Here is a 144,179-nt window from a genome sequence, read left to right as displayed (position 1 = left end):
GACGCACAGAGCCCAATCCCCGTCCCCGCGCACTCACTCGCGCCCTTGAGCCGGGGGGGCGGAATGTGGTTCTCTCTCCCTCAACGGCTTCCCCTCCAAACCGCCGTTCCGCGCCTTGCCTCCCGACTAACGGCACAAGGGGAAGAGGGGAAGGGACCGCGAGTGATTGTGACGCGAGCGCGTGATGGAGCCGCCGTTCCCCACCCCCACCCCATCGCCGTTCCCCACCCCATCGCCGCATCCCAACCCCTCCCCCTACCCGGTGGTTCAGATAGCCGTAAAAAGAGTGAGGCAAGGCGGGCTCAGCTCTGGGTGGGTTGGGAAAGGCGGGAGGGCGTGCGTGCGCACGGCGGGAGACGCGACGACGTCAAGGGAAGCACACAACGGATGCAGGGACACAAAGAGCCTAGAGCGCCATGGGAGGGGCCGGAGAGTCCCGAGCCTCTGGGATGCAGCAGTGCTCTGTAGGACTTTGAATCTGTGAAATAGTGGGTAAGAAGGATGAAGACACAGCTCTCAAAACATCCAGCTCTTTATTCTAGCTCTGAGTCCAGACTGAACAGCAGCTTAGCCGACTGGCTTATATAGTACTCAGTAACTTGCAACAGTAACAAACTTCCCCTAGCTACCCAATCCGTGAACAGCACTCTCAATCCTTCATTTGCATGTTGTGGACCTGAGTGAGAACTGCAGCCACAGTGGGCAGGGTAAGAACTGCAGCCATGGTGGCCAGAAGGAATACTGCAGTTAACTTAATACATAACACCCACTGTGGACCTGAGTGAGAACTGCAGCCACAGTGAGCAGGGTAAGAACTGCAGTTAACTTAATACATAACAGAATCCTCCTCCTGCTGCTGAAGCACCGACAAAGCATCCAGCAGTGCTGCGTGGAGCGCCCCGAGCCATGGCAGGAGGAGGAGGAGGATTCAAAGTGCTACAGAGCACTGCTGTGTCCCAGAGACTCAGGACTCGCCGACCCGGCAAGCCGCCACCTCCTCCTCCTCTTGCCGCGGCTCAGCACCCTCCCCGCTAACATGCAACTCTGAGGAGGCTATACGCACCTCTCCTAAAAAACCCGACACCCGCTGCCTCACGCTGCGCGGGAAATGCTTTTTGCCCCTGGGTCCCTTCCCGCTCTTCTCTGGCGCCGAATCAAGGCGCCCCCCGCTTCCTTTTCTTTCTTCCTTCCTTCCTTCCTTCCTTCCTTCCTTCCTTCCTTCCTTCCTTCCTTCCTTCCTTCCTTCCTTCTCCCTTTCTGTCTTCTCTCCCTCTTTCTTATTCTTTCCTTCTTTATTCCCTTCCTTCTTTCCTACTCTTCTTTCTCTCCCCTCTTTCCTTCCTCTCTCCCTCCTGCTCCCTCTTTTCTTCCTTCCTTGCTTCCTTCCTTAGCTCACTGTTCTAGCACCCGTTATTTTAGCGGGCTTCAAGATCCTAGTATAATATAATATAATTAATATAATATAATATAATAATACTTTATACCCTGCTCATCTGGCTGGGCTTCCCCAGCCACTCTGGGATGCTCCCAACCAAATATTAAAAACACAATAAAACATCAAACATTAAAAACTTCCCTAAACAGGGTTGGCTTCAATTGTATTCTAAAAGTGAGATAGTTGTTTATTTCCTTGACCTCTGATGGGAGGGCGTTCCACAGGGCGGGCACCACTACCAAGAAGGCCTTTTGCCTGGTTCCCTGTAACCACACTTCTCGCAGTCAGGGAACTGCCAAAAGGCCCCTGGAGCTGGACCTCAGTGTCCAGGTTGAATGATTGGGGGCGGGATGCTCCTTCAGGTATACACTCCCAGTCACCAGTCTAGTTTCCGCATTCTGGATTAGTTGTAGTTTACGGGTCACCTTCAAAGGTAGCTCAACGTAGAGCGCATTGCAGTAGTCCAAGTGGGAAATAACAAGAGCATGCACCGCTCTGGTGAGACAGTCTGCAGACAGGTAGGGCCTCAGCCTGCGTACCAGATCGAGCTGGTAGACAGCTGCCCTGGACACAGAATTGACCTGCGCCTCCATGGACAGCTGTGAGTCAAAAATGACTCCCAGGCTGCACACCTGGTCTTTCAGGGGCACAGTTACCCTGTCAGAGGGCCTGATATGGCTACTCTAGAGTAACGACTCCAGCATGGTCTTTTAAGGCTTTTATTAAGTGCTGATTATTTACAGTGTTCAGAGCAGTAAAAGTGCATCCTTAAGGTGAGGTGTCAGAACCTCCGAATGGCGATTGGCGCGTTTTCTTCCAGCACCAAAGCTTTGGCAGACCCAACCTCTTCCCCCTACGTTTGCGTCGCAATTCGGGAGTTGGGGGGATTGGCCTCCCCCCCGTGCGTCCAACTTCCTGTCCCACCTGAGGCATGGGCTCCACAACCTTGCCTGAGCCTCGGACACCACTTCCTGACTCTCCGCTGGAGGCAGAGCTCTCCTTACTCTCTCCAGCGCTTGGGGATGGGCTGGAACTTAAGATGGGAGGGACTTCCCTGTATCCCTTGTCCCTCACATCCACCCCCCTCCCAGGCTCCTCCCCCCCCTCCCTAGGGGCTCTCTGCTTGCTGGGGACGAGTGAAACCCCAAGAAGTCTGTGGCATCCGAGCCTGTGGGTGTAAAAATTTCCCCCCAATCCGGCGATCTTTCCCCCTCCCCCTGAGAAGACGGGAATCCCAAGAAGTCAGTGGCGTCAGAGCTGGTGGGAGTAAAAATGTTCTGCCAGTCCTCTCCTGCCTCTGACGTAGTCGACCTCGGTGAAACCCACACCTCTTCTTCCGTGTCCTCAAATTCTGCTTCCCATCTCCATGGAGAGCTGCTGCCTGCGATCCCTTCCTCCCGCCCCTCCCCCTCTTCCTCCCTTTCCATGTGCCAGGGCTTGGGCCTGTGGGGGAACAGGGCGTGGAACTCTTCTACTAAAAATTCCTCAGGTACTTCCGTGGCTGATATCCACTCATTGTGGGACGGCGGAGTGTCCTCCCATGCTATCAGGTACTCCAGCCCTCTCACCCCTCTCCTTGAGTCTAAAATCTCAGTTGCCTCATTGAGCTGACGGGCGTTTCCCGTCTCCCCCCCTCCCTCTGGAGGCTGATCGCTGTCCCTGAACCTAGTACTTTCTCTGTACGGCGACAGCAGCGATCTATGAAACACTGGGTGCACTCTCATGTCCTCAGGCAGTGCTAGCCTGAAGGCTACCGGGTTGACCTGTTGCGTGACCGTGAAGGGGCCCAGCCTCCTGGGTGCTAACGTCTTGCATCGCCCCCTGGTGGGAAGACCTTCCGAGGATAACCAAACCTTGTCCCCCACCCTGATGACCTCTCCCGGTCGCCTGTGGCGATCTGCCCCCTTCTTGTACGCTTCCTTGGCCCTCTCCAAGTGTTCTCTGAGCTGCTGGTGCACCATCTCCAGGTCCTCTGCCCAATCCTCTGCCTGTGGGCCCTCTTCCTCCTCCTCCCCCTCCCTCTCCGGGAAAGATCTGAGGTCGCGCCCGTAGTTGGCCTTAAAGGGCGACACCCCTGTGGAGACGTGCACCGCATTGTTGTAGGCAAATTCTGCCAGTGGCAGGCGATCCACCCAGTCCGTTTGCCTCTGGCTGACGTAACATCTCAGGTACTGCTGCAGAATGGCGTTGACCCGCTCCGCCTGTCCATTGGTCTGCGGGTGCCGAGCCGTAGACAAACTGACCTCCACCTGCAGGAGGTTCATTAGCCGCCGCCAGAACCTGGAAACAAATTGGCGGCCACGATCCGAAATAACTCTTAAAGGCAATCCATGCAGTCTGAATACGTGGTCAACAAACAGTTTGGCCGTCTCTTCTGCCGAGACCGCCCTGGCACACGGTATAAAGTGGCACATTTTGGACATGAGGTCCACCACCACCAACACTGCGGTCTTGCCCCTGGACGACGGCAGGTCTGTGATGAAGTCCATGGACACTACTTCCCACGGCCTGTGCGGTGTGGCTAAGGGCTCCAGCAAACCTGCTGGTGGCGCTCTGACCACCTTTGCTCGCTGGCAGGTGTCACAGCCCCTTACATAATCCCTCACATCCTCCCGCACCCCTGACCACCAGAAGTGTCTCATAACTAGGTGAGTGGTTTTGTCCCTTCCGAAATGACCCGCCGTTGGGTTGTCGTGCATGTGCTTGAGGACCTTACCTCTCAGCTGTTTGGTGGGCAGGTACAGGGCTCCCCTGTAAAAAAGCAAACCCCTCCTTTCCTCAAAGTCTTTAGCCTGCTCCCTCCCCCCTCGCAGCTCTCTGAAGATGCGGGAGGCAAACTCATCTGCTGCCGTCAGTGCGGTGAGTTCTGCCTCGCTCACCACTGCTGCTCCGCAGGACCATGCTGATGGGGGGAAAATGTGCCTGGGCGCTGGTGGCAACTCCTGCTCCATGTACTCTGGTTTGCGGGAGAGGGCATCCGCCCTGACATTCTGCTCCCCCGGGATGTAGTGGATGGAGAAGTTGAAGTTCGAGAAGAACTCTGCCCACCGTATCTGTCGCTGGTTGAGCACCCTGGCCGTTCTCCAGAACTCCAGGTTCTTGTGGTCTGTGCACACCTGGATGGGGTGCTTGGCGCCCACCAGGAAGTGTCGCCAGTGCTGGAAAGCAGCGTGGATCGCAAGAAGTTCCCTATCAAACACCGTGTAGTTGCGTTCAGGCTGTGTCAGCTTCCTGGAGAAGAAGGCACAAGGTCTCCACTCTCTGTTGGCGTCCAGTTGCAACAGGATCGCTCCCAAAGCCCGGTCCGAAGCATCGGTCTCAATGCGTAGGGGCGCATCCTGCACTACGTGGAACAGGTTCTGGTCGGACGCGAACACCCTCTTGAGGCTTTCGAACGCTGCTTGCGCCTCTGGCGTCCACCTGAACTTCTGCTTGCCTCTCAGGCAGTCCGTGATGGGAGCCGTAACCCGCGAGAAGTTCTTGATGAATTTCCTGTAGAAGTTGGCGAATCCTAGGAGGCGTTGGGCATCTTTGCGCGTCCTGGGGCTGTGCCAGTCCAGGATGGCCTGCACCTTGTCCTTGTCCATCGCCAGCCCCTTGTCTGACAGCTTGTAGCCCAGGAAGTCCACTTCCCTGGTGTGGAACTTGCACTTCTCCAGCTTCACATACAGGTGGTTCTCCTTCAGGCGTTGCAACACCTCCCTGACATCCTTCACATGTTGCACTGGGTCAGCGGAATAGATAAGGATGTCATCCAGGAAGACCAGGCAGTTCTTGAAGAGAAGGGACCCCAGGACGTGGTGCATGAAGGCCTGGAAGCATGCTGAGCCCCCTTGCAACCCGAAGGGCATCACCAGATATTCAAAAGAGCCCAGAGGCGTGAACATCGTGGTTTTCCACTCATCGCCTTCCCGGATCCTGATCAAGTTGTACGCCCCCCTCAGGTCTAGCTTGGTGAAAATCTTGCCCCTGCGTGCCGCTGTCAGGAGATCGTCCACTCTGGGCATGGGGAAAGCCACTGGCTCTGTCACTGAGTTGAGCCGTCTGAAATCCACCACAAGACGGCGCTGTTGCGTGTCTTTCTTGTCCACCCAGAAGACCGGGCTGCCTCCTGCTGCCTTGCTTTCTCTGATGAACCCCCGTTTGAGGTTCTTGTCTATGAACGCACGCAAATCCTCGAGTTCCTGATCTGACATGGCGTACAGCTTGGCTGGGGGTATCGTTGCCCCTGGTACCAGGTTGATCTGGCAGTCGAAAGACCTGTGTGGGGGTAGGTGGTCGGACTCCGCTTCGCTGAAGACCTCCTGCAGGTTCCAGTACTGCTTGGGTATCGCCTCACCCCCTTTGACATGCATGGTGGCCACCGTGGCTATTGGAGGCCCCTCCCCTGGTTGGTGCTGCATGCAATGTTCCAGACAAAAGTCCGACCCAAACGTGATGCATCTCTGGTGCCAACTTATGGAGGGGTCGTGGCGCGCCAGCCAGCTCATTCCCAAAACGATGGGGGGGTCTGAGATGGTTGTGACGTTGAAAACCAGTGTCTCTGAGTGCCTTCCCACCGTCATTCTCATGGGGGGGGTTTGATGAGTGATGGCCCCTCCCAGCAACTCTCTGCCGTCAATGGTGGCTACGTGCAGGGGAAAATCCAGCTGCAGAAGCTGGATCTGGTGCTCTTCTGCAAAGTTTCTCGAGAAGAAGTTGGCTGAGGCACCACTGTCAATTAAGGCGAGGACAGTCAGGGGATAGCCATTTGGGAGCGTTAGCGTGACTTCTAGAACCACTCCTGCTCTGGGAGGGGTGGGCTGGCTCTGCTCCTCTCTGTGCGGGTGGGCGGGCTGGGGCTGTTGTCTGCTGACTGTGCCTGGCTGCTGCCCCTTGTCTCCTGCAGCCAGGCTGTCTCGTTTCCCTGCTGTGGTGCTGCTTCAGTGGGGGAAGGTACAACCGTTCCCGCCTTTCCTTGCCACTCTCTGCGATGAGGGCAGTCTCTGACGCGATGCCGGGGGGAGTTGCAGAGAAAGCAATTCCCGCCCCTTCCCTCCTTGCGTCTTGGCGCCGCCGGGGTTTGAAAAGCCCGCGCGCGCGCTCCACCGATCTCCATCGGTTCTGGCTCTGGGCTTGGTCTGGGCGGGTCTGGGGGTGGTCCCTGGGGTGGGGTTTGGTGATGTGGTCTGTCCTGGGAGTGTGGGAACCAAGGTTTTGCTGCGCGCGTCGCTTGTTTGTCATACCATCTGGATTCCTGTCTCACCCCCACCGCTAGCGCCGCTTTGCTTAACTCATCCATAGTCCGCGGTCTAGGACCTCTTGCCAGCTCATCCTTAACATCTGCATGCAAACCCACCCCAGTTTGTGCACCAGCATGGTGAATCTCGCCCAGTAGTCCCTCACTGTCGATTTTCCTTGTGTTAAGTTATGAAGCTCCTGTTTAGTGGCCTCCATTTCACTGTCACTAGCGTACATTATTTTTAAAGCTTCTAGAAATAATTTTGCGTTCTTCATGCAAAGATTTTTTTGCACGATGAGCGGTCTCACCCATTCCCGGGCGGCCCCCATCAAATGCTCTATGATAAAGGAGACTCTGTGCGCGTCATCTGGGAATTCTGCTGCATGCAATTCCAGCGCATAATTTATTTCTGTCTCGAATCCTAGGTACTCCCTAGGGTCGCCGCTAAACTTGGTGACTAGGCTCTGTCCCCTTCTCACTTGGACTAGCTGCGGCTGGGGCGCCCCCCCACCTCTAGCGGCTTTCTCCTCTTCCAACTTTTTCTGCAGGTCCAATACCATCACCCTTAGCTGTTTCTCAGTCTCCTCTTTTGTCCTCACCTGGTCCACCAGCTTGTTCAGCTCCTCCTGCGCCCCTCGCGCTTCCTCCTGAGCGGCATGCAATTGCTGCTGTGCCTGCGCTGTGAGGTTCCGTAGCTCCTGCTTCGCTGCTTCGGCCTCCAGCCTCCACTGCTCAGCCTCTTGAGCGCTCATCGCTGCACTCCAAAGTAGCCAAAAAAAGATTCGGAGGTTGCTGTCAGAGGGCCTGATATGGCTACTCTAGAGTAACGACTCCAGCATGGTCTTTTAAGGCTTTTATTAAGTGCTGATTATTTACAGTGTTCAGAGCAGTAAAAGTGCATCCTTAAGGTGAGGTGTCAGAACCTCCGAATGGCGATTGGCGCGTTTTCTTCCAGCACCAAAGCTTTGGCAGACCCAACCTCTTCCCCCTACGTTTGCGTCGCAATTCGGGAGTTGGGGGGATTGGCCTCCCCCCCGTGCGTCCAACTTCCTGTCCCACCTGAGGCATGGGCTCCACAACCTTGCCTGAGCCTCGGACACCACTTCCTGACTCTCCGCTGGAGGCAGAGCTCTCCTTACTCTCTCCAGCGCTTGGGGATGGGCTGGAACTTAAGATGGGAGGGACTTCCCTGTATCCCTTGTCCCTCACATACCCCATCAGGACCAGGGAGTCATCCACACCTGCCCTCGCCCTGTCCCCCCAAAACTACTTCTAGATTGTCAGGATTAAACCTCAATCTGTTAGCCGCCATCCATCTTCCAACCGCCTCCAGAAACTCACACAGGATATTCACCACCTTCACTGGTTCTCATTTAAAAGAGAGGTAGAGCTGGGTATCATCTGCATACTGATGAACACCCAGCCCAAACCCCTGATGATCTCTCCCAGCAACTTCATATAGATGTTAACAAGCATGGGGGAGAGGGCAGAACTCTGAGGCACCCCACAAGTGAGAGCCCAGGTGTCTAAACGCTCATCCCCCAACACCACTTTCTGGACACGGCCCAGGAGGAAGGAGCAGAACCACTGCATAACAGTGCCTCCAGCTCCTAGCTCCTCTAGACGATCGAGAAGGTTGATTGTCTCAAAGGCCACTGAGAGATCCAGCACACCTAGGAAGCAGCTTTCACCTTTGTCCCTGCCTGCCAGAGATCATCAACCAGCGCAACCAAGGCAGTTTCAGTACCATGATTAGGCCTAAATCCGAATTGGAAGGGATGCAAATGCTCCGCACCCTACAGGCGTGCCTGGAGATGTTCAGCAACCACCCACTCAATCACCTTGCCCAAGCATGGAAAATTTGAGACTGGGCGATAGTTGACCATATTGGCTGTGTCAATGTTAAGCTCTACCCATGTCCAGTCCAATTCAGAATGAGTTTTCTGCCACTTGCACTCTAGCCATCTCGGCAATTGTTTCATTGCCCTCAGCTCTGGGGAAAACCACGGGGCTGTCCAGGCTCCATGCAATCGGAGAGGGCGCTTCAGAGCCAGACAGTTGATAGCCCTGGATGACAGCAGTGTTGTGAATCATTGAGCTGGCATTGCACAGCAGCACCTTAAGGTCGTGTGGGTCTCCCTTGTAGAGCCCAGCATTCTTCCAGTCAGGATCAGAACTGGACGCATAGATAGTCTTCAGACCACGACTAAAGCTGCCTCTTCAGTAATGACATGGTCTGGTCCTCCTGCCTGTGATCACAGAGATTGGGTGTCCCAGTGCACCGTCCTCTGTGGAACCTGCCCCATCTATTCTGTTGGCTGGGGCCCACTCCCAGGCAGCCCCAACCCTATCCCCTTCAGAACAGAATGAAACTACAGTGCTATCTCTAGTTATGAACTTTATTTATTCCGGAGGTCCGTTCTTAACCTGAAACTAGAGGTGCGCTTTTGTACACCTTGCTTCCGCTGCGCCACCAGCACACTATTTCCGTTCTCATCCTGGGGCAAAGTTCTCAACTCGAGGTAACTCTTCCAGGTTGGGGGAGTTTGTAACCTGAAGCGTTTGCAACCTGAGGTGTTTGTAACTCGAGGTACTACATTATACAATAAAACAACAAAACAGTAGAAACTAAGTATTTTTTACACTTATACTAAAATTAAACTAATCCTACCCCCAACAGAACAAAATCAAAAGAAAAAAAAGCAGATTTAAAACAATACAGATTAAAAACTATTTAAAAACATTTAAAAGCATTTTTGATATTTGCCCCAACCCCCGAGTTTGTTCCAGTGAGTCTGGGCCCTTCAGGACTCGCAGGCGGGCAATGTCCCTGCAGCCTCCCAGGAGTCCAAAGCAGAGCAGGGAGGGTCTGATCCCCACCCCCTAGGTCAGGTGGAGAAGGGCCTTGCAGGGAGCGATCTTCAGCACTCACAGCAAAGGTAAATAATATTGTTCTTATTCCATACCAGGGGTCAGCAACCTTTTCCCACTGCGGGCTGGTCCACCGCCCTCAGACCATGTGGTGGGCCGGACTGCAATTTTTTTTTGGGGGGGGGGATAATGAACGAATTCCTATGCCCCACAAATAACCCAGAGATGCATTTTAAATAAAAGGACACATTCTACTCATGTAAAAACATGCTGATTCCTGGACCGTCCGCGGGCCGGATTGAGAAGCTGATTGGGCGGCATCCGGCCCACGGGCCTTAGGTTGCCTCCCCCTGTTCCATACAATGAAATGCCATGGGTCCACTCCACCAATTTGTCCTCAACACAAAATATCAATATCTATCCCACTAATCAGGTAAATAATACATGCATTGTCATTTGGAACAAAATGTCTGCTATAACTCAAAGGTGGGAAGTCACAGACAACTTTTTGGGTCCTTTTTATTGTAAACTACCCTGATTACTTCAAAATACATTTAAAAATACATTAATGTAAAGGCACAAAAGCTTTGCCTTTCTCTAAAACAGGAAATGGGAAAGGGAGATGCTACACTTTATGAAAATGTTTGCAGGTGGGAGAATGGGGCATGAAATGGGGGGAGGAATGGAGCTGGGGAGTGGGCAAGTCCCACCCAGTGCATGTTTATGGAGAGTAAGTCCCACTGATTTGTTCCTTATCCCAATTACGGTGTTGTTGTTATTTGGACGTTTCAGTCTCTAACCAGCTGGAATTGAGATGTCTTCAGGATGGCCCCTAAGTCTTCTCAGTCGTGGGTCCCATGCAATGCTCTCTGCAGGGAGGCTGGTCTGGCCTTTCCCTGTGCTGCAGAAACATGGCTCTACTCTAAGAGCACAAAGTACATTCGGGAGAGGAACTTGGAGTACGGTAGCATGTGGTTTTGTTGTGCTCCTGCAGATGTGGGTTTATTTTGCGGAGGCTGGTGCTTTCCCCCCCTCTTCGCTGTTTTCTATTTTTGCTTCTGATTTGAATGTTTTGCTAGGTCACTTTCAGGTTTTTTTTCAGACATTGTGCACTGGCATTACTTGAATCCGCCTCACATTATTTTTGCTGCGGGCACAGCAAGCTGTGCATGCTATGGCTGCCCCTGAAAGGACCGTGACTGAAAGGCAGAGAGAGAGAGAGAGAGAACACATTATCTTCTGGAATTGCTAGCCAGGAGTTAGAACAACCCAACCTGCTATTACAATGAGTAGACTCACCAGAAAGGGACAGTTGTGGCTTTAACATTTGTCTTGTGTCCTCTGGAATTACTAGAGGCCACAAGAGTTGCTAACAACAAGAGCTCTAGAACATGGGTAGGCAAACTAAGGCCCTCTAGTAGCTCTGAATAGTACATGCTACCTCCTGCATAATCTTGTAGTATGCAAGCCCAAAACAACACTACCATTTGACCCAGAGTTTGACCCAGAGTTAACTATTTCTGTAAAGAAAAGCTCAAAGAAAGAATACATTTTTCATAGCTCCGGAATGACAAAATACTGTAGACCCATCTGATGAGCCCAGAAAGTTGCAAGCATGATTCATACTTACCAATGAATAAGATGATAACGCAGAACAAGCCAACCTCAAAAGGTTCGGCCTTCGGTAGCCCCGCAAGCTTCAGCAATAGCTGGTTTCCAAATTCCTTGGAAGACATCCTGCTTGGGTTAACCCACGTTGGGACAGGGGGGGGAACCAAAGAGAGAATTTGTCAGAGTTTCTACTGTTAACTTTCATAAACTGAACACCAAGAAGGAACTGCCTGTTCTGTGAGATCACCAGCAAAACAAGTTTAGCAGGGCTCTGCCCTGGATTTTCTAGTCATGGGCACAGCAGTTCAGAAGGCGGCTTATTAGACACATTCAAAGAGAATGTACATTCAAGCCAATCAGAAATTGATTTCCCTAATTCTGACTCTCATTATTTCAGAATTTACAGCAATAATCTTGCTCTTCTTCCTGAAGAATTACTTCCTCCACAGAAATATTTACCTTTGTCATGTATTTATTTAAAATATGTATATCCCATCTTTCCACAGGGCAGACTACAAGTTTGTGTGTGTGTAAATAAATAGGTAAATAAGTAAATAAATAAGCCTTCTTCACAGACCTGTCCATAACTATTTTGTCCATAATCATTATCAAAGTTTATAGCAAAGTTTTCTTGATCTTCCAACAAAGAAGAAACGGCTTACGTCTCTACCTCCTTTCACCTTCAGAAGAAAGTGCCTGGGTTCCACATGAAGAAGAGTCACCAGCCTTCCAAAAAACAAACAGATAGGACTTGCCCTGCAGGGAAGCTTTTAGGCTTGTATCCAGTACAGCACTAAGCAAGCAAGCTTCCCTTCAGGGAGGAAAGTCCCCCTAAGCAAGAGCCAACCCTTTCACTAACAGGGCACTTACCGTACTTAGAGTTGCAGTGAATACAAGTCAAAAGCCACTTCTGTTTTTTCAAACATTTCTGTGACTTCAGAAAATGAGTTAAAAACAGCTGCATTGGAATTACATTCAAATCAAAGCAAAAGGGAACAGAAATAAATGTGGGAAATCGTTTTCCCACCATGGTTTAACTTTCAAGGGACACAAAGGGACACACAGAAAAATCATGGCTACAGTTGCATAGAAAGAATCCTTTTAACCTTGACTCCCCTTCATAGATCCTACCTATCCAAGAAGCAGCCTTGCACAATCTTCTATCTAATGCAAAAGGCAGTTTTCCAGTTGTTTTCTCCTTCTCTTTTTCCAAATGCACCTTCCAAGAATGCAGAGGACAGTTCCACTAAATTGTCTTAAACTGGCTGAGTAATCAAGACAACAATGATGCACGCAGAGAGCTCTTCGCAAAATAAAACAGTAACTTTCTCTACTAAGTCCAACTAGTACTTAGGGAGTGTGCTGTGAATTATGAGCTCTGACTTACCCATCAGCTGGGCACCCATTCTAGTAACCAATGGCAACCAGATGACTTAATAATCCTGGCTGAATGTAGCTGCCATATATATTTGCCACAGGTGGCTCTGGATGATGTAGCAATTCAGGGGTTGAAATGAATATATCTTGCACCACAAAGTGGGAAATCATAAATCCTGCTTCTCCTTTTTTAGTTAATGGAATTTGCCATCAAAAACAATGAAATGTGCATTTTGAAAAACAGCCCTTAAAAAGAGGTGTTAACTTACTTTGTGAAAAGCAGGCAAAATCCTCTTCACAGAAGTCTATACAACCAAGCAGAGCCATGTTCCACACTGGTACATCTTTATTTGTGATTAAACATGATCTAAATCAGTGTTTCATAAACTTGGATCTCCAGCTGTTTTTGGACTACAACTCCCATTATCCCTAGTTAGTAGGACCAGTGGTCAGAGATTATGGGGGAAAGAGCGGGAAACCCAAGTTTAGGAAACACTAATTTAGAGACGGGGGTCGGTTGAAAGTCTAAGCGTTTGTAAAGGGCTCATATGGAAAGGGCTACTTAAAAAATGAGCAGAAGGCACATGATCCATTCATGCTATTAAAGCTAAGCAAAAACATGCATGAAAAGGCCAATTTGAAAATTCAAATAGTAGTGTATTCAGCTATTAAAAAAACCCAGACTGAGTAGGTTTCCAAGTGCATCCTTCATCAATGTATATACCATTTACTGTATACACAAAACACACAAACCCACAAAACAATAATTAATATCAGTTCAATATACAGTCTATAAATATTTTTAAACCATAAGACTGCTGATACAAATAATTCCATGAATACAGTAAAAGTTATATCAAAATACTCCAAAAGCTCCTATAGCCATAATTTAATTACTTGAAAAAATAAAGCACATAAATAATTGTTGCTGATCAATCTTATAATCATACAAATCTCACTGAAAAAAATAGTTCCCGGTGCCCTGATTTTAATGCCAAATCCTACTGAATCTCAGTTATGCTAGCACACAAAGTTAATTGGTTGCACCTGAGACATACCTTAAAGGTATACTATTGCCATTCATACTGAGAATGTTGTCAAATACTGCATCACCGAGATGTTACTATGCAAATACCCATGGCTGGAGTTTCTCTTAAACAGGATATTAGCAATGCAAATTATGATGAAGGAAAAATATGTATAAATATAGGAGAATTCCCTGGTTGCCACGACCCAAGTTTGGGGCAGGTGCTATTTGGCAAGAGAAACCCAGCAGAGATTTAAATTCACAAAATATGCAGCAAAGTAAACCATGAAAATATAGGCTGCTAGATCTTTAAAATAAGTCCTTCAAAATTTCCTACTTCCCCTAGCATAGAAAGAGTTCACACATTTGGCAAGTTTGCTATGGTTTACTTAACAACCTCTCCAAAGGTCAGGTCCACATGCTTTTCCATATAGTATTCAGAAAAAGCTGCATAGGCTTGGTTACAGTGATGAAACTTCCTAAATTCTTGGTAGGGGAACACGAGAATGGCTTGTAAGAGCCATGCAGTCTGAGCTGCAGCAACCAGGTCAAAACCTCTCAGTACACTGACTGAGATGCACCAATAGGCTTGATTACCTTCATCCCAAGGTGAGGGGGAGAGACCTAGGCTAGGTATGGCAGGACAGCTTACTCTGTGGTTTTAACCCCTTCAACTTAAGCTTGTGGGTTATACTAGACTAGTTATCCCACACTTTTGACATCTGAGGGGGGGGCGGTGTTCTCACAGTACTGGAACTCTGGTTCATCAATGAAATTGATTGGCAGCTTGATTTAGGACAAGCAAAGAACTAATTGTCTATAGCAGACAGAAGTTCTGTCCTCTTGTATGTGGCCACCCAAACTGAACGATTATACTATTAAACCTCAGTCACAGAAACCTGTGATTTGTGGGTGAGGGATTTGTGGGTGAGGGAGTATACACAGAGGTCCCGCCTAGAGGTAATTTTTCATGATTATTTGCATCTTTAGATAATTGGTTGCTACAAGAAAATATTATTATGCCGAATCACAGACTTTTATAGACTCTTCTATTGCTGAATCAAGTATTGCCCTGTCCACCCATCTCACTTCTCACTCATCATTGAATGTTGCTGAGCTTGGGTAAGTTTGGGGTAAAAAGCTGCTTGTCACAGTTTGTAAGCATCTCTCCACCTTTTGACAATATGGCCTTATTGGTTGCATGCACCGGAGTCCTGACTGCAAAGCAGATCCTTCTGTAGCCAGTGTTTATGTAGAAAACAAGCAACTCTCTTGCAGAAAAGAGGATTCTACATTCTTTTTCACATTACTGTACGGTGTTGGGCTGCCATCTGCTGCAATAATGGAAAGTTACGGCCGACAATTGCTTTTGTCCTACTACGGTTTCTTCATACAGTAGTGCACTCTAAACAAGGAACGCTTAAGGGATGAATATGCTTTATTAGCAAGGGAAATGGGGGGGGGGACCTGAAGGAATATATACATTCCCCACACAAAGATGTTTTATACCACTGTAAAGAGGCAGATAGGGACCACAGGTGGCGCTGTGGGGTAAACCACTGAGCCTAGGGCTTGCTGATCAGAAGGTCAGTGGTTCGAATCCCTGTGACGGGGTGAGCTCCCGTTGCTCGGTCCAAGCTCCTACCAACCTAGCAGTTTGAAAGCACATCAAAATGCAAGTAGATAAATAGGAACCGCTACAGCGGGAAGGTAAACGGCGTTTCCGTGTGCTGCTCTGGTTCGCCAGAAGTGGCTTTGTCATGCTGGCCACATGACCTGGAAGCTATACGCTGGCTCCCTCGGCCAATAATGCGAGATGAGTGCCGCAACCCCAGAGTCGGTCACGACTGGACCTAATGGTCAGGGGTCCCTTTACATTTACCTTTAAAGAGGCAGATAGTGAAAATGCAAGTAAAGCCAGTGCTCAAATCTGTTCTCAGTTTCAGGTTTCAGTCCTGGCATTAGAGAACTTGAAGAAGGAATAATCTTTGAGCATGTCCCGTGTGCATTGTTTTCAGGAACAGTAAATGAACAAAGCACTGCTCCATGAAAAACAGTCCAGATTGCACCCTCCACCTCTAGCTCTCGGAGGAATCCACCTGTAGATCAGCTAGACCACCACAGAAGATGTAAATAAATCAGTTAAGTTACCTGCACCTAGGCTGAGTCTAAATTCAGCTGTCAGCTTTCAGACAACATACCATGATTAAAAATAAATCATGCTTTATTGTTACACAACAAGAAGAAAGCAACTAACAGAGGATAAGGCACACTACGTATTTAAAAACCGCAAAAAAAGTCCAAAAATCACAGAGAGTTATAAAAAGAAAATTTGATGAGCATCCCCTCAATTCCTTCATCTAAGCCATTTATAAAGATGTTGAACAACAACGGGCCCAGCATGGGCTTAGCCAAGCGGGAGCAAAGAGGGGCAGTTACCCCCATCAAGAAAAATCTTTTTGGAGCCTTGTGTACTAGTCAATTGCTGCTGCAGCAAGAACTCTAGATGCTAATGGAATCTAAAAGCCATGCTTTAGAGTGCTTCATATCAGGTCCTTAAGACAACAAACATGTATTTTGTTCCATTGCGATCTCCCAAGAGAAACCTAGCCCAGCATTGTGTGACTTAAGGATATTCTGAGGGAGATATAAAAAATCAATGTGAAACTGCAGAAATTTAAATAATAGTAATCTGATGTTTCAATTAAAGTTTTCCTTTTTTTCCTTTTTGTAAATATGCCCTACCAATTTGTTTTCAAGCAAGGGGAAAAAGTGCTAAGTAATAGAATCATATAATTCTAGAGTTGGAAGGACCCAAGGGTCATCTAATCCAACCCCTTGCAATGCCAAAATCTCAACTACAACATCCATGACAGATAGCCATTCAACCTCTGCTTAAAAACCTCCAAAGAAGGAGAGTCCACAACCTCCTAAGGCAGAGTGTTCCACTGCCAAACAGCTATTTTTCGTAATGTTTAATCAGAATCTTCGTTCTGGACCATTGGTTTGAGTCCTACCAGCCAGAGCAGAAGAAAACAAGCATGCTCCCTCCTCCATGGGACGGCCCTTAAGATATTTGAAGATGGCTATCATATCTCCTCTCAGTCTCTTTTCCAGGCTAAACATACCTAGCTCCTTCAACTGTTCCTCATAAGGCTTGATTTCCAGACCCTTGATCATCTTGGTCCTCCTTCCGCTGCACACATTCCAGCTTGTCAACACCCTTCTTAAATGGAGTGCCCAGAATTGGACACAGTATACCAGGTGTGGTCTCACCAAGGCAGAACAGAGTGGTACTATGACTTCCCTTGATAGTATACTATCGTGTGCTATGACACTATACTTCTGTTCATGGGCGTAGGCAGGGGGGGCAGGAGGGGGCAGCTGCCCCCCCTAGAAACAAAAAAATAATGTATTTTACAGACCATAACCAGCACTTTTCCCCTCCAAAAACTGAAGTGGAAAGGGCTTTGCTTTAGCAAGAGCAGCTAAGTCTCCGCTTGCTGGGGGGGGCAGCTGTAACAAAAACACATCAAATAAATAAAGCAAAGTGGCTACCAGTAGTTAAGCAGTTAAGACAATGGAGCAGATATCCCCAGGCAATATTCGATAGCTGACCACTTCACCCTATTGTTCTTCAGTGGGAGTTGTTAATGAGCATTCAGGAATCGCATTAAGAGTTCTATTGGCGATTTAATGAGGGTGCAGAGGATTCAATTTGACTAAGGTGGCTCTGCAAGGCTAAAAGGAAGTGAATAAGAAAGGGGGGGCTGTAGCTTTGACAGACACAGTGATGTTTATAAAAAGCAGTGGTGTTCCAGTCTGCCCCTCCTCCTGCATCTGTATACTGTAAATCAGGGGTGGCCACCTCCCAATAGACTCTGATCTACTCACAGAGTTTAAAACTGGGAGTGATCTACCCCCTTGTGGGGGGTTCAGGTTAAAGCTGTTGAGTTTTTTTAAGGAAGGGAAGCCCGGTTTTTTGGGGTTTAGGTCAAACTTGTTGAGCTTCTTTTAGGAGGGAGGGAGGCCCATTTTTGTTTTGGGCTTCAGGTCATAGTTCAACTTTTTTTAGGGAGGAGGAAAATTTTGGGTGAGCTTTTTTTAGGGGTGCCAGTGACCTACCAGTGATCTACCACAGACATCCAGTGATCTACTGGTAGATCACAATCTACCTGTTGGACGTGCCTGCTGTAAATCAAGCAGAGAGAAAGCTGCTTATAAGGCTCCTGTACAGGAGTACCGGTATCTTCCTCTTGCTGCAGAGTTCCAGCATCACAGCGTCACCCAGAGGCACCCACAAATATGAGTTATCCCTCTCTCTATTTCTTCCTTCCTTCCCTCCCTCTTCCATCCTTAATAAAATACGGGGGGGGCAGATAAGCCCCACATAGAAAGCCCATCAACATGGGGGGATGACTCTTTCAAATACGGTATTTACCAGTAATTGGGGGGGGGGGGAGAGGCACCTAGGCCTCTAGGAGTTGGCTGCTATGCCTAGGAGTAGGTCAATTCAAGAAAGCAGAATGATGCATATGCTATGGTAATATATCAATAGAATCATAGAATTGTAGTCGGAAGGGATCACAAGGATAATCTAGTCCAACCCCCTGCAATGCAGGATTTTTTTTCCTAAGGTGGGGCTTGAACCCACGACGTGGTTGAAATATTATGCTGATATGCAGCAACGCGTCGGAGCCGTCGTGGCTGCGGCCGTGCCTTACCTCGCCCTCGCCTGCCCTGCCACCCCCTCTCGCCTGCCCGACCCTCCCGTCCTCTCCAGCCAAGCAGGGTAGCCGCCAACGCTGCCAGCCCAAGAAGCACAAGGTGGACGCTGCCGCCGCTGCCGCCACAATGTCCTCGGGCCCGCTGGCCCTGTAGCCCCGCCCACATTCCCACTTTGTGGTCCCTCCCCCCCGTGCCTTGGCCCCGCCCCTGAACGACCATGGCTTGCCCCCCCCTAGTTTTGATCCTGGCTACGCCCCTGCTTCTGTTGACGCAGCCTAGAATCACATTCGCTTTTTTTGCTGCTGCATCATACTGTTGACTCATGTTAAGCTTGTGGCCCACCAAGACATGTTCTGCAAGTAAGCAAATGTCCCCCATCCTATAGTTGTGATTCAACTGCCAAACTGGTTCTTCCTGCCTAAGTAGAGAACCTTACATTTGTCTTTATTGAAATTAATTTTGTTAGCTTGGACCTAGTTCTCCAATCTGTTAAAGTCATTTTGAATTCTGAATCTGTTCTCTGCGACATTAGCTACAATTTATAGTTCGGTGTCATCTCAAATTTGAATAGCACCCCCTCAATTTCTTAATCCAAGTCATTTATAAAGACGTTTGTGAGGGACAGGGGCTATCGCGAAGTCCCTCCCCTCCTGAGTTCCAGCCCAGCCCAGAGCGCGGCTGAAAGCAGGGAAAGCTCCAGCTCAAGTGGGGAAACAGGAAGTGGTGTCCAAGGCTCTGGCAGGGTAGAGGAGCCATCGTCCCAGGTGGGACAGGAAGGGGGAAGAAAGGGGGGCAGACCCATCCCCCCAACTCCGGAATTGCGCAAAAAGCGTAGGGGAAAGAGGATGGGTCTCCCCAAGTTGTTATGCTGGCGAAGGACGCGCCAAACGCCATTCGGAGGTACTGATTCAAGCTGAGAAGATGTGTCTCTGTAAATAGCTCTACCTTTAGCACTGTAAATACGCAGCACCAATAAAAAGATAAAATGCAGAGCGGTGTAGAGTCGTTACTCTGAAGTAGCCCCATCCGGCCACTGTGACAGCTACCTCCGAATCATTTTTTGGGCTACTTTGGAGTTGCCGGGATGAGCGCGCCAGAAGTGGAGAAATGGCGGCAGATCGCGGAGAAAGCCCAGCAGGACCTGCAGCAACTGGCGTTGCAGGCACAGGGGGAATTAAAGGCGGCTAAGCAAGAAACGGAGAAAGTCAAAGAGAACAGGCACAACCTTGCTGAACAGGTGAGAGCACTTCAGGAGAAAGAGCAGCAGTTAAGGCCAGTAGCGGTGGACCTCCAAAACAAGTTGGATGCAGAGAAAAACAAGGGAGGAGGGGGACCCCAACTCCAAGTGCTGCCAGGAAGGAGAGCAGGGACCCTAGTGAGCAAGTTCAATGGAGATCCGAGGGAATATCATGGCTTTGAGACTGAGATCGTGTATGCTCTTGAGCTGCACCATGATGAGTTCCCTGATGATGCGCACAGAGTAGCGTTTATAGTGGAACACCTTACCGGGGCAGCCAGGGAGTGGCTTAGACCGTTAATCGCGACAAAAAATCCTTGCATGAAGGATGTCAAACTATTTTTAGGGGCTTTAAAAACGATGTATGCGTCTGATAGCCATATGGACCAGACCAAGGAGGAACTGCATAATTTAAGGCAAAGAACAATGACAGTTCGCGAATATTGGTCGAGATTCACCATGCTGGTGCACAGATTGGGGTGGGAACTGCACTCGCCTCCGATGCAAGCTGCGTTCTATTTGGGGTTGCATGAGGATGTCAAAGATGAGCTCTCGAGAGGTCCAAAGCCCAATAATATGGATGAGCTTAGCAAAGCGGCTCTGGCGGTGGGGGTGAGACAGGAATCCCGGTGGAACGACAAGCAGACAATGCGCGCAAAGCGGGCTTGGTTCCAACGGTCGCAGGAGAAGCCACTCCCCCAACAGCCATCTCAGGCCATGCCAGGGGCCAGCCAAGACCAGGAACCCATGCAAATTGATAGCGCGCGCGCGGGCGGGGGGGCTTTTCAAACCCCAGCGGCGCCAAGACGCAAGGAGGGAAGAGGCAGGAATTGCTTTCTCTGCAACTCCCCTCAGCATCTCGTCAGAGACTGCCCACATCGCAGGGAATGGCAAGGAAAGGCGGGAACGGTTGTGCCCTCCCCCACTGACGCAGCACCACAGCAGGGAAACGAGACAGCCTGGCTGCAGGAGACAAGGGGCAGCAGCCAGGCGCAGTCGGCACACAACAGCCCCAACCCACCCACCCGCACAGCGAGGAGCAGCGCCAGCCCACCCCCCCCCAGAGCAGGGGTGGTTCTAGAAGTGACGCTAACACTCCCAAATGGGTACCCCCTGACGGTCCTCGCGTTAATCGACAGTGGTGCCTCGGCGAACTTCTTCTCCAGAAACTTTGCAGAAGAGCACCAGATCCAACTTCTGCAGCTGGATTTTCCCCTGCACGTCTCCACCATAGACGGCAGGGAGTTGCTGGGAGGGGCCATCACCCACCAGACCCCCCCCATGAGAATGACGGTGGGAAGGCACTCAGAGACACTGGCATTCAACGTCACCACCATCTCAGACCCCCCCCCCCCCCGTCTTGGGCATGAGCTGGCTGGCGCGCCACGACCCCTCCATCAGTTGGCACCACAGATGCATCACGTTTGGATCAGACTTTTGTCTGGAACATTGCATGCAGCACCAACCAGGGGAGGGGCCTCCCATAGCCACGGTGGCCACCATGCACGTCAAGGGGGGTGAGGCGATACCCAAACCGTACTGGGACCTGCAGGAGGTCTTCAGCGAAGCGGAATCCGACCACCTACCTCCCCACAGGTCCTTTGACTGCCAGATCAACCTGGTGCCGGGAGCCACGCTACCCCCAGCCAAGCTGTACTCCATGTCAGATCAGGAACTGGAGGATCTGAGGGAGTTCATAGACAAGAACCTCAAGAGGGGGTTCATCAGAGAAAGCAAGGCAGCAGGGGGCAGCCCAGTCTTCTGGGTGGACAAGAAAGACACGCAACAGCGCCGCCTGGTGGTGGATTTTAGGCGCCTGAACAACATGACGGAACCGATGGCTTTCCCAATGCCCAGGGTGGACGATTTGCTGACAGCGGCACGCAGGGGCAAAATCTTCACCAAGCTCGACCTGAGGGGGGCCTACAACTTGATCCGGATCCGGGAAGGCGATGAGTGGAAGACCACGATGTTCACGCCGCTGGGCTCGTTTGAATATCTGGTGATGCCCTTCGGGCTGCAAGGGGGCTCAGCATGCTTCCAGGCCTTCATGCATCACGTCCTGGGGTCCCTCCTCTTCAAGAACTGCTTGGTCTTCCTGGATGACATCCTTATTTACTCCACGGACCCAGTGCAGCATGTGAAGGATGTCAGGGAGGTGTTGCAGCGCCTGAAGGAGCACCACCTGTATGTGAAGCTGGAGAAGTGCAAGTTTCACACCAAGGAGGTGGACTTCCTGGGCTACAAGCTGTCAGACAAGGGACTAGCAATGGACAAGGACAAGGTGCAGGCCATCCTGGACTGGCACAGCCCCAGGACGCGCAAAGATGCCCAACGGCTACTAGGCTTCGCCAACTTCTACAGGAAGTTCATCAAGAACTTCTCGAGGGTTACGGCTGCCATCACGGACTGCCTGAGAGGCAAGCAGAAGTTCAGGTGGACACCTGAGGCGCAAGCAGCGTTCGAAAGCCTCAAGAGGGTGTTCGCTTCAGACCAGAACCTGTTCCACGTGGTGCAGGATGCGCCCCTACGCGTGGAAACCGACGCTTCAGACAGAGCTTTGGGAGCGATCCTGCTGCAACTGGATGCCGACAGAGAGTGGAGACCCTGTGCCCTTTTTCTCCAGAAAGCTGACACAGTCAGAGCGCAACTACACGGTGTTTGACAAGGAACTTCTCGCGATCCATTCTGCGTTTAAACACTGGAGACATTTCCTGGTGGGCGCCAAGCACCCCATTCAGGTGTGCACGGACCACAAAAACCTGGAGTTCTGGAGAACAGCCAGGGTGCTCAACCAGCGGCAGATACGGTGGGCAGAGTTCTTCTCGCACTTCAACTTCTCCATCCACTACATACCGGGGGAGCAGAACGTCAGGGCGGATGCCCTCTCCCGCAAGCCAGAGTACATGGAGGAGGAGTTGCCACCAGCACCCCGGCACATTTTTCCCCCGTCAGCATGGTCCTGCGGAGCAGCAGTGGTGAGCGAGGCAGAACTCACAGCACTGACGGCAGCAGATGAGTTTGCCACCCGCATCTTCAGAGAGCTGCGAGGGGGGAGAGAGCAGGCGAAGGACTTTGCAGAACGCAGGGGGCTGCTTTTTTACAAGGGAGCCCTGTACCTGCCCACCAACCAGCTCAGAGGTAAGGTCCTCAAGCAGATGCACGACAACCCAACGGCGGGTCATTTTGGAAGGGACAAAACCACGCACTTAGTCATGAGACACTTCTGGTGGCCAGGAGTGCGGGAGGATGTTCGGGACTATGTAAGGGGCTGTGACACCTGCCAGCGAGCAAAGGTGGTCAGAGCAGCACCAGCGGGGTTGCTGGAGCCATTAGCCACACCGCACAGGCCGTGGGAAGTAGTGTCCATGGACTTCATCACAGACCTGCCTTCGTCCAGGGGCAAGACAGCAGTGTTGGTGGTGGTGGATCTTATGTCCAAAATGTGCCACTTTATACCGTGTGCCAGGGCGGTCTCTGCAGAAGAGACAGCCAAACTGTTTGTTGACCACATATTCAGACTGCATGGATTACCTTTAAGGGTTATTTCGGATCGAGGCCGCCAATTTGTTTCCAGGTTCTGGCGGCGGCTCATGAACCTCCTGCAGGTGGAGGTCAGCTTGTCGACGGCCCGGCACCCGCAGACCAATGGACAGGCGGAGAGGGTCAATGCCATTTTGCAACAGTACCTGAGATGCTACGTCAGCCAGAGGCAAACGGACTGGGTGGATCGCCTGCCACTGGCAGAGTTTGCCTACAACAATGCGGTGCACGTCTCCACAGGAGTGTCGCCCTTTAAGGCCAACTACGGGCGCGACCTCAGATCTTTCCCAGAGCGGGAGGGGGAGGAGGAGGGCCCACAGGCAGAGGATTGGGCAGAGGAACTGGAGACGGTGCACCAGCAGCTCAGAGAACACTTGGAGAGGGCCAAGGAAGCGTACAAGAAGGGGGCTGATCGCCACAGGCGACAGGGGGAGGTCATCAAGGTGGGGGACAAGGTTTGGTTGTCCTCGGAGGGCCTTCCCACCAGAGGGAGGTGCAAGAAGCTGGCACCCAGAAGGTTGGGCCCCTTTACGGTCACGCAACAGGTAAACCCGGTGGCATTCAGGCTGGCACTGCCAGAGGACATGAGGGTGCACCCAGTGTTTCATAGATCGCTGCTGTCTCCGTACAGGGAAAGTAGCAGGTTCCGAGGCAGCGAACAGCCCCCCGAGGGAGGGGGGGAGAGAGGAGGCAGGGAGCCACTCAATGAAGCAACGGCCATCCTTGATTCACGAAGGGGGGTGGGGGGCCTGGAGTACCTCATGGCATGGGAGGATGCCCCGCCATCCCAGAATGAATGGGTCCCAGCCACTCAGATACAGGAGGAATTCTTGGTGGAAGAATTCCACGCCCTCTTCCCACACAGGCCCAAACCCTGGCACATGGAAAGGGAGGGGGAGGGAGAAGGGGAGGAGGTCGCAGAGAGCAGTTCGCCATGGAGATGGGAAGCGGAGTTTGAGGACCCGGAGGAAGAGGTATGGGCGTCTCCGCGGTCCACCCGGTCAGAGGAAGAGGTGGACTGGCAGCAGATTTTCACCCCCACCAGCTCTGAGGCCACGGACTTTTTGGGATTTCAGTCTTCCCAGGAGGAAGGAGGGAGCCACCGGGACTGGGGGGAGGTATTCACACCAACCGGCTCGGACAGCACGGAGTTTTTAGGCTTTCAGTCGTCACCGACACCCGTGCAGCCTCTCGGGAGGGGAGAAGGGGGGCTTGGGAGGGGGGTGGATGTGAGGGACAGGGGCTATCGCGAAGTCCCTCCCCTCCTGAGTTCCAGCCCAGCCCAGAGCGCGGCTGAAAGCAGGGAAAGCTCCAGCTCAAGTGGGGAAACAGGAAGTGGTGTCCAAGGCTCTGGCAGGGTAGAGGAGCCATCGTCCCAGGTGGGACAGGAAGGAGGAAGAAAGGGGGGCAGACCCATCCCCCCAACTCCGGAATTGCGCAAAAAGCGTAGGGGAAAGAGGATGGGTCTCCCCAAGTTGTTATGCTGGCGAAAGACGCGCCAAACGCCATTCGGAGGTACTGATTCAAGCTGAGAAGATGTGTCTCTGTAAATAGCTCTACCTTTAGCACTGTAAATACGCAGCACCAATAAAAAGATAAAATGCAGAGCGGTGTAGAGTCGTTACTCTGAAGTAGCCCCATCCGGCCACTGTGACAACGTTGAAGAACAATGCGTCCAGGACAGAACCTTGAGGCACCCCACTGATCCCTCATTTTCAAGGAATGATTTTTTAGTACTCTTTGGGTTTCGTCAAAGTCAGATTAATGTAATAATACAATACAATACAATACAATACAATATAATAATATTTTATACCCTGCTCATCTGGCTGGGCTTCCCCAGCCACTCTGGGCAGCTCCCAACCGAATATTAAAAACACAATAAAACATCAAACATTAAAAACTTCCCAATTGTATTCTAAAAGTGAGATAGTTGTTTATTTACTTGACATCTGATGAGAAGGCGTTCCACAGGGCAGGCGCCACTACCAAGAAGGCCCTTTGCCTGGTTCCCTGTAACCACACTTCTCGCAGTCAGGGAACTACCAAAAGGCCCTTGGAGCTGGACCTCAATGTCCAGGCTGAACGATTGGGGGGGGGAATGCTCCTTCAGGTATACTGGACCGAGGCTGTTTAGGGCACCAACCCTTTGAATTGTGCTCGGAAACATACTGGGAGCCAATGTAGGTCTTAGAGGACCGGTATAATACGGTCCCGGCGGCCACTCCCAGTCACCAGTCTAGTTTCCGCATTCTGGATAAGTTGTAGTTTACGGGTCACCTTCAAAGGTAGCCCCACGTAGAGCGCATTGCAGTAGTCCCAGCGGGAAATAACTAGAGCATGCACCACTCTGGTGAGACAGTCTGCAGACAGGTAGGGCCTCAGCCTGCGTACCAGATGGAGCTGGTAGACAGCTGCCTTGGACACAGAATTGACCTGCGCCTCCATGGACAGCTGTGAGTCGAAAATGACTCCCAGGCTACACAGCTGGTCCTTCAGGGGCACAGTTACCCCATTCAGGACCAGGGAGTCATCCACACCTGCCCTCTTCCTGTCCCCCCAAACTTCTTCTATATTGTCAGGATTCAACCTCAATCTGTTTGCCTCCATCCATCTTCCAACCGCCTCCAGAAACTCACACAGGACATTCACCACCTTCACTGGTTCTCATTTAAAAGAGAGGTAGAGCTGGGTATCATCCGCATATTGATGAACACCCAGCCCAACCCCCTGATGATCTCTCCAAGAAGAAGAAGAAGAAGAAGAAGAAGAAGAGGAGGAGGAGGAGGAGGAGGAGGAGGAGGAGGAGGAGGAGGAGGAGGAGTTTGGATTTGATATCCCGCTTTATCACTACCCGAAGGAGTCTCAAAGCGGCTAACAATCTCCTTTCCCCTCCTCCCCCACAACAGACACCCTGTGAGGTGGGTGGGGCTGAGAGACTTCAAAAAAGTGTGACTAGCCCAAGGTCACCCAGCAGCTGCATGTGGAGGAGCGGAGACGTGAACCCGGTTCCCTAGATTACGAGTCTACTGCTCTTAACCACTACACCACACTGGCTCATATAGATGTTAACAAGCATGGGGGAAAGGGCAGAACTCTGAGGCACCCCACAAGTGAGAGCCCAGGTGTCTAAACGCTCATCCCCCAACACCACTTTCTGGACACGGCCCAGGAGGAAGGAGCAGAACCACTGTATAACAGTGCCTCCAGCTCCTAGCTCCTCTAGACGATCGAGAAGGTTGATGGTCTCAAAGGCAACTGAGAGATCCAGCACAACTAGGAAGCAGCTTTCACCTTTGTCCGTGCCTGCCAGAGATCATCAACCAGCGCAACCAAGGCAGTTTCAGTACCATGATAAGGCCTGAATCCAAATTGGAAGGGATGCAAATGCTCCGCATCCTCCAGGCGTGCCTGGAGATGTTCAGCAACCACCCACTCAATCACCTTGCCCAAGCATGGAAGATTTGAGACTGGGCGATAGTTGACCATATTGGCTGGGTCCAAAGATGCTTTTTTAAGAAGCAGTTTAATAACCACCTCTTTCAGCAGGTCTGGGAAGGCTCCCTCACAGAGGGAAGCATTCACCACCCTGCAGAACCCATCGCCCAGCCATTCCCGGCTCTGCTTTATTAGCCAGGATGGGCAAGGATCAAGGAGACAGGTGTTTAGTTTCACTAGTCCAAGCAGCCCGTCCACATCCTTGGAGGTAACAGATTGGATTTGACTCTAACACTCTCCCACCCTGGCCCTGCTCCCATGGCGGAGTCTACCTCTTTCTGAACCTAGCCCTGATGGCGAAGATGGTTCCATTAGATTCTGAACAACCTGAAAAGAGTCTCCTGCTGCTATTTTCTGCAGATGCAATAGAGGCGGTGAAGACGGTCCTGTTCGCCATCGCTATTGCCACTTGGTAGGCTCAATGTTAAGCTCTACCCATGTCCAGTCAAATTCAGAATGAGTTTTCTGCCACTTGCACTCTAGCCATCTCGGCAATTGTTTCATTGCCCTCAGCTCTGGGGAAAACCACAGGGCTGTCCAGGCTCCATGCAATCGGAGAGGGCGCTTCAGAGCCAGACAGTTGATAGCCCTGGATGACAGCAGTGTTGTGAATCATTGAGCTGGCATTGCACAGCAGCACCTTAAGGTCGTGTGGGTCTCCCTTGTAGAGCCCAGCATTCTTCCAGTCAGGATCAGAACTGGACGCATAGATAGTCTTCAGACCACGACTAAAGCTGCTTCTTCAGTAATGACATGGTCTGGTTCTCCTGCCTGTGATCACAGAGATTGGGTGTCCCAGTGCACCGTCCTCTGTGGAACCTGCCCCATCTATTCTGTTGGCTGGGGCCCACTCCCAGGCAGCCCCAACCCTATCCCCTTCAGAACAGAATGAAACTACAGTGCTATCTCTAGTTATGAACTTTATTTATTCCGGAGGTCCGTTCTTAACCTGAAACTAGAGGTGCGCTTTTGTACACCTTGCTTCCGCTGCGCCACCAGCACACTATTTCCGTTCTCATCCTGGGGCAAAGTTCTCAACTCGAGGTAACTCTTCCAGGTTGGGGGAGTTTGTAACCTGAAGCGTTTGCAACCTGAGGTGTTTGTAACTCGAGGTACTACATTATACAATAAAACAACAAAACAGTAGAAACTAAGTATTTTTTACACTTATACTAAAATTAAACTAATCCTACCCCCAACAGAACAAAATCAAAAGAAAAAAAAGCAGATTTAAAACAATACAGATTAAAAACTATTTAAAAACATTTAAAAGCATTTTTGATATTTGCCCCAACCCCCGAGTTTGTTCCAGTGAGTCTGGGCCCTTCAGGACTCGCAGGCGGGCAATGTCCCTGCAGCCTCCCAGGAATCCAAAGCAGAGCAGGGAGGGTCTGATCCCCACCCCCTAGGTCAGGTGGAGAAGGGCCTTGCAGGGAGCGATCTTCAGCACTCACAGCAAAGGTAAATAATATTGTTCTTATTCCATACCAGGGGTCAGCAACCTTTTCCCACTGCGGGCTGGTCCACCGCCCTCAGACCATGTGGTGGGCCGGACTGCAATTTTTTTTGGGGGGGGGGGGATAATGAACGAATTCCTATGCCCCACAAATAACCCAGAGATGCATTTTAAATAAAAGGACACATTCTACTCATGTAAAAACATGCTGATTCCTGGACCGTCCGCGGGCCGGATTGAGAAGCTGATTGGGCGGCATCCGGCCCACGGGCCTTAGGTTGCCTCCCCCTGTTCCATACAATGAAATGCCATGGGTCCACTCCACCAATTTGTCCTCAACACAAAATATCAATATCTATCCCACTAATCAGGTAAATAATACATGCATTGTCATTTGGAACAAAATGTCTGCTATAACTCAAAGGTGGGAAGTCACAGACAACTTTTTGGGTCCTTTTTATTGTAAACTACCCTGATTACTTCAAAATACATTTAAAAATACATTAATGTAAAGGCACAAAAGCTTTGCCTTTCTCTAAAACAGGAAATGGGAAAGGGAGATGCTACACTTTATGAAAATGTTTGCAGGTGGGAGAATGGGGCATGAAATGGGGGGAGGAATGGAGCTGGGGAGTGGGCAAGTCCCACCCAGTGCATGTTTATGGAGAGTAAGTCCCACTGATTTGTTCCTTATCCCAATTACGGTGTTGTTGTTATTTGGACGTTTCAGTCTCTAACCAGCTGGAATTGAGATGTCTTCAGGATGGCCCCTAAGTCTTCTCAGTCGTGGGTCCCATGCAATGCTCTCTGCAGGGAGGCTGGTCTGGCCTTTCCCTGTGCTGCAGAAACATGGCTCTACTCTAAGAGCACAAAGTACATTCGGGAGAGGAACTTGGAGTACGGTAGCATGTGGTTTTGTTGTGCTCCTGCAGATGTGGGTTTATTTTGCGGAGGCTGGTGCTTTCCCCCCTCTTCGCTGTTTTCTATTTTTGCTTCTGATTTGAATGTTTTGCTAGGTCACTTTCAGGTTTTTTTTCAGACATTGTGCGCTGGCATTACTTGAATCCGCCTCACATTATTTTTGCTGCGGGCACAGCAAGCTGTGCATGCTATGGCTGCCCCTGAAAGGACCGTGACTGAAAGGCAGAGAGAGAGAGAGAGAGAACACATTATCTTCTGGAATTGCTAGCCAGGAGTTAGAACAACCCAACCTGCTATTACAATGAGTAGACTCACCAGAAAGGGACAGTTGTGGCTTTAACATTTGTCTTGTGTCCTCTGGAATTACTAGAGGCCACAAGAGTTGCTAACAACAAGAGCTCTAGAACATGGGTAGGCAAACTAAGGCCCTCTAGTAGCTCTGAATAGTACATGCTACCTCCTGCATAATCTTGTAGTATGCAAGCCCAAAACAACACTACCATTTGACCCAGAGTTTGACCCAGAGTTAACTATTTCTGTAAAGAAAAGCTCAAAGAAAGAATACATTTTTCATAGCTCCGGAATGACAAAATACTGTAGACCCATCTGATGAGCCCAGAAAGTTGCAAGCATGATTCATACTTACCAATGAATAAGATGATAACGCAGAACAAGCCAACCTCAAAAGGTTCGGCCTTCGGTAGCCCCGCAAGCTTCAGCAATAGCTGGTTTCCAAATTCCTTGGAAGACATCCTGCTTGGGTTAACCCACGTTGGGACAGGGGGGGGAACCAAAGAGAGAATTTGTCAGAGTTTCTACTGTTAACTTTCATAAACTGAACACCAAGAAGGAACTGCCTGTTCTGTGAGATCACCAGCAAAACAAGTTTAGCAGGGCTCTGCCCTGGATTTTCTAGTCATGGGCACAGCAGTTCAGAAGGCGGCTTATTAGACACATTCAAAGAGAATGTACATTCAAGCCAATCAGAAATTGATTTCCCTAATTCTGACTCTCATTATTTCAGAATTTACAGCAATAATCTTGCTCTTCTTCCTGAAGAATTACTTCCTCCACAGAAATATTTACCTTTGTCATGTATTTATTTAAAATATGTATATCCCATCTTTCCACAGGGCAGACTACAAGTTTGTGTGTGTGTAAATAAATAGGTAAATAAGTAAATAAATAAGCCTTCTTCACAGACCTGTCCATAACTATTTTGTCCATAATCATTATCAAAGTTTATAGCAAAGTTTTCTTGATCTTCCAACAAAGAAGAAACGGCTTACGTCTCTACCTCCTTTCACCTTCAGAAGAAAGTGCCTGGGTTCCACATGAAGAAGAGTCACCAGCCTTCCAAAAAACAAACAGATAGGACTTGCCCTGCAGGGAAGCTTTTAGGCTTGTATCCAGTACAGCACTAAGCAAGCAAGCTTCCCTTCAGGGAGGAAAGTCCCCCTAAGCAAGAGCCAACCCTTTCACTAACAGGGCACTTACCGTACTTAGAGTTGCAGTGAATACAAGTCAAAAGCCACTTCTGTTTTTTCAAACATTTCTGTGACTTCAGAAAATGAGTTAAAAACAGCTGCATTGGAATTACATTCAAATCAAAGCAAAAGGAACAGAAATAAATGTGGGAAATCGTTTTCCCACCATGGTTTAACTTTCAAGGGACACAAAGGGACACACAGAAAAATCATGGCTACAGTTGCATAGAAAGAATCCTTTTAACCTTGACTCCCCTTCATAGATCCTACCTATCCAAGAAGCAGCCTTGCACAATCTTCTATCTAATGCAAAAGGCAGTTTTCCAGTTGTTTTCTCCTTCTCTTTTTCCAAATGCACCTTCCAAGAATGCAGAGGACAGTTCCACTAAATTGTCTTAAACTGGCTGAGTAATCAAGACAACAATGATGCACGCAGAGAGCTCTTCGCAAAATAAAACAGTAACTTTCTCTACTAAGTCCAACTAGTACTTAGGGAGTGTGCTGTGAATTATGAGCTCTGACTTACCCATCAGCTGGGCACCCATTCTAGTAACCAATGGCAACCAGATGACTTAATAATCCTGGCTGAATGTAGCTGCCATATATATTTGCCACAGGTGGCTCTGGATGATGTAGCAATTCAGGGGTTGAAATGAATATATCTTGCACCACAAAGTGGGAAATCATAAATCCTGCTTCTCCTTTTTTAGTTAATGGAATTTGCCATCAAAACAATGAAATGTGCATTTTGAAAAACAGCCCTTAAAAAGAGGTGTTAACTTACTTTGTGAAAAGCAGGCAAAATCCTCTTCACAGAAGTCTATACAACCAAGCAGAGCCATGTTCCACACTGGTACATCTTTATTTGTGATTAAACATGATCTAAATCAGTGTTTCATAAACTTGGATCTCCAGCTGTTTTTGGACTACAACTCCCATTATCCCTAGTTAGTAGGACCAGTGGTCAGAGATTATGGGGGAAAGAGCGGGAAACCCAAGTTTAGGAAACACTAATTTAGAGACGGGGGTCGGTTGAAAGTCTAAGCGTTTGTAAAGGGCTCATATGGAAAGGGCTACTTAAAAAATGAGCAGAAGGCACATGATCCATTCATGCTATTAAAGCTAAGCAAAAACATGCATGAAAAGGCCAATTTGAAAATTCAAATAGTAGTGTATTCAGCTATTAAAAAACCCAGACTGAGTAGGTTTCCAAGTGCATCCTTCATCAATGTATATACCATTTACTGTATACACAAAACACACAAACCCACAAAACAATAATATCAGTTCAATATACAGTCTTTAAATATTTTTAAACCATAAGACTGCTGATACAAATAATTCCATGAATACAGTAAAAGTTATATCAAAATACTCCAAAAGCTCCTATAGCCATAATTTAATTACTTGAAAAAATAAAGCACATAAATAATTGTTGCTGATCAATCTTATAATCATACAAATCTCACTGAAAAAAATAGTTCCCGGTGCCCTGATTTTAATGCCAAATCCTACTGAATCTCAGTTATGCTAGCACACAAAGTTAATTGGTTGCACCTGAGACATACCTTAAAGGTATACTATTGCCATTCATACTGAGAATGTTGTCAAATACTGCATCACCGAGATGTTACTATGCAAATACCCATGGCTGGAGTTTCTCTTAAACAGGATATTAGCAATGCAAATTATGATGAAGGAAAAATATGTATAAATATAGGAGAATTCCCTGGTTGCCACGACCCAAGTTTGGGGCAGGTGCTATTTGGCGAGAGAAACCCAGCAGAGATTTAAATTCACAAAATATGCAGCAAAGTAAACCATGAAAATATAGGCTGCTAGATCTTTAAAATAAGTCCTTCAAAATTTTCCTACTTCCCCTAGCATAGAAAAAGTTCACACATTTGGCAAGTTTGCCATGGTTTACTTAACAACCTCTCCAAAGGTCAGGTCCACATGCTTTTCCATATAGTATTCAGAAAAAGCTGCATAGGCTTGGTTACAGTGATGAAACTTCCTAAATTCTTGGTAGGGGAACACGAGAATGGCTTGTAAGAGCCATGCAGTCTGAGCTGCAGCAACCAGGTCAAAACCTCTCAGTACACTGACTGAGATGCACCAATAGGCTTGATTACCTTCATCCCAAGGTGAGGGGGAGAGACCTAGGCTAGGTATGGCAGGACAGCTTACTCTGTGGTTTTAACCCCTTCAACTTAAGCTTGTGGGTTATACTAGACTAGTTATCCCACAGTTTTGACATCTGAGGGTATTCTCACTGTACTGGAACTCTGGTTCATCAATGAAATTGATTGGCAGCTTGATTTAGGACAAGCAAAGAACTAATTGTCTATAGCAGACAAAAGCACAAAAGCTCTGTCCTCTTGTATCTGGCCACCCAAACTGAACGATTATACTATTAAACCTCAGTCACAGAAACCTAGACTGGGGTAACAAGTCATCAACAGTTCTACACCAACATGGGCTACAGTCGAACCTAATTTGTAGGCTACCTATGAACAAAAAAGTGTGGAATATTCTAACAATGTTTCAAATTTAATTTTCCACTCACAGGAGCCTGGTGCACAGGCTTAACAGTCTGCTTAGCTGTTTTCAGCAGACGTTGAGGGGGAAACTAGCCAGAGAATAAAAATTAGGCACAAATCCCAACTTTCCAGCTGAAGAAGCCAATAAACAGAAAAATAGGTAGAATACCAGCATGGATTTGTGGGTGAGGGAGTATACACAGAGGTCCCGCCTAGAGGTAATGTTTCATGATTATTTGCATCTTTAGATAATTGGTTGCTACAAGAAAATATTATTATTATTATTTTAAATTAATTTTTATTAATTTTGCATATTAACAAGACAAAAACACATACACAATTAAATACATAATTTCCATCTTCTTCTAACCCACCCTCCACGAGGCACCTCCTGCCACAAGGTGTTCCCATGAACAGTGCGCAGTCGAAGATGGTGCAATTTATAGTTGGGCTTATCTCCACCCCTCCCTCCTCCCCCCGGGAACCCTCCCGCTACAAGAAAATATTATTATGCCGAATCACAGACTTTTATAGACTCTTCTATTGCTGAATCAAGTATTGCCCTGTCCACCCATCTCACTTCTCACTCATCATTGAATGTTGCTGAGCTTGGGTAAGTTTGGGGTAAAAAGCTGCTTGTCACAGTTTGTAAGCATCTCTGCACCTTTTGACAATATGGCCTTATTGGTTGCATGCACCGGAGTCCTGACTGCAAAGCAGATCCTTCTGTAGCCAGTGTTTCTGTAGAAAACAAGCAACTCTCTTGCAGAAAAGAGGATTCTACATTCTTTTTCACATTACTGTACGGTGTTGGGCTGCCATCTGCTGCAATAATGGAAAGTTACGGCCGACAACTGCTTTTGTCCTACTACGGTTTCTTCATACAGTAGTGCACTATAAACAAGGAGCGCTTAAGGGATGAATATGCTTTATTAGCTAGGGAAATGGAGAGGGGGGGAACCTGAAGGAATATATACATTCCCCACACAAAGATGTTTTATAGCACTGTAAAGAGGCAGATAGTGAAAATGCAAGTAAAGCCAGTGCTCAAATCTGTTCTCAGTTTCAGGTTTCAGTCCTGGCATTAGAGGACTTGAAGTAGGAATAATCTTTGAGCATGTCCAGTGTGCATTGTTTTCAGGAACAGTAAATGAACAAAGCACTGCTCCATGAAAAACAGTCCAGATTGCACCCTCCACCTCTAGCTCTCGGAGGAATCCACCTGTAGATCAGCTAGACCACCACAGAAGATGTAAATAAATCAGTTAAGTTACCTGCACCTAGGCTGAGTCTAAATTCAGCTGTCAGATTTCAGACAACATACCATGATTAAAAATAAATCATGCTTTTATTGTTACACAACAAGAAGAAAGCAACTAACAGAGGATAAGGCACACTACGTATTTAAAAACCGCAAAAAAGTCCAAAAATCACAGAGAGTTATAAAAAGAAAATTTGATGAGCATCCCCTCAATTCCTTCATCTAAGCCATTTATAAAGATGTTGAACAACAACGGGCCCAGCATGGGCTTAGCCAAGCGGGAGCAAAGAGGGGCAGTTACCCCCATCAAGAAAAATCTTTTTGGAGCCTTGTGTACTAGTCAATTGCTGCTGCAGCAAGAACTCTAGATGCTAATGGAATCTAAAAGCCATGCTTTAGAGTGCTTCATATCAGGTCCTTAAGACAACAAACATGTATTTTGTTCCATTGTGATCTCCCAAGAGAAACCTAGCCCAGCATTGTGTGACTTAAGGATATTCTGAGGGAGATATAAAAAATCAATGTGAAACTGCAGAAATTTAAATAATAGTAATCTGATGTTTAAATTAAAGTTTTCCTTTTTTCCTTTTTGTAAATATGCCCTACCAATTTGTTTTCAAGCAAGGGGAAAAGTGCTAAGTAATAGAATCATATAATTCTAGAGTTGGAAGGACGCCAAGGGTCATCTAATCCAACCCCTTGCAATGCCAAAATCTCAACTACAACATCCATGACAGATAGCCATTCAACCTCTGCTTAAAAACCTCCAAAGAAGGAGAGTCCACAACCTCCTAAGGCAGAGTGTTCCACTGCCAAACAGCTATTCTTCGTAATGTTTAATCAGAATCTTCGTTCTGGACCATTGGTTTGAGTCCTACCAGCCAGAGCAGAAGAAAACAAGCATGCTCCCTCCTCCATGGGACGGCCCTTAAGATATTTGAAGATGGCTATCATATCTCCTCTCAGTCTCTTTTCCAGGCTAAACATACCTAGCTCCTTCAACTGTTCCTCATAAGGCTTGATTTCCAGACCCTTGATCATCTTGGTCCTCCTTCCGCTGCACACATTCCAGCTTGTCAACACCCTTCTTAAATGGAGTGCCCAGAATTGGACACAGTATACCAGGTGTGGTCTCACCAAGGCAGAACAGAGTGGTACTATGACTTCCCTTGATAGTATACTATCGTGTGCTATGACACTATACTTCTGTTCATGGGCGTAGGCAGGGGGGGCAGGAGGGGGCAGCTGCCCCCCCTAGAAACAAAAAAATAATGTATTTTACAGACCATAACCAGCACTTTTCCCCTCCAAAAACTGAAGTGGAAAGGGCTTTGCTTTAGCAAGAGCAGCTAAGTCTCCGCTTGCTGGGGGGGGGGGGGCAGCTGTAACAAAAACACATCAAATAAATAAAGCAAAGTGGCTACCAGTAGTTAAGCAGTTAAGACAATGGAGCAGATATCCCCAGGCAATATTCGATAGCTGACCACTTCACCCTATTGTTCTTCAGTGGGAGTTGTTAATGAGCATTCAGGAATCGCATTAAGAGTTCTATTGGCGATTTAATGAGGGTGCAGAGGATTCAATTTGACTAAGGTGGCTCTGCAAGGCTAAAAGGAAGTGAATAAGAAAGGGGGGCTGTAGCTTTGACAGACACAGTGATGTTTATAAAAAGCAGTGGTGTTCCAGTCTGCCCCTCCTCCTGCATCTGTATACTGTAAATCAGGGGTGGCCACCTCCCAATAGACTCTGATCTACTCACAGAGTTTAAAACTGGGAGTGATCTACCCCCTTGTGGGGGGTTCAGGTTAAAGCTGTTGAGTTTTTTTAAGGAAGGGAAGCCCGTTTTTGGGGGGTTTAGGTCAAACTTGTTGAGCTTCTTTTAGGAGGGAGGGGGGGCCATTTTTGTTTTGGGCTTCAGGTCATAGGACGTGCCTGCTGTAAATCAAGCAGAGAGAAAGCTGCTCATAAGGCTCCTGTACAGGCGTACCGGTATCTTCCTTTTGCTGCAGAGTTCCAGCATCACAGCGTCACCCAGAGGCACCCACAAATATGAGTTATCCCTCTCTCTATTTCTTCCTTCCTTCCCTCCCTCTTCCATCCTTAATAAAATACGGGGGGGGGGCAGATAAGCCCCACATAGAAAGCCCATCAACATGGGGGGATGACTCTTTCAAATACGGTATTTACCAGTAATTGGGGGGGGGGAGGCACCTAGGCCTCTAGGAGTTGGCTGCTATGCCTAGGAGTAGGTCAATTCAAGAAAGCAGAATGATGCATATGCTATGGTAATATATCAATAGAATCATAGAATTGTAGTCGGAAGGGACCACAAGGATAATCTAGTCCAACCCCCTGCAATGCAGGAATTTTTTTCCTAAGGTGGGGCTTGAACCCACGACATGGTTGAAATATTATGCTGATATGCAGCAACGCGTCGGAGCCGTCGTGGCTGCGGCCGTGCCTTACCTCGCCCTCGCCTGCCCTGCCACCCCCTCTCGCCTGCCCGACCCTCCCGTCCTCTCCAGCCAAGCAGGGTAGCCGCCAACGCTGCCAGCCCAAGAAGCACAAGGTGGCCGCTGCCGCCGCTGCCACCACAATGTCCTCGGGCCCGCTGGCCCTGTAGCCCCGCCCACATTCCCACTTTGTGGTCCCTCCCCTCCCGTGCCTTGGCCCCGCCCCTGAACGACCATGGCTTGCCCCCCCCTAGTTTTGATCCTGGCTACGCCCCTGCTTCTGTTGACGCAGCCTAGAATCACATTCGCTTTTTTTGCTGCTGCATCATACTGTTGACTCATGTTAAGCTTGTGGCCCACCAAGACATGTTCTGCAAGTAAGCAAATGTCCCCCATCCTATAGTTGTGATTCAACTGCCAAACTGGTTCTTCCTGCCTAAGTACAGAACCTTACATTTGTCTTTATTGAAATTAATTTTGTTAGCTTGGACCTAGTTCTCCAATCTGTTAAAGTCATTTTGAATTCTGAATCTGTTCTCTGCGACATTAGCTACAATTTATAGTTCGGTGTCATCTCAAATTTGAATAGCACCCCCTCAATTTCTTAATCCAAGTCATTTATAAAGACGTTTGTGAGGGACAGGGGCTATCGCGAAGTCCCTCCCCTCCTGAGTTCCAGCCCAGCCCAGAGCGCGGCTGAAAGCAGGGAAAGCTCCAGCTCAAGTGGGGAAACAGGAAGTGGTGTCCAAGGCTCTGGCAGGGTAGAGGAGCCATCGTCCCAGGTGGGACAGGAAGGGGGAAGAAAGGGGGGCAGACCCATCCCCCCAACTCCGGAATTGCGCAAAAAGCGTAGGGGAAAGAGGATGGGTCTCCCCAAGTTGTTATGCTGGCGAAAGACGCACCAAACGCCATTCGGAGGTACTGATTCAAGCTGAGAAGATGTGTCTCTGTAAATAGCTCTACCTTTAGCACTGTAAATACGCAGCACCAATAAAAAGATAAAATGCAGAGCGGTGTAGAGTCGTTACTCTGAAGTAGCCCCATCCGGCCACTGTGACAACGTTGAAGAACAATGCGTCCAGGACAGAACCTTGAGGCACCCCACTGATCCCTCATTTTCAAGGAATGATTTTTTAGTACTCTTTGGGTTTCGTCAAAGTCAGATTAATGTAATAATACAATACAATACAATATAATAATATTTTATACCCTGCTCATCTGGCTGGGCTTCCCCAGCCACTCTGGGCAGCTCCCAACCGAATATTAAAAACACAATAAAACATCAAATATTAAAAACTTCCCAATTGTATTCTAAAAGTGAGATAGTTGTTTATTTACTTGACATCCGATGAGAAGGCGTTCCACAGGGCAGGCGCCACTACCAAGAAGGCCCTTTGCCTGGTTCCCTGTAACCACACTTCTCGCAGTCAGGGAACTACCAAAAGGCCCTTGGAGCTGGACCTCAATGTCCAGGCTGAACGATTGGGGGGGGGGAATGCTCCTTCAGGTATACTGGACCGAGGCCGTTTAGGGCAACAACCCTTTGAATTGTGCTCGGAAACATACTGGGAGCCAATGTAGGTCTTAGAGGACCGGTATAATACGGTCCCGGCGGCCACTCCCAGTCACCAGTCTAGTTTCCGCATTCTGGATAAGTTGTAGTTTACGGGTCACCTTCAAAGGTAGCCCCACGTAGAGCGCATTGCAGTAGTCCCAGCGGGAAATAACTAGAGCATGCACCACTCTGGTGAGACAGTCTGCAGACAGGTAGGGCCTCAGCCTGCGTACCAGATGGAGCTGGTAGACAGCTGCCTTGGACACAGAATTGACCTGCGCCTCCATGGACAGCTGTGAGTCCAAAATGACTCCCAGGCTACACAGCTGGTCCTTCAGGGGCACAGTTACCCCATTCAGGACCAGGGAGTCATCCACACCTGCCCTCGCCCTGTCCCCCCAAACTTCTTCTATATTGTCAGGATTCAACCTCAATCTGTTTGCCTCCATCCATCTTCCAACCGCCTCCAGAAACTCACACAGGACATTCACCACCTTCACTGGTTCTCATTTAAAAGAGAGGTAGAGCTGGGTATCATCCGCATATTGATGAACACCCAGCCCAACCCCCTGATGATCTCTCCAAGAAGAAGAAGAAGAAGAAGAAGAAGAGGAGGAGGAGGAGGAGTTTGGATTTGATATCCCGCTTTATCACTACCCGAAGGAGTCTCAAAGCGGCTAACAATCTCCTTTCCCCTCCTCCCCCACAATAGACACCCTGTGAGGTGGGTGGGGCTGAGAGACTTCAAAAAAGTGTGACTAGCCCTGAATAAGGCCTGAATCCAAATTGGAAGGGATGCAAATGCTCCGCATCCTCCAGGCGTGCCTGGAGATGTTCAGCAACCACCCACTCAATCACCTTGCCCAAGCATGGAAGATTTGAGACTGGGCGATAGTTGACCATATTGGCTGGGTCCAAAGATGCTTTTTTAAGAAGCAGTTTAATAACCACCTCTTTCAGCAGGTCTGGGAAGGCTCCCTCACAGAGGGAAGCATTCACCACCCTGCAGAACCCATCGCCCAGCCATTCCCGGCTCTGCTTTATTAGCCAGGATGGGCAAGGATCAAGGAGACAGGTGTTTAGTTTCACTAGTCCAAGCAGCCCGTCCACATCCTTGGAGGTAACAGATTGGATTTGACTCTAACACTCTCCCACCCTGGCCCTGCTCCCATGGCGGAGTCTACCTCTTTCTGAACCTAGCCCTGATGGCGAAGATGGTTCCATTAGATTCTGAACAACCTGAAAAGAGTCTCCTGCTGCTATTTTCTGCAGATGCAATAGAGGCGGTGAAGACGGTCCTGTTCGCCATCGCTATTGCCACTTGGTAGGCTCAATGTTAAGCTCTACCCATGTCCAGTCAAATTCAGAATGAGTTTTCTGCCACTTGCACTCTAGCCATCTCGGCAATTGTTTCATTGCCCTCAGCTCTGGGGAAAACCACGGGGCTGTCCAGGCTCCATGCAATCGGAGAGGGCGCTTCAGAGCCAGACAGTTGATAGCCCTGGATGACAGCAGTGTTGTGAATCATTGAGCTGGCATTGCACAGCAGCACCTTAAGGTCGTGTGGGTCTCCCTTGTAGAGCCCAGCATTCTTCCAGTCAGGATCAGAACTGGACGCATAGATAGTCTTCAGACCACGACTAAAGCTGCCTCTTCAGTAATGACATGGTCTGGTCCTCCTGCCTGTGATCACAGAGATCGGGTGTCCCAGTGCACCGTCCTCTGTGGAACCTGCCCCATCTATTCTGTTGGCTGGGGCCCACTCCCAGGCAGCCCCAACCCTATCCTCTTCAGAACAGAATGAAACTACAGTGCTATCTCTAGTTATGAACTTTATTTATTCCGGAGGTCCGTTCTTAACCTGAAACTAGAGGTGCGCTTTTGTACACCTTGCTTCCGCTGCGCCACCAGCACACTATTTCCGTTCTCATCCTGGGGCAAAGTTCTCAACTCGAGGTAACTCTTCCAGGTTGGGGGAGTTTGTAACCTGAAGCGTTTGCAACCTGAGGTGTTTGTAACTCGAGGTACTACATTATACAATAAAACAACAAAACAGTAGAAACTAAGTATTTTTTACACTTATACTAAAATTAAACTAATCCTACCCCCAACAGAACAAAATCAAAAGAAAAAAAAGCAGATTTAAAACAATACAGATTAAAAACTATTTAAAAACATTTAAAAGCATTTTTGATATTTGCCCCAACCCCCGAGTTTGTTCCAGTGAGTCTGGGCCCTTCAGGACTCGCAGGCGGGCAATGTCCCTGCAGCCTCCCAGGAGTCCAAAGCAGAGCAGGGAGGGTCTGATCCCCACCCCCTAGGTCAGGTGGAGAAGGGCCTTGCAGGGAGCGATCTTCAGCACTCACAGCAAAGGTAAATAATATTGTTCTTATTCCATACCAGGGGTCAGCAACCTTTTCCCACTGCGGGCTGGTCCACCGCCCTCAGACCATGTGGTGGGCCGGACTGCAATTTTTTTGGGGGGGGGGGATAATGAACGAATTCCTATGCCCCACAAATAACCCAGAGATGCATTTTAAATAAAAGGACACATTCTACTCATGTAAAAACATGCTGATTCCTGGACCGTCCGCGGGCCGGATTGAGAAGCTGATTGGGCGGCATCCGGCCCACGGGCCTTAGGTTGCCTCCCCCTGTTCCATACAATGAAATGCCATGGGTCCACTCCACCAATTTGTCCTCAACACAAAATATCAATATCTATCCCACTAATCAGGTAAATAATACATGCATTGTCATTTGGAACAAAATGTCTGCTATAACTCAAAGGTGGGAAGTCACAGACAACTTTTTGGGTCCTTTTTATTGTAAACTACCCTGATTACTTCAAAATACATTTAAAAATACATTAATGTAAAGGCACAAAAGCTTTGCCTTTCTCTAAAACAGGAAATGGGAAAGGGAGATGCTACACTTTATGAAAATGTTTGCAGGTGGGAGAATGGGGCATGAAATGGGGGGAGGAATGGAGCTGGGGAGTGGGCAAGTCCCACCCAGTGCATGTTTATGGAGAGTAAGTCCCACTGATTTGTTCCTTATCCCAATTACGGTGTTGTTGTTATTTGGACGTTTCAGTCTCTAACCAGCTGGAATTGAGATGTCTTCAGGATGGCCCCTAAGTCTTCTCAGTCGTGGGTCCCATGCAATGCTCTCTGCAGGGAGGCTGGTCTGGCCTTTCCCTGTGCTGCAGAAACATGGCTCTACTCTAAGAGCACAAAGTACATTCGGGAGAGGAACTTGGAGTACGGTAGCATGTGGTTTTGTTGTGCTCCTGCAGATGTGGGTTTATTTTGCGGAGGCAGGTGCTTTTCTATTTTTGCTTCTGATTTGAATGTTTTGCTACCTAGGATGAGCAGCAGCCTGGGCGCACTTTCCTTCTCATGCCAAGGGCGAGACGTAGAAACATTTTGAAGCAGAAAGCTTCACACATTTTGAAGTGAAATGGTTGTTCTTCTTTAATACAGTACTGTATAGGCTGGCTACGGTTGCTGTACTTTGCTGACAGGGAGGGAAAGGGAGCATTCGCTCTCCAGGGCCGCCCGTCCGTCCGCCAACCGCAGCAGGCCCTTTAAGGCCCGGCGCTCCACGGGCGGACGGGCGGGCCGGCCAACCACCTCCGCCTCCTCACGCCACCAGCCCGGCGCTGCTGAATGCTGCTGCAGCAGCTGGGCCGGCCGAGAAGGGGACGGAAGAGGCGGAAGAGGCTCGGCGGGCGGACGGGCGGGCGGCCCCTCTCGCCCCCAGCAGCCGCAGGCGCAGCAGCTCCTCCTGCTGCTTCTGGTCGGGGCTGCGGGAGAGGCGGCGCTTGCCGGGGCCGCTTTCCTCGCTCGCTGCCGCATCGCCGACCGACCGACCGGCCGAGCAGCCCGCCCTGCCTGGGCCCCAGCCGGGAGCAAGGAGAGCCGCCCGCTCCATGGTGGCGACGTGTCGCTTGGGAGGCGCTAGGCCGCGCCGCCGCCTTGGCAGCTTCTTCCCTCAGCCCCAGCGGCTGCTGCAGGTACGTACGGAGGGGCCGGGGAGGCGACCTGGTCAGCCCCGCCGCCATGAATTCCAGGCCACGGACCAGGAGGGGCAGAGGCTGGATCCGACCCGGAACTGCGCTCCTGCCTGCCTGCCTGCCTGCCGGTCCCCCAGCAGCCGGATCCGACCCCTCGGTCAAGGCGTAGTGCCCTCCCTCTCCCACAGGCAGGCAGCCCAAGGTAGTAGTAGGCCACCCACCGGCCTGTCCGTAGCACGCTTTGCAGGAGATACTCTCTTCCTCCCTCCACCTTATTTGTGGGGTCAGGCTGCCTTCGTCACATTGTGGGTGCCCGGCCCCTTCATGGGGAATAGGGTGGGTGCTCGGGCACCCAGGGAGACAGCACCTAGGCCAGCCATACCCTTCCTTCTCCCATTCCATAAGGATAATGTTACGATTGATACCCCTCACATCTTCCTGGGCTGCCCCAGCCACTCTGGGCAGCTTCCAACCTACAGTATAGAAAAACATCATGAAACTTTAAACATTTAAAGCCTTCAGGTCAAACAACTCCATAGCCTCCAATGAAAATTGGGACGTCCTAAGGAAAAGTGGGACTTTCCGGGATCAAGTCAGAAACTGGGACAGCTTCTCTAAATCAGGGAGGTCCCTGGAGGGCCTGCGATGCTTCCTCAGAACCCCTTTCCTCTCCCTCCCCCCCCAGTTGGCATGAGCTGTGACCCTATAACTGTAGTTCCCTTTCCAGAGGATATCAGCCACTGCTTTAATTCTTCTTACACAAATACCTTCCACCCCCTTTAAGCCATAGGGCACTGTTTGCAGGCAATCCTTTCCGCCCCCAATTTATCTCCCTTGCCCTTTCTTTCCACGGAAGTGGTATCCTGCAAACCCCACAGAGGGCAAGTAGGTGCCACAAACTGCTGGACCAGCATCAGCAGTCCATTTTATCAGATGCACAATGTGTTACCATGAATAATTTTATAGATAGCCAGACAGACAGATATTTATTTTGTTTAATAAATTTGCCAGCCAAGTTTCAAAATAAAATATTTTGGCGACTTATTGTGAGCATGGCAAGAAGCTCAAAGGACATGAGGGTTCTTACTGGGACTTTCTTGGACTCTCCTCATTCAGGCATGCAAACTTAATATTGTTATACTAAATCATTTGTAGGATAGTTGCAGACTGCAATGTGTTGGAAAACACCCAGGGGTGCCTACTAACTCCCAGAACTCCGAGCATCCTTTGCAACGCTGGAAAAGGCATCTCCCCACTCATCCAGTGCACTCAACAACATAAACCAGCTTGATTTATGCACACTAATCATCTAGCATAACACAGCTGGATTGTAGTCTAATCTACTATTTATTTACACACTATGTACAGACTACAGCATAATGGCGACCCTTCTCTTCAGCTCTGAGAGAAAACAAACCGAACGAAGTAAAAGTACATTACAAAGTAAATACAGCGGAAGAGAGATAAGGCTGTCTTCCGTTCCCACAGTCTTCTCAGACAGGTATGTGAATTATACCAATCACAAAATGCAGCATCAGAGGAGTGAAATTGCTAACATCTTGTTGATACTAGTAGAGACTACTAACATTGATATGATATCCTGTACAGTCATACCTCGGTTTAAGTACGCCTCAGTTTGAGTATTTTCAGTTTAAGTACTCTGCGGTCCGGTCTGGAACGGATTAATCCACTTTCCATTACTTTCAATGGGAAAGTTCGCTTCAGGTCAAGTACGCTTCAGGTTAAGTACAGACTTCTGGAACCAATTGTGTTTGTAAACCGAGGTACCACTGTATGAACATACGGTTAGTTAACAATACAATGGGATTTTACTCTGCTCTTGACATCAGTGCACACACACCAAGATGAGCACCTCTTGTGTTTGGACAATCAAAGTTATATAAGTGGTTACAAATAAATTTGACCTTGGATTGAGTACATGATTATTTTCTTTGACCCATTATTTTCACTGGAGTGGAATGGGGTTACTAGAACCCTCTATTCCATGGGTAGGCAAACTAAGGCCCGGGGCCCGGATCCAGCCCAGTCGCCTTCTAAATCCGGCCTGCGGATGGTCTTGAGAATCAGCGTGTTTTTACATGAGTAGAATGTGTGCTTTTATTTAAAATGCATCTCTGGGTTATTCGTGGGCCGTAGGAATTCATTCATTTTTTTTTCAAAATATAGTCCGGCCCCCCACAAGGTCTGAGGGACAGTGGACCGGCCCCCTGCTGAAAAAGTTTGCTGACCCCTGTCTATTCTATCTGCCAAACCCAGATAACTCCTCCCAGAAAATAAAATGCAATTAAATTAAAAATCTGAATGGAATAAATATCCCAGTTTAAAAATCAACTAGAGTCCAAGCCTACATGTTTAAAGTTTTAACAGGGGTGGTTAACCACCAGTTCAGGGGCCTGATCTAGTCTCTCAAGCATTTCCCCCTGTTTCCCAACACCCTGCCAATTTTGGAGAGGGCAAAATATATATTTTTCTGCAATATTTGGCATTCTATCCAGCATGAGGATACATTTGTCTTGTTTGCTAGTCTCCCTCTTTGGTTACAGTCCTCTTGGTACTCACCTCCTGAGTTTGCCATTACAGTATCTGGGTCAGAAATGTAGCAAAGACCTGAGTACTTTCTTTCATTTGTGGTGGCTCTCATCTGCCCAAAATATGATATATTGAGAAAGCAATCAAAACCTTCAGTGTGCCATGCTGGATGACATTTTGATGAGGCAGGATTGTCCCTCTCCCTGACTCTTCTCAGTTTCTGCACTTACTTCCAAGTAAGCATGCATATGATTGTGCTAGTAATACTTTTATTGACCCGTTATCAGCTGTAATCCTAAATGATTTGTGTAGCTAGGGTCTTAACTGCTAAGTACTGAAGGTCAGAAAAGGTTCCTAGCTTATTTGGAAGTGAATAAGGGGCATGTTTTTGCAAAACTACTACAGTATGCTGAGTTTCAGCCTGCTATTTCCCCATTTGGGTGTGGGGCTACCTGCACCTTAACTCGGGAAGTTAGGTTTCCTCTCAGCGGAATCCCAATGAGCTCACTGGAGTCTGCTGCTAGCATTTTGCAAAGTTGGAAAAGTTAAATGTTGCAGACCAGTGAAGGGCTTATTTATCCAGAGGTTTCTATTTCACATTTGCTATCCCCCATTTCAGTGAAATACATATTCCAGCCCTCCACAACTTTCCAATTTATCATCATTCATTGACTATGATCATTGGTGGATTGAGAGATCTGAGTCAAGAAGACCTTCTGACCCAGCCAAAAGCTATTACCCTGTTTCTCCGAAAATAAGACATACCCATAAAATAAGCCGTAGCAGGATTTCTAAGCATTTGTGCACTATAAGCCATACCCCGAAAATAAGACATAGTGATAGGCGCAGCTCTGGAGGGCACCAAGGAAGAGCCTAGGCTGGACACATAATAAAAAATAAGACACCCCCTGAAAATAAGCCACCGTGTGTTTTTTTGAGGGGAAAATATAAGACGGTGTTTTATTTTCAGAGAAACCGGGTATTATTATTTAGTTTGATTTAGCTTCTATTCTACCTATTTGACACGTAAGCATACCAGACCCTTCAATGAATTCAAACAAACAAACAGATGAGTAATCCTGCAGGTTAAATTTAGGAGTTTGTGTCTTAACTTATGCAGTCATACCTCAGTTTAAGTACGCTTCAGTTTGAATACTTTCAGTTTAAGTACTCCACAGACCGTCTGGAACAGAGTAATCCACTTTCCATTACTTTCAATGGGAAAGTTCGCGTCAGGTTAAGTACGCTTCAGGTTAAGTACAGACTTCTGGAACCAATTGTGTACTTAAACCGAGGTACCACTGTATACTGTTCATATATACTTTATAAACAGTTTAAATTAAGCAGTATGAGGAACTTTCAGGGTCAAGCACTTTGGCTTCAGCTCAGAGGTCTTTGGAAGTTTGGATGTGCAGACAGCTCTTATTTGCTTTCTTGACTTGGACAAGGGCAATCATTGCATTTACTGAAACTGCTTTGGAATAAGCAAGGAGTCCCTGAATTTCAGGGAATTTACTTGGTATTATTTATGTATATTTGCCTATGGATTCCAGGTGCTTTGCCTGCAATAACTGCAATGTGTTTCATTAAGAGGTAGCTTAGATCAGTGTTGTTGTTGTTTAGTCGTTTAGTCCTGTCCGATTCTTTGTGACCCCATGGACCAGAGCACGCCAGGCATTCCTGTCTTCCACTGCTTCCCGCAGTTTGGTCAGACTCATGTTGGTGGCTTCGAGAACACTGTCCAGCCATCTCGTCCTCTGTCGTCCCCTTCTCCTTGTGCCCCCCATCTTTCCCAACATCAAGGTCTTATCTAGGGAGTCTTCTCTTCTCATGAGGTGGCCAAAGTATTGGAGCCTCAGCTTCAGGATCTGTCCTTCTAGTGCAGTGGTTCCCAACAGGTGGTCCGGGGACCCCCAGGGGTCCGCGAGCTATGCCAGAGGGGTCCTCAAGATCCTATTAGAATAAAAAAAATATTAAATATATTTCGTATGATAACAGTTTTTTGTTTTGGCCGCTTCCTGCATGAGCAGAGTCTAGCGCAAAACTAGAATTAGATAGAGGCAGTAGTTCTGCTGTATGCCGCAAGGACTACAAGAAACTTGGAGATAAGGCAATGAAAAATTTCCTTCCATTTGCAACCACATATCGGTGTGAGCAAGCATTTTCTTCCATGTGTTTCATGAAAAACAAATATAGGAATCGGCTCGACATGCGGTCGGATTTCAGAGTGAAAGTTTCAAGTTTGGAACCTAATATTTCAGAAATAATGGACTCAAAGGACAGATTTAACTCATCTCATTAAGAACTGAAAATTAAAACTAACTGTATACTGATGGAGTACTCTGTTGTAACTGTAAAAAACGTATAACTATAAAATATAAAAAGACTCTTAATTTGGCTCTCACTTTTTAATTTTAGGATTAGGAATTAATGGGGGTCCTTGTCACAATAGCGGCTCGATGATCCTAGAATCATAGAATTGTAGAGTTGTAAGAGACCCAGACGATCTAGTCCAGGCATCCCCAAACTTCGGCCCTCCAGATGTTTTGGACTACAATTCCCATCTTCCCCAACCACTGGTCCTGTTAGCTAGGGATCATGGGAGTTGTAGGCCAAAACATCTGGAGGGCCGCAGTTTGGGGATGCCTGATCTAGTCCAATCCCCTGCAATGCAGGAATATTCAGCTGTCCTATATAGGGATCAAACCTGAAACCTTGGCATTAACAGCACCATGCTCTAACCAACTGATGCTAAATTTATGACTATACTCAAGTAGCTGTTAGCTGTAAATAATTTAGTGTGGTATCATGTTGCTGCTGATTTAGGACTGGTTTATTGGTCTAGTGAGATGACTTCAACCAGAAACATTTACACTTCCTGTTATGTGTATGTTTTGTTACTGAAATTAAGCTTTTCACCTTTGGCAGGGAATAAGGTGATTGTGCATGGTAGAAGGGAGAGGAGGAAGATGATGAGGAAGTTGAAAGCAAAAGCATTATACTTTTTTCTAGACTATCTTCCAAAGCCTGCTTATCCCACCTGTCTCTTCCCTAGCATGTAGGTATCTGTGTAATCCCAAATTGATGATTTATGTTTAATTAATCAGCATTTGCATCTTAGAAAATTCTACAGGAAGGTAGAACTTGGTTGCATTCAGTGAACTAGATGAAGACTAGTTGAAAAATGTGGGTTTATGAAGGTTTATTTCCTTTATCTCTTTTCTTACTGTACTGGTAGATATAGTTGTACAAGAATGTGAAATCATCAGTATAAGAAAACAAATAGTCCATTGACTTCAGTGACATTAAGGCATGAGTTTATTGTTAGCATGTACTCAAAACTATTCCTAGGAAGAAAAAAGCACCATGGGTATCATTTGTTAACAAGTGGGCTGTTGTGACTATTATAAAATTGAAGTAAGAGGTATCTGGTATAATTGATTTGATCTTGGCCATTTGTGTTTCATAACTTATCTAAAAACTGTTCTAGTCTTATTTGTATGTATCTTAATGGACTGATAATACAGTCATTAATATACCACACATAATGCATAATGATTATGTATATTTCTAAAAGAAAGTCTCGTTTAGGTCAACAGTGACACCCAGTGGATGAATACTGCAAGTAAATCAGTTGAAAATACCACACTATTCTTCCAAATACAGTGGTACGTTGGTTTTTGAACATCTCCGTTTATGAACATTTTAGTTTTTGAACGCCATAAACCTGGAAGTAAATGCTTTGGTTTTTGAACATGCCTCAGAAGTTGAACAGAAAATGCAGCTTTGCTGAGTGCAAGATCCTGAGGCCTAGCTGTTGGCTATTGAGTTTTCGGTTTTCGAATGTTTTAGAACTTGAACGGTCTTCTGGAATGGATTATTTTCAAAAACCAAGGTACCACTGTATTAATTAAACATAAAGAAGATCGTATGATGTTGTCTCACTACATTTTTCTAAACCATTTCATCTCCTTTTTTACCTTAACTTTCAGTTTCTATAACCAGGTTGTCTATATATATAAAATGCAAGTTGTTCCTGCGTCCAGTCCCTGTGTCCCGTTTTCGCACTACAGTGGAACCTCTGTTTATGAACACCTCTGTTTATGAATTTTCGGTTTATGAACGCCGTGGACCCATCTGGAACGGATTAATTCACTTTCCATTACTTTTAATGGGAAAGTTCGCTTCAGTTTATGAACGCTTCAGTTTATGAACAGACTTCCGGAACCAATTACACCCATGTTTCAGTTTATGAACGCTTCAGTTTAAGTACTCCCCGGACCTGTCTGGAACGGATTAATCCACTTTCCATTACTTTCAATGGGAAAGTTTGCTTCAGTTTATGAACGGTTACTCCGCGGACCGTCTGGAACGGATTAATCCACTTTCCATTACTTTCAATGGGAAAGTTCGCTTCAGTTTATGAACGCTTCAGTTTATGAACAGACTTCCGGAACCAATTGTGTTCATAAACCGAGGTACCACTGTAATGCGCATGTGTCCCACGAACACAGGGATTGGACCAGAGACTTGGAACGCACGCGCGCGCGCTCTCTCCCCCCAACCCCTCTGCCTACCGTTTGCGGCCGCCAACCACTCGCTTCTAAGCAGCAATGTGAGAAGGAGGAGGCTGCGGGATAGACCCGTGCGCTTCTCTTTCTTTCTTTCTTTCTTTCTTTCTTTCTTTCTTTCTTTCTTTCTTTCTTTCTTTCTTTCTTTCTTTCTCTCTCTCTCTCTCTCTCTCTCTCTCTCTCTCTCTCTCTCTCACACACACACACACACACACACACACAAACCGCCCGCCCGTCGCCACAGCAAACCACCTCAGGCAGTCACTGGAGGGAAACGCAGCCACAACTTTCCCCTCTCACGGCTGCTGCTTTTTCCCCTCTCTCTCTCTCTCTCTCTCTCTCTCTCTCTCTCTAAATGCCGAGGCGAAGAGGCGGGCCCCCTCCTCGGGGAGAGGATAATTGCTCTCCCTCCCCCAATTAAACACCCATTACTAACTCAAACATGGACCTGGGAAGGGAGGAAGGGGTGCCGAGGCAGGTCCGAGGTGCGCTCTTGGGAGACGGGGCAGCCCAGCAAGTTACATTTCCCTGCATGGAAATATTCCCCTTCCCGCCCCCGTGAGGCTGCACCTGGCTTGGGAAGGGGAGGGTGGGATTGGAAGGGAGGGCGGGGATCCAGCTGCTTTCAGCTTCCTTTGTTGTTTCCCCAGTGGGGCAGTTCTGCACCCTGCGAACAATCTAATCTGGTTGAAATGACTTCCCAAGACCACACAGCCTCGCTTTGCCTCCTTTTGATGCATACCTAGAGTTAACAAGGCTCCTTAGAAGGCAAGTCCTTTTTCTGAGTACAGAAGCTGAACAGAATAAAACGCCCAGCGCTCTATATTAATACACACCAAGTAATGGATTATTAGCACCATTCCCAAACACATATGTTGGGGCAATTTAAACTAATAACTAATGTATGAGCATCTAAAAATACAAATATATAGGATATGACAAATATCATATAGGATATGACATTATATTTGGTGCAAAATCTCCCATTCCAAAATGATGTAAAGTGATACCATTAATTTAAAGTAGTCCCAGTCAGTTTCATTCTTTCTCCTTCACAATCACTTACATTTGAGAAATTTGCTTTCCCCAATACCTTCCAATAATCCTACCACCTGTAATTAGGTGGGGGTGGAATCAATCTCTATATCTTTAATTGGAATGACATCCTTTCCATACCCACATAATGTCATAATATCGCCAACTGTAAGTGTGATCTTGAAAATATATTGCTCAACCTTAAAAGGGAAAACCCCAAATATCCACAGCCCTGTCATAAATCAGACCAGTGTAAATATTATATAGGTCCAATCCACTTGCTTCAAGGTCAGATTCTGATTTTTAAATTTATCCCCCCTTTTTTAAATGCGAAAAAATAAAGGAATCCTTTAAATGCTTCCCGTCATACCTGCTGCAATCACTGAACTCTTTTTATTTAGTTTTGTAAGGAAAAAAGGACTTTGAAGGACTAAGTACAAAATAATGTTAGCTAATTGGTTTCAGACTCCCTTACCTGACAATGCAGACAGGAACCTTGAACCTCTGCTGACTTGATCATTAAAACACATTAACGGTTAAGAAAAAATGATTAAAGAAAAGCTTGGTTCCTTGCCTTGACTTACAAATGCCTCTTTACATGTCGTCTGATCTGAAGGATGCATTGATAGGCCAATGCTTCAAGAAGCCCTCTCTGGATTCGTCAAATGAATTCTAATATAATTTTCAACTTCTTGGGGGGGGGGCAATATGACCTGGAAATCCAGGCTCTTCTGGATAACACATATTGCAATCAGTTTTGAGTCAGGATTTGGTTGCAAGACTGCTTTAGCTGTTCTCTGTCTCCTTCCTGTCGACAGCTGGGGGAGAGGAACGAAGGAGGAGAAAGCAGCCCTTTCTCCTCCTTCGTTCCTGTCCCCCTGCCGCCGACAGCAAGGACAGGTCCCAGGGGTCGGAGAAGCGCTTCTCCGAACCCCAGGATGTTCTAGCGCCCATTTATTGAACGGGCTGAATTACACTAGTCATATTATAATTGCCATCAGCCTGCCATAATATCTAAAAAGATGTTTAGGAATACATGTTATCTCTTTTTAATTCAGTGCTTAACCAGTGGTGACTATATGCAATGGCCTCAAGCCACCGGTCTTCAGTGCCTCCATCAAAGAGCAGTGATACTTTCATTAAAAGGGAAGTGGATTCTGCCAAACGCTTTCGACCAGTGCAGTCGCTGCCAGATGTATGTCCCAAGGAACCAACAGGTAAGTGTCTCTACTTTTTTAATGTTTTTTCCAGGCTGAGTGCCACATTACAGTATGTATGTATGTATGTAATTTGTATAAAAATTTAATACATGCATTCATACATACAGCATAAAAACAAAATAAAAAAAAGAACAAAATCAAAACACACCAATAACCCCCCTCTCACAAACACATTTAAAAGGACAGAGAATGTTAATCAGCCAAAGGGCTGGTTGAAGAGGAATATTTTTGCCTGGCACCTAAAGATGTATAATGGAGGCACTAGGTGGGATCTCAAAGTTACTAGGTCTAGACGCTTACCCTTAACTCTCTCTCTCTCTCTCTCTCTCTCCATCCATACACACACACACACCATATCTCATGGAAACGGAGATCTATGTTTGATACACGCATATCCCCACTTAAATGAGGGTTATGTTCCCAGGTACCACAAGTACACATGAAATCATGTATAGTGGGGAACACCATCTAAAAAGCCAAACGCCAGCACAATTACTCCCTCCAAACCTCTTTTCTCAAACTCCAACTCGCCACAGGCCTCCCCTTTCACACATTTTTGCAGTTTAAATAGATTTATTTAATTATTTCCCAGCTCTGCATGAACACACATAAGTGGAGAGACGCCTGTCATTACCATGGTAGGCATGGTAAAAGTATATGCTGTTAAACATACACATTGTGTACCTGTTGAAATCTGGGGACGTGACAAACTACATTCTAGTGATTTCAGGGGATCTCTTTGTAGTGTGACTTAGACAGATACAATCCTTACATAGTGAATTGACACTATTTTGTTTATTGCACAGTTGCATATTACTACAGACATAAAAAACAGTAAATATTTAAATGTTTAAATTGATAGCCTATGTAAGCGTGAATGAAAAGAACATGCTGGAAGAGTAATAAATCAATTTCAATAAGTGTTTTTAATAACAAAAACAATTAAAATCAATTTCAGGGTTATGTAACTCTTGAAATGCTGCATTTTTGTACCTTTGACAGGAGCAAACAATAGTAAATTACATGATGACTGTTTCATCATGTGTAGAAGTTTTGTATGTCTGCCATTGTGAGGCTTTGCAAAATGTACAATTGTTAATACGCTTCATTTCTCTGATATCTGAAATTACTGTACCTGCTGCATGGAGATTTGTATCTGCTACCTCACTGCCAACATTGGAGAGTTCAGAGTTTTCTGTTCTTCCCTGAGTGCTAAAAGCAATATTAATATAAGACGGATATATTTCAGTCTAAACACAAAGGTGCAGAGCAGTCCTGCAGTACATAATTAAAGTGTAATATCTTCTTAAGAGATTTATTTGTATAGTTAATTCTTAAATTATGCTGCAGATTTTATCTTGTCATTGCTGGAAAAAATGCATGCCTCTTTCAAGTTACTGTTTTGTCTTTCAGGTGATCCTAATAGTTTATGTGACAGTCCATCTTTGGTTGCTGATCAACATAGATGGACTATTTATCATTCCAAAGTAAATCTCCCAGCAGCACTAAATGATCCTCGGTTAACAAAGAGGGAATCTGATTTCTTTACAAAAACATGGGGACAGGATTTTGTGGACATTGAAGTTGTGCCTTCACTCTACCTCCCACAGATCAGCAAGGAATTTTTTGTAACATACCAACAGGACATTGTTCAGGTAAAAGAGAAATCCTATGATAGACCTGTCTATTTCTGATGTTAAGGCTATGAGTGCTGTTGCTTTAAGGGCAGAAAAAGGAGAGTTGGGGAGAACCCAAAGCTAGGAAGGAAGGAAGGAAGGAAGGAAGGAAGGAAGGAAGGAAGGAAGGAAGGAAGGAAGGAAGGAAGGAAGGAAGGAAGGAAAAGAAACCCCATAGTGCCTCAAATCAGCCTAATGAGGATTGAGTGTGTTCAGTGGCCATGGAATGCTGACTGACCTTTTTTGCATATTCTGCAGTTTAATTTGCTACTTCACAGAAGATGATAAAATGTATTTGTCTCTTTAAGTTCTTTCACTGTTTATTTTTCTTCTTGCAAGCTGGCTTAGCACCTAAATTGCCTGGTTGGTTAGGGACTGATAGAGAGGAGGTGAGCGGGAAAAGGAATCTGCTGCCAGATCAGGCAGGCAGAGGATGAGCACAGTTCATGCCAAACCATTTTTTTTAATAGTTAATGCCAACTTATGAATCAAAGCCAGCTTTGAGCTACTGTTTCAGATCCTGTTTTGTTAGCCTCATAGAAAACCATGAGGATGTACAAGCAAACCATAGTTTAGCTACACAAAACTGTGGTTTCCTGTTACATATGAAGTGGCCCACACTTAATGGAATTTTTTTTGCACACACAGCAGTATATGAACATTTTTTAAAAGATTCCATATGCTGGGAGAAGAAACATGACTTGCTCATTTAAATGGTTTTTCCTAATTTTAAGCAGCATGATGAAAGAAGTGCAAGCTCTCCGTACACAAGGGCTAAAAGTTCGGAACAGTTACTCTACTCTGCTCTCTGCACACACCCTGCCTTGCCCTTCTCAGTTGGAGCAGCAAGGTCTGAAGAGGACTTCAAGATGCATTTGACTGAATCAATTTGGAAGCTTCCTTGCAGTAGGAAACCAATAATCCAGAGTTCCTGATCATGGGGAGGCTTCTAAGTCTGTCCAGTTGCATTTGCATAGAAGACCCCTTCATGCTAAGCACACTAAGATTGAGAGTGGAGGGTTGGTGCTGCTGTATGCACAAAAGTTGTGGGACACATGGACACCACTCCCCTGCACTCCCCCCCCCCTTGCATGTTCAGGATGAAGGCCTGAAGAGTCCTTTAGTACTAAACCTTACAAAGAAGCCTTAGGCCCTCAGGTGCTTTTGGACAATACGTCCCACCAGCCATGACGGCTGGAGATGATGGGGGTTGTAGTCCAACAGCATTTGTGGACCTTAGGTTGGGGAAGTCTACTTCAGAGGATAGCCCAGAAATAAGAGCCATTGTAGGCTTTATTCCCAGGTATGTGCACATAGGGTGTCACTTTTAGTTAAAGGTATAATAAAATTTGGCCTTGATATATATGTTTTTAATCTTTAATATATTTTATTAATAGGATTGCAGTCCGGAATTATACCATTGCAGTATAATAATAGATTTAATTTGCCAGTCAGGGTTTTTTTTAAAAAAAATATCGTTATGCGTAGGAAACTTAAATAATGTGATGTGGGGGGAAAATGTTTCAAACCCGGAATTTTCTTCACGTTTTGTAGAGAGAAAAGATTCATGAGAGATGCAAGACCGTTTGTCCTCCTAAAGATACTTTTGATAGGACACTGTTACATACTCATGGTAGGTTACGGGTTTTCTTGTTGTTGCTCAGTCATTCTCTTTAATTTACTAGGGCTGCCATACATCCGGAATTTCACTCTTCATTGGATATTTTGAGTCCCTGAGCGGGGAACAATGAAGTAAGGTAGTCATAAAATATGTAGGGAAAAGATAACAATATACAGAAATGACAGGGTATAGAAAAACAGGGCCAATAAATAAACAAAACAACAACTTCATCATAAAGCAAGCAAAGTTAAATTACAGTGAAGACAGCAATTAGAATTTATTATTTAACCCAGTACCTGGATAAAGAAAATACAACATTTAGCTGACTGAAATATTTCAAATTGTCTGTCCTGAATCTTCCAAACTTCAGCTTCATTGAATGTCCCCAAATTTTAGTATTATGAGAGAGAGAGAGAGAAACATTTCTGTATTCACTTTCTCTATGCCATGCATAATTTTATACACCTCTCTCATGTGTACCCTCTTGTCTTTTCAATTCTCCAATGGCTAGAGAGTGAAAGAGGTGAATAACTGCCTCCCACTGCCTGCTGAGATGGTTCTTCAATCTACAAAGGAGAATATTTGCTTTAATAATAACATTTTCTTCTATCTATCTAAAATGACTGAGTTCAGATTTTTCTTACTTGTGTATATTCAATCTGAAACCAAATCCAGAAACATTCTAAAGTTTAATATGTTTCATAAAATTGAAAATGAACGAGCAACTGGAGTTTACTGTGAAAATATGTAATTTGAATCTTCTATTTGTTGCGGCATTTTATTTTTAGATAAATCCAGGACAGATCTGGAGCAAGTATCTAAGGTATGATGGAGATTTTCATAGCCGTAACAAGAAATGCTTTGCTCGTGTCCTTTGCTTAATAATTTACTTGTGCTGTATGTTATTCATTGAATTTATATACCACTCTATACTTGCAGGTCTCAGGGCAGTGTACAGAATAGAGATACATATTTTAGCATAGCTTATCCTACTCTTATGTGTGACAATGTATATATGCAGAATTTAGGCAACTTATCAAAATGCATCATTTCCAGTTGTTTTCACTTTCTTCCTCTTTTTGGAGTTGTTTCTTTTGCTAGATTCTGAAGATTATCTTTTAACACTAACACCATAGTCACATTTTATTTTATTTTTTTCCTTCGCTGGAATAATCTGTACATATTTCACACATAAATAGGCCCAGTGCAATAGTGTACTACAGCAAGCTTCAGATTTGTGTGATCTCCCCTTCTTTCCTCCTTAGTCCACAAGGTTGAGGGATGGGGTTCTTTAAAGCTTTTATTTGTGGTTTAGAACAAAATGTAGTTTTAATAATAATAACAATATATTTTATTCATATCCCACCCATCTGGCTGAGTTTCCCCAGATGGAAATATTATGCTATATAAAAATATAATAAAACAACAAACATTAAAAAACAGAATATCTTATACAGACTATAAATAAACCAATAAACCAATAGATAATAAGTAGTAGTAGTAGTAATCATCATCATACCTTTGGGTAATGTAACCCTTGTGATTGAATCTGACCGGGTTGTCCAGAGTTAATTTTGCATGCTTATTAGCACAGTTCTCCAGGTGTTTTCTGTCTGTTAGTGCTGCACAGAAATGTGAAAGAGGTACTGAGTTTGATGCCTCCTATGCCTCTTCCAGTTAGTTGGTCCTTTGTAATGGCATGCTAGAGATTATTAGGGAAGGGATTGAAAATAAAGTTGTAATGTAATGCCCTTGTACAAATCTGTGGTTCACACTGTGCCATACTTGGCACATGGTTATGCAATTATATTTTTTTCAGCTCAGAATTGCTCAATGTAGAAAAGGGCAACCAAAAGTTAAACCTAGCAAAATAGTAAAACTACTATTGACCATCTGATATCTGATAAAGCCCTAAGCGGCCTCGGTCCAGTATACCTGAAGAAGCGTCTCCACCCCCATTGTTCTGCCCGGACACTGAGGTCCAGCGCCAAGGGCCTTCTGGCGGTTCCCTCGCTGCAAGAAGCCAGGTTACAGGGAACCAGGCAGCGGGCCTTCTCAGTAGTGACACCCACCCTGTGGAACGCCCTCCCACCAGATGTCAAAGAGAAAAACAACTACCAGACTTTTAGAGGACACCTGAAGGCAGCCCTGTTTAGGGAAGCTTTTAATGTTTAATAGATTGTTGTATTTTAATACTTCTGTTGGAAGCCGGCCAGAGTGGGTGGGGAAACCCAGCCAGATGGGCAGGGTATGTATGTATGTATGAATAAATAAATAAATACATAAATAATTATCTGCAATTACTGAAGCCAGGAACACAACCAGTTGTCATGAGTGGGAAAGGTTTTATATTGCTAGACTGTAGGCACCACAGAGTGCCTCCTCCATGCTCTGTTACTCTGTTTTATTTTTATTTTTTCATTTTGTCAGTTTTGTCTGGCCCTAGTATTCTATGAAAAAACCCAGAAAAGTTCAGTGAATTGCTCATATTTACAGAAACCTTACCTAACATCATTAAACATTATGATGAAACATTTTTAAAAAGCATTATTTCATGGTGACAGTTACATTTGTTTTCATAATTAGTATAAGGATGATTACAATATGTTTGTTCTAGTGAAATTAATCTTTAAAAAAACCTAAACTATTATTTGACCAGTCAGCTGGACAAATATTTATTGACTAGTCAAATATCCAACCTTAAGTCTAAAGCATTAAATGGTGGTACAAAACTTCTGCTTATCTGAGAGGAAGGCCAACTGAACTCAGTGGGACTTATTTTTGAGAGATGGATGTAGAGTTCCACTGTTAAGCAGTATTTTAGATTACCTATATACATATACTGTGTAAAGGTACTGCTCTGAATCACATGTACAAGTTGATGTATGCCCCAAATTGATCGGAGGTCTAAGTGATATTCTCCACCAGGCCTGCTTATAAATGGATTCAACAAGTCTGCACTACACAGGTAAAGATGGGAACATTAGTGATGTGTAGTAATGATATGTGATTGACTTCTTTTTCAGATTTTTTTAAAACCAGATTTTGCCTTGGAAGATCCCCTAACATTTAATGCAGTATTACCTTGGTCTCATTTTAATACTGCTGGAGGCAAAGGAAATCGTGATGCAGCTTCCTCAAAGTTGCTTCAAGAAAAGGTAAATAAACTCAGTGTTTTCCTCCCCCGAAAGGGTACTCAAGAGGACACAGAACCGGCACCTCTTTTTGTTGTTGTTAAAAACACTGACATTGACTGTAAGAACTTCATGGTGAGTACCAGCACTGAATAAACTGTTTCCATTGGAGGTATTTGATCAGTGCAATGGAAATTTCTTTATTAAGATGCCAACTGTGCATATTTTCTTGGCTTTTGTCATTCTGGTTGAGCTCTTTCAGAGTAAAATGTTTGTTTGTTTGTTTGTAGCCTGCCCATCTGACTGGGTTGCCCCAGCCACTCTATAATATATAGATATTATAAAGGACTTGGTTGTTTCTGCTGGAAGGTTAAGAACATTAAACCCTAAAAATGGATTGTGGCATAAGCATTTAAGACAAGCCACTTTATCAACATTTGAAATGTGGGTTATCCTTGCTTGATACAGATATCATTTCTGATATCAAAGGCTCTTAATCTGCCCATTTAGGATGGATACACAATTTTTATTTTTTTAATTCCATCTCTATCCTGCCTTTCCTCAAAGGGGCTCAAGATGGGATTTGTGTTTTCTGCCATCCTCCCATTTATCTTCACCACAACCTTATGAAGTAGGTTAGTCACTGAGTCTGATGTCAGAGTGAAAATTTTAACAAAGTCTCCACAATCCTTGTCTGACGCCCTAACCACTATATCAGTTGACTATCAGTGCTAATTGAGCTCAGATTCTTTCTGTTTCAAAGAGAAACCAGCTGGGTAGAGTGGTGATTGGATAGTTGTAGAGTCTGAAGACTCTTCCTGCCTCCAGTAAAACAAGGAGATGTTTGAAAAAAGGATTGTTGCTTTCTAAAAAAGAAGTTCTTATTACATAGTGAGACCAGAAGGCAGTGCAAAAAATTAAGAATGCCATATTACAATTTAGAGTGTATGTGAACATGATATAAGTGAACTGAGCTGTTCAACTGTGGAATGGACTCCCTGGGAAGATGGTAGATTCTCCTTCTTCCAAGGTTTTTAAGTAGAGGTCTGTCCTGGATGCTTTAGTTAAGATTCCTGCATTGCAGGGGGTTAGACTAGATGATCCTTTGGGTCCCTTCCAACTCTACAGTTCTATGATTCTACGATATCTTAACAGGAGTAAAAGACCCAGAGTGGATATTCATTACTCAAACTTGTAATGAATCGGCAAAAGCAAGTTGAATAGGGTATATGCATTTTTAATGGAAGATAATATTGTAAGCATCAGACACTCCCAGTCATTATTATTCTGACTGTATCAAATCTGCAAATTAATTCCAACTTAGCCAGTACTTGCTGAAGTCTCATTTTGAAACTTTCCTCCTTGGAGAATGGCAGCTTTCAAGCCTGTTCTTAAACTTTCAGGAAGATTGAAATACACCTCCAGTGTCATGCTGTATAGTATTCTTCTTGTTTGTTTAATTTTAAATCCAGTGTTAATTAAATATGGGCTGTGTTCCTGGGTATGTGCATGTGTGATTTGGAAAGGCAATGTGCCCATTTTACTTGAGTTAAATGTCTGGTACAGTGACACTGATTGTGGTAGATTAAGAGCACAAATGTTACAATATTGATTTCTCTTTCTTCCCTTAAGCTGAGCCACTATCTGGATATTGTGGAAGTAAATATCGCTCATCAAATCTCTCTCCGCTCAGAAGCATTTTTTCATGCAATGACCTCCCAGCATGAGCTGCAAGACTACCTCAGGAAAACCTCCCAGGCTGTAAAAATGCTTCGAGATAAAATAGGCCAAATTGATAAAGTGATGTGTGAAGGATCTCTTAAAGTTTTAAGATTATCATTGACTAGAAATAACTGTATAAAAGCATATAATAAACTGAAGTTAATGGCAACAGTGCACCAAACACAACCTACTGTACAACTATTACTGTCCACTTCTGAATTTGCTGGAGCCTTAGACTTGATAGCAACAACACAAGAGGTGCTACAGCAGGAGCTGCAGGGCATTCATAGTTTCCGGTAGGTGATATTTGACATCTATATATATAAAGTCCAAGTTGTCCCTGCGTCCAAGTGTGTCCCGTGTGTCCCTGGGGTACTGCGCATGTGCGCCAGGGACACAGGGATTGGACGGAGAGACAAGCGGACACAGGGATTGGACGCGCGCGCTCCCCCCCAACCCCTCTGTCAGACAACAGCCAACCGCCGCTCCGCCAACCCCCGCTCCGAAGCCCAGTCTCATGCTGGAGGTGCGCGGTGAGGCGGCGGGGGAGAGAAGCGCTCCCCCCCGGCAGCCTTGCCGCACACCGCCGGCATGGGACGGTGCTTCCTCGGCGAACGCAAGCAGGCAGACAGCCCGCCTGCTTGCCTTCCCCGAGGAAGCCAAAGCGGCAGCGGGCGCCGAGGGAAGCCGGCTTTGGCTTGGCGGCGGCGGGAAGAAGGGGAGGAATTCCTCCCCTTTTTCCCGCCGCCGCCAAGCCAGTCCCCGAGTCGAAGTGCAGCGCGGCGGGTGCTTTTCGCCGTTTGCCTCCCCCTGGGGGGAAGGCAAACGGCGAAAAGCCCCCGCTGCGGACTGGCTTGGCGGTGGCGGGAAGACCCGCCACTGCCAAGCCAGTCCCGGAGCCGAATTGCGGCGCGGCGGGGTTTTTCGCCGTTTGCCTCCCCCTGGAGGGAAGGCAAACGGCGAAAAGCCCCCGCTGCGGACTGGCTTGGCGGTGGCGGGAAGTCTTCCCCCCACCGCCAAGCCAGTCCCCGAGCCGAATTGCGGCGTGGCGGGGGTTTTCGCCGTTTGCCTCCCCCTGGGGAGAAGGCAAATGGCGAAAAGCCCCCGCTGCGGACTGGCTTGGCGGTGACGGGAAGTCTTCCCCCCACCGCCAAGCCAGTCCCCGAGCCAAATTGCGGCGCGGCGGGGTTTTTCGCCGTTTGCCTCCCCCCGGGGGGAAGGCAAACGGCGAAAAGCCCCCGCTGCGGACTGGCTTGGCGGTGGCGGGAAGAAGGGGAGAAATTCCTCCCCTTCTCCCCCCCCACCGCCAAGCCAGTCCCCGAGCTGAAGTGCGGCGTGGTGGGGTTTTTCGCCGTTTGCCTCCCCCTGGGGGGAAATGCAAACGGCGAAAAGCCCCCCCTCCCCGCGCCGCAATTTGGCTCAGTCCCCCACACGCTTTGGTTTGGGGAAGCAGGCAGGGAGACGGCAACAGCCCGGGAAGCTGCCTGCTTTCCCGAGCCGTAGCGCATCGGGGGACAGAGCCGAAGATTGGCGGGCGCTGTTTGCCGGGGTTGACAAGCCCCGGCAAGCAGCGGCCGCCGATCTTCGTGTGACAGGCGGTGGGGAATGCAGGCAGGCAAGAGAGCAAGCGCCTGCCTGCCTGCCTGCCTTCCCCGCCACCAGTCCCCCGGTGCTTCGTGCAGCGCTGCTGGGTGCCGACCTGGCAGACCGCTTCTTCTAGCGCCCGTTTTTAAACGGGCTGAATTCCACTAGTTCCAATAGAAATTCATAATCACATATGAAAATTACTATGATCCGTTTCAAGGGATATCTAGTTTGTACAGATCTAAGTTGGTATTCAACTAAATTTAACTCAGAGTAGAGCTGTTGAAATTAATGGATACGACTAAGTGGGTAAAGCTTGGCTGAATACCACCTATAACTGGCATCTTTATAAATGTTATTGAGTTGTACTAATTTACTATATTGTTAATTATATTACAGTATTAGTTACAGGTAGGTAGCCGTGTTGGTCTGACGTAGTCGAAACAAACAAAATAAAAATCCTTCCAGTAGCACCTTAGAGACCAACTAAGTTTGTCATTGGTATGAGCTTTCGTGTGCATGCAAACTTCTTCAGATACAGTATATTAGTGTCCAGTGAGAATGTAATTAGTCAGTTTTTAAAAAAGGCCCTAAAAGTATCCTTGATATAGTGTGAATTCTTATTTACACTAATAGTTGTACACCACATAAATGCAAAGGTAAAGGGTATTGAGACTGCCCTTCCTATCTGTCCTAAATCAAGATCATTGGGTGAGTACAGGTCACCTAGTATTATGAGAGTAGGTAGAAAGTTGTCTTTGTCCATTTTTCTCCACACCATCCATAATTTAATAAAGCGCTGTCACACACACCCCCTCCCAAAAACAATCTTGTTTTCTAGACTAAAAGGCCCTTTATATTTTAGTCCAGGGTTTCCCAAAGTGGTTGACTCCTGGGCTTGATGGGACTGTTCAAGGAGTGAATAAAGACCTATGGCTCAAAATGAGTTGGGTGGAAAAGAAACTTACAGAAAAGGGCATGTCATACACAGAGTGAACGTGAGGAACCTCTGTATTTAACAATATGATTCCACAATACAACCATATTCTCTTAGCTGCTTTGCTGCTAAAAAGAATGTCTATAGGTGCTTTTCCTCACTTTATTCATTTACATTGGGTCAATGACAACTTCATAAGCTCATCCAGGGTTCAGGTGTTTGAGAAACCCTGTTTCTAAGCCTTTCTTAGAGTGAAGATAGTCATCCTTTTTTAGATACGTCGACCATAAATCAATCTAGTGCTCCAGATGTGTCTTTCCCATAGATTTGTTAAATGCTTTTCTAATAGTCATTTAATGGAGCTCAGCTTTTTTATTCCCATGGTGCTCTCTTGCTGGTCTAATCATTGTGCTCCTTTAGATTTGCTCTCCATGCATTGATTCTTATTTACCTTTTTGTTTTCCATTTGCCCAGATTTTAGAGATCCTTGCATTCTACAAACTTGGTTTTCTTACTGCCCCCTCTGACTCCCATCTCTTTATTGAAAAAAATAAATAGTTCTCACCTCAAGAAATATATTTGGGGAACCATTACTGCATGCACACCTCCACTGTTAGAAGTTAGTTTACTCTATTTCCTGTTCTTTAGCCAGTTATTGATCCCTAAGAAGACCTATCAACATCTCCCATGACTGCTGAGATCTCAAGAGTCATTGGTTACATATTTTATAGCAAACTAGCTGACCCAGCCACGCGTAATCCCTGTGATTCCCCCCACCCTGTCCCGATCCATGACGTATCCCGCCCCTCCTCCCTCCAACCCCCTGGCTCATCCCTGTGTTTCGGTAGGATACCCTTCCCTGTTTTCCCCAGGGAGTGTTGTCCCCTCCCCCCTGTATCTCCATACATTGGCCCCTGTGCACGCATTGTGAACATTTTTATATATTTAGATTTAAATTTTTTGAAATAAGAACATGAGAAGCAGAAGTTGTTATTGTTTAATTTTATTTTTGGGGTTGTCATTTATTTTGGTGGGTATTGTATGATTTGGGCGTTGTGTGTTTTGTGGCTTTTTGTGTTTTGTTTTGTTTTGTTTGTTATTTGGATTTTCAAATTTTGGAGTAGGGAACCCAGAGAACTACTTTAATAATCCCGACCGGAGGGGGGGATCAAATAGCAACAGAAGGTGAGTTCCGAAGTGCCCGAGCTGTTCCATAGAAAACCCAGGAAGTGGCATGGGGAAGGTAGGAGATTGTAAATCAAGGGGGGGGATTGGCCACTGCAAATATCCAAGAACTTAAACTGGGGAGAGAAAGTGCATGGTTGTTGTTGTTTTTAAAGACGTGGAGGTTTGCAATCAGTCATAGTATAAAGCCTAGGTTAAAAGGGGCACGACTGCCCTTACTTAAAAAGGCCGCCGGAACCTTGCATGTGACACAATGCCCGCTAAATTTTGAAGTAAAAACCCCTTGCCGTGCCCCCAAGTGCGTTGCTGTGGGTTATCACCCCCCGGACCTAGTGGGGGCCTGGCAGCCTGGCAGGGGCCTACATAAAACAAAGGCCGTGCTGTGGCCTGCAATTCGGGCGCTCGCCCTCACCCACCCCGGGCCTAGTGGGGGCCTGGCGGCCTGGTAGGGGCCTTCATAAAAGAAAGGCCGTGCTGCGGCCTGCGATCCGGGCACTTGCCCTCCCCCCCGGGCCTAGTGGGGGCCTAGCAGCCTGGCAGGGGCCAAGGGGTCTGGTAATGGTCGCCTTGGTGGTTTCAGTTGCTTGGTTGATGATGTCATTATTTGGCGCCGCCCTTCAGAGCTTTTGCTGGTGACAGCGTGCAATCTGCCTTTCTATTGGATGCTGCTGGAGTCTTCAGAGCTTTTGCTCGTGATGTCTAATTTGTGCGCCACTTTTTTGCGTTTAATCACTATTTAAGGTATGAAAGCTGTGCTTTTTTGGGAAAAAAATTATGCCAGATCCCTCACTGATGGGCAAGGTACACTTTGTCCTAATTTGAGGCAATTTGGTTCAGCGGTTACAGAGAAAGGCTGTGACCTCTGCGCACACAGTGCCTATATTGTTTATATATATATATAGATTGTTCTCCTTTCATGGAGATGTCTGACATTAATGTCACAGTGGAATTTGAAAGGGTTTTTTTTGTTATTTTGCTGCAAAGGAAGACATAACGTAAATAAACTGTATTCAGTGTCCTCTATAGTGTTATTTATTGTGTAGAAATTACCCAGATGATAGTTATACATCCCCTATATTCCTGATATTGAGATAATGGCATTTTCATGCTCCCTCTCATAATTATTTTAACTTTTTCACAATTTTTCTCTCGAACAGGCATCTTGGATCACAGCTTTGTGAATTAGAAAAACTCATAGATAAAATGATGATTGCAGAGTTTTCTACCTATGCTCACAGTGACTTAAATAGACCTCTGGAAGAAGAATGCCAGATTCTGGAAGAGGTATAGTACTTCCCATTTAAAGGCTTTTTGCAGGCTAATTGCCTCTCAGGACACAGAACAGAACACACTGCTGTCAATGCCTATTCCATTCACTTTTTCGCTACAAAATAAGTTTTCACCAACACATCTTGAATCCTCTCAGTGATTTAAAAACATTAATTTTGGCATTTTCCATTCAATTCTTTTTTATTTCTCAGCTGTGTCACAATGTGTACCATTTGTCCATTCCTTCATTAATGGAGGCACAAATACACACCCTATATTGTCCTTAGCAGAATTAGCTTCTGTGTATAGTATGTGGGGATTAATGCGAAGTATACAACTGTATCACATGGCTTCTACAGCATCCAATAATTTCTGCCGGGCCAGAATCAAACCTTGACCTTAATAATAGTACAGAGACTAACTCCTATTGTACTTTCCACCAGATTTGCTATTTAGCCTGTTAATTTATCTGCACTTTGTTGTTGTTGTTTAGTCGTTTAGTCGTGTCCGACTCTTCGTGACCCCATGGACCATAGCACGCCAGGCACTCCTGTCTTGCACTGCCTCCCGCAGTTTGGTCAAACTCATGTTCGTAGCTTCGAGAACACTGTCCAACCATCTTGTCCTCTGACGTCCCCTTCTCCTAGTGCCCTCAATCTTTCCCAACATCAGGGTCTTTTCCAAGGATTCTTCTCTTCTCATGAGGTGGCCAAAGTATTGGAGCCTCAGCTTCACGATCTGTCCTTCCAGGGAGCACTCAGGGCTGATTTCCTTAAGAATGGATAGGTTTGATCTTCTTGCAGTCCATGGGACTCTCAAGAGTCTCCTCCAGCACCACAATTCAAAAGCATCAATTCTTCGGCGATCAGCCTTCTTTATGGTCCAGCTCTCACTTCCATACATCACTACTGGGAAAACCATAGCTTTAACTATACGGACCTTTGTCGGCAAGGTGATGTCTCTGCTTTTTAAGATGCTGTCTAGGTTTGTCATTGCTTTTCTCCCAAGAAGCAGGCGTCTGCACTAGTTAAGTTCTGCACTAGTTAAGTTCTAATTTGCCATTTGAGTTCTGATTACCTTTCTTTCACATGTGATCTTTATTCTTGTTTTTTTTCTAAATAGGAAAGGCTTGTATCTTTAGTGTTTGGACTTCTAAAACAAAGGAAATTGAATTTTTTTGAAATATATGGAGATGAAATTATTGTAACGGCAAAAAATATAATTAAACAGGTAATTTATTTTTGGAAGGATTTTTACCTTCCATATATATTTTAGTTAAATGTTTTGTGCAGTGCTTTTTTTCTAAAAAAAAATTTAAGGGTATTTTCATTTTGACTAAAAAAAATCACCATTTTATAGTTCAAATTGGGAAAAATAAATACAGGAAATGGAAAAAAGTACAAAGTTTCACAAAATGTTTAGGGGGTATGCATCCCACCCAGAAAAAAAGCACTGGTTTTATATGTACTTTTCAGGTCTTCTGATATTTCCAGGTATCTAAACTGGTTTTCTTTCTCTTTCATGAGTTACACAAAGCCCAAAGAATGGATATACTTTGTTGATTTATCATATGTTTTGCTTATTGATTGTTGTTTGAAACAATAATCTAGATTTTAAAAACAGGTGTATTTTTATAAACTGTAAATAATGGAGTACCATAATCGCTGACCATTGGCCTTCTGACTGGGGGTGATGGGAGCTGTTGTCCAACAGCTTTGGGGGACCCAAGGTGAGGAAGGCTGCTCTAAAATACCACCGTTGCAACTGTCCCAATCTGGATTGGGCTTCCCGCACCTGCCATTTGTTGCTCTCCTCTTTAGTTTAGCTCTGCCCAATCTTCCTTGAATCTTCTGTGCTGTTTTGGGAGAAGAGACATCATCTTAATCCCAGTATTGAAAAGATTTTATATTCTTTGGGTTCTAAACACCCTGGCTTATTTTGGACAGTCTTTTCAGGCTTAGCATAAACTAGAAATGAAGCAAAGAAGGAGCAGCTTTGAAAGCTTGGTGCATTTCAGGGTTTCATTATCTTTCCTTTTTTACTGTACACATAAGATTTTTACACATACACTTAAAATGAATGTGACACACATGAATTACACTTAAAAATATGAATGTGTAACATACAGCGCTCTCATAGTAATATATGAATAGGCACTCAGAATAATGTTTGAAGTGTACAAAAAGGGCATTCAGGACAACTTATGAAAAAGGCATTTGGAAACCATAGGCAGGATTGAGTGAACATTTTCAGTGCCCTGGGCTTCAGTCCTTAAACCTGGGCTGCAGTTTCCTCCATCATTCTTCATGGATCACAATAATTAGCAGGGGGGAAATAAAGCTGAATAAGGTAGTGTGGGAGCAGACTTGCCTAATGCATGTGTGGTCCAATTTCATTTTCCATTGTGAAGTTTTATTGTTATTTCAGCTCTGAATATTAGGATAATCAGAAAATGTCTGATTCAGGGGTAGAAAGTTTTCTCTCCAAATTTAATTCTAAGACATATTTTTCTTATATCTTTGCAGTGTGTGGTTAATACAGTGTCACAAATAGAAGAAATAGACACAGATGTGGTTGTTAAGTAAGTATAAAGTATAAAGCTTTGAGTTGCTATGAACTAGATTTACCATTTGCTTCTCTATTCATGAATTGCCTATGAATTTTGTCCACATGCTTTTTACTTCTTTTTAGCATCAGTGCTTTTAGCACAATTCCTATAATTTTGAAAGAGTGCAAGTGTTGTTCATGTGCAAACAGCAGATGTGAAAATGGCAGGTCATGCAAGATACACTTTCTGAAATTCTCTCTCCTACATGGCATTAAAGGTGCAAAGCTTTATCTCCTTTTCCTCTGGTCATCAGAGAGAGAGAGAAAGAATGAATTTTGAAAAACTTATGTTAAGGCTGCAATCCTGTACATCAGAGGTTCCCAATTAGCTAGTTACTGAGGACCCCCTATTTTTCAAAAGCCAAGCCATGGACTCCCTACTTTGGAAAATGTTGATAACTCCATGGTAGTTTCCTGTGCAAATGATTTTTTTAAAAAAGGAAAATGTGGGGTAGCGCTTAATAAGGAAAGGATTTTAGGTATACTAAATAAGAGACTATAAAACCTGTGATATTACCATGCAAAAATGACAAAGATTTAGTTGGAGGGAAGACAAATTTAATTTTATAAACATATAGTACAAGTGAACAAATTATGACATGTCTAGCAGCTACTAAACCTAAATCATAATGAACTTACTTACTCACTTACAACCCATCTGGCTAGGTTGCCCCAGCCACTCTGGGCAGTTCCCAACAAAATGTTAAAAATACAGTGGTACCTTGGTTTAAGTACACAATTGGTGGAAAGTGGATTAATCCGTTCCAGACGGTCCATGGAGTACTCAACCTGAAGCGTACTTAACCCGAAGTATGAGTGTAATTGGTTCTGGAAGTCCATACTTAACCTGAAGCGAACTTTCCCATTGAAAGTAATGGAAAGTGGATTAATCCGTTACACACCGGACCGCAGAGTACTTAAACTGAAAGTACTCAAACCGAAGCATACATGAACCGAAGTATGACTGTACACTAAACCTAAATGTTATAGGAAAAATCATGCCTCTTTTTGTTTTGAACAATCCCTTCCACATCTGGTTCAATTTTTCCTACTTTTATTCTCAAATCTGGTTCAACATCAAGCCAATTCTATGCTTGTTCTTTATATAACAAAATGTTTGTTCACAAAGATACGTGGAACAAAAGGGAACTAGATGTTTCAAAGCTTTTTCACCTAACTTCTTATAATCAGTCCAGTCTACATTCTTTGAAAAATGATTTCAGTGATTCATCACAAGTCACATCAACAAGTGCATCTTGCTCTTCCGCAGATAGAGAATCAAAAGGATTCCTTATCCATGAGTTTTCAGGATTTGGTGCAGGGAAGTAATCTTGGAAGCGAGTCTCTAAATCACGCAGGTGCTCATTGATGTAATATTTTACTTCTGGTATCAATTCTTCATCAGTGGCCTCCAGAAATGTGTCCAGTGTTGGGATGTTAGTTCTTTTCAGCTAAAAAGTAGAGAGCAAGGGGAAAGAATCCCTTATATTTTTAAAAGGAGCAAGGCGTTTGCGCTCCTCCTCTCTCCCCCCCTCTCTACTCCCCTCCAAGTGAATGCCCTGGCAGGGGATGGTGCCACTGACCCCCTGGGTGCGTTATGTGGACCCCCAGGGGTCCCTGGGCCCCTAATTGGGAACCGCTACTATACATTCTTGGAATAATATCCACTGAAGTCCATAGCACTTACCTCTGAGTAAACATACATAGCTCTTCAATCCTTTGCATATCTACTCAGAAGTAAGTTCAAGTGTATCTAATGAGGCATACTTCAAAATAAGTGAGTATAGAATTGCAGTTTAAGCATCAAAAACTTGGGCATAACTAGGAGATGAGGCAGGCAAATTCTTCCAAAGCAAAGAATGTATGACACTAGAAAGGCCAGTGCTAATATTTTAAACACACATTTGCAATCTACTCTCATTGATCCTTATTTGCTGGGAAAAGAAAATGCTGCTCCAGTTTCTAATTTGTAGCTAGAGGGCAATTCAATTTTGAAAATGTGTTTCACTTGGTTAATCTCAAAAACTCAGAGGATTTCGGCTATAATTCTGTTGAAAGACTAATTGTTTAACTGTCCATTTACTTCCCATGATTTCCTTCTTTTTTCAATTACAGATTTAAAAACATTGTGTCATGTAATTGTTTATAATTCTAAAAGTGTGTTTTCGCAATACTAGAAAAACTGATTAAATTTTAGCATTTTCCCTTGGCAAGAAAACCCCCCAATAAAGGCACAATCCTATGAATGTCGGCTCAGAAGTAAGATCCATTGAGTTAATGGTCTTACTGCCAGGTTTGTGTGTTGTGTTGCAGCCTAAGCTTACTTTCTTTTTCTCCTTGAGAGCTATAATTATTGCTTTCAGAGGAATTAAAACAAATTGACATGTTCCATTTTTAAAGGAACGAGTTTTAAATCTTAACCAACCCGTTCTCTGTTCTGACACTATTAGCTGTGCTGGACATAATGATAAATCAAATTTTATCATGGTGGAAATGGTTTGCAATAAGGCTTGAATTACATGCTGCTCTTCTGGCACAGTTGTGAGGCCCTAGGAAAAATTGGCAACTTTCATTTTTGTGTTTGATTAACCACAGTATTCCATTTAATGGTTTGTTCAAAGAAGTGAACTCAAGCAACAAGCAGTGAAACTGGCTTGTTTCAACGAACCATAGTTAAGATTAGCTACGGTTTAGGGTTCAGATGTAATGATAAACTCCAGTTAATCAAAAATAGAAGTGAAAGCTTTAAATCTCCTCCTGGGCGAGAGGGGAGGGTGAAGTGTGGGAGCTGAGACCATCTGCTGCTTATTCTCAACAGGATAAACCATGATTTATTTATGATTTATTTGGGACCCAGGTGGCGCTGTGCTTAAACCACTGAGCCTAGGGCTTGCTGATCAGAAGGTCGGCGGTTCAAATCCCTGTGACGGGGTGAGCTCCCGTTGCTTGGTCCCAGCTCCTGCCAACCCAGCAGTTCGAAAGCATGTCAAAATGCAAGTAGATAAATAGGAACCGCTACAGCGGGAAGGTAAACGGCGTTTCCATGTGCTGCTCTGGTTTGCCAGAAGCGGCTTTGTCATGCTGGCCACATGACCTGGAAGCTGTACGCCGGCTCCCTCGGCCAATAATGCGAAATGAGCGCGCAACCCCAGAGTCGGTAATGGCTGGACCTAATGGTCAGGGGTCCCTTTACCTTTACCTTATGTACAGTACTACAGAATTATCTGCAAAGTTCTTGAAAGTCTTCAGTTTCTGAAACCTCAGAATACAAATTTTGCTACAGAAATTATGTAAACATAATTTAATGTTGATATTCTTCATCATTTTTATTATGCATCCCCCCCCCGGAGGTGTGCTAGTCTTTGTATCTAGTCTTTGTATCTAGTCTTTGTATCTAGTTACAGGTAGGTAGCTGTGTTGGTCTGAGTCGAAATAAAATAAAAAAATTCCTTCAGTAGCACCTTAAAGACCAACTAAGTTTTTATTTTGGTATGAACTTTCGTGTGCATGCACACTTCTTCAGATACACTGAAACAGAAGTAACCAGAAGTCTTTGTATCATTCACCATAATAACAGCACTGTGAGGTAGACCCTAATATCCCTTTTTAGAGATAGGAAGCTGAGCATGAGAAGCTGAAGATGGAACTGGCAAGGATGTACCCAAGGCCACCTTACAGGATGAGAGTTAAACTGAGTTTAAATGAAATTGTAATTATTGTTTTATGGTATTCTTCATAGACTTGCAGATCAAATGAGGATGATGAATTTTCCACAGTGGTTTGATCTACTGAAAGATATATTTTCTAATTTAATTTTATTTCTCAAGAGAATTAAGGTAAGGAGTGTACTTTAAAGACTTTATATTGTTATTAAACCAATTGAATTTTGATACATTTGGACTTGGGTCTCTTGCATCAGCTGAGTGAGTTTTCATGAAAGGCATTGGAGAGTCTTCTGCCATTATCCAAAAGCAGGCAGACTGCATCTCGGGCAATACTTTGCTGTACCTTGCTTGGAGCACAATCCCTTTGGCAGGTTAATTGTTCTTCAAAGCTGAATCCTTGACATCCTGGGGCCTCTCATGAAAATCACATTTTAAATTGAGAAATCATGCCTTAAGGCTCCTGCCTATAAGTTACCCAGGGGTATTGCATCAGCTGAATGTTAATTTTTACCCTCCTTTGTTAGAGTTACAATACACTTCTGAATAAATGGTATCCTTGTATGGCATTATAATCTATTTGTACAGCTGGAAATGGAAGTGGAAATTACCACAATTTGCATGTTCCTCTGAGGTCAGGAATGGAAATCATACAAGCAAATATAAGCAGTATTCACGGTCTTTTTACTGTGCGAATATTACATGATTGCATTATTTTCTGCATTTTTTGACATCTCCCTTCCACTGAAATTTATTGGTGTTAATTACGCAATTAACTACACTAGTTTCAAACATAGCAGATAGTGAGATGAATAATGTAGATTTTAGGAGAAGCTAAACTGCAGTGGAACAAGAAACGGTGCTGATTGTGCGGAACACAGGGTGGGACAGAAATCACTGTTTCCTTCCATCCCCAGCTCTACAGTGTAACAAAACTAGATTCAACATTGGGGTATAGGAAAATACTGTGAATTTATTCATCAATTAAATCTCTGTACGTGCTGATAATTCTAGAACATCTACCTCTGAAATTGATACCATCCCTTAGATCAAGCCCCTGAAATCAGCCTGTTGTGTTCAGATTTTGCAGTATTTAAAATAGAAACATTCTTGCTAAAAGATGTATTCTTCAAGGAATTCAGCACTGTCAATTTTTTTATTTTTTATTTTATTTTATCTTAGGCAACACTAAATGTTATCAGAAGAGTGGTTCTCTTGGTTCTAGACAAGAACCAGAGGAGCAAGGAACTGGGTGATACTTCTGCTCAGAAGAACTCTGCAAAGGACAGTACCATAGACACAGAGCTGGTTTATCTGACGCATGAGGGCATGTTCCTAAGTGATGCCTTCAGTGAAGGAGACCTCCCACCTGCAGCGGCTTATTCTGCCTCTCAGAGAAACCTTTCCCCAGACAGTGAACCCAGCAGCAGTGACTCTGTATCTGATCCAGAATGTACCACTGACTCGTCATCTAGCAAGGAACAGACTTCGTCCAGTATTACACCAGGTGGAATTGATATCATGTAGGTAGTAAAAAAAAAGCAGGATTCAGTCTCCACTGCAGCTAAACAAATTAGCGCAAATTCACTGCTTTTAAATTTGAAATTGAAAGTAAACATTCCCAGAAGCTCTAAAAATGTGAGCCTAAAACTCAGTTTCAAGTTTCATGCATATTCTGCACATGTTGGTTTCTCAACCCTTGAGTCGAGCACCTTCAGTTTCATAGCATTCTGTAGGTTGTACCCAACAGGGTGTTACGGGGGACACTGCAGAGAAGATTTTAGAAGCAGGAAGGCTGCAGGGGAGAAGAGAAGGAGGGAAAGTCATGGCGTGTGAATGGAAGTCCGCTCATGCAATGTTGGATATCAGCTTCAGCCATTAACTTGGTTTCTCTCTTGAATTTGATGCTATAAATTTATGACTACTCTCTATGATGTGATAATAAATTGTCCCTCCCATTTTCATTTCAGATCTAATATGATATAAGTATTCCAAATTTTGAAGCCCTGTGTTTTAGTTGCAGTTAATTTCAGTCCTCCTTTTCTGCTTCACTGATGCACCATATGGACATAGAATTTCCTGTGTTTGAGAGTAGATTTTATACAGAGCGCAAGGCAGAGATACCACAACAGTGAGAATACCAGCCATCCACAGCCTTTCCCTGTCATGTTATTTGGTAGCATCTTGGACCAGCCTTAGTTGGAGAACACTTGTGGCCAATCAACAGTCAAAAGGCAGGCCTTTAATATTTTTTCCCCATTTAATTTCTATACAGCCTCATATTTTTAGGGGGGAAAATCTCAAAGCAGTTTACAGCACATTAAAGTACTAAATAAAACAATCCAGAATAAAACATTACTGAAGAAAGTCAAATATAAAGCATACATTCAAAGCAACATAATTAACAGGAAACTAAAATATTATCTTAAAGATGTCAGAATAAAACATTACAAAGGAGATAAACTACAGGATGCGCATTTAACACAGCAAATAAAGCAAAACACATCTTACATATTTAAAAATAAAACATTGCTAAAGGAAATAAAATATAAAATGCACATTTAAAACAGCATAAATAACAATAAAATAAAATATCATCATAAGCATAGAATATATCTGCAGCTGTTGCTGCCAATCCTGCCAATGGTGGTTCATGGCGGGTGGCAGCTATGGAAGCTGCCAATATACTTCCCTCTCTGGAAATAGCATGTTGGAAAGACTCAGGTTAGTGTATACTATGTTAAACAAAAATGTGTTCTAATGGAATTTTTTACCTAAGTAATGTAAACATGGTGTAAAAGACTTAAATGAACAGTAATTGGCCATCAATTGCTTGGTTTTTTGTTTAGGTCTTTTGGTATATATTATTTGTTACTTCACTTGCTACTGCTATCAATTGGACAATTGAGAAGTCAATTCTGCTCCAGTTCAGAGATTGTTATTGACATCAAAATGCAAAGTTCTCATTGTCTATGTACAGTGGTACCTCTACTTACGAATGTTTCTACTTACGAACGGAGCTCCGTCCGCCATCTTGGATGCGGTTTAGATAGGATTTGTTCTACTTACGAATTTTTAGATAGGGTTGCTTCGACTTACGAATTTTTTCTCCCAATGCATTCCTATGGGATTCGACTTACAAATTTTTCGACTTACAAATGTGCGTTCGGAATGCATTAAATTCGTAAGTAGAGGTACCACTGTAGTTGCATGTGAATCATTTCCTTTTTTTAGCAGACTGGTGGGGCACTGGATTGTTTCAGCTGAAAATCATGTGTCAACGAAGTCTTCCTTGTATTTCTTTCAGGATTGGTGAGGACATAAAGCTCTCAGAACTGGAACTGGGTAGATTAGCAAACAATATCCAGGACCTACTTTACAGTGCCTCTGATATTTGCCATGATCGTTCTGTCAAGTTCCTAATGGCTAGAGCAAAAGTAAGTTCCATGCATCTACCTGCATCCAGCTAGGGTCATTAATGTAATCATGTCCTTACACCTGGACCCAACATAGTCAACAGGTGTAGTGATACAGGACGGATGTCTAAAAACAGCCTGAAAGTTGGAAAGTGCTTTGCTTTATATTTGAGATGATATTCATACAATAGCCCAGGGTGAGGAACTGTTGGCGGTTCAGGCCCCTCACCTGTCAATCACCTGATGACATAATGATATCAGTCCATGCCGATGGTGCTTTCCTTGCTGCATAGCTTTTTCAGCCTTTATAATGGGGCAGGATAACAATGAAAAGAGTTATGATGCTGTTACATCACCTTTTTCATTTAGGATGGGTTCCTGGAGAAATTGAATTCTACAGAGTTTGTTGCTCTTTCGCGACTGATGGAAACTTTCATCTTGGATACAGAACAAATCTGTGGAAGGAAGAGTATGTCCTTGCGTGGTGCACTTCAAAGTCAAGCTAACAAATTTGTAAACAGATTCCATGAGGAAAGAAAGACCAAACTCAGGTATCTTTCTCTGATTATGAATGTGTATGCTTCAAGGCTCCTTAATGCAACAGCTCCTGAAGCTTCCCACTACCCCCACCTTTCATAATGAAAGGGCAAAAGGTGTGGGAGAAGTGGGCTCCATCAAGAGCTATCTGCTTCAGGGTTGGGTAGTTTAGCCCACCCCGACCACTGTTTCTGAGACAGTGCCATTTCTGTTGCTTATAGCTCCTTCCCACCCCAGCCTATATTTGGTACCAGGTTTTCCCCCTGAGTTATATGGCATTGTTCACTTAGCTCAGAGCAAAGTCAGGTGGCTAAATTATTTGAGTAAAATGTGTCATCTGATCTGAGGAACAAGGGTTCAAATCCCCTTTCATGAAGCTCACAGACCTTGGACCAGTTACCAACACTCAGCCCAACCTTCCCTACAGGGTTATTGTGAGGATAACTGAGGATTGGGGGGGGGGGAGTCATGGGCACCACCTTGAGCTCCTTAGAGGTGGGATATAAATGCAATAATAAACAGTCAAAGAAAGAAAAAACCCAGCAGTTTAATATTGAGGCCCAATGTACACATAAGTAGTAACAACTTTCTGGGCATTCCATCATGTGAGAAGTGAGGAGCTGCTTCCCATAAAGTTACCCAGTTTTGAGTTACAGTTACAGAGGTGGTTTAGTTGAAGTTGTCCAAACTGTATAGGAACTCACTTCACACAAATGCCTTTCCACATCTTACAGATGGCCACACATGTGGCTCACTGGATGTATGAGTTGGAATGAAATCTCTTGATGGTCAGACTGCCTCATGAATCTTCATTCTCATTTATTTCCATAAGGCTTTTGCCAGTACAGCTTTCTTTAGTATGCCTGCCACTGATTAGTATTTGAATCAATTGACTCTTTCATGATTTCATCCTGGTAAGAAATTTGAAACCAGTATGGACACATAGCCCTTCAAGGCAATGTTTTCTAATTTTTGAATTCCCCCTTCCTTTATGTGTATAAATAGCCTCCTGCTAGATAACGAGCGCTGGAAGCAAGCCGATGTTCCGGCAGAGTTTCAGGATCTTGTGGATTCTATATCAGATGGCAGAATTGCTTTACCAGGAAAAAAAACAGGAGGTGAGTTTCTTGGCTCCTTGTTACTGTTGTAATTTCCATGTGGACATGATGCAGCAAAATGTTGACAGGCTAATAAAAGTTTGTTTTTCTGTTTCTGGAGCAGTAGACCATTTTAAAGGGTTAATTTACTTTGAAGTACAGTAGCCAACGGAAGATGTTCAACCAAATTAAAAGGCAAAGGCCAAAGGGTTTGTCATACCTTGCAGGGCTGTCTCCTCACCCATGTCCCAGCCACCCACTCCTGCACTGGACTGCTGATTGCCGCCTCATGCTCCTTCCCTCCCATCTCAGGGCAAGGTTCAGGACAAGGAAGGAGATTCTTCCACCCTAGAATCTATCCTGGCTCACTTAATGGCAGCAGCTGGAGCGGCCCAAAACAAAATAAACCTTCGTACAGCAAAGAGACTGGAGCTCACTTGCAGCATGCTCATTGGTCAGAAAAGCACAGGGATTCCCTTTACCAACACTACCACTTCCTGTGCCTCCATGGGCAGCTGTGAGTCCAAAAGGACTCCCAGGCTGTGCACGGGGTCCTTTAGGGGTACAGTTACTCCATTCAGAACCAGGGAGTCCCCCCCCCCACCTGCTTGCCCTCCCTCCCCCAGAAACAATACTTCTGTCTTATCAGGATTCAGCCTCAATCCATTAGCCACCATCTAACCACATAGAGCTGGTTATCTCTAGCATTCAGCCATTCTCAAGGCCCTCTTCTCCCCTCAATCCAATTCTTTGTTGGCTTTCCAAATGGCATTGAAATAATACTTTGCTTTGAAGTTTGAAAATTTGTTCTCTTGTGATTGGTCTGCCACAATGCAGTATGTTTATATTTTTTCAGTGTTATTTTTTCAGTATTTTTTCACAAGCGATAAAGGCAGCTGAACAAATCATGCGTCCTGTCATCTACTGTGTGTGATGCAGGGATTTTGATTTGGGGCAGTAGGGGTGGGGTCACACTGAATGGTGTTGCTGCCTCATGACAAAGCCTATGACCAGGGCTGTGCAGTAATATCTTTTGTAGGGAACAGTTAGGGCTCCCTAACTCTCAGTCACTGTGGGGGCCCTCTCCACAGTCGGGGGGGGACCTCCACAGCAGGGGGCTGTGCATGTGATGGGACCTCCCAATGTGCAGCAGGCCTGGGTGCAATGTTCAGAGAAGGCTCCTTGATCCTCTCAGAGCCCTGGCACCACCTTCCCAAAGCCATGGCCAGTTTAGGGATCAAGGAGGGGGAGGAGGAGGCAAGGTAATGGAGAAATCCTAGTAACCCTTTCCACTCTGGACTGCCCCAGGGTTGGAAGAAAGAGTAGGTTTGGGAAAAAGGGGTCGCTGGGAATTCAGTCCAACAGAAGTGGCTGGAAGTTCAGAGACAACCCCCCCCCCCATTTCCAGTTTTTGCCTGTGTGAATAGTTGAGAGCAGCAGGCGCCTGAAGGGAACATGGACCCCACAATGTTTGTGAGAGAATCCTGTGTTCTACAAGTTGTGTGGGCGGTGCATGCTCAGACATGGAGGGAAGCTGGTTCTTCAGCCGAGCCCCTGTCCATACTTTCTAACTAAGAGCATGCCTTGTGCCTGTGCATTATAAAGTACATAGAGGGACTCGGTTGAAGAACCTGCTTCCCTCTGCACCTGAGCATGCGCTACCACTCTGCCAGGCTGTGTCACCAACCCGGCCCCAGGAGGACAGGCCTCGGATCCCTCCTGGAGAAGGCTGCCCGTGCAAGGAGTGCAGCCCTCCAAGCGGCTTGGCTAGAGTGGGCAAAAGAAGAAAGAGGTCCAGGAAGTAAGTTCCAAGGAGGACTGAGAGGAGGAGAAAGAAGGCAGAGGAAGGAGGAAGGGTTTCTTCTGGAAATGGGGCCACAGGTGTGTGTGTGTCTAATTTTCCAGGAACATGGGGAACTAAGCTAGTCCCTCTGGTTCACGGACTGCATTCCAGTGTTATAAAGTGGAAATGGAGGAATAAAGTACGGGGTAATTTTCATCCCCAACCCTTTTTTAAAAGAGACAGTTGCAGTGTTATTTGTGTTGTTTTTAATTGTAGATCCCCCTTTTTTTGTTCAATTGTTTTAGCACCTGAAGAAAGAAAGCCAACTGACTTCCTTGTTGTTGATGGACAAAAATATGCTGTAGTTGGGTAAGACGTGTGTGTTCCCTATCATGGCAAATATTAAAATATTTATTAGTTTTTGTGAAAGTTAAAGAAAACTCCAGAGTAAGTTCGCTGCATATAATTCCCTTTCTAAAATCCTCAGGAAATTTTAGTCAAATGTTTGTTTTCTTTCTTTTGATCTTATGTGATAATTTGGGTTCCACCAAAATCAGTAGCCAGAGATATTACATGGTACGTACCACACCAGTATTTCTGTTTTAAGTCACTGCTGTGTGCTCTGGAGTTGATGTTTAGGAAATGCTAGTAAAAAGAAAGATTCAAAAATAAGATTTTTTTAAAAAGTTTTTCATCTAATTGATGATGCTGCTCTGACCCCAATGTACAGTTGGGATAGTAATAATTAAGTAGGAGTAGGAATATTTAAAAGAAGAAAAAGTAAATTTATATGATTTCTCTAAAAGTGAATAGATCAACAAATGAAAGTGGTTCATTAACTTTGATGCCTGTTTTTTTTTCTGGATTGAGCCTCTAGAATATAAAACAAGAGAAATTGGTATGCATTAGTATTTTTTATCTTTTAGCTGGATGAAGATAGTACTGTTAATGCTAGATTCCCTTTTTATATTGTTATATTTATGTCCTGCTCTTCCTCCCAAGTTGCTCAAGGTGGTGTATTTGGTACTCCCTCTTACTCTGTAAGGTAGGTTATGCTAAGAGACAGAGCTGGCCACATGACCTGGAAGCTGTACGCCGGCTCCCTCGGCCAATAACGCGAGATTAGTGCCACAACCCCAGAGTCGGTCATGACTGGACCTAATGGTCAGGGGTCCCTTTACCTTTTACTCTGTCAAAAACACATTGCTAGTTGGCATTTGTGACTTTCCCTAAAATGCACAATCTCTTTCACTGACCATAAGCCGGCTCTACTGAAGTCAGTGAGAATTTCCCCATTTAATTCAATGGCATATGAGCTGAACTCACCTGGAAAGTAAAATTCAGGAGGCACAGTAGAAATTGGCAGGCAGTGGTGTTGGCTAATAGCAAAATATGAGAAGGAAAAGGTTGAAGTGTGTTTTTAAAGATGTTTTGATGACTTGCAGTCTGTCATATGGTCTGAGTGTCTGTTTGATTCTTTGTCTTGCAGGACAGTGTTGTTGTTAATTAGAATCATCCTTGAATACTGCCAATGTGTGGATAGCATCCCCTCAATAGCTACTGACATGCTTACTCGTCTGTCTGATTTACTAAAGGTACAGCTCCCTCAGATCTTTCCTAAAGTGCAGGGAATGTACCTTGCTTTTTAAAATATATTTTTATGTAATGGCTTTATAAATATAAATAGGTATGGTCAAGGAAAATGTGGGAGGAAATAGCTTAACTGTTAACATCAGAAAACTTGTGTAGGACTTTGAACTCTTTTTGATGCACAGAAAAGTTTATAAGAGAGCTTTCTGTTCATTTTTTTCATCTTGTGGGATGCAAAGCGACTTTGATATTTAAGCCATATATCTTTCCCTCCGTCCCGTTGAATGTCATTATTAATTTTTGTGCTCCTCCTAGCTCATGGCCAGCTGGATCAGCTTCAGACACTGAGATTAAACCACAAATTAGTAAAAAGAAAGAATAACCTAATCTGTAACTGAACAAATTCAAAGGCTTTGCCTTGTGCTTTAAAAGGCCATTTGACTTAGTGCTGATGATAAAGGCCAGTATTTTCAGTTTCTTGGAAGAGTTGTTTGTTTCTTTTTCACTAAGGTACTGATTTCTTCAAGTATCTAGTTGGAATAAAATAAATGTTTTGGCATTGCGTGTCTCAGTAAAACTTAGAACTTGGTAATTGTTGTCTTAGCTTTCCATAAAGAAGCAAGAATCATAAAGGTTGGAAGTGATCCCAGAGTTCATCTAGTCCACACTCACCCACAGAATCTGCACTAAGAATGTTAGAACAACAGAGGCTTTTCAAGCTCACATCTCTCCTCCACACTCATAGAATCCTCTCCAGAGGCTCTGGGGGGACATAGTCCAGCTGGGTCAGACAAAAGCACTTTCCAGTCAAGCAGCAACCTGATTTTCACCATGACCTCTCCTCTCCCACTCTTTCCCGCCAGCAACTGGTGTTTAGAGGCATGCTACCTCGGATGTTGAAATGGTGTACAGCCGTCATAACTTGTAGCTGTGGATAGCTTTATCTTCCATGAATTTGTCTATAAGATCATACAACATGACTCCCAATTTCCATCAGTCACTGTGTTACTGTTTACCTCCCTCTCTTTCTCAGTATTTCAACTCGAGAAGTTGTCAACTAGTGCTTGGAGCAGGTGCCCTGCAAGTGGTTGGCTTGAAAACAATAACTACAAAAAATTTAGGTATGGATTTGGCTTAAACTTTCTATGGTCATGTAAATTCCCTTTTCAATTTTCTAAAGAAACTTTAAGCAGCTTTTCCAGGACATATTTTTGTGATTGTAATGTGGTTGTATTGTGAATTCTTTTATGGGCGGTATGTGAAGGAGCTAGCATGTAATAGATATTTTAAAATTCAGTTTTATGAAAAAGAGCTGCCTTCTGATTAACTTTTGTGTACTGGCAGGACGCGGGTGGCGCTGTGGGTTAAACCACAGAGCCTAGGGCTTGCCGATCAGAAGGTCGGTGCTGCAACCCCAGAGTCGGTCACGACTAGACCTAATGGTCAGGGGTCCCTTTACTGGCACAGTAAGCCTTAGGAACATGCTGTTGGTGAATTTCTAAAATAAAAGTAGTATTTCCTCATGCAGAATGCTGTGCGTATTTTCTTTATTGCAGTTTGCATAGGAAAAGAGCTCATAGTATAGCAATAGCTCTTCTGTGTTGTTTTGTTCTGTTTTCTTCTGTCTTCACAGCCCTCTCATCACGATGCCTGCAGCTCATAGTGCACTACATTCCTGTTATCAGAGCTCACTTTGAAGCTCGCCTGCAACCCAAGCAGTTCAGCATGCTTAGGCATTTTGACCACATTACCAAGGTATTTTTATAATGATTTTCTGGATTGAAATACCTTGTTACTATTGTTGTTGTTATTAGGTAAGAAAAACTGGCATGCATTTTTCATTCCCTGCATGGGCAGTCGTTATGGTGGTTCCAACCTAGAGGTGTGCATTGCTATGGTTGCATAGTAATAACCTCATTGCAGTGTGAATGTCCATTTGCTCACCTGCCTTTGTTCATTGGCAGTGCTGGGAATAGATGCTATAGGATCTCATAAACCTTTCCCTTTTCTTCTGAATAAGCTCACATCCATAATACCAATTCCAGCAACTGCTAACAGATTTGTGCTGCAGTCCCTCCTGCTCTTCCTTCCTTTCTCTAAACTCCCATATTCCATACTCCATTGTACATGAGAGAAAAAACTGTCTTTTAAGCATCTAGAACAGTGGTTCCCAGTTAGGGGTCCGGGATCCCTGGGGGTCCGCGGAACAAACCCGGGGTGTCTGCAGCACCACCCCCTGCCAGGGACTTGCTTATCTTGTTAATCGCACAGTGAAAGCCTTCCCTGGGTCATTCAGCCTCTACTCACAACCAGCGCCTGCTTGCTGGTAGGGGGAAAACTTGTGAAAGTGTTACTGGATGGCAAGAACTGGGATTGGACAAAAACCTCTGACACAGTTTTGTAGGGCTCTTGTGACTGGAGGGAAGGGGGGAAGAGAGTGCAAACAGCTCACATGCTTATCATTAAAAAAATGTAAGGGATCCCTTCCCCCTTGCTCTCTACTTTTTCACTGAAAAGAACTTCTAATTGTTTTCAACAATTATCAAGTTTAGAGGACTCTCCCACTGCTTGTAGTTTGGTTTTCAGTTAATCTTGCCTTATGAGTTTGGGATTCATGTCTCTTCCTGGAAGTCCAACAAGGGAAATAGCTAAGCAAATTGCCACTATGATTATCACAGCAGCTCAACCTCTAATGATTTAGTATAGTGCTACGGCTGGGCAATACTTTCTTTTCAACATCATGATATATCAATAGCTAAATACTGGTGCTAAATACCGGTGCTCTGGTCCATGGGGTCACAAAGAGTCGGACATGACTAAACAACAACAAATACTCGTATATGCTGATATGCTATGACTGGAATTTATCTCAACTGCTTCTTCCCACCTTATGGAAGTAAGAAGCAGCTGAGATACATGGCTCACCCCTACACAGTGAGCGAGTTCCGATGCCTCTCGCGCCATCCAAGGAACATTGGGGCTTTGCTGAACTGCTCAGCTGGGGTGTAGAAGAGGCCTCTCCTCCCCCAGCTGAATGAGCCAGAGGTGGGCTGGAAGCTCCGATAACTGCACGGCTGAGGGGAGCAGCAAACGTGCACCCTTCAGTGGAGCAGTTTCATTGAGCCCCCACCCTGCCACCGGCTCATGCGACCCCGTGGCAAATCAGAGGCTCCGTAAAACTGCTTGGCTGAGGCAAGGGGAGCCGCATGCTCCTCCGCCGAGCAGTTTAACGAAGTGGAGGGAGGAACAAGCTGTATTGTGCCTTGCCAATGCAACTTGTTTCTCCCTCTGTCGGTGTGAGGGCAGAGTGGGATGGTGGCTTCACTCAGTGGTGTATCACTGGTGAATCTGCTGCAGCTCCCGAGTCCCTCTGCTACTAGCGCCAGCTAGAGGGAGCCAAGAGCAGTGGTGGTTTCACTTGTGATATACCGCTGAGTGAAGCAGCCATCACACTCTGCACCTCATACCAGTCCTAGGCAATGTCAGTACATCACCCAGACCTATTTAGTGCAAAAGGCAGCCTGTGTGGATGTTGTTTTCTGTGAGAAGCTATGTAGCTATATTGGGGGGGGGGGAGAGAAACAGATGTATGACAGAATCCTAATAAATTTAAAAGTTGATTGTTCCTATTGGGTAATCACTCCAAGTAGGTAGCCGTGTTGGTCTGCCATAGTCGAAACAAAATAAAAAAAAAATTCTTTCCAGTAGCACCTTAGAGACCAACTAAGTTTGTCATTGATATGTGCTTTCGTGTGCATGCACACTTCTTCAGATACACTGAAACAGAAGTCACCAGACCCTTATATATAGTGAGAGGGTGGGGAGGGGTATTCCCCTTCTGTTTCAGTGTATCTGAAGAAGTGTGCATGCACACGAAAGCTCATACCAATGACAAACTTAGTTGGTCTCTAAGGTGCTACTGGAAGGAATTTTTTTATTTTGTCTCACTCCAAGTTAAGTCCTGTACTTAACCTATTAATCTCTTTAAGACAGGGATGAAAGTTGGGCATAGGAGGACTAAATAACAGTAATAAATTACTACTACTACTACTACTACTATTACCAACATGACAACATTCCAGCTGTTTTCCACTCAGTCTTCCCCAATACCTTATCAAGCCCTGGCCAAGCCTTCACCTATATCTTGAAGGTGAAAGATCCCTTAGTTAGCAGAACCATATGCTGCAAAATTTTGCTAAGATGTACCATCTCAGATTAGAAGTAAGGAATAACATGTTTGAATACTCTCTCATATAACAAGCCTTCTGCATATAGAACACTTGCAAGGTAGGGACACAATTGCTTTTTTAAAAATTCATTTGTAGTGGGGACACGTTTTTCCTACTGTCTGATGATAGGCAATTTTTGGCAATATCACAAATTTTACGTTCTGTTTTTATTTTTTTATTTTTTAGTATACCTAAAATCCTTTAGTAAAGCTAAATCCCCTAGGCTACCCCACATTTTCCTCAAATAATTGCTTTGCACAGGTAACTACCACAGAATTATCAAAAATTTCCTAAGTAGGGGTCTTTAGAAAAATAGGGAGTCCTCAGTAATTAGCTAATTGGGAACCACTGATCTAGAAGAATTGAGGAAGACAAAGCCTTGTTTCATTTGCATGGAGATTTGGATAAGATAAGAAACTAATGGGCTTGAGAGAGATGTAATTTCTTCCATGCAGAAGGGAAAAAATAGCTTTTCCTCACCTTCATACTGTTGCACAAGTCAGGGAAATCTATTGACTTTTCCCAAAACTCCCAGCTGCCACAGGTGTTGGTAGTGAGGACAAATGTAGAATAGACTAATTGGTCAGCTAGCATCTCTGGGCGCCTTACAAGGAAGTATTACTGATTAAAAATTCAATGGTGGTGGCAAATGCATTGTAGTCATCTTTGTTTTTCTTCATGCCTTCTGGATAGGCTCTTTAGGATGGACTCTTGCATAAATATAAATAATAAATATTATATTCTTTTCAGGATTATCATGACCACATAGCTGAAATTTCAGCAAAGCTCGTAGCCATAATGGATAGCTTATTTGACAAGCTGCTCTCTAAGGTAAATATTTGTGGATAGAATCATGCTTCTTAACGAAGGTTTAAGTTCTTCAACTCATACAGAATACTCAATGGGTACATGGACAATACTTTCCTTGTTCAGGTGCTTATTGTTTCTTCACAGTTCAGTGTGCTTAGGTACATATAGAGGAGGGAGAAAGGTTGTTTTCTGCTGCTCCAGAGAAGCGGACACAGAGCAATGGATTCAAATTACAAGAAAGAAGATTCCACCTAAACATTAGGAAGAACCTCCTGACAGTAAGCGCTGTTCGGCAGTGGAATTTGCTACCAAGGAGTGTGGTGGAGTCTCCTTCTTTGGAGGTCTTTAAGCAGAGGCTTGACAGCCATATGTCAGGAATGCTTTGATGGGGTTTCCTGCTCGGCAGGGGGTTGGACTGGATGGGGGTGGGGGTGGAGACGCTCCTTCAGGTATACTGGACCGAGGCTGTTTAGGGCTTCAAAGGTCAGCACCAACACTTTGAATTGTGCTCGGAAACGTGCTACGAGCCAATGTAGGTCTTTCAAGACCGGTGTTATGTGGTCTCGGTGGCCACTCCCATTCACCAGTCTAGCTGCCGTAACTATATGGTGCATATCTCTATTGTGCATCATATTTGCATTGCAGAAAACTTAAATAATGTTTAACTGGCTGACTGACCTAGATGCTATAGGAGTATAGCATCTAGATCAAGGGAAGTAATAGTACCACTGTATTCTGCTCTGGTCAGACCTCACCTGGAGTACTGTGTCCAGTTCTGGGCACCACAGTTCAAGAAGGATACTGACAAGCTGGAACGTGTCCAGAAGAGGACAACGAAAATGTTCAAAGGCCTGGAAACGATGCCTTATGAGGAACGGCTTAGGGAGCTGGGTATGTTTAGCCTGGAGAAGAGAAGGTTAAGGGATGATATGATAGCCATGTCCAAATATATAAAAGGATGTCATATAGAGGAGGGAGAAAGGTTGTTTTCTGCTGCTCCAGAGAAGCGGACACGGAGCAATGGATTCAAACTACAAGAAAGAAGATTCCACCTAAACATTAGGAAGAACTTCCTGACAGTAAGAGCTGTTCGACAGTGGAATTTGCTACCAAGGAGTGTGGTGGAGTCTCCGTTTTGGAGGTCTTTAAGCAGAGGCTTGACAGGCATATGTCAAGAATGCTTTGATGGTGTTTCCTGCTCGGCAGGGGGTTGGACTGGATGGCCCTTGTGGTCTCTTCCAACTCTACGATTCTATGTTCTTTGGGGCAGTTTTTCTTAACAGCTGGGAAATAAGATATTTTATGGTAGTTGTCTGATCATTTTAGCACATTACAATTAGTACAGCAAATCATAGTTGAGGATGAGAAACTGAACCAGTCAGCAGAAAGATTATTACTCCTGCTGCAACTACTACTAGGGTCTCGGGGTTGGATACATTAATTTAAAATACAATGTTACAAATAGTTCAAAGCAATCTACTTGTGAACCTGGCTCCAGAATCACAAAAAGAGGGTGAAACTCTACGAAGATATTCATCAGGTGTCAAAGGCCAAGGTAAAGATGCGTGCCTTCAGGATTCGCTGAAAACTATATGAAGTTGCCAGACACAGCGTTGAGGAGAGTTCTACAAAACTAGGGCCTACCACAGAGAATACCTTCTCCTGGGCCACCACCCCAAGTTTCTGTGGACAGCAGAACTACCAAGCAGGCATCCCTTGCTCATCTGAACATCTGAGAGGGTCTGTAGGGAAGGGGGTGGTCATTCAGATATTTGGGGCCTGAATCATTTGGGCTTAAAATGCTAACACAAGCACCTTAAATTGGGCCCAGAAATGAACTGTCAACCCATGAATTTCCAGGTGTTTGTTAAAGTAGCAGCCAGAAAACAACTTTCGTGACACGTTCCCTGTCTTTGTTAACAGTATGAAGTGAAAGCACCTGTTCCTTCCACCTGCTTCAGGAATATTTGTAAACAGATGGCAAAGATGCATGAAGCAATATACGACCTCCTTCCTGAGGAGCAAACACAGGTGAGCCGTTTTGAGTGGTGTGTTTATTTCTGCTGTAGGAGTGTCACTCGTATGTTCCCAATAGTTGAAGAGGCACCTGCATCTTCATACTCATCACATCTCATGTTATTTAAGATTTTGGCTTAAAACGCTATGCATAGGTAAATTATTCCTTATTTTATGTAACACAGAAATAGTAAATATTCAAAAAGTAGAGATCAGTATTGGAATAGCTTTACCTCATTTGAAATATGGCTCCAAGTAAAGCCTTCAATTATGGGGTCTTTTAATAGCCTTGGGGAAATTGTCCACTAGGTATTTCTCTGTGTTGTCATGCTGAACCAGGTAGGTTCAGTTCCCCCTAGCATTCAAAGGCAGGAATGTACTCAGGAACTTGTAACTAACCCGTTCCCAGAAGCGACCTCATTGTTGTTTTTTTGCCAGGTTAGAGAAGCAAGAAATTGTGGGAGATCTGCAGTCAAACCTAACAGTGCTAGTGAGTATAGAGTAGGTTCATTGATGGGAGGGAGGAAGTAAGGGTGGTTTCCTGTTCTTCTCCCCCTCTTTCTCATGCTGTACACAATGGAGGCAGACATACCTCAACATAGCTCTCTGCCTCATGTGTCTGAGGCTGCCTTTGCTGTATTTATCACCCCCAAAACAGTTATCTTCATTTCTTAATGTTGCTACATGACTGTGACTTGATTAAGTAAAGCATTTTAAAACTTACTTCACAGTGTGGTCTATTTCATTGTATAGGGGTGGGGTAGAAGGGGACCAGTTGACTCAAGCAGCGGGAATGGAATTAAAAGGTTTAATAGTCCAATCCTATGCTTTTTTATTCTGCTTGATGCCAGATTTAAACTCTGCTACGGGAGCTCTTTTTGGGGGACTCGGGTGGCGCTGTGGGTTAAACCACTGAGCCTAGGGCTTGCCAATCAGGTCGGTGGTTCGAATCCCCATGACGGGGTGAGCTCCTGTTGCTTGGTCTCAGCTCCTGCCAATCTAGCAGTTCGAAAGCATGTCAAAGTGCATGTAAATAGGTAGGAAGGTAAACTGCGTTTCTGTGTGCTGCTCTGGTTCACCAGAAGCGGCTTTGTCATGCTGGCCACATGACCTGGAAGCTGTACGCCAGCTCCCTTGGCCAATAACGCAAGATGAGCGCTGCAACCCCAGAGTCGGTCACGACTGCACCTTATGGTCAGGGATACCTTTACCTCTACCTTACTGGGGCTCTTTATGTGCTAGTCCCGTGTTTTTAAAAACAGGCACCAGCCATTTCCCTATTGTTTGTTAACCCACACACATGGGTCTGTAGAGGATTAAATATAATTAATATGTCCTCTTACCAATACCCATCATAAATTTATAGGATCCACACAAAGAAGGGAGTTCCAGTTGCAAGCAGTGCCCAGTGGCATTGGCTTGCCAGCGACCCAGAGTAGTCTGTTGCCATCTGTGGGAATAGTGACTGAGGTTGCTTCTGAAAATGGGCTAGTTAGAAGTTCCTGAGAGGCAAGTATGTTCCTGTCCTCGAATGCTAGAGGGAGCCAAACCCACCAGGATGGGAGAAATAATGGGCTCTTTTTAATTAAAACACGTAACATATACTATTTAATTGCAGCTATTAATTCATTGTCTCATTAAATTTACTTGTATGTTTGTGTATGCTTGGGCAAAGAGAGTCCCATCAATCAGAAAATAAGTAAACCATTTCTTGGTACTAGTTTAAATATTATGGCCCCTATGTGAAAGCTACTGACAACCGTATCTCCATAGCCACACCCCAAGTGGGACTGTAGCATCTATATGTAGCTTCACATCACCACTATATATTACTAACCTTCGGTGCAGTCCATTCATGCAGAGTTATGTGAGATGACATCATGAAAAAATATGCCATATTAATCATGGTTCCAGGGGAAAGTATGGAGAACCAGGGGGTTGTTTTAAAAAAAACAAAAACAATGGAACCATTACTTATGAAGTACTCATTATTTTCTGTGCTGGCAGAAGTGCACAATGGCTCATAAATGCGAAGTTGGGTATGTACATAAAACTGAGCACAACTCACAACTCAAGTGCATTTAACTTTATATGCTTGGCAATAAAATAAAAATAAGGGGGCAGAAAGGGGACAGACATATGGGAAAAGAAGAGTTTGGCAATCCTACCCACCATTGAACCCAATGTGTTTTGACTATACACAATTTTGGCTTTATGCGCTAGCCCCAGAACATAACCTTGGCGTAAGTTGAGTCTAAGAGAGCCAGTGTGGTGTAGTGGTTAAGAGCGGTAGACTCCTAATCTGGGGAACCGGGTTCGCATCTCTGCTCCTCCACATGCAGCTGCTGGGTGACCTTGGGCTAGTCACACTTCTTTGAAGTCTCTCAGCCCCACCCACCTCACAGAGTGTTTGTTGTGGGGGAGGAAGGGAAAGGAGAATGTTAGCCACTTTGAGACTCCTTCGGGTAGTGATAAAGCGGGATATCAAATCCTCCCTCCTCTTCCTCCTCCTCCTCCTCTTCTTCTTCTTCTTCTTCTTCTTCTTCTTCTTCTTCTTCTTCTTCTTCTTCTTCTTCTTCTTCTTCTTCTTCTTCTTCTTCTTCTTCTGTATTCTTCATAGTCACTCCTTAGAGAACAATACCTTTCACCTTCTTACTATATATTCTAAAAAGGAACATCTTCTATTGTTCTCTAGATGTTGTTTTTAAGAATTAATGCAAGCTACAAACTTCACTTGAAGAGGCAATTGGCCCACTTAAATGTAGTCAATGACGGAGGACCTCAAAATGGGTATGTTACACAAGGTTTTTTATATAGGAGTTTGAGGGTAAGGCTGCTAAATAGAGTATATCTCCTTTAAATCTAATGCTGACCATCTGCTGGATGGCTGTGCACAGAAAAGGACCTAACACTATGGGAAAGAACACAAGTGTTGAGTTCCAGAATACAATAAACATTTTGAGAAAGAGAATTCTAGGAAGAGAATATGGAATTTAATGGATGCATATTTGATGTAGTTATCTTATAGAAGTTATATTATTAAACACAAAGTTATATTATTAAACACAAAACATAGTATTTTGAGATTTTTAACATCACAGCTCTTCAAGAATTAAAAAAAGTTTTACTACTACCTTACACTAATATAATAGTAGATGATTATATTTTCTAATTGTATTAACTATACAGTGTGGCCCAAAAGTACGTATACAGTTGAATCAAAGAAATTCATCACAACAGATTATTTGGGTACACATAGATGACACACAACAAAGTCACAGTTAAATTTCAGGCTGGCAGTTAGAAATAAAGTGGAGTCAGATAAAAGTATTATTGTGAATGATGACAGCAAACTTGAGTCAAAAACAAAGAAAATGGATTCTAAATCAGTATACCTACTTTTGGGCCACCACGTATTCGTGTTTAAATGCAACACAAATACAGTACAAAGCAAAATACATCAGGCTTAGCACAAGACCAAGTGCACAACACTTAGCTTGAAACAAGATCTAAAATTCTTGCCTTTAGCTGTCATTATATCCAGCCCTTTTGTCTCCTCAATGTGTTTATATCTGTTTCAGATTGGTTACAGCAGATGTAGCTTTTTACACTGGAAATCTCCAAGCTTTGAAAGGGCTTCAAACCCTAGACTTGAACATGGCTGAAATCTGGGAACAGAAGAGGTGATAGTCCAGCAGAGCAGAATTGCCTCTTGGCATGGGATGGTTTCTTCTTTGTAGAAGATGAATTATTGGAACATAGAGGAAGCTCTCTTGTGATGTGGTGAAAACCAACTATGGGAATGACTTTGATAGTTCTTTTGCAAGAAAAGTGATCAGTTCTCTGTGCAATTTCTTCATTCTTTCTGGAACAAGGCTCAGGTTTCTTTGGACCAAATCCAAAAGAATATATAGCTGTAACACAGCTGTAGTTTTCTAGAGAGTGCTCTGTAAATCTATATTAAAAAGATGCTTTGCATTTCTTCTAGTGCAATGAAATCCACATGGTGTCTCACCTTTATTTAATGATGGTAGTTTGAAAATTCTTGCTGTTGAATTATAGAAAATGTTTTCAGTATGAAACTTTACTGTTAAATTATTTTTTTACAGATGTTTCTATAAAGTCTTATCTGCATAGATTTGGATTTGTTAGGGTGCATCCTGTTCCAAAGTATTTCTATAAATGATCTTCATACTGCCACCAGAAGATGACATTTTAAATGTTTCCCAGCTCTTGAAAGTAAAGCCCTGCAACTTCTTATGGGTATAAGGGCATGTTAATAGCCAGTAAGCTTGTCAAACTATGGGAGGGGGTGTTAATTTTTTGAACACTTCTTTTAAGAACCCCTTCCATGGACTTCTAATTTGCCAACTTCCATGTAGTTTATTTACTTCCTTTCCCACCTGCCCACTCTATTTAAAATGTTAAGTGTGTAGTCAGAACTACACTTAAGAGCAGCAGGAGATGAGGCATGACTAATTTATGAATACTTTTTCTAATGCTACCTTTCAGGCTGGTACCTGCCTCTATTAAGTAATGAAGTGCCTGTGTATTTCACCTCACAGCATTTTTACCTAAACCCAGTGAGTGCCTACTCTTGTGATGATTATGTACAATGATAGTCTACCATGTTTGTGTGCCTGTGGTTTCTTCAGACAGGCATGCCTATCTGTTAACATTAGCAGAAGTCATTGTCAATCAAATAAAGTTGGAAAAATGAGCTGTTTAAGAGAGCAACTTCTTTAAGAATAGGATAAGCACAACGCCACGTTAACAACAAAAAAGATAATTCAGACAGGGGGCTTGATGTTATTTATTTCGGTACCTTACAGATGTGGAATTTGTTTCCACATTTGTAACAAGCAAGACATGATTTAATTCTAAGAACATAAAGTACACTGAAGTGGTGATATTTTCCTGTATTTAGTAGTACATTTAGGATTTCTTAAGAAGTAATAGCTAAAAAGTAAGAGAAGCTAGAAGATGAGGGGTGATAGTAAAGGAGTAACATTCTAAGGTGTCTCTTCTTTGGGTAAGCACAAGAGAGCAATAACTCCAGCTTTAGGGAAGGATAAGTGTGAGGTAACTGAGCAATGTTACTGTTGCTGTGATGGTACTATAGCTTGAAGGTATTAACTGTAGGAAGGAAAACAAATGTTAACAGTTAAGTACTAGACATTTTAAACAGCTTATGTGCCATATTAATAAATCATCTATGTGTTTTATTATGGGTGCCATTTATGCTTTATAAGGTAATTGTACTTAATAGTTAACAGCATATTTCACAGCTTTTTCAGTTACGAGCCATTCAAAACTCATTGAACACCAGCATGTTAAAACATCTTTCACAAGAGATGCCTGCCTTTTCTTAAGACAAACAATATTGCACTTTAGATTACCGTATATTAGCTGAATTATAGATTCATTTAAAGATCTGCATCTTAAATATTCTTTCAGTTAAGAAAGTACAGAAAAATTACTTAGAAATAATACTGTTGGTACAGTGAGTGGATAGCTAAGTATAGAGACCTTCTGTGTACAAATCTAATGCCTATGGGTTCTTCCACTTGTGAAACTAGGAAATATGACCAACATTTCTATTAGTTCACTTATTGGATCAGTGATCAAGGATCCGAAGATTTCCAGAGACTATTTTGTTCTCCAATACAGCTCCTGGTGGGATATCTATCCTGTCACCATGGTTTGCAATAATAATGACGGTTCCCTACATAAAAAAAGAAAAGGGGGAAAAACATTCAGATACTTTTTTTATTAAGGAAGAGTGTTCTGCTCGGACTTGAACTCTTTAATTAGATTTTCTTAACTCAGCTTTGGGTAACTGTTTTGAATTAATTCTAATACATTTCATACAGTGATTCATGTCAAACTTGTATGGCTGGTATAAAATAGATACATCCTAAATATTTAGCCACAGAAATTTGTAAAACTTAGTTTACATACGTTATGCATCTTAGTCATATTTAATAACTGTGGGTACAAATAATTTCAGGCCCCATTTCTTTTGAAGACCAGCAAAGCGGTACTGAAGGTACCATATTTTCCGGCGTATAAGACAACTGGGCGTATAAGACGACCCCCAACGTTTCCAGTTAAAATATAGAGTTTGGGATATACTCGCCGTATAGGAAATACCACCTGGCGTATAAGACAACCCCCAACTTTTGAGAAGATTTTCCTGGGTTAAAAAGTAGTCTTATACGCAGGAAAATACAGTATTTCTATACCCAGATAAGGATAAATTCCACCATATTAATCTGAGATCTACCAGTACTTAGAATCCTGTATACAGCTCTGGGCACACCTCAAAAAGGTACAGAAAGGGAACTTCCAGTTGAAACCTATCCCTTTTACTGAGAAGTCTCATTATTCAATGGGACTTTACTTCCCACTATGTGGATATAAGTACTGTAACCAAAATGAAAGGTTTGGAGGAATGTTTAAAGTACTTGTGCCTTTTTATTTGAAGAAGACTTTGGGAGATAAAAATTATGAATGACTACAGATCACAAACAGAAAAACAAAAACAGAGATATAAAATACGCTAGAACTTAGAAGTTGGAAGCAAGTTCAGGACTGACAAGGAGAGGCTTCAAATAATGCACAATTAACGTTCAAAATCAAAACTGATTAAAAGCTCACAGTGTTAACTCAGGTCAGTCCACCTAAGGTCAAACTGAGAAGTTATCCGAAGGTATCAAGACTATTAAGCAATGGCAACCTAATGAAATCTCCATGTTTCAAGGCAGTATATGTGACACCTTGCAATTAGCAATCAAAAACGTTCAAAAAACTAAATATTCGGTTCCTGGCATGGGACACTTTTGCCTCTAGCTGTGGTTCCAGTCCAGATAGCAGAAGGCACTCCATCTACGTGGGAAGAAAAGCTTCTATTACCACCAATGGGAGCTTTTCTTCCAGTGTCAATAGCAGGCATGAGACACACAATCTGAAATGAGACCACAGCAGGGGCATTTGGTCAAAGCCCCCCATGCCAGAGTCCCAGTCCAGATCAGGCCGCTTTTACAACACTTAAAAAGCCATCCACACTATTTCTAATTAAATGAATGGTCCCTGGTTGAGTTTCGCCATTAGAGATGCCACATGTCATTTCTCTTACAGAGATTTATCACTATATTTTCAGATGTAGTGTGATTTTTATTTTGGGTACACACACTCAATACATTTCTCGAAGGCAATGATATACTTTCCTTCACATATTACATGTTCTACATCCAATGAAGATATGAATATTTGTATATTTAATCTTAAGGGAGGTTGCAGATCAACAATTTCTGCATGTTATCAAAATACAAAGGCAATTTGTATACAGAAAATTGTATGACCTACCTTTAATGCAACATTTTTGCCAAATGTAACATCGCCTGAAACAGTCAGGTGATCCAGTTCTAGCATATCTGGTATACTTTCAAACCTCTTCAGGTAATCTTGAACCTTTTCAAAAAGCAGACATAAGAGAATGATGCCCCAGGTCCCCATATTTGTCTCATCAACGTTTTGTCTGGGAATTATTTGAAATATAAACAACTACATGGCCTACCTAGAACTGTGCTTATTTAGTTGTTTCATTGAATTTTATAACTTTCTTTTTTTCTTGACCCCTTTAACTAAAGACAATATTTATTTTTACTATAGTTTCATGCAAAATGCAAGTGATTAGTGGACAGTGAACTGCAGTCATGGGGCAGCAGTCCCTTTCTAAATTCAACTAAGTTTAAAGGTTTCTGGTAGGCATCACTGTTATCCTTCTGGAAATAAAGGTAGGCTACTCATAGCTTTAAGAGGTGATTACTTAAAGAAGCTGGGGTTGCAATGTTCACACCCAGGATAGAGCAAGTGGGAGCTCACTCATGCCAGTTTGATGAATCAACACACCTGACTTGGATCTGGGTTAACAATGGAAAACTGAACTGAACAAATGAGATTGTGTGAGCATCCACTATCAAATATGCCATTATCATAGAAGGATATTAGAGAAGTCATTTATAAGAGTTTTGAGGACAAAAGCAGTTTAAAAATAATGTGAAAACTATTTTCAACCTGCTTCAATTTGCCCTTGAATACCTACCATAGTAGGTTTTCTGGTCAAATGCTGATGTGAAGGAAGTCAATAATATCATCTGTTGCTCAAGGGGTTTCTAGTAAGGGTCGAGATTTCCCAGTTTCAAGATTTTCAAACAAATTCACAAACCAATTAAACTGTGCCACTTTCCTTTTAAGTATATCTAGTTCTGCTGAAGTAAACTGAGCCTAGTATTCCCAGTTTGAGCTACTCTGCCAGACATCAGATAACACAGAGCCACTCTACGGCATGCCATCTAGCTAAAACAAGGTCTGGCTAAAACAAACCACACAGCTTAGATAAAAAGAATGGCTTTTTAAATCAAACCTCTTAATTGGAAAGAGACTTAACACATTTTCTTTGTTTCCTATGATCTAAGATGTATAAGCTTCTTTTGGAATGGGAAACAAAAGATGAACAGGTGAAACCAGTGATACACTGGGCAAGGGACTTTGGTTATAATACAGAAATGGAAGCGTGGGAAAGGTTGTGGATTTGAAATTTACAGCATGTTATACATTGAAAGAAAATTATATGAAAATGATGTGCAGATGGTATTTAACACTCAGTAAATTAGCGAGAATGTAAAAGTCAAAATCAGACACATGCTGGAAATGTAAATAGGAAAAGGGCACAGTCTATCATAGATGGTGATCTTGTAAGATAGTAAAAGAGTTCTGGGAAATAATTTATAATGAATTGAATAAAATGTTGAAGGCAACTTCTATTAAAAAACCAGAAGCCATTCTTTTAGGGATACTAGGGCAGGATATACTGAAAGACCCGACAAAATTGCTTATGTATGCAACCACAGCTGCTAGGATGCTCTTTGCACAGAGGGAAAGAGGACACTGTCCCAACAAAGGAAGCAAGCAAAGTTAATGCAGAAATGGCAAAATTGACTTCCGCGTTGAGCGCCGGCTATAGCGGTCGGAGGTCTGTGAGCTCCGTGGACCTTGGCGCATCAAAGGTGGGGGGAACCGCTCCAGCACAGATCGAGCTTTCTGGGGGCATACTTGTCCGGCTGGGCGCAATAGATCAGACTAATGATCTCATTTTTTGACAGAATTACAAGCCTGGTAGATGAAGGGAACGCTGTGGATGTAGCCTATCTTGATTTCAGCAAGGCCTTTGACAAGGTGCCCCATGATATTCTTGTAAAGAAGCTGGTAAAATGCGAGCTACACAATGCTACCATTCAGTGGATTTGTAACTGGCTGACTGACCGAACCCAAAGGGTGCTCATCAATGGCTCCTCCTCATCCTGGAGAGTAGTGACTAGTGGGGTGCCACAGGGTTCTGTCTTGGGCCCAGTCTTATTCAACATCTTTATCAATGACTTGGATGATGGGCTTGAGGGCATCCTGAGCAAGTTTGCAGATGACACCAAATTGGGAGGGGTGGCTAATACCCCAGAGGACAGGATCACACTTCAAAATGACCTTAACAGATTAGACAACTGGGCCAAAGCAAACAAGATGAATTTTAACAGAGAGAAATGTAAAGTACTACACTTGGGCAAAAAAATAAAATATGAAAGGCACAAACCCAGGATAGGGAGACACCTGGCTTGAGAGCAGTACATGTGAAAAGGATCTAGGAGTCTTGGTAGACCACAAACTTGACATGAGTCAACAGTGTGATGCAGCAGCTAAAGAAGCCAATGCAATTCTGGGCTGCATCAATAGGAGTATAGCATCTAGATCAGGCACCCCCAAACTGCAGCCCTCCAGATGTTTTAGCCTACAACTCCCATGATCCCTAGCTAAGAGGACCAGTGATCGGGGAAGATGGGAATTGTAGTTCAAAACATCTGGAGGGCCAAAGTTTGGGGATGCCTGATCTAGATCAAGGGAAGTAATAGTACCACTGTATTCTGCTCTGGTCAGACCTCACCTGGAGTACTGTGTCCAGTTCTGGGCACCATAGTTCAAGAAGGATACTGACAAGCTGGAACGTGTCCAGAAGAGGGCAACCAAAATGGTCAAAGGCATGGAAACGATGCATTATGAGGAATGGCTTAGGGAGCTTAGTATGTTTAGCCTGGAGAAGAGAAGGTTAAGGGGTGATATGATAGCCATGTTCAAATATATAAAAGGATGTCATATAGAGGAGGGAGAAGGGCTGTTTTCTGCTGCTCCAGAGAAGCGGACACGGAGCAATGGATTCAAACTACAAGAAAGAAGATTCCACCTAAACATTAGGAAGAACTTCCTGACAGTAAGAGCTGGTCGACAGTGGAATTTACTACCAAGGAGTGTGGTGGAGTCTCCTTCTTTGGAGGTCTTTAAGCAGAGGCTTGACAGGCATATGTCAAGAATGCTTTGATACGTGTTTCCTGCTCGGCAGGGGGTTGGACTGGATGGCCCTTATGGTCTCTTCCAACTCTATCATTCTATGATTCTGTGAAAAGCTGCTCCCCCCCTCCCCGGTAAGGCTCTGTTTTGAGCCCCCTAGAGCAAGGGGGTCAGAGCGGCAGCGCATTCGGACGCAGAACGTTTCCTTTGACAGCACGGAGAAAGAAAATTGCTAAAAGGACTGTACCATGAGTACTGAGTTATTAGATTTAATTTGAAGAGAATTTGGCCACGGGAATGGGATTTTTAAAACGGAAGCCGGTCCCTTCCCACTGATCATCATAGAAAGCAAGGACATATACCTTACGCCAGAAAATAGTGCAAGAAGCTAAACTTCCAAAGGCAGGACTGAAATCCTCTCCCCAGAAGCAGGGGAAGGGGGGAGGAAATTTATATTGATTTATATCCCTGTGAAATATGAGGATTTGGATTGAAAAGTGACATCCGTTGTCATAGCTGCATAAGAAAATGGTGACAGCCTAAAGGAAGGAGACATTCCACTTTTGCTTTTCTATTCAGAGACACTGAATGCACCCCCCACATCCTGTTTTCTCTCTGTGGTGACCTTCAAGCCAGGATGGCAGCCACAACAACAGATGGTCAATATGCGGACATAATAAAACTGATGCAAGAAAACAAGCAGGAATTGAAAGCATGTATTTCTGAATTTAAATTTTTTTGTGACTGTCTTAAAGGCCTCAAAGTGAACTTTGAAGAAAAAATGGATACAGAAGAAAAACAGCAAGAAATGGACAATGGAAGGGAGGTCGTAGAGGATAAAAAGTTGATGGCTGTTTTAAAAACTTCAAAGTGAACTTTGAAGAAAAAATGGTTTCAGAAGAAAATCAGCAAAAACTGCAATTGAAAGACAGTGCTTTCAATGAATAAAGAGGATCGTATTTCCAGTTGAGAAGAAAAGAAGATTGGGCAAGGGGAGCTGTCAGGAGTGGGTTAGAAAGAATAGAGGATTGGCAGGGGCAGCGGGGGGGGGGGGGGAGAACAGGAATGAGGGGGAGGGGAGACACCGGAGAATGGGAATGGGGTGAAATTTGTGAATAATAGTGTGTTAATTGGGAGAGAGTAACCTGTAGTTGTGAAGAGGATGGAAAAAATTGGAAATAATTTGAAGAGAACTCAATTATATATATTAAAATTTAGTGAATATGAAAGAAATTTGGAAGAGATGTATAGGCTAAAGGAAGAAAATATTTTAAGATTGTGTAAATGAAAAGGAAAAATAGGTAATGAATTAGAATAGATTAATTATGATATTAGGGAATAATGGAGTTCCCCTGTGCCCCTACTCTTCACCCCTTGTCTCGGACCTTCTGGTGGCAGGGGGAGGTGCTGGCATGAGGGGTGGGGGTGGGGGCTTCAATGAGAAAAAGGATTGCCTCCTCCGTCCTGCTACACCTGAGGATTCCTTGGTGGCCAGGGGATATTTGGGAAGGGCGTGTGGGAGAGGGGCAGTATAATATATGTAAGAAAAATTGAGATAAGGATTGGGAAATTATGATAAAGGATATTGCTAAAGAAGGTTATAAATTGAAGATCATAAAGGGGGGAAAGGGGAAGTCTATAAGAGAATGATTTGAAAAATGGATGTTTTAAAATTCTTTCTTTCTTTTTTCTATGTTTATGTTTGTTGGTGTATTTGTTATATAGTATGTTTATTTTCTCATTTATGTTTTAAAAAATCCAATAAAAATCAGGGGGACAAAAGAAATGGCAAAATTTACGGGAAGAGTAAGAAATCAAGAAGAATGGGGGAGCTATGTGGATTATCTAAAAAAAATATTGTAAACAACTAAACACACTAGCAGGATTAATTTAAAATCAAGCAGTTAAAAAGGTGACTTTGGAAGAAATATAGAGAAAAAAAAGGAGTTGAGGAGATGCAGTTTTGAAAATGTTTTTATAAGAAAGCAAGGAAGGGGAGGAAGGAAGTCGAAATAGGTAGGTATATAAATGTAATTGATTATTATTATTGTTAAATAGAAAAATGAAAATAATTTAAAAATAAAATAAAACCACACAACTTGGTCCACCACTACATGGAAATATGGTCAATGTTTTACTGCCAAACTATAAACAATTAAAAGGAGCTACCAATATTCTACAAGCTAGAGCGCCTAGCCCTAGGCAAATAAGAATCTTCACCTGGCACTAGAAAACCATCCAAGTAGGCAGAAGATAAGCATGTACGTGAAGAGGATATGCCACACACAAATGTAAGTCACCACCACCAAGAAGGTCCTCTTCATCTGAGATTAAGGACCTATTGGTAGCACTGGGCTCACCAGTGGAGATAGAATGGTTCAAGCAAGCAATGGTAGATACTAGGTGTTTGAGTAGCCATCCACCAAGCCATTTAGTGCTTTATAAGTAATCGGTATATATCAAAATGTAAAGGGACCAGGTTTGTGTTTTAGGACCTTTCTCCGAAACCGCTTGACCGATCGCGTTCAAATTTGGACACAGTGTTCCATTCCCATACCCGAGTGTTTGCATAACCTCCGAGTCCACAAGTCTCACACCTATGACAGGTAAAAAACCCATTTTTTGGAAAAATACAGCGCCCTCCAGTGGACATCTAGCAAACAGACACCAAATCCTTTTCTCCACACTCCAGACCCCTCCTCCCCCCTCCTCCTACCTCACCATTGAGGCCTAGCCGCCGGGGGGGGGGGAGGCTGCCAGGTAGGCTGCGACACAGCTCGGGCCTCGCCACACCCCGCAATCGACGTGTCCTGCACCTCTGCGAGAGGCAGCCCGGACCATACAGCCACCTTCGCTGCCAGGAGAGTTGGGCCAGGGCTACCATGACAGAAAGCCCGGGCCCTACCACCTCCGCCCCCGCCTACCCCCTGGGGGGGGGGAAGGGAGGCTGCCAGACCCCACAGTCAACGCCACCTCTGCCGCTAGACGGGTAGCCCGTCAGATACCCGGGAGCTGGCCAGACAGGCCGGACCTCACCTCTCCTCACCCCCGCCTCCGACCAAAGACGGAGGCCAACAACAACGCCACGGGAGACCGGACCTCCCCTCTCACCACCCACATCCGCCGCCACCTCCACGGGACCCAGACTGTGATGGGAGACCTACCGGTACATACCGAGGTATAGAGAGTAGGGGGTGGTGGTGAGGTAGGAGGGGGAGTCAGAGGAGGGGGGGCAGGATAAGGAATTCCGGTTCCACTGGAGGAACATGGAGGGGTCATGGAGGGCCCCCTTCCCCCCCTGTACTGGGAAATGGGGACCCAGAGTCAGCCACGGCAATGCGTGGCCGGGCTAGCTAGTACCTTATAAATATGCAGGTGGCACTGTGGGTTAAACCACAGAGCCTAGGGCGTGCCGATCAGAAGGTCAGTGGTTCGAATCCCCGTGACGGGGTGAGCTCCCGTTGCTCAGTCCTTGCTCCTGCCAACCTAGCAGTTCGAAGGCATGTCAAAGTGCAAGTAGATAAATAGGTACCGCTCCAGTGGGGAGGTAAACGGCGTTTCCGTGCGCTGCTCTGGTTAGCCAGAAGCGGCTTAGTCATGCTGTCACATGACCCGGAAGCTGTACGCCGGCTCCCTCGGCCAGTAAAGCGAGATGAGCGCCGCAACCCCAGAGTTGTCTGCGACTGTACCTAAAGGTCAGGGGTCCCTTTACCTAACACTTTCAATTGTATCTGAAAACAGACATGCAAAACTGCCTATTTAAATACAGATAAGATATACTCCATACAGCTAGTCACAATTAGTAACTTAGCAACTGTGTTTTGTAATAAATTGGAATCGCTGGGAAATATTCAAAGACAGTTCTCCATAAAACAAATACTAGCAACCCATTTTAGAAGTGATCAGAGCATGGATAATTGGCCCGGCCTCTCTCATCTCAACTGTGCTTCATTCTTAGCTGGTGAAAGGCACTGCAGGCCACAGGTGCCACCTGGACTTCTAGTGATGATGATGGATCTATCAGGACTCCCGGACTGCAGAATTAGTCCTTTGGGGGGATTGACGCTCTATCCAGAAACCATCTTGCTGACCCACCTACCAATGGAATCTGTCTTATTTAGATTGAACTCCAGATTACTGTGTCTCAGTAAGTCTACTGGTTAACCCGACTCCAGTGAAATAGAGTAGAATTGATTGTCATTAGCATAATGAAGACACCTCACTCCAAATTCCCAGTTCATTTACCGGTAATTTACTCTTAGGGCAGCATTCAGGAACGCTACTAGGTTGGCTCCTAGTCACCCATGTGAAGGAGCTTGATAAAATTGTTTACCCATCATTTGCAATTAACATTGTTCTTGTTCCTCTCATTTAAGAACTATGCTTACCTTGGTGAAAGAGCTTCCCAGTTTGACCAGAGGCACAGTAGGGAATTCCCTTTTCTCACTCATTGTTAAAGATCCAGCATTAAGGCTATATAGATTGGACATCACAAGTAGAAGATCAGACGTGGTCTTGACAGGCAGAAACCTGCTACGGGGTACATTTATTCCCAGAGAATTCTCAAAACTTTTAATGGCAGCACCAACAGCAGTCTCCAGCTGAATAACATTTAAACCACCATCTAATGTCTGGAAGAAAAAGCTTTATCAGTTAAGTAACTGTTCAAGAACATTAACTGAACTGGTAACAATTATGATGATGATTAAAATTTCTGTTATTTCTTTAAATATCACAGGGTGGTTTACAATAGAAAACACAAAAACACATACCACAGCAACAAACAAAAACAATCCCCCCACCCCAAGTTTAAAAGGCCAGGCTGTTTAATTAGCCAAAGGCCTGGGAGAAGAGGAATGTCTTCACCTGGCTCCTAAAGATATGTAAATAATAGTTGCTCTATCCAAACTATAGCTCAAAGATGTACATTGTCTGAGTGCACCACATTTTCAAACCACAAAAAGTATAAATAAGGAGAGGAAGAGATCCCTAGCACTTCATCCTAATACCTCTTGTTAAGGTTTATTTGATCCCCTAAATAGCCTGCTGTGAAAGGGAGGACCTTTAGGGACTTGGCTGGTAATAAAAATCATAATCCCTTTTAATTTGTGTACTGCCTTTCTATACTGCTAGGCACAAGGTGGTTTACAAGATGAAGGAACAACAAAATATACAACAAAGTTTACACATAATACAATACAAATAAGTCACAATAAAAATATAAGTTAGTCAATTTATTTATTTACATTAATTGCCAGTTCTTGATCCTTAAAACCAAAATCGATACAGAATAATTACATTATATTTTCCAATTTAATTTGGATATATTTCTGTAATAGCCAAAGCTTTTTATATCCAAAACTTCTGAAGAAGTGATAAAGAGAAGTATAAATACTCTCTGAAATACTTCTCTCACTACTTGATCCAAAAGGATATATGTTGGATCAGGCTTCCAATATTTCCTAAACTTGACACCAAGTTTTCAAGATTGGCATTTTTACCCTTTCATTTCAATTTTGTCCCATCAGTTTCTGACTTTTCAGATTCTTACCTTTGGATTGACAATAATTTCCATATCAATAGCATTCTGCTCCTGTAACCGTTTAATTGCAGAGAGTGAAATCCATAGGTTGTTTGTGTTGAATATTTTGAACTTTGAAACAGACTTGAATTCATCAACATGTGGTTTTGGCACCTGAGCTATTTCTACTAGTCTCAGTTTGTTCTCATATTGTGTGAGCGTACCACCCTGGAAAAACAGAGCAAATCTAAGTGAGATGGAATTTTATGTGGGCACAAGCAAACATAAAAAAGCAAAATAAAAAAAATCCTTGCAGTAGCACCGTCATTGGTATGAGCTTTTGTGTGCATGCATACTTCTTCAGATACACTGAAGCAGAAGTCACCAGACCCTTATATATAGTGAGAGGGTGAGGAGGGGTATTACTCAGAAGGGTGGTGGGAATAGGTGATTGGCTGATAGGTGTGGTGAACCTGTTGACAACTATTAACGACCGCAATTGGAGTTACAGGAAAAAGCAAGGAGTGAGATGGCTAAAAATAGCTTTATCATGTATAATGAGATAAGAATCCAATGTCTCTATTCAGACCAGATCTCTCCATGGTTTTAAGTTTGGTAATAAGTTGCAATTCAGCAACTTCTCTTTCCAGTCTATTTCTGAAATTCTTCTGTATTTAGACACCTATTTTGAGATCTTGTATAGAATGTCCTGGGAGACTGACTACAGGTTTCTCTGTCTTGTGATTCCTGATGTCAGATTTATGTCCATTTATCCTTTGACATAGGGCTTGGCCTGTTTAGCAAATTTACCTTGCTAAAGCTAATTGTGACCTGCTTGCCTTTGGTTTCTAGCTGACTTAAATTAGACAAGTTATTTTGGGAGCATTCAGCTAGAATGTTTTCACCAGTTCCATGCCACCTATTACACAGTTGGACATATCAAGAGTTTTGTACTTGTTTATTAAAACAGCCATTTAATAGTGGTTTTTCTATTGTGACTTTGTTGACAGAAAGATGGTTCAATGAAGTTATAGTTTAAGGTAACCTATAACTTAAAGTATAAATAATGGATCTTGTTTTTGCTTGCATTTTAATTGTTTTGAATGTCTTGACACAGCCAAAGGAGACAAATTCTAAAAAGAAATTAAAATAGGCAGGTAATAAATAGAAAAGAAACTAGCAGTCTATCCCCCATTAGAATACTACTTGTTTTCATTTTACAGTGCACTACAGATCTTGGGATCAGATTCAGGATTTCATAGGCTAGTGGGGAAGTAACACTTCTATGGGTCCAGTTTGTTATATCAATTATTACATTCTCCAATCATTTCAGTCCTTGGTATGCGATTTACAATGACAGAGACACAGTTCTGAAATAAGTATTTGTATTTACCTTAACATCTGCCCTCGTTTTATTGGTGACCTCCATAACAAATTCACACCGTTTTCCATTTGGTGAATTCATGAGGTGGTTAAGGATGTAGAGATCAACGGTGGCACCAAGGTTATCTATGTTGGACACAAAAATATACTCCTTCCCCTCACCAATAAAATTATCTAACAATCCAGAATTATGGAAACTTGCATAGATGTCCCCATGGCCTGGAGGATACCATGCCTCTGTATTCTCTCCTGAATAGGACACATCTTTTGCTACTGGTAGTAAAGACTCTTTACTAATCCGTGGGTACCTGTAAAAGAAAATACCCTTTAAGACACCAACATGGGCAGGAGAGCAGTTGAAATATGGGAGATAATGGGACAGTTTTACAAAATATTTATGACCTACAAGGGAACTTGAGGTAGCAGAGGATAGAGGGGCCACTATACAAAATTTATATCCCCCACCAACAAAAAAACCCTGAAAAACAAAACCCCAAAGGACTCTTTTTGCTCTTCCTCTCATCTAATTATTTCACCCCAGTTGGTCATTAGAAGAACTTTTAACCAAGAAGTTGTATCTGAGTTAGCTTATTTCCTCCTCTCTTCCAATCCTTTTTCTTTTTGCATTTTTAGATTACAAGCCTGATGGCTGAGATATGTTTGTAGTGACCTGTAAGCTATTCTGAAAGCTTTTTATTTATTTCTTTTTTCTTGCTGAAGAGTGGGTTTTTAAATTCTTTAAATAAATAAATTAAGTTAACTCCAAACACCAGCTACAACTTAGTTATACTACATGTGGCTATGACTTTCTGCTCACAGAAAAAGTGTGTATTTTTGAATTTGATGCCCTTTAATCTCAAAGGACAATTTAAAATCAACATATAAGGGAAAGGGCTGCTTAAAAATGCCTCTAACACTGCAGTCAAGCTACATAGTGAAAAGTGATGCCAGTTCTCACAACATTGCAAGAATACAGGGGAAGAGGTAAGGGGAGAGAAGGACCTCAAGCAGTTTTTTTTTTCAAATTGCCCAAATGGAAGTAAATTGGGAGGGGTTAAGATATAATGGATACACAAAATATGCCTTTCTTGCATCTAGTCGTCTAGCTTTTATGACCTAAAACAAAGTGCTGTCAATACCTGCTTTGATTGAAAGTGTAAATTTTCACACGGCTGTGGCTGTACTTTTGCAAGATTTTGTTTGTGTCTTCATCAGTGTTGAATGAGTTCATTAGAACCAGAGGAACATCTGTATTGTAGGTTTTATTTAGATGCTGTAAAGAAATAAAAACATTTGGAAAGCACTACTGGATTATTATATTATTTTTGCCATCTTAAAAGTAACTCTCTGTATCATCCTTTACTCAAGGACAATAACTGAAGAATACATTCTTAGGTCCAATGGACAGAAGTCAGAAGAAATTAGCAGAATAGATTCCCACTGAACTGCTTAAAACACACACACACACACACACACCCCACCATCACCACCGCAACCACCACCACCAAAGAGAGTAACTATAGGGAAAACTGTGACACATAACAACCACAGTTTGTGGCCCAGCTTGAGACAGAGAAATGAATACCTTTTGAAGGAAATTCAAATATCCACCTTTTTAATCTTATTTTCAGTAAATGTAAAGCAGGCATCCCGAAACTGTGGCCCTCCAGATGTTTTGGCCTACAACTCCCATGATCCTTAGCTAGCAGGACCAGTGGTCGGGGAAGATGGGAATTGTAGTCCAAAACATCTGGAGGGCCGAAGTTTGGGGATGCCTGATGTAAAGTCTCCCCAGCTTTCCATGCAAGTGGTAGAAATAAAAACATAGTTTCTTCAGGAGCTTATAAAATGCTTAAACTAGCATTGAGAATCTTGTAACTCTAACCAGCTAAATACTTTCACATCAATCCACTGCCATACACAATTTCAATACAGCTGAAATCAATCTAAAAAGCAGTTGTGTGTCACACAGTTTCATTATTTACATAAGCGGTAAAGTAGATATAATAGTTATAGCACATGGGAAGGTATATCCATTGTTATTTTTCAAGAAAAAGAGATGCTGGAACTCACCGTAAATGCCTCCCTTCTGCTCTTATAATGGCAATGGCGACCAACTGAGAGGTGCCGGAACTGAGTTCCATAGAGTTCCAACCCTGGGTATATCCTAGTTCCCTCCTCCATAAATACTAGAAATTCATTTAATAAGGGCCACCTGGCACAGACCGTACTATCTTTTCAGCATCAATTTAAGAGTCTTCTTCCAGGCATTTGGTAGTATTTGATGGGCTGCTTATTAATTTTTGCTAGGCATCTGTCTAACTAGGCACTGTGGCAATATTTTAGTGTGATTTCAGTATTATATTGTTTTGGGGGGTGGGATAGAGCAGGCACCCCCAAACTTCAGCCCTCCAGATGTTTTGGACTACAATTCCCATCTTCCCCGACCACTGGTCCTAGGGATCATGGGAGTTGCAGGCCAAAACATCTGGAGGGCCGCAGTTTGGGGATGCCTGGGTTAAGAGTGTATCTGAGCACAATCCAAAGGGCTGGTTATTATCTATCTGGTTTAGGGCCAGGCTATCTGAAATACTGTACTGTATTCCCTCATACAAATCTGTCCAGGTTTTGAGGCCCTTCTAATGGTCCCACCACCCTCACAGGCATGCATGGTGGGCACACAAGAGAGGTCCTTCTCAATGGCTGCTCCGACTCTGGAACTCCCTCCCTGGAAAAGCTAGATTGGCTCCCTCGTGGTTGTCCTTTTGCTGGCAGGTGAAGACTGCTTTGGGGAACTGACTGTTTTAGTTGATAAGGCTGGTGCCATTATGTTTTTATTGGTATAGTTTTAATATATTTTATATATGTTTATTGTTTTACTTCTATCCAGGTTTAATTGATTTTTTAATACGCTTTTTCTATGTTTTTAGCAGTTCTTATTTTTATATGCCTTGAGTCCCGTCAGGAAAAAAGGCGGGGTGTATGTATGTATGTATGTATGTATGTATGTATGTATGTATGTGTAAGTAAGTAAGTAAAGCATTTTCAGTGCCAGGTCAATAAATACCTTTTTATTCTCTCTGGCCTTTCATCAATTTAATACATTGCCAGCTTAAGCTCAGTTTGGGCCACAACTGCTATGTATGCAGAAGGTGCCAGGTTCAAGTTCCAATATCTCTAGGAAGGACTAGGAGAGTCGCTGCTTATCTGAAACCCAGTCAGTGTAGACAATATTGAATTAGATGGACCAATGGTCTGACTTGGTAAAAAGCAGCTTTATGTGTTCCTATTTTTTTATTGCTGCCCTAAGGTTGAGATTGCTTCATTTTTTTAAGGACTTGCATTTTGTATTTTAGTCAATTCTGAGAGCTTTGTTAAAGGGCAAGTTATAAATATTTGAAATAATGAGATTAGGTTTCTGCTTAGGCCAGCACCCCAGACCGTATCATGCTGGTTCTTTATAATCTTCAAAAACTTTAGACTAAAAAATGCCCTAGAACCAAAGATTTCTCAGGAACCACCTCCTCTAATACGAATCAGCCCAACAACTTCAATCTACTTCTGAGGCCCTTCTCAGTCAGCTACTATCTATTTTGCTCTGAATTAGATCCACATTTGGTACTTCATTGACCCTTCCAACTATCTCTACAAATGTTTCACTGTAACAACTCAGAAACATATTGTAATTGCATTGGAGAATGGAATCTCAATTTCACTGTCTTTTAATTAAGGTTTATGTTGCTGTTTTTACATAACTGCTCAATTTTACACCTTTTGGGTAAGTAGTTTTAGGCACAAGAAGTTATGATGATTGGGTTTCTTAAAAACAAAGCAACTAAAAAACAGCCAGGTCACATACTACAAAATGGACATGATAGCACCCATACTATTTCCTGCATTTCTGCCATTCTACTATGCCTTCTCAATTAATCTGGTGGTTCCCCCCCCCCAAAAAAAAAAATTCTTAGCAGTTCTCATTCTACAACATAATACATGAAAGCCCAACCCAAAACCTATTTTGAACTTATTTGTAGACAAGGATGAGTTTCTGCAAGCTTGATTATATTTTGAAATAAAAAAAATTCCTTCAGTAGCACCTTAAAGCTTATATTTTGAAAGTATAAGCTTATATTTTGAAAGTATAAGCTTATATTTTGAAAGTATAAGCTACACAACTTCATGTAGCTGCTGTGACCATTGAAACTTTCTAAGCCTTCATGAAACTTGTTTGTCACAAAAAAACTTGCAGTTTCATTTACAGTGGCCACCAAGTAAAACAGCTGCACTCTTTGCTATTATAATACTGAAAATATGCTTCATTTCCTTTTTTCTAACATCAAATGTTCCAAGTCATGTTTCAAGAACATGTTCCAAGTCTGAAATTAACAGATTACAAGATGTATCTGGTTTAAAGACTGAAAAAGGTAACGTATTTAGGTGTATGATTAACAGTAAATAATATAAATTTGTATAAAGATAATTATTTAAAAACCTGGAAAGATATTAAAATAAATTTTCAAATTTGGAATAGAATGCATCTTTCACTATTAAGTAGAGTGTCGAATATATTACCAAGAATGCTTTTCTGTTTCATTCGATTCCGGTGATTGGCAAGACAGATTGAAACACATGGCAAAAATATATTTCTAAATATATTTGGCAAGGGAAAAAACCGATAATCTATATATATAAAAATGTAAAAGGTGCATGTAGGTGACACAGCAACTTTCTCAGAAACTGCTTGACCGGTTCCGCTCAAATTTGGACACAATGTTCCATTCCACTGTGCGGAGTTTCCTATACCGGTTGCATAGACAGATGTCACACTTCCGGCAGGTAAAAAATCCCCAACCCCCGTGTTTCCTAGGAAAGCTTCCCTCTCCACAGTATCTTGGCTTGGCTTTGCAGACTACGTCACTTTCCAGACTAGGGCGATTGGAGGTGGGGGCTTGCCTGGGGGGGGGATGGGGGCAGCCGAATAGGTCATGGGTCAGGACAGGGTGGGCCCAATCACAGGGATGAGCCGGGGGTGGGGGAGGAGGGACCGGGATAGGTAATGGGTCGGAACCGGGGGGGGGGAGACACAGGGATGCACTTGTGTAAACACAACACACATACAACAGGGGGAGTTTGAAGGGGGACTCTGAGGCTCCATTTAACAAGATTGTGCCACAGCAACGTGTGGCAGGGCCAGCTATAAAATATAAAATATTGATAGATACAAAAGAAAGGTTTTCCCTGCCGGATTTAAAACTATACTATGAGGCATCCTGTCATTGTTGGCTGAAGGAATGGATGACATTAGAGAATTCACATATTCTAGACTTAGGTCATGACAATATTTTTGGTTGGCACGCTTATTTATGGTATGAAAAGGTGAAAGTTCATAAAGGATTTACAAATCAAATAATTAGGGAAAATGTGTATAGAGTATGGGATGAATATAAGAATTTATTAGACATAAAACACCACTTTGGCTCTCACCGTTGGAAGCTATAGAGGTAAAGAAAAAGAATATGATAGAAGGGTGGACAAGTTATGGTTTTAGAGAAAGTTATATGAAAATGATATATCTATGGTATCTAACACAGAGTAAACTAATTTAAATGTACAAATCTAAATCAAATAAGTGTTGGAAATGTAAAGCAAAAGAAGGTTCTTTTATCATATGTGGTGGTCTTGTAGTAAGGTTAAGGCTTACTGAGAAATGATATAATAATAATAATAATAATAATAATAATAATAATAATAATAATAATAATTAATTTATACCCCGCCCATCTGGCTGGGTTTCCCCAGCCACTCTGGGCGGCTTCCAGCAGAAAAATGAAATAAAATAATCTATTAAACATTAAAAGCCTCCCTAAACAGGGTTGCCTTCAGATGTATAATGAAATGAAAAGCATGTTTAAAATAATGTTCGTAAAAAACCCAGAAGCTTTTCTCTTGGGAATTATAGGGACAGAACTACCTAAACTGTATAGAAACTTATTCATGTAGGTGACTACAGCGGCAAAAATGTTACTTGCCCTAAAATGGAAAGAAGAAGAAATCCCAGCAAAGGAAGAATGGACACAAAAACTTATGGAATATGCAGAAATGGCTAAACTTACCAGAAAAATAAGAAAGATAATAAACTTTTTATAAAAGAATGGAAATGGTTTATTGAATATTTACAGATAAATTGTAAACAGATAAAAACATGGACAGGATTATTGTAATAACCTGCAGTTTCATGAGAGTATATATTTAATAAGATGAATAAATGAGCAAATTAAGTTAATTAGGATATGCAGAAGATATTAAAAATAAATTTAAGGAACCGCAGAAAGAGGGGGAAGGAAGTCAAGTTTTGAAATGTCAACATGATTGTAAAATCAGTGAAATGTATAAAACTGAAAAGTTTTTTTAAAAATATGAAACTCTTCAAATTTCCACAAAATTCTTCACAATCATTTTCAGTAGCTGCTCTCTTCACCACCCTCCTTCAGAGGGGATGACTAAACTTAAGCACTAGTATAAATCCTTGTTGCTTTTCCTGATCAACAATGAATGGCAAAGTTAACAAAATACAATGTCCATTGCTTTGGAAAAGGCATATAATCAAAGCAAAAGAAAACACTAGCCTTTCACTTCAAAGTAAGCTTATCAATTTTGGTTGGGCATTTGGAGGGAAATTTTCAAGATAAGAGTACCAATATTTCATAAACCATTTGTCCCAGGGAAGTAACCCTATATAACTGGTATGCTTACTGTACTATACATAGACCAATATTAAAAAAGGAGATTAAGCTTTGCTTCAAATTTTATTGGAAGCTTCCACATGCTTTGCCCATGGGCTTTTGTTATAAAGATTATGGGTGACAATCTTAGTTACTTATGAGACTGTAGTAACAATTAAATATTTTAATACTATTTCTGAACAAGAAAAATTATAGTGTAAGAGCTCTGCCTGCACAACTCACATAGTCTATAAAACAGAGTTAGCTCCAACTCCCATCAGCCCCAGCCAGCATGGTCAACTGTCGGGGATGATGGGAGTTGGAGATAATTCAGCAGTAACCTGAAGGCCACCCCTACTATAAAGATTTGTTAACGAAGAGAAAACAAAAACAAGTTACCTCAATCTGCTGAACTGTGAGATCCAAGAAGGTATTCTCATTTCGCACACCAATAAGACTTTTGGGGCCTTTACACCCCATGCTGGTGCCCAAACCACCATTCAGTTTCACTACAACCAGCTTGTTTAAGACTGAAGCAACACTATCAGGCAACCCCCTTGCCTTTATCTTCTCATAGGGTTGTATCTGAAATGAAAACAATGGATTTTTAAAATTATTCATGTTATTTACATGGTTGAAGTGTCTTGTATGTTTTAAAAAATAACACAACAGAGCTTTAAGTTACTGTTCAGACCTGAAATTCTTTTTTAGATTAAAATACTTCTTTAGAAGTTTTAATTCAGGAGGAGGCTCTGAACGAAAGATACTTCTAAAGTTATCAACTCATTGCATTTTAAGCTGGGAGCAATATACCTTATTTTAAACTTCCACTCCACAAAGATAAGTTGCTTTTCAAGTGTGTCGTTTTCGATTTCTACCAGTTTCTTAGCTACTGTGTGTTAATTATTCAGCTACACTAACAGATGTGTAAGAGTGTTGCCTGTCTAGATCAAAAGCATGTTAATTTTTTAGGGTTTCATAATTTTACTCAATGTAGCTACTTCACATTAGCTAATTCTGTTATTGAAAACTTGGTAAAACTTTAATGACAAACTTTAAAGAGTTTGTTAACAGTAATGTTAGATACTAGATGAGATTTTCACCCTACCCTTTATCAATTCAATCACAAAGTACCTTTCCTGGCCCCAGGCTTCAATAAAATCCATCAATAACCATTTATTGTTTGATTTATTGTTTGATTGTTTGAAGTATAGCTTGATTTGTCACTGCAAACTTTCATGTTTTTTCATTTGTGTGACCTTCCCTTTTCTAATCTTTTGACACGTATGTTTCTTTTTCTAAATTTGGGTTTGTAGTAGCGTTGCTGCTTTTAACTGTTCTTTTAATTTGTATTAAAATCATTTTACTGAATTATGGTGAGGGATAGGCTATGAATCCAAACAGATAAATGAGGTCACTATGAAGCATTCAGAGCAACACAAGAACCAAAACAGCTGTTGCAAATATTCTGCAGGTTTCAACTGACACATCATTTTGGCTTGTAATGCACATGATTGTGACTATCTCAAAATGAATTATAACTGGTAAAGCTCAATGAAGCAGATCACAGTTTTTTAAATTACATGTCTGATAAAGTAGTTTCAGGCAGAAAATTAGCCACAGTTGCATATGACTTCATGGTCCATACTATTCAAATGAGGTTAAGATCCATCTATCTTTCTCACAGCCAGAATAAAGATTCAAAACAAACTTGTTTTTTTAAAAACAGAAGTTAACATTGAGATTAAAGATATGCATACATTATTCAATTGCACGTTTGTTTTTATTTAAAGTCACATCTAAGGCACAAAATTTCATTATATCAGTACCTTTGACATGCAACATAGAACCAAGTTAAATATAAAGAGACACCATAAAATTTCATTTTCGCTATACTCTATTAGAGGAAGAAAGTAAAGGGAATCTTTGGAAGCAATGCTGCAGTGAAAAATGTTTTCATGGATTTCATGGATGGGGCCAATATGGCCAACTATCGCCCAGTCTCAGATCTTCCATTCTTGGGCAAGGTGATTGAGCGAGTGGTTGCTGAACAACTCCAAGCACGCCTGGAAGAAGCGGACCATTTGGATCCCTTCGTCGTGATTCAGGCCTCATTATGGGACTGAAACTGCCTTGGTCGCACTGGTTGATGATCTCTGGCGGGCTAGGGACAAAGGTGAGAGCTGTTTCCTATTTCTGCTGGATATCTCAGCGGCTTTTGACACCATCAACCATAACATCCTTCTGGACCATCTAGAATCATAGAGTTGGAAAAGACCACAAGGGCCATCCAGTCCAACCCCCTGCCAAGCAGGAAACACCATCAAAGCATTCCTGACAGGTGGCCATCAAGCCTCTGCTTAAAGACCTCCAAAGAAGGAGACTCCACCACACTCCTTGTTAGCAAATTCCACTGTCGAACAGCTCTTACTGTCAGGAAGTTCTTCCTAATGTTTAGGTGGAATCTTCTTTCTTGTAGTTTGAATCCATTGCTCCGTGTCTGTTTCTCTGGAGCAGCAGAAAACAACCTTTCTCCCTCTTCCATATGACATCCTTTTATATATTTGAACATGGCTATCGTATCACCCCTAAATCTTCTCCTCTCCAGGCTAAACATACCCAGCTCCCTAAGCCGTTCCTCATAAGGCATTGTTTCCAGGCCTTTGGCCATTTTGGTTACCCTCCTCTGGACCCGTTCCAGCTTGTCAGTATCCTTCTTGAACTGTGGTTCCCCTAACTGGTCACAGTACTCCAGGTGAGGTCTGACCAGAGCAGAATACAGTGGTACTATTACTTCCTTTGATCTATATGCTATACTCCTATTGATGCAGCCCAGAATTGCATTGACTTTTTTAGCTGCTGCATCACACTGTTGATGTACTGCTCTCAAGCCAGGTGTCACCCATCCTGTATTTGTGCCTTTCATGTTTTTTGCCCAAGTGTAGTACTTTACATTTCTCTCTGTTAAAATTCATCTTGTTTGCTTTGGCCCAGTTCTCTAATCTGTTAAGGTCATTGTCAGAGGGTCGTCGTGGCTACTCTAGAGTAACTCCGCCTGATCCCAGTTTGTCTTCAAGGACATTTATTGTGCTATGTATTTACAGTGTAGAGACACCCTAAAACGCCGCCCCCTTGACCTGCATTGCGTCACTCTCCTTACTTCTGGCGCCGGAAGGAGTGATGCCCTTTCAGCTTCCTCCCTCAGCGGTTGGTGCCCTGGCTCTGCAGCATCCCTAAGCGTCTGCCTGCATCCCTCTGCCCCTCCCTGAGCTTTCCCATTGTTCCTCCCTCTGATTTCTCTCCTCCTCCGAGTCTCCCCCTCCCCCTCTGGCTGCTTCAGAACCACTGGTGCTCTCTGTAGGGAGTCACCCTTACAGTCATTTTGAAGTGTGATCCTGTCCTCTGGGGTATTAGCCACCCCTCCCAATTTGGTGTCATCTGCACAATTGATCAGGATGCCCTCAAGCCCATCATCCAAGTCGTTTATAAAGACTGGCACCCCACTAGTCACTTCTCTCCAGGATGAAGAGGAGCCATTGATGAGCACCCTTTGGGTTCGGACAAATCCATTGAATGGTAGCATTGTCTAGCCCACATTTTACTAGCTTCTTTTCAAGAATATCATGGGGCACCTTGTCAAAGGCCTTGCTGAAATCAAGATATGCTACATCCACAGTGTTCCCTTCATCTACCAGGCTTGTGACTCTGTCAAAAAATGAGATCAGATTAGTCTGGCATGACCTATTTTTCAGAAATCCATGCTGACTTTTAGTGATCACAGCGTTCCTTTCTAGGTGCTCACAGACCATTTGCTTAATGATCTGCTCTAGAATCTTTCCTGGTATTGATGTCAGGCTGACTGGGCGGTAATTGTTTGGGTCCTCCCTTTCCCCCTTTTTGAATATAGGGACAACATTTGCCCTCCTCCAGTCTGCTGGGACTTCACCTGTTCTCCAGGAATTCTCAAAGATAACTGCCAGTGGTTCTGAAATCACCTCTGCCAGTTCTTTTAATACTCTTGGATGTAGTTCATCTGGCCCTGGAGACTTGAATATATCTAAACTAGCCAAGTATTCTTGTACTACCTCCTTACTTGTTTGGGGCTGGGTTTCCCCTGCTGAATCATCTGCTCCATATTCTTCAGGTCATACAGTGGTTCCGCTCCTTCCTCCTGGGCCATGTTCAGAAAGTGGTGGTGGGGGATGAGTGTTCAGACCCCTGGGCTCTCACTTGTGGGGTGCCTCAGGGTTCTGTCCTCTCCCCCATGCTTTTTAACTTCTACATGCAGCCACTGGGAGAGATCATCAGGGTGTTTGGGCTGGGTGTTCATCAGTATGCAGATGATACCCAGCTCTACCTCTCCTTCAAATCAGAACCAGTGAAGGCGGTGAAGGTCCTGTGTGAATGTCTGGAGGCAGTTGGAGCATGGATGGCGGCTAACAGATTGAGGTTGAATCCTGACAAGACAGAAGTACTGTTTGTGGGGAACAGGAGGCGGGCAGGTGTGGAGGATTCCCTGGTCCTGAATGGGGTAACTATGCCCCTGAAGGACCAGGTGCACAGCCTGGGAGTAATTTTGGACTCACAGCTGTCCATGGAGGCGCAGGTCAATTCTGTGTCCAGGGCAGCTGTCTACCAGCTCCATCTGGTACGCAGGCTGAGACCCTACCCGCCTGCAGACTGTCTTGCCAGAGTGGTGCATGCTCTAGTTATCTCCCGCATGGACTACTGCAATACGCTCTTTGTGGGGCTACCTTTGAAGGTGACCCGGAATCTACAACTAATCCAGAATGCGGCAGCTAGACTGGTGACTGGGAGCGGCCGCCAAGACCACATAACACTGGTCTTGAAAGACCTACATTGGCTCCCAGTACGTTTCCGAGCACAATTCAAAGTGTTGGTGCTGACCTTTAAAGCCCTAAATGGCCTCGGTCCAGTATACCTGAAGGAGCGTCTCCACCCCCATTATTCTGTCTGGGCACTGAGGTCCAGTACCGAGGGCCTTCTGACGGTTCCCTCGTTGCAAGAAGCCAAGTTGCAGGGAACCAGGCAGAGGGCCTTCTCGGTAGTGGCGCCTGCCCTGTGGAACGCCTTCCCATCAGATGTCAAAGAGAAAAACAGCTACCAGATTTTTAGAAGACATCTGAAGGTAGCTGTTTCTTTTATTTTTCTGTTTGAAGCCACTCAGAGTGGCTGGGGAAACCCAGCCAGATGGGCTAGGTATAAACAAATTATTATTATTATTATTATTAAGGTCATACATAACCATCATAATCATCTACTAATACCTTCATCATGCTCATAAGAAGACCAAGGCAACTAAAAACATAGACTGCAATGATGCTAAGAACATAAAGAAGCAATGCAAATGTAATTACATAGAGTGGACTTGTCCAGACACAACCTGGCTGCCACATGGACTCCAAAATGGTTCTCTGCATAAACAAAGTGGATGGCTTTCCTATGAGCTAGTCAAATCAATGTTTAGATGAATCATTATAGCTAGATAAACATCTGAATGACTCTCTAATGCTAATAAATCCTTTTGATTATTGGCTGCTATAATATCATGTCCACAGAAACATCAAAATTTGGGTGCCCCATCAAATATTCTCTCATTATTTCTGCCACTCAGCATCTGTCAAACCAGTTTCTGCAGACCTTCTTCTAGCTTTGCTTCAAGATCTGTTTGACTTTTATAGCAGCCAAAAAGAACAGGAATTTATGAAAAATACTTTAAAACGCAAACCTTTTATTCTCTAATTCCAGGACATGACCTTTGGAAACAATCTCCACCACCCAGAGGTCAGTTGCCAATATTGGCTACGATCTCTTAAGTGATGGAGACCACCTCACATCTTGAGGATAGTGAGCTGCTGGTGTGTTGTGTGATTTATTGATTTCAATATAGCATGTAGAGGAAGAACACTGGTTGGTGGAAACCTGGTTACTGGAAGGTTTTACAGCCCATTCAGCAAGCAAAGGGTGTGGATTCACAAAACAAACAAAATCTACTGCAGTGGGGTTATTCACACAATGTTGCAACTTACAGAATCTTCTGGAGGCCTCTGGATCTTTTCCCAGTCCACAGAAGGTCCCTTTTCTTGTAAGAATCTGTGAAAGAGCTTTTTAAACCCTTCTAGATCTTTCTTGGTGTGCTGAAAAAAGACATGAGAGGGCAAGTTTTTAAAAGTAGTATTAGCCAAGAGTACAAGTGCCTTTAACTCCTATGCAAGCCCCAGTGAAACTGAGTTTCTTTACAATTCCCATTAAATTAAACAGACCCTATAATGGAAAAGTGACTGGTGGGTTCTCTTTTACACTTGTCTTTTCCTTCTTTAAAGCTATCTCACCTAGTACCCACCACATCTTTTAGGGAATTCCATGTCAATTATTAGTTTTGGCAAGAAACAAATGCTTCATTCTCACTTCTAATCATTCATAAATGTCACACCACTCCTTTTTCATGGGAGTGCCTTAATTGTGGAACCCTCCCTCCAATGATGGTTATAGCGGTCCCAACTCAGTTTTCCTTTTAGGTTGGTGGTCAAGGGTTTTTTGTTCCATTTCACATTTTGTTAATGTGTTTTAATTTTACTTAGTTATGAGAGTGGTCAACAATCTTTATACACCCATGAACAGACATGCATTTTTGAGCAAGTGCCATGGGCATCACCACATCTGGTTATTTCTCTCCCCTCCCCAAGAGAGACAGAAAGCACACAAACACTTTGTTTTCCCAATATACCTGGGTAAAAGTTGGATCCAGCAGAATAATTCTGAGCCTTGAAAAGTGCATGTAATTTAAAAGAGGAAATGAGAAAGAGTGTCACTCTTCCAACTTTCCCCTTCAGCTCTGGGTAGTTTTCAAGGGAGGCAGCTCACAAGACATCAAACCACTTTGTGGTTTTTTCTTAGAGTCAAGCAGTTTATAATTTTTAAATAAAAGCAAGGGCAAAATTGTTCACTGTATTATGGTTTGAATGCACTTCTAGATTATGTTAACAGAGTTTCTTGACTCAGTTCAAAGATGTAACTTCTTCTCTTAGGAGCATTTTCTCTAAACTATGAAGTCCCAGCCACCTTAGCCTTTCCTGGCAAGAAAAGCTCTCTAACTCCATAATTATTTTAGATGACCTTTACTAGCTGTACATCATCCTTTTCAAAAAGACAACCAACTACCTGAACTACACGTAATATACCGTGTTTCTCATATTATAAGACATGTCTTATATTTATTTTTTCCTCAAAAAAACACACTATGGCTTATTTTCAAGGGATGTCTTATTTTTTTCCTCCTCCTCCTGCTGCGGCCGGCATTGCTGCTGCGCCTATCACTATGTCTTATTTTCGGGGTATGGCTTATATTCCTTGAATGCTTAAAAATCCTGCTATGGCTTATTTTATGGGTATGTCTTAAAATATGAGAAACAGGGTACTAAGCTAACTGCAACTCTGATTTGTATGATATTCTAATACTTGCTGTTTTGATTTCCAGTCCCTTATCTAATAATTTCAAATCTAGAATTTGCTTTGTTTTCACTTTAGTGAGCTTCACAGGGTAGTTACAGCTAATTAGATCCTGTGCATGTGAAGTTGGGAAATTTGCCCCCAAATGCATCAGTTTGCACTTACACTGGTTCTCATCTGCTACTTGTTGCCCATCCACCCAGTTATGCAAGTTATACATGTAGAGCTTGTAGACATCTTGGGATTTTCCACTGTGTAACATCCAACAATGTCCTACTGATGTCTCATAATATCCAAGCACAGATATCTGCAATGTCAGAGTGAGGCAAATGTCCCAAGTGGCTGGGCAGAAAAAGCACACTCTGTCATCACACAGTTTGGGGAAATGTATCAGCTGATCCAGTCTTAAGACACCATTAGTTTCAACAAAATGAAAAGCAATATACTAGATATTGTATTCTAAATAAAACTGTACTTTACTACAGTCCTATGGACCTACATACTAAAGAACAAGAGAGTTTATCAACAGGCCTGAGTTTTACATGATTAGCAGGTCCAAAGATGCCTGTCTATAACTTATTTCATTTATTTATTATTTATTCAATTTGTTAGTCATTTTATCTTGCCTAAGGCAACCCAAAGCAACTTACAACCAATTTAACATGAAAATGTTCATCTGTCCATATTTCAAATATTCTTCTAAATTTTTAGAAGTCATACCAAAAGCACTTCCCTTATGCACATTTAAATAATTGAAGTCGCTACCTCTAGTTCATTCTGTGGTGCAGTACCAAGTATCTTGTCCAGTTCCACTTTCATGGAATATTCCAGTTCTTGTCTAATCGCTTCCTGGAATTGGGAAGTACCGGCCTGAGACATCGCTTTGCTAAAATCTTTATAAAAAACAGAGAGAGGTAGAGAGATGGGAAAAAAACATTTGTGTGGTAAAGTATAGGTAACTAAGAATGCATTAGAAGGCAGTTTTGTATTGTTTCAGATTTATTTTCTACAGAATTAAAAGTCGCACCATGCTTCTATTTTATTAATCAATGGACCAAAGGAAGAGGATGCACTTCCATTTGTAATATGTACTGAAATAACAGACAACGTGGCCATCAACAAGAATCTAAGAACTACCGGTAATACCGGTAGCAATTTTGCAAGGAAGGGCATCAGGCTGTTCAATCACCAAGCACTGCAGATTTGCCAAGCAATACAATTTTCCTCTCAACAAAATATGTCATACGTATAAAAATAGAAACCTGCTCATGAACTGTCATGCTCCATGACAGTTAGCCTCCACTAATTTGTCTGTTATTATCTCCCTCCCTTAACAACATTCCTTATCCAGGTATTCAGCCATTATTAAGAAACACAAAAGGTGAATTGCTCTATCCCTCTCATCTGTATTTACTTTGTTTCTTAAAGCCACTTATTTCACACATGCATAGAACAAAATCAGCATCTCTAGTATGAAGACTGAGAGTGCTGATCCGCCTTCTTTGGTAATTTTTAAAACAAACTCCCCCCTTTTAATGCATAAATGCCTTGAACATATTGGTAGTCTCAGGAAAAAGCACAAGATTAATTTGGGAATGCAGCTCCGGGGGGGGGGGGTTAAGTAACAAATATAAGTGAGATTCTGAAACACACTTCTTCTTTTGTAATAGAAATTGTGAACAAAGTTCAAAATCATCCATAGATGAAAATGTCTGTTTCAACATGCAAACTTTGCTTTTCATTTTACAACTCTCCTGATTCAATAGAAAGGCATTTCAAGGTGTTGCAATCATTGCCCAGAGCACTTTTCTTTTATGTGGAAATAGTTCTAACGTGCTTAATGGCTTTCATTATATCAGAAGGTATGTGGCACTTACTAATTCCTCTGTTAAGCTTGCAATAGCCACTTTTGTTTTTCAGGGAGGAAAGTGTTGCAATTAATGTACTATAGCAGAAAAGGGGAGACACTGACATTCCAAAACTTTTTGGTATAATGCAATTATGTGCACATAGTTTGGTAGGCAAGAGCGTTAATAATCATATTTGAAAAATTATCATGAAAAATTAAATGAACATAGAAAGTGTTGTTTAAAGGCTGCAAGCGAGAGAACTAAGCATTAGTTCCCAGTGCGGAAATTCAACAAGCATGATTGCAAAAGCCCACCAACCAGATCAACCTTAACAACAGATCTTGACCAGGGCTTTAAAGCCAATCTTAGCATTTGGTCACATTCTTGGGCATACATACACGAAGTCCTTCATATCATCAGATTCTATACCATTCTGAGGTTTAAATGTCAAAATCAATACCAAATTGAACTTGGAAATAAATGGGAAAACAATGCAGCTAATGTAAAATTGGTGTGATCTGATCAAGCCACCAGGCCCCCAAAAGTATTTGGGGTGGGCGGGTTAATTCTGCACCAGTTCCCAAACTGTTGTCAAAGGCAGACCTCCTATATAGAGGTCACCTGTGCTTCCATAGATGACAATAGACCAATGAGTGCCCCAAACTTCATACCAGGGAGCAGTGTTGGGGGAAGCCTGGTCCAAAACTGACTGCAAACCTTCATCAGATCAGAGGTCTTCCACTAACTCCAAGTTGCACCTTGTTTGCCCTTATCCTACAACTGCCTCAAAATACCTGGTTAAGGTACCTACTGCCTCCCTGAGATACGCAGATAAACAAAAGATATTGTGTTTTCTGTATACAAAATGTGATTTCATAGAATCATAGAGTTCAAAGAGACCCTGAGGATTATCTAGTCCAACCCCGTACAATGCCGGAATATGCATCTGTCCTCTGCTCTAGCCACCAAATGACTTCTCCTACCAGTTTCATTGGAATGTAAAAAAGTGTAGGTGACAGGCTGGAAATCTGACTTTCTTTTTATTCCTGTGTCTAGCTCCGAATTCAGCCTAATTAGATCCAATAATTAATCTTCTTTACACTCTGCTGCAGGGGGGGGGGGTTGAGGCTTTACTCCTGCGGAGTTGCAATACTGCCATGTCCGCAGGTTCAATCACCGCCCCCCCCCACTCCCCATTCCTCTCAGAACAGGGGTTTGAGGGTCGCAGGAGAGCCCTTTTGCAGACTGCTGGACCCCTCAACACCTTGAGAACCCTCTCAAGGCTTTTAAGGGGGTGTGCCTCGCCTTGGTGCTTCCCTCTGTATCTCCACGGGGCTTGAGTCCATCAGACGATCTGACTGGCACTCCTTTTTGCCATTTGCAGAAACCGGAAGTCAATTCACCAGGATTTTCCAAAGCAGTTTGAGTCCTATAGCCAGACTAGAAGCGAGATGAGAACAGATCCAAATAATTAGTATCATCCAAACCTGCCTGGAGTTGAAATATATTTAAAGAGTAGAACTTTGTTTTCGTGTTTGAGTGGGATGTGTGTTTTTGGATCAGGTTAGCCGCTGTTGGTGGCTTTTTGTTGTCTTGTTGGGCTGTGATGTGAAAAAGGGTAACCATATGAAGGCATCTTCTTCTAATTGTCCCCATGTCAGTTTCAGTTTGTTGGTTAGTTTTTCTAATAAGGCTGTTTCCCATACTATTTGATACCATTGGTCTATGCTTACTCCTGACAGGTCTCTCCAGAGTCTGGCTATGTTTCTGGCTACTGAGAGTAAGTAGGTTATGAGCTCTTTGTGTTGTGAGTGGGCATTATTGTCTTGGAAGATGTTTAGTAGGGCGTTCTGGGGTGACTTCTAATACTTGCTTAGTTATTTTGCATATTTCTTGTATGATTGATGTCCAGAAGAGTTGGATTTTAGGACATTCTCACCACATGTGGTGGTATGTGCCTATGGAGGTGCATCCTCTCCAGCATTTTGGTGAGGTTCCTGGGCGTTATAGCATTGGTTTCTGTGTTGTTAGGTACCACCTGTGAGTTTCAGATTGAGTTCTTTTCTTTTTGCTGATGGATTTGAAAGGAGGTTTAGACCACATTCTGGTCCATTGTTGTTGTTGTTTAGTCGTTTAGTTGTGTCCGACTCTTCGTGACCCCATGGACCATAGCACGCCAGGCACTCCTGTCTTCCACTGCCTCCCGCAGTTTGGTCGAACTCATGTTCGTAGCTTCGAGAACACTGTCCAACCATCTTGTCCTCTGTCGTCCCCTTCTCCTAGTGCCCTCCATCTTTCCCAACATCAAGGTCTTTTCCAAGGATTCTTCTCTTCTCATGAGGTGGCCAAAGTATTGGAGCCTCTGGTCCATTGGGTGGGTTTAATCCCATAGCCTATGTCATTCCCCCATTTTTTTTATTACATCTAGGGGGGGGGATTTTGGAGTAGTATTTTGTATACTGCAGATACCATCCCTTTGTTGTTAGGTTTTCGAAGGTTGTCAAGGGCCTAGTTGCTGATTTTACTACTCGAACCTGGCAAACCAAAGGCTTATACTGCCTAACAGACTTCTACAAAAATAAACAAATATTAACATAAGAAATACAAGACGAACTAGGGGATACCCAAATGCCCTGGCTAAAAAAATCACCAATTATATACCTTCTTAAACAATTCAGAGACAGTTGTTGATTAACAATGTGATGAGTCAGGAAGAGTGTGATCGTTAGGCAAGTGCCATTTAAATGTTAAGTGCAAGAACAAAGATGGTTTCTCTCTTTTTCTAGCAATACTGTACTCTTATTAACACATCCCAAATTTATATTAGGGTTAAATTCAGTAAGAAGGGTTTGGTTAAACAGTTGGAAATCATGCTTATGTGAGCTAAGGCCCAATAATCTGTCCAAATAAATTGCTCATGTAAAAATTAAGTGTTATAATCTGGCTGTGAATATTGAATTTAAAGGAAGACTAGGCAAGATCCAGCCAAGGTCTCATTCATTTCAGTAGGAGGGTTAAACATGCAATTAGCTCTGCTTCACTAAAATCAAAAGGATATTCCATTCCTATTGATTTTTATTTCAAGACAATTTCCACTGAATTCAATGGGACCTCTTTGGGACTAGGAATGCATTGGATTGTAGTCTTATAAGCACTTAACTTTGGAGACTGATCTTTTAAAGCACCATACCAAATGTTTTATGTTACAATGAAAACCATACCTGCACACTTCTTGGGATTTAGGACAACAGTTCTGGCATCATGTAGTTTTTGCTATGCAATTTAGTTTAGTCATTCTTTCCCCCTTGGAATTGATGGTATTTTATCATATGAATACTGTAAGGGTAAAATCCTAAATTCTTTTTCACCCATCTACCAATTATCTGCCTGAATAAATATTAAATCCAAGTGTGCAGCTGAGTTTTAATAGCTAACAGTCGGTCCATCAAATTACTTGGCCTAAATGCTTAAAATAATCCTTAAGTATGAAACTTGAAATAAAACAGTAGTCCTAAAAACAAAACAAAAAACAAGAAAAATAGTATGCTATCATAGATGGAGATTTAATACCTTAAGTATATTTTCAGCAAAAGTTCGGACCAAACCTGGCTTGCTTGAATAGAATATGATATACAGTACAAACTCACAACACAGAAAGGAGTCATGGTTACAGTTTCTTTTTAAAAACTAGTTTATAGAAATGTTAACAGGTATTGTCGTCGTTGTTGTCACTCTTTGTGACCCCATGGACCAGAGCACACCAGGCACCCCTGTCTTCCACTGCCTCCCACAGTTTGGTCAGACTCATGTTGGTAACAGGTATTACCATAGAGCAAAGTAGCCTCAAGGAGGGATTTTTTTAATACTGTACATATATTTATGCAGCCGGTAACACACAGGTTTTAAGAATACTTTACTGGCTAAAGAATCAAGGCACACAGCACAAGTGTCATGTGTAGGCCATTGCCTGTTACAGTACCTTCTTTTTAAACAATATGCTGTAGTAATTTAATGTTAAATAGCAATTATCTTTCAAATATAATGGGAGAACAGTATACACTGTTCCCTACAGATCATGCTTATTTTCTTTTGCCAACACTTAGTCTATATAGTCTACATTTTAGCCTTCTTAAAATTAGCTCACAACATTTTATGTACTGTATTCTACTATACCCATTCTGCATTTAAGGGAATAAATTCTGACATACCATGAAGCAATTTCATCCAAGCATACAGTTACAAACCATTTGAGCAAAAGAAAATAGGAAGCTGTTATGCGTAAACTCCTCAGCTTCTACTCATAGTGGTACCGGTAGAAATCTCCAGCAGGCTGGGAAATACCATGTCAGGTTGTAAGCATAGAAGGGGACATTTCGAAGTGTTTAAATGTATGCTAAAATCACAACTGTTTAGATTCCAATAAGGCAATTAAATTTACCTTTAACCTAATAAAACTGACACTTTGAGAAACATAAGCAACCTCCTCTTTTTATACACAAAATGGCCTCCTCCAGTATTGGGCTTTAAAAGTGCAATAGCACACATAAGGAGAACATTTCATAGTCCCTTGTTGCACAGAGTTGACTTGCTGTAGGTAGATAGATGACTTTCAGGTTCAATCAACCTTGCTCTTAGCTCTTATTAGTCTGCCTACAGGCAAGACATAATCATACTGCACTGGTATACTATATATTCTACAGAATCCCCCCCCCCCAATATAATCAATATTATTAATACTTGACTTTTTATATATTATCTCAGTTCAAAGTACTGTATTCTGCACAACTTACACACAAGTACTGAAAACCTGATCTGTTTTCTCCAAGTACTGTAGGTCAATTTTTCTGGCATACAAAAGGGCACAAAAAACTTTTAATTTAAAATTATCACACTGTTGCAAGAATCCTTTTCTTCAAAGAAAATAAATGTATCAGTCATCAGGCTTCCTGAAACGCCTTCTTATGGACTTTTCCCAATTTCGCAATAGAAGTCTCCGAGAATCAAACCACTTACACAGAACCCGTGGAATGACACAGCCATAACTTACGAGAAAAATCTCATGCTGTATAATTCACCAGAAACTATTACACCAAACCACAAGACATGTAGGTTTAAAGACCACTGACTGTTGTCGACAGAAAGGCCAGGCAAATCTGGACGGACAGAGTTACAGACACCACCTGCAATTTGCCAGATTAAGAGCACTTCAGTCCGGTTTTGCAATGTTATGTATTTAAAGAAGAGCAAAAGAAAGCCTACATACTCTCTCACACAAGCTAAAAGAATCAGCTGAGAGAAACCGGCAATGCTCCTCTGTCACCCGATCAACAACTAGAAGATATGCTTAATTAACCCAAGTGATACTCCCTTTCAATACCCCCTCCCTTTAACATTATCACCACTGCATTTCTGCAGCCTCTGCTTGTGAAAAATAGAAATGTTTTATTAAAAAAACACACACAACCCCGGGCATCATGCAGCTTTAAATGAAAACTAAGTAGTTCCTACCTTTTGCAAACGACGACATTTTAGAGCTTTAAGGGGGGTACTCTTGTTTTATAAATATAGAAAATATTTAAGACACGCTTCTCCCCAGAAAAATTACAAGAAACGCTCGGAAAAATTGGAAGGTTTGGGAGATTGATGTTGTTTGTCCTTGCCGCCCTGCTTCGTGTATATCTCAGTTTAAAAGCATCGATAATGGGTTAATATATATATATACATTAAAAACCAAAAATAAACTACCCCACTCCTCCGCAAAAAACCGCTAAATGAATTTTCACGTAAATTTCCTGTCTTGTCCGATTTCCCCCTGATCCTTCCCTACATCTGCCCTCGGAAATAAATGAATAGGGCAAGTTGGTTAAGAGGGGAAAACCACAAGAATTTAAATTTCCTCAATGAAAAAGGCGGGCCTAAAACTGTGTCTCACCACCCTTTCGCCCTCCCCTTTCCCCCGCCGCTGAAGGGCCGGGGCGGCTCACGGAGCTTCCCGAGTCTCCCTGATTCGCGGCAATTCGCTGCAGGCTGCTTCCAAGCGGCGCGGGCCCCCTAGGGGGCATCTCCCATTCCGGATCCGGATTCGAGCAAGGAGCACCTCCCTCGAAGCCGACCTCGCGCCCCTTTCCCTATTCAGAAGGGCTGATTTGAATTTACGGGGCTCAACTCTTCTTCTCCGGGTACCAACGGGTGGGTGGGTGAGGAATAGGCATGGATGCCCGGTAACTCCTCCTTTCTGGCCCCCCCCCCCCCAGTTTCAAGTGAAATCCTCGATTAGTAAACCTGCTTTTTACAAAATGCGATGCGTTTACTCCTCAGCAGCTGCTCTTGTCCCATTAAGCTACCACCCTGCTTCCCTGGATAGGAGTTGCGCTATTAGAATCTGCGGGGTGTGCGCCTGAGTAAAATACAAGGACCCCCCCCCCCAAAAAAAGATAAAATGTCCGTCCAGCTCCCCTCTCCCTCCTATATATCCTAGAGGAGTTGGACGGACATTTTATCTTTTTTTTGTCTTTTATTTTACTCAGGCGCACACCCCGCAGATATAGAGAGACGTGCATGCAGAGGTTGGCATTGTTTTACAATAAGAGGTAGTGGCCACGTGTCCTGAATTTTAGGATCGACTGAAAAGCTTATGCGAAACTACCACAGGCGGGCTTTGCTGAGATGGGGCAAACACACCGGCTTCCTCCTACGCGGTGCGCAGTTCCTTCCTCACAATGGCTCAGCAGAACGCAGATATGCCCATTTTCTCTGGCACCCCACATACACAAAAGGAAACACAACCGGAATAACCCAAAAGAGGTGGTGGTTGCGGGGGGGGCGACAGTAAGACTCCGCTCACTTCAACCATCTGTACTTATAGAAGCTGCAGAAGACGGCACAAGTGTGTGTGTGGCAGGGGTGCTGTTGTGCGTTTCAGGGTGGGAGAGGCGTTTTCCCCACGGGCAAGCATAACCCGTCCATCGCCATAATTGAGGGACACCAACGCGCCCCCCCCCCGAATTACTTGGAACATGAAGAACGATGTTCTTTGGCGGCGCCGTTCTCCAGCAGGAGGAGTTTCTCGTGGCAGAACATTAAAAGCCCACCTCTACGGGCGCCTGGGCAAAGGAAGAGATGGCTGCTGCGGGGAGTCACACCAGACACCAGACAAGCACACACACACACACACACAGATCTATGGCGCCCTCTTCTCGTGTCCCCCCATACAGAAGGGTGCCAGCCAACAGCCTCACAAATAGCAGCCACCATGAGAAGGGGAAATGGCGGTGGAGGGAGGGACGCAGCAGCCGCTGCAACAGGAGGAGGCGGAAAGGACCCACCCTCGCGCCCCCGCCTCGTATTTTCCCCGAGGCTGCTTCCCGGTCCCAACCCAGCCCCCATCTCCCCAAATCCCTCCCACCCACCCAAACCCTCCTTCGGGCCGCCCAAGGCGCCGCCTCGGTCTTCGTAGCGGCAGACAAACCAGCCATTGCAGGCACAACCCACCCACCCCATGCCGCCAGCCTCCTCCTCCCCCGAAGACGTGAACTGCGTGACGGGGAGGCTCCATCCACGGAGGGGCAATGGCGGCGGCGGCGACCCCCTCCCTCCCCGACCGACCCCGCTCTTTTCTAAGCCACTAGATATTCGTTACCTCCTTTCCCGCCATTTTTAAGTTGTTTTACCTATTTCCTCAGGGTGGGGGCGAGGGCGGGGGGAGGCACTGCTTGTGGTTGTGAAAATATATTTATCTTATCTATACTATATATCTCAACGGCGTGTTTCATAAGAAGCTCAGGGCTCCAGCAAGGGGTTGGAGGAGGACGAGGAGTAGCTGCGCAAGCAGCCGCTGAGGCAAAACAACAGCGCGGCCTCCTTCTCCGGCCTCCCGGCCCCTCGGTTTCGTCAGCGCATACGGAAGCGCCCTCTCCGAAGACCTTGAAGAGCAGCGCAGCCTGCTCCTTGCCGACGCCGCCAATCAGAAAGCAGGGGAAGCGAGGGGGGCGGGCGTTTCGGCGCTCAGCGGCCTTCGGTTCGCTGCAAAAGCGAGCAGCTTCTCGGCGGGGACGTTTTTGCTGACGTGGCTTTTGCGTTAAGGAGCGAAAAAAGACCCCACGAGTGTTTCCCCCCGTGTGGAGGTGCGAGTGAGGGGTTGCCAGCCGTTATAAAATTGTTTTATTCAGAGACAGGCGCCTTGGCTTTTCCTTCTTTCGGCGCCAGCTAAAAAAAATTTTTTTGTTTAGGGTAAGCTTAGAAAGTTGAGGTGATTTTAATCTTTTTCGGTATTTTAATTTTTGTAATGTTTTACAGCAGGTTTGTGATTTTTTTTTAAATTGATTCTCCTGTCTTGGAGGAGGGTTTGTTTGCTTTACAGTCAAGCTGTGTACTGTATATAAATGTTATGAAACAAATGAATTATTGTTTATTATTGGTGTCACAAAATTTATACACCGCTTGATTATTTTTTTAAAAACCCTCAAAACGGTTTACAAAAAGAGAAGACAACAGTACTTTAAAGAATACAATAATGTTTACAATCCAGCCCAGGGCGGGGCGTCCGTCGTGACGCATGCATTGCACTACGGGGCGGTTTGCTGCCGCTGCTCCAGCACCCGGATCACGATCCTAGAGCGGCGGCAAACTGCCCCATAGTGCTTTTGCTTCCTCCTGCTCAGGGAGAGCAGTGAGGAGCAAAAGCACTACAGAGTGGTTTGCCACCGCTGCCGCTCCAACACCTGGATCCCAATGCTAGAGCGGCAACAGCAACGCAACCCTTACCGGGGGGGGGGGGCACTACTAAAGGCCAGGCCCAGCCCTCAGCAGGCTCCGTGACGCACGGCCTTGGGGCCTCTGATGGCAGCCCCGAGTGGCACCCCCTCCAGGGCAGTGCCCGGGGCGGCCCGCCCCCCTGCCCCCCGCTTGTTCCACCCCTGATCCAGCCCATCACAGCTTCCAGACACTGATCCAACATTGCTTCATGGGACCCTGATAGAAAGGAAAAACTTAGCTAAATGTCATCCACATATTGATGATGTAATGCAATGAACCATATACAATAAAGCAGGGATCCCCCAAACTAGGGGCCGGATGCGGCCCAATTGCCTTCTAAATCCAGCCCACGGACGGTCCAGGAACCAGCATGTTTTTACATGAGTAGAATGTGTCCTTTTATTTAAAATGCATCTCTGGGTTATTTGTGGGGCATAGGAATTCATTCATTTCCCCCCCCAAAAAATATAGTCCGGCCCCCCATGAGGTCTGAGGGACAGTGGACCGGCCCCCTGCTGGAAAAGTTTGCTGACCCCTGCAATAAAGCAACATTTAAAAAAATTAAGGTTGCAACCCTTAAGGAGTAAGGCTTTTAGGTAGCAATTCTATGCACAGGTTTATCGACAGGTTTCTTTAGCTTCCTGGCAAGTGTCCTAATGTAGCCGGGCTGCTATTACCGGTAGTAGAGTAGATGAGAGAGAGGGACAAGTCTGCAAGCCAGGTTGTGCTTATGCAAGATTTGTCTCTTCTGAAAGCCTTTTCTCTCCCTTTCTCTTTGGCAGTAAAACGTAGTCCAGAACTGCTCTCCTTGTGTCTTAGTCTACTCACTAAAATAACTGGAATGTCTTATTTATGAGACCTAAAAGCTATTCATAATATTACCACACAATATATTTATGATGTTCTTGGGCAGTGCTATGTTGCAGCAATCTTTGTGTTGGACAACAACTCTTACTGCAAAAAATATATTTTGGGTTTTGCAATGACAGTTAAAAGATCTCTAAACCTCTTGCCATGTCCCCCACTTCATGCTTTGCTTCAGAAGAGGTGTAAATTTATTTATTTTTTCTGTATATGTGACCAAGAAGAATGGACAGTTTCTTAAAACAGTCCCGATCCAATGCTAATATTTAATGATATGTTGTAGTGTTTTAAAATTTCATTAAAGGTTTAGGATCAAATTAAATGGCAGCATTCCTATTTGTTTAAAACCAATAATTAATGTTTCAATTCATTATAAAATCACTGGGTTTACTGATGGATCCAGCTTTGTAATTGGTGGTCCAAGAGGCCTTTGCGGCACGTAGCACCTTCCATCAGCTAAGGCCGTTGCAACAGCAACAATCCTTCCTGAACAGAGAATGCCTGACCACAGTAATATGGGCCTACTTTTGAAGGTGCCTCAGGAGTTTAGACTTCAGCTAAATGAAACCAACTTTAGAGAACATCTACCAGTCATGAAACTGTGTTACTGGTATGTTTCCTAGCACAATCCAGACACGTGGTACTTACCTTAAAGTGCTGTGTCTTCTTTGGCGATCACTCGTAGCTGAGTAAGACTGTCTTCCATAAAGTTTTAATAATGGGTCCGTAATTGACTGTGGAGGCCAAATCTAGATCCACACGTCCTTCCACAGTGGGGACATTGGTTTCCAGGCGGGAGTTGATCACGGTGTGGATTTGCCAAGCGTGCCTTCCTCTTAGCACGTTTCTCCCTCGCGTCCTGAGCGAGTTTCTTCAAAGCCCATGACATCTTTGGTAAAGGCTGTTCTCCAACTGGAGCACTCGCAGGCCAGTGTTTCCCAGTTGTCAGTGTTTATACTACATTTTTTAAGATTTGCCTTGAGACAGTCTTTAAACCACCAGCATTACGCTTTCCATTTTTAAGTTCGGAATAGAATAGTTGCTTTGGAAGACGATCATCAGGCATCCGCACAACATGACCAGTCCAACGAAGTTGATGTTGAAGAATTATTGCTTCAACACTGGTGATCTTTGCTTCTTCCAGTACACTGATATTAGTTTGCCTGTCTTCCCAAGTGATGTGTAAAAAATTTCGGACACACTGTTGGTGGAATCTTTCGAGGAGTTAGAGATCGCGTTTATAAGTGGTCCATGTTTCACAAGCATATAGTAAGGTTGGTAGTACAGTAGATTTATAAACAAGCATTTTGGTTTCCCTGCGAATGTCCCGGTCCTCAAACACTCTGCACTTCAATTGGGAGAAAGCCGCACTCGCAGAGCACACAGGCCTGCATGGTACTAGAAGGACTGGCTCTTCTGGGTCTCTCCACCTACTGAGTTTAGACAGATGGCAAGAGTTGAGGGCTTACTCCATTGTGAAGTCCTGTTTATGAAACTCATTCCCCAGGGAGGCTCACCTGGCACCTGATCATATGTCTTTCTGGTCTTTTTATTTTCCCCAAGTCTTTCAAAATGGCAGCTGAATTGTTTTTAAGCAGGCTTTGCTAAAAAAAAAAAAAACCTCCCCCCCCTCTCTCTCTGTGTGTGCCTCTACTGTTTTTCCCCTTTTTATTTTTGCTGTTATTTATTTTTTAGATTGTTTGTAGGGATTTAAATGCTACCCTGATATGGTTCTTTCCTATTGTAGAGCAGGTTACAACTTTCTTATAAACAAATGAACTGGTAAATTCTATTCAGGAAAGTCATTCAGTCCATCTCCAAGGGCAGATATCTAAACCAGATCCCCCAGTCCTGCAGAGGCTGGGCAGAAGAGCCTAAAATCTAAGCCTTGGCCGGGTAACTCTCTTCCCAGGACAATACAGTAGTCCTTTTCCGACATGTAGCTCTCATAACAATACAGTGGAACCTCAGTTTACGCCTACCTCCGTTTACGAACGCCACGGACCTGGAAGTGTTTACATCCGGGTTCCACAGCGTCGGATGCGTGTGTGTGCACAGAAGCACTCTATCAGCGTTTCGCGCGTGCGCAGAATCATGCCTTCAGCGATCGAATGCCTCGGTGAGTGAACGCCTCCGCGGAACGGATTGCGTTTGCAAACTGAGGTACCACTGTAATAATTGCACCAAGCAGGAAAACGGAGCCACCCTCACTAGCCGCATCCCCATCATGGTGCCCCTGTTCTCCATGTGTTGTGATTACATCCTGTGCTTCTTCCTTGGCAGAAGCAGGGGAATGCAAGCCCATAAAATTTCTGTGAATCTTTGTACTTTTTCCCATTTACTGTATTTATTTTTCCCAATTTGAACTATAAGGTAAAGGTAAAGGAACCCCTGACCATTAGGTCCAGTCGTGACCAACTCTGGGGTTGCGCGCTCATCTCGCATTATTGGCCGAGGGAGCCGGCGTATACCGTAGCTTCCAGGTCATGTGGCCAGCATGACAAAGCCACTTCTGGCAAACCAGAGCAGCACACAGAAACGCCGTTTACCTTCCCGCTGTATTTATCTACTTGCATTTTGACGTGCTTTCGAACTGCTAGGTTGGCAGGAGCTGGGACCAAGCAACGGGAGCTTACCCCGTCACAGGGATTCGAACCGCCGACCTTCTGATCAGCAAGCCCTAGGCTCAGTGGTTTAACCCACAGCACCACCCTATAAACTATAAATGGTGGTTTTCTTGAGTCAAAATGAGAGTAGCCCTAAACATTTTTTTTAAAGAAAAAAGCACTGGTTACATCTGTAGAAGAGTCTCTTCCATGCATATAGGCTCCCCTTGGATGTAGAGCTCTGCCACGTATGAGAAAAACCTATGAGGGCTATTAAGTTCTAAGTCACACCTAATTGATATTGAAGCCCAGCATCAGTAGCTGAGGTTCAGGGGGATTAGTGGTATTGCGTGTCACCTTTGAGTGGTGCCAAAGGGCACTAAAGGGTGTGAACCTCTGGACTGATACTCGGGGCAAGCTTTTAGAGACGAGCTGGCCAATTTTCTACTCCAGAAATTTCCTTCTTCAATCAATGCTCGGTTGTCCTCAACTTTCTGTGATTCCTGTGTCTTCTTAACCCTCATCTGAAAATTCTGGCAGCATTATTTAATCTGCAAAGCTTCAGCAAAACGTATGTGCCTACCTGGTTATGATTCCTTTATCTGACACCGTAGCAGGGATGGGGGAAGTTGTGGCCCTCCCACCCATCCCAATTAGCATGGTCAGTAAAGGAATTATGGGAGTTGTAATCCAACTATACCTGGAGGGCTACAGGTTCCCTCATCTCTGCACTAAACTGTAGTAAAGTGGGTTGTAGCAGATGTTTCTAATAACCCCAAGCGTGTTTCATTAAGTCACGGTGATGCAGCATGTTTGTAAACCCATATTTTCCACATTGTAGCCTGAAGCAGCCATTCCCATGTGCACTGTATTGATTCTGTAATTTAGGATTGTGTGAATATGCCCTCTAATTTCATCCCTGATAAAACATTACTATTCAGAGAATGGACATATGACAAATTGTTTATGCCTGTTCTTTTGGCCAGTCTACTTGATCACATCATTTTGGGATCTTGCCTGATGAGAGAAGAAGTTCCATTGAGGGAGGCTTTAAAGGGAGGAGTAGAACATTACAGTGTTTACTTAGCAATTATATTTGGATGTAATAGCTCCCAGAGAGCTAGATTCATTATGTGTGCATCTGTTTTGCCTTGCTGCAGCGATCTCGAAGAGGTATATAGTATATTTATTAATTAAGAGAATAACAAATACAGTTTCGTAACAAATACATGTTAAAATGTAGCCTGCCTTAATATTAGATCCAGAAGGCCTGTGACTGAGGCATCTTCTGCTTTCATAGCAGATTTATTGCATGGAGGCGAAGTACGCCAAAAAAACATAAACAGAGTGGAGAAATTTGTCCTATATGCCAGCTTGCAACTTGTCTGACACCTTGTTCATGTTTTGTTCCTTATTCCAGCACCAATTCTGTAATTAAATCTACACAGATTCTTATATGAATAGACAGTAAAAGATAAATAAAACAGGTAATTTATCACCATGTTTGTGGATGATGCCAATACTGTAAAGGTTTTGATTGATTGATTGATTTACCACTTTCAGTTCAGAAGACACATTTGCTTTTTCCCAGTAGATTTGCACACATCTTATTCAATACATAGCCACTTTGGGATTCAATACATGCTGTGGGAATTCACTTTTCAACACTCCCCCCCCCCCAATCAGTTGACTTCCTCTCTGGACATGCTGTGAATAGGGTGGCGCTGTGGTCTAAACCACAGAGCCCTAGGGCTTGCCGATCAGAAGGTCGGCGGTTCGAATCCCCACGATGGGGTGAGCTCCCGTTGTTCGGTCCCTGCTCCTGCCAACCTAGCAGTTCAAAAGCACGGCAAATGCAAGTAGATAAACAGGTACCGCTCTGGCAGGAAGGTAAACGGTGTTTTTGTGAACTGCTCTGGTTCGCCAGAAGCAGCTCAGTCATGCTGGCCACATGACCCGGAAGCTGTCTGCAGACAAACGCCGGCTCCCTTGGCCTATAGAGCAAGATGAACGCCGCAACCCCAAAGTTGTCCGCGACTGGATCTAATGGTCAGGGGTACCTTTACCTTATATTGATATGTGCAAATCTATGGAAGAGTCAGCATAGGTTAGCATAAATGTATTTGAAAAGGTCATGTGAATCGGTCATGAGAAAATAAGGAAAGCTTTGCAGGCATCGTTTACAAAGGTCACATTGGGCCCTAACATGGTTTAAGAGCCCCAGAGAAGGAACTCCAGGAATCTGGAGGAACTTCAGTAAAAGAGGAATCCACCTCATTAGCTTCAGGCACCATTTTCAAGACAAGGGAAGATTTGTATAATTAAGTGTGTTAAGGAGGTGCATGGGTGCGAGAATAGGTGCGCCTGCTCCTGGTAAATTCCACACACAGACAGACAGACAGACAGTCAGAGAGAGACTCAAGCAGGAGGCCTTGAAAAGTAAGAAAGTTACGAACTACAGAACTAAACCTAGTGCTGTGAAGTTGCCAGTGGCATTGTACTATTTGTATTTTTAAAAGTTCTTTAATTCTTTGGCATTTAACAGCTTCATGTACAAGCATTGTCTTTCATCTCAGTACATAAATTTTATTTTATATTCCTGAGTTATTATTTGAGGAATCTCTGAGAACATCATTCTTGCAGACTAAAAATAGTGTCAAGGAACACTCAGAAGCAAGCAGCTAACCATTTATATCCAAGTCGCTTGAATGATCCAGAATCCATTACCCTTACCATAAAGTGTGGTGATTAATAATTAAAGGAAAGCCAAATGCTATTCAAGGTTTCACATTTGAATGTGCAAGTTGTGAAATGGAAAAAGTATTGTGTGTGTATGTACGGTATATATATATGTGGGGGGGTGTATGTGTGTATAAAAGTTCTGTGCTCTGTTTTATAATCCTATTTTATAACACCACTATCTAGTTATATAACACTGTTTAGGGATGTTGGAAGCTGCCCAGAGCGGCTGGGGAAACCCAGCCAGATGGGTGGGGTATAAATTATTATTATTATTATTATTATTATTATTATTATTATTATTATTAGCTAGTCCATGCAAAGTGGGAAAAAGTCTAGAATATGAAGCGGGTGGAGAATCAGTACTTAAGGCAGTCAATAAAAGTTACAGATGATGATTACAGATTGTTGAACATAGAAAAGAAAACATCACAATCTTCTATATATTTGTTGTTATTTAGTCGTTTAGTTGTGTCCGACTCTTCGTGACCGCATGGACCATAGCACGCCAGGCACTCCTGTCTTCCACTGCCTCCCGCAGTTTGGTCAAACTCATGTTCGTAGCTTCGAGAACACTGTCCAACCATCTCGTCCTCTGTCGTCCCCTTCTCCTAGTGCCCTCAATCTTTCCCAACATCAGGGTCTTTTCCAGGGAGTCTTCTCTTCTCATGAGGTGGCCAAAGTATTGGAGCCTCAGCTTCACGATCTGTCCTTCCAGTGAGCACTCAGGGCTGGTTTCCTTCAGAATGGATAGGTTTGATCTTCTTGCAGTCCATGGGACTTTCAAGAGTCTCCTTCAGCACCATAATTCAAAAGCATCAATTCTTCGGCGATCAGCCTTCTTTATGGTCCAGCTCTCACTTCCATACATCACTACTGGGAAAACCATAGCTTTAACTATACGGACCTTTGTAGGCAAGGTGATGTCTCTGCTTTTTAAGATGTTGTCTAGGTTTGTCACTGCTTTTCTCCCAATAAGCAGGCGTCTTTTAATTTCGTGACTCCTGTCACCATCTGCAGTGATCAAGGAGCCCAATAAAGTAAAAATCTCTCACTGCCTCCATTTCTTCCCCTTCTATTTGCCAGGAGGTGATGGGACCAGTGGCCATGATCTTGTTTTTTTTTATGTTGAGCTTCAGACCATATTTTGCGCTCTCCTCTTTCACCCTCATTAAAAGGTTCTTTAATTCCTCCTCACTTTCTGCCATCAAGGTTGTGTCATCTGCATATCTGAGGTTGTTGATATTTCTTCCGGCAATCTTAATATAAAAATGTAAAAAGGGCATGTGGGCGTGTTTCCACTTTTCACCAAAACCGCTTGACCGATTGAGGTGTAATTTTGACACATCACGTGTGAATGTCTGAAGGATATAGGAAAGTTTGCTAAGACAGATGTCACACCTCCACCAGGTAAAACCCCAAATAAACCCTGTTCCAGAATGCACCACTCAGCCAAAATTGCATGCTGGGAAAAGAACCAGGTTACGAACCAGCGCCCTCTAGCAGTGGCTACACTGGTCAACAGCACCTTGGCTCCCGTTTACATACTAGGCCGAAGCCTTTACCGACTAGGCCGAATGGAGGTACTGACTCACCTGGGTGGGGGTTGGGGGAGGAGGGGACGGGATAGGTCAGGACATGGTGGGACCACTCACAGGGATGAGCCGGGGGTGGGGGGGGAGAAGGCGGTGGGATGCATCATGGGTCGGGACAGAGAGGGGGCGTATCACAGGGATAAGCCGGGGGTGGGGTGGGGATACGTCATGGTTCAGCACAGGGTGGAGGAAATCACAGGGATGAGCCACAGCAACGCGTGGCAGGGCCAGCTAGTTTTCTATATAACAGAAGTGAACTGGAAAGACCAGGGGGGCGGTTTGGTTTGTCAGATCTGTATACTTGACCGTACATACCTTTTTATGCAAAGTTTTTAGGAATCTGGAGGTGGGGGAGAACCAAAAGTAGGTGGAAGAAATGAGGATGCTAAAAATACCCATGGCAGTTTAAGTATTTATCTATCTATTGTCAATCAGCACAGCAGCATTCCTCTGATACTTAAAAACTCCCCTCCCCAGGGCCTTTTATGACAGTTTTCAATAGTACTACATAGAAACAGTAAAACTTTTCCTCCAAGACAATCATTGACAAAAGTAGGGTAGGAGGCTGCAGGTATCATTTGTATCATTTTCCCTTGTGAAACTAGACATACACGTCAATAAAAAAAATTCATTCCAGCAGCACCTTAGAGACCAACTAAGTTTGTCATTGGTATGAGCTTTTGTGTGTGTGCACACTTCTTCAGATACACTGAAACAGAAGTCACCAGACACTTATATATAGTGAGAGGGTGGGGAGGGGTATTACTCAGAAGGGTGGTGGGAAAGGGTGATTGACTGACTGATAGCTGTTGACAACTGTTAATGACTGCAATTGGTCTTACAGGAAAAAGCAAGTGGTGAGATGGCTAAAGATAGCTTTATCATGTAGAATGAGATAAGAACCCAATGTCTTTATTCAGACCAGGTCTCTCCATGGTTTTAAGCTTGGTAATAAGTTGCAGTTCAGCAACTTCTCTTTCCAGTCTATTTCTGAAATTCTTCTGTAATAAGACAGCTACTTTGAGATCTTGTATAGAATGTCCTGGGAGACTGAAGTGTTCTCCTACTGGTTTCTCTGTCTTGTGATTCCTGATGTCAGATTTATGTCCATTTATCCTTTGGCGTAGGGTTTGGCCTGTTTGTCCAATATAGAGAGCTGAAGGACACTGTTGGCATTTGATGGCATACACAATGTTAGAAGATGAGCAATTAAATAGATCTGAGATGGTATGTTGGATGTTGTTGGGGGCAACATACTATCAAACTGCCATTCTTAGCCACAACCCAAGCAAGTGGTGTGTGTCATAAATTCCAGTAGTTAATACCCAACACCCATCAACGGCTATGAAGCAAGCACTTTCAGCATACCATGTAAATGGAGGGAAGATTATTTTGTATATTGAAAAGGTGTGATTTCAACATTACACTCTCCCAAGAACTGATATGTTAGGAGAGCATCTGCATTAGAACTGCATAGGATTGTGTTCTGTCACAATATTTATCCATTGTTTCTTTAGGAAGAATAACATTAGAGGCCAGGGTGGGATACAGGACATAGCAATGCACAAATTCACTTAAGAGCAGCTAAAAGTAAATAAAATCGAATTTGTAAATCAGCATGAACAATGCAAGTTCTACTTTGTTGTGCTACTGTGGTGTAATGTTGTGCCAATTCAAGGACACTCTTGGTTGCAATTCTTTCTTACTCAGCTGGTGCAGTGAAGCATATGATTTTACCTTCAGTGTGCAAAATACTTTGGGTTTGTTAAACTCATTCTTCTAATAACCCATCCACTAGTATTCTTACAATACACCAAGTCTCTGGCTACATTATAATTTAAACCTTGTTGTCTTCCTGGTTCAGAACAAATACAGTAACATGGCTGTCTAACCCATCCACTTAGACTGTGGACACAACATAATTTAAAGCACATCCTCCAAAAATTTATGCGAATTGTAGTTTGCTAAGAGTGCTAGGAATTGTAATTCGGGGGGGGGGGTTGGCCGTGAAATCATAGTAGGAAGAGGAAGCCACAGAGAGCATCAAGAGCAGTGTATGTGGGCAATGAAGGGGACAGCTGTGCTTTTAATGTTGCACAGGTGACCACAGCAGCCTGGTTTGTGACAGGACACTCAAGGACAGTGAGTTTGGTAACAGGCTATCCCCAGGGAGAGGGGACATGGTCTGGGATGGATTAGAAAAACTGGAAGGCTGTATTTTCCCACCCCTGAGGTGAAGTGTTGAAATTGTGTTGTTTCTGCAGTAAACTACATGGGCAAGTGAGTGTGGAGAATATAACTGCCATAGATGAAGAGCCATTTTTGATGAAGTCACTTTTCTGTTCAGTACACTTTTCAATTTATGTAAGTAAATTCTTTTTTGGGATAACAAATGGACAAATCTCTGAGTAAGTGCAAATAATTCAGCTTGAGGACAGGGAGAGTAAGAAGCATGAAGAACGTGGCACTAAAGTACTTGGGAGTACTAGCAGGGAAGGCGGAGCCATTTCTCAGAAATGAACTCATTGGAAATGAACTCATTCATGGACTAGCAATGTCAATGAAGTCCGTATTTGCAGAACAAAATATTTTTTTCTTCCTCAGGGAGATGTTTGTTCAACAAAACCAGAGTATACAGTAGGCATAGACCAAGGAGTAGCATTCTTTTAAAAAAAATGTCTCTACTGGCCTCAGTGTTTTTAGTTGAGGCAACTGAAACAAAAATAAAGTGAGGCAGAAGTTTATTTAGAAAAGGCACTTAATTGCAACTCAAGGGCGTACCCACCACGGGGCAAGTTAGGGCAGCTGCCCTACTCTAGAAGCCAGCTGCCCCCCCCCTCAGGCAAGGCCAAGCATGGCGGGGAACCAGGGAGCGCGGCGCGGCGGGCGGGAACGCTGAACTCGCGCTCCGCTGGGCTGGGCTCTGTCTCCGCCCACCAGCCCTGCTTCTAGGGAGGGGCACAGCCCAGCGGAGCGCGAGTTCGCCGTTCCCGCCCGCCGCGCTGCGCCCTCCCTCCAGCTCCCCGTCACGCCCTCAGGCAAGGCCAAGCGCGGCGGGGAACCAGAGAGCGCGGTGCGGCAGGCGGGAACGCTGAACTCGCGCTCCGCTGGGCTGGGCTCTGTCTCCGCCCACCAGCCCTGCTTCTAGGGAGGGGCACAGCCCGGCGGAGCGCGAGTTCGCCGTTCCCGCCCGCCACGCTGCGCCCTCCCTCCAGCTCCCTGTCACGCCCTCAGGCAAGGCCAAGCGCGGCGGGGAACCAGAGAGCGCGGCGGGCGGGAACGCCAAACTCGCGCTCCGCTGGGCTGGGCTCTGTCTCCGCCCACCAGCCCTGCTTCTAGGGAGGGGCACAGCCCAGCGGAGCGCGAGTTCGCCGTTCCCGCCCGCCGCGCTGCGCCCTCCCTCCAGCTCCCCGTCACGCCCTCAGGCAAGGCCAAGCGCGGCGGGGAACCAGAGAGCGCGGTGCGGCGGGCGGGAACGCTGAACTCGCGCTCCGCTGGGCTGGGCTGGGCTCTGTCTCCGCCCACCAGCCCTGCTTCTAGGGAGGGGCACAGCCCGGCGGAGTGCGAGTTCGCCGTTCCCGCCCGCCACGCTGCGCCCTCCCTCCAGCTCCCCGTCACGCCCTCAGGCAAGGCCAAGCGCGGCGGGAAACCAGAGAGCGCGGCGGGCGGGAACGCCAAACTCGCGCTCCGCTGGGCTGGGCTCTGTCTCCGCCCACCAGCCCTGCTTCTAGGGAGGGGCACAGCCCAGCGGAGCGCGAGTTCGCCGTTCCCGCCCGTCGCGCCGCGCTCTCCCTCCAGCTCCCCGTCACGCCCTCAGGCAAAGCCATGCACGGCGGGGAACCAGGGAGCGCGGCAGGGGGGCCTTCCTGCCCTGGCGAACTCCTGCCTTGCTGCCCCCTTTCCTGGCGCAGCGGCGGCTGCACTATTGCCGGCGCCTCCCCAGCTTTCCTCTCTGTGACAAAGGCGCCCGCCTTTGGCCAGGGTCTTTTCGATTGGGCCATCGCGAGGCAGCGGGAGGAGCTTGGCTCCGTCATCTGCCCGCATGCAAAACCGTGCAGGGGTCGGCAGTTGCTGAGAACAGGGTCGCAAGGAGAGAGGGGCGTCTGCGCGGTTCCAGATCTCTCTTTCTCTCTCTCTCTCTCTCAATCTCCCAGCTGGAGGGAGGTCGCGCCACGGTGCGCTCTGTCGGGCTGTGCTCCGCCTCTGCCCATCAGCCCGGCGCCTCTGACTGCACTTTCCCCGCCCACTTTGTGGCCCCTCCCCTTCCGTGCCTTGGCCCCTCCCCTTGCCCCCCCTAGTTTTGATCCTGGGTACGCCCATGTTGCAACTGATTATTTGGCATGTTGAATACCTATGGAAAAAGCAGAAACTAGGACCTGGCTTGTATATGACATGGGGTGCCAAGGTGTGGGTGTGTTTGTGTGTGAAAGGGGGCAAACAGCCTGCAGGCTCCACTCAGCTGTTAGGCCATTAATGTATTCTTTCAGTCATCTGGGAGAGATGAAAAATTCATTGTAACTTGCGCTCAGTGAAACCTATCCAATGCATCTGGGCTACAGAGTAATAGGTGAAGCCTTTCAGCTACCGGTATTTATTAACATTAGAAATGGTTCAAGATTGCACAGCAAATTCAGCAAAAACTACATTGATGGCATGAAACCACCCCCACCCCCACCAAAGCCTAGAAAATGTATTGCATGCTCAGTTGCAAAACCAACAAACTTTTATCTGTAGTGGAAATGGATCTATTTGAAAAGTCAGTCATGAGTGGAGGCAACAGTGGGCAGGGCCCCCATATCTCTTTCTGTCACCCTCTTTCCCCCCTTTCTCCCACTTTAATTCCTTCTTTCTCTTGTGGCGAACAGGAGATACCCCTGCCCCAAGGGGTGGGTGCTAGTCCCTATTTCATTAGCACCTTAGAAATAAAACAAAAGGAATCCCCTGGACTTAATCCCTTCCAAATGAAACATGGCCACAGACTAGATCCCTCCTGTAAACCAGGGGATCTCCTTCCTCAATGGTAAATAATCCCCTATGATCTGTCATGGGGTCTTCTTATGCTCTCAGCAGAAAATGTAAATGTTATAGGTTCACCCAAAAGAAAAGAAAAGAAACCCAAATAAAAAAGTCACAGAGTCACGGAATTTTAGAGTTGGGGCGAACTCTGAGGATCATCTAGTCCACCTCCCTTCAATGCAGGAATTTCAACTAAAACATTCATGACAGCCATCCAACCTCTGCTTCAAAACTCCCATGAAGGAGAGTTTACTGCAGGCTTCCTCAACCTCGGCCCTCCAGATGTTTTGAGACTACATTTCCCATCACCCCTGACCACTGGTCCTGCTAGATAGGGATCATGGGAGTTGTAGGCCAAAAACATCTGGAGGGCCAAGGTTAAGGAAGCCTGGTCTACTGCTTTATAAGGGAGTCCTACCACTTCATAAGGCTTGGTTTCCAGACTGGATCTTCAAATAGAGAACTTCAAAATAAAGGCTTTATGGTCCGAGTCCTCTTTAAAGATACTGTATAGAGCCATAGGGAGGGAGAACAGGAACCCTGAACTTATCTGTCAATAGTCTGAGCAGGCACAAAGAGCACCTGGTCACAGTCTTCTCCACTATGGTAAGATATATTGGATTTCTGTTTAAATTATAATTATTATTTCTACATGTGCACTTATACATTTGTACATTGCTAATTTTATGCAAGTCTGCATTTTTGGTCCACTTTTTGGAAAAACAACAACAACACCCTGCTCATCTGGCTGGGTTTCACCAGCCACACTGGGCGGATTACAGAATATATAAAGCATAACAAGCATTAAACATTAAAAACTTCCCAATCTGAAGACAGCCTTCAGATATCTTCTAAAAGTTATATAATTCAAAATGTTACTTCAAAATGTTATCCTGGCCTAGAGAATAGGGCAGATCCTCAAACTTTTGTATGTGTAAAGAAGAGCCTTTGTAAATCCAAAGGATGAGTCCTATTGGTGCTATAATGTGTTAGGTAGCACTTCCAGGTCTAATTTTACAACTCAGCATAGGCAATTATTTGAAAGTACCACACTCAAAATATTTCTTCCCGCTATGTTACTTCCAGTATCAGCACTTCACAATGATTGTGTCCAGGAAAGCACATTAAATTAAAAAAATATAAATAAATTTTGTTTATGCATTTACAAGGCCAACATAGATTATTTGTGGCCTGGAGACACAGGAAGAATTAGAAGTGTCTTCTGCTTGTTTGCACTGTAGACTTAGCAAACACTTAGCAAACACTTTATGAACAGTGTTCTGTTTTGCTTCAAGTCTGTGGTCAAACTTTCAGAGGCTGATGTAATTAATATTTGTGTGTACAGACCTGTATTCATGTTTACAGACTTTTCTGGGAAAAGTCAATATGGAGTAGATGAGTAGACGACACATCGATTCTTCAAAGCAGCTCTTTATTTGGAGGCTGGAACAGAACTGAGCAGATTGCTGAGCTGGCCTGCTTTTATAGAGGCTGGCTCAAACAATGTAACAAAACATAATTCAAAGATCCCTCCTAAAGTTCCCTCCTAAAACAACTGCCAAGAACCTGAGGGAAAACTATATACACCAATATATAACAATTTTTATAAGCAACTCAGCAGTATTTCCCTGTTAACATACGGTAAATATGTGACATTATATTTCATGTTAAAATGGTGACATTTGGATATCCTTAAGAGAAAGGGGAATATCTTGATCAATCCCATCTGTTACCTTTATATCCTGCCTTTACACTGAAAGACAACAGAGGTTGGATGGATTTCATGGGGAGCTGGGAAAGGTATTTGGAGCCAATAATCTTCATTGAAACCACAAGGTCTAAAAGGGGCATAGAACTGGGCTTGGAAATAACCAATCTATTTTCTGACTTTAGAGGGTAACATTTTCGTTAGCTGAGCCCAATTCCAAACTAACCCAGAAAGTTTCACTCACCAATAGAGTGAGAAAGTGTGAGTTAGAGTGTTGTACTAGGACATGGGAGAATAGGGTTCAAATCCCCACTCGGTCATAAAGCTCACCTTGGACCAGTCACAGTCTCTCAGCCTAACAATCCTCACAGGGCTGTTGTAGGATTATATGAGGTGGGGAGAACCAGAAACACTACCCAGAGCTCCTTGGAGGAAAAGTAGGTTATAAATGTAACAAATAAATAATTATAATAATTTCAACCAGTTATCCACTGAATTCTTTATGGAGCAAGAGTGGACCGAATAAAGGTGTCAGAGGAAAAGGCATGAGTTTAGGAAGAATCCAGCACACACATCACTGTATTGTTATGCCAACAGAAGAGGTGGCATACCTTCCCATCCAAGTCAAAATGAAATTCCAATTACTATAATTCTCCCTTTGGTACACAAGGGAAACTGTACTGGTTTAGCAAAGAAGTTTTTGGTAGTGTCTGCTGCACAGAGGAAAAATTAGGTTACTACCGGCCAAACCCCTTCATGGATCAATGCCTTGTCGTGGCGAAGGGGCTTGAATAACTCAGAGAAGCTATGAGCTATGCCATGCAGGGCCACCCAAGATGGACAGGTCATAGTGGAGAGTTTTGACTAAACGTGATCCACCTGGAGAAGGAACTGGCAAGCCACTCCAGTATCCCTGCCAAGAAAACTCCATGGACAAAGACAACAGGCATATAAAAGTTATGACGCTGGAAGATGAGCCCCTCAGGTCGGAAGGCGTCCAACATGCTACTGAGGAAGAGCGGAGGACAAGTACAAGTAGATTCAGAGCTGATGAAGCGGC

At 44.1% G+C, this 144,179-nt stretch overlaps 2 protein-coding genes across 13 annotated transcripts; one reads left to right on the top strand and one right to left on the bottom strand.

The window, feature by feature from the left end:
- Positions 1-41,836: 41,836 nt before the first annotated feature.
- VPS54 (VPS54 subunit of GARP complex) lies at positions 41,837-91,213 on the top strand. Of its 7 annotated transcripts, XM_088667080.1 has the most exons (26): positions 41,877-42,242; positions 43,611-43,743; positions 47,721-47,850; positions 50,014-50,131; positions 51,457-51,615; positions 53,032-53,273; positions 54,849-54,927; positions 55,704-55,738; positions 57,942-58,073; positions 59,682-60,067; positions 64,635-64,761; positions 65,869-65,976; positions 67,272-67,327; positions 71,093-71,189; positions 72,198-72,538; positions 74,323-74,452; positions 74,801-74,982; positions 75,974-76,086; positions 78,154-78,217; positions 79,338-79,443; positions 80,472-80,559; positions 81,072-81,193; positions 84,418-84,498; positions 86,401-86,508; positions 89,189-89,283; positions 90,075-91,213. In XM_088667080.1, exons 5-26 carry the CDS (start codon positions 51,483-51,485, stop codon positions 90,178-90,180), a joined length of 2,931 nt encoding a protein of 976 aa, XP_088523206.1. In that variant the 5' UTR covers positions 41,877-42,242; positions 43,611-43,743; positions 47,721-47,850; positions 50,014-50,131; positions 51,457-51,482; the 3' UTR covers positions 90,181-91,213. The 7 variants fall into 7 exon arrangements, with proteins under 7 accessions (XP_060128309.1, XP_060128315.1, XP_088523206.1 ...); XM_060272329.2 differs by lacking the exon at positions 47,721-47,850; XM_088667081.1 differs by lacking the exons at positions 47,721-47,850; positions 50,014-50,131 and adding an exon at positions 48,384-48,460.
- A 75-nt stretch (positions 91,214-91,288) lies between these two features.
- Positions 91,289-127,881, bottom strand: UGP2 (UDP-glucose pyrophosphorylase 2). Of its 6 annotated transcripts, none has more exons than XM_035110469.3 (10): positions 127,508-127,881; positions 118,753-118,880; positions 116,568-116,675; positions 110,917-111,102; positions 104,935-105,068; positions 103,806-104,103; positions 102,443-102,640; positions 101,280-101,522; positions 93,862-93,966; positions 91,289-92,218 (listed from the first exon to the last, which is right to left on the bottom strand). In XM_035110469.3, the coding sequence occupies exons 2-10, from the start codon at positions 118,864-118,866 to the stop codon at positions 92,111-92,113; spliced, it is 1,494 nt and encodes a 497-aa protein (XP_034966360.1). In that variant the 5' UTR covers positions 118,867-118,880; positions 127,508-127,881; the 3' UTR covers positions 91,289-92,110. The 6 variants fall into 6 exon arrangements, with proteins under 6 accessions (XP_034966360.1, XP_034966359.1, XP_034966358.1 ...); XM_035110468.3 differs by lacking the exon at positions 127,508-127,881 and adding an exon at positions 126,847-127,227; XM_035110467.3 differs by lacking the exon at positions 127,508-127,881 and adding an exon at positions 125,346-125,674.
- Between the last annotated feature and the right edge of the window lie 16,298 nt (positions 127,882-144,179).

This window comes from Zootoca vivipara, chromosome 3 (assembly GCF_965207765.1).
Source record: "Zootoca vivipara chromosome 3, rZooViv2.hap1.1, whole genome shotgun sequence".
Taxonomy (NCBI): Eukaryota; Metazoa; Chordata; class Lepidosauria; order Squamata; family Lacertidae; genus Zootoca; species Zootoca vivipara.
Note: the sequence above shows the minus strand (reverse complement) of the source record. Positions and strands in the feature narration are given on the sequence as shown.

Coding starts and splice junctions, on each gene's coding strand:
- VPS54 (XM_060272326.2), top strand. CDS start 51,483: ATGGCCTCAAGCCACCGGTCTTCAGTGCCTCCATCAAAGAGCAGTGAT. Junction 67,328..71,092: donor GACACAGATGTGGTTGTTAA/GTAAGTATAAAG, acceptor TATTCTTCATAG/ACTTGCAGATCAAATGAGGA. Junction 84,499..86,400: donor TTGACAAGCTGCTCTCTAAG/GTAAATATTTGT, acceptor CTTTGTTAACAG/TATGAAGTGAAAGCACCTGT.
- UGP2 (XM_035110467.3), bottom strand. Junction 93,967..101,279: donor TGGGAAGCTCTTTCACCAAG/GTAAGCATAGTT, acceptor CTTTTTGAAAAG/GTTCAAGATTACCTGAAGAG. Junction 92,219..93,861: donor GCAAAAATGTTGCATTAAAG/GTAGGTCATACA, acceptor TTTTTTATGTAG/GGAACCGTCATTATTATTGC.